This window comes from Chelon labrosus (genome assembly GCF_963514085.1).
Source record: "Chelon labrosus genome assembly, chromosome: 14".
NCBI classification, from domain to species: Eukaryota; Metazoa; Chordata; class Actinopteri; order Mugiliformes; family Mugilidae; genus Chelon; species Chelon labrosus.
Genome location: NC_140347.1, coordinates 4,654,657 through 4,798,835, shown reverse-complemented (window position 1 = coordinate 4,798,835; position 144,179 = coordinate 4,654,657). Strand labels below are relative to the sequence as shown.

General features: G+C 42.2%; 5 protein-coding genes and 1 pseudogene across 8 annotated transcripts; all 6 read right to left on the bottom strand.

Moving 5' to 3' along the window:
* Window positions 1-2,275: 2,275 nt before the first annotated feature.
* On the bottom strand, window positions 2,276-49,977 carry LOC311499817 (NLR family CARD domain-containing protein 3-like). 3 transcript variants are annotated; one of them, XM_084560947.1, is made up of 12 exons: window positions 49,788-49,977; window positions 10,939-10,983; window positions 10,670-10,772; window positions 10,454-10,567; window positions 10,178-10,264; window positions 9,982-10,057; window positions 7,936-8,158; window positions 5,957-7,742; window positions 4,325-4,498; window positions 4,042-4,214; window positions 3,839-3,885; window positions 2,276-3,716 (listed from the first exon to the last, which is right to left on the bottom strand). In XM_084560947.1, exons 3-11 carry the CDS (start codon window positions 10,756-10,758, stop codon window positions 3,857-3,859), a joined length of 2,751 nt encoding a protein of 916 aa, XP_084417073.1. In that variant the 5' UTR covers window positions 10,759-10,772; window positions 10,939-10,983; window positions 49,788-49,977; the 3' UTR covers window positions 2,276-3,716; window positions 3,839-3,856. The 3 variants fall into 3 exon arrangements, with proteins under 3 accessions (XP_084417073.1, XP_084417072.1, XP_084417071.1); XM_084560946.1 differs by lacking the exon at window positions 49,788-49,977 and adding an exon at window positions 11,653-12,030; XM_084560945.1 differs by lacking the exons at window positions 10,939-10,983; window positions 49,788-49,977 and having other exon boundaries at window positions 10,670-10,898.
* On the bottom strand, window positions 18,756-48,066 carry LOC311499394 (protein NLRC3-like; the record flags this gene model as incomplete). Its single annotated transcript, XM_084560345.1, has 11 exons — window positions 47,900-48,066; window positions 47,684-47,797; window positions 32,825-32,938; window positions 32,200-32,295; window positions 31,952-32,027; window positions 28,798-29,023; window positions 26,807-28,610; window positions 22,357-22,530; window positions 20,014-20,187; window positions 19,440-19,486; window positions 18,756-19,312 (listed from the first exon to the last, which is right to left on the bottom strand). The coding sequence occupies exons 1-11, from the start codon at window positions 47,986-47,988 to the stop codon at window positions 18,756-18,758; spliced, it is 3,471 nt and encodes a 1,156-aa protein (XP_084416471.1). The 5' UTR covers window positions 47,989-48,066.
* LOC311499358 (protein NLRC3-like) lies at window positions 35,752-44,746 on the bottom strand. The gene is made up of 8 exons (XM_084560314.1): window positions 44,228-44,746; window positions 42,247-42,322; window positions 41,687-41,909; window positions 39,695-41,495; window positions 38,030-38,203; window positions 37,713-37,919; window positions 37,554-37,600; window positions 35,752-37,251 (listed from the first exon to the last, which is right to left on the bottom strand). The coding sequence occupies exons 1-8, from the start codon at window positions 44,272-44,274 to the stop codon at window positions 36,914-36,916; spliced, it is 2,913 nt and encodes a 970-aa protein (XP_084416440.1). The 5' UTR covers window positions 44,275-44,746; the 3' UTR covers window positions 35,752-36,913.
* Window positions 49,978-53,076: 3,099 nt separating the features above from the next.
* Window positions 53,077-69,396, bottom strand: LOC311499393 (protein NLRC3-like; annotated as a pseudogene). The gene is made up of 8 exons: window positions 69,392-69,396; window positions 68,450-68,528; window positions 65,664-65,886; window positions 63,775-65,572; window positions 55,584-55,757; window positions 55,294-55,473; window positions 53,752-53,798; window positions 53,077-53,627 (listed from the first exon to the last, which is right to left on the bottom strand). The product of its transcript is annotated as a protein NLRC3-like (transcript).
* Window positions 69,397-70,681: 1,285 nt separating this feature from the next.
* e2f6 (E2F transcription factor 6) lies at window positions 70,682-79,045 on the bottom strand (the record flags this gene model as incomplete). The annotated part of the gene is made up of 9 exons (XM_084560344.1): window positions 70,682-71,909; window positions 73,222-73,369; window positions 73,495-73,610; window positions 74,191-74,345; window positions 74,603-74,789; window positions 74,870-74,910; window positions 75,060-75,100; window positions 76,201-76,512; window positions 78,572-79,045. The coding sequence occupies 9 exons, from the start codon at window positions 79,043-79,045 to the stop codon at window positions 71,872-71,874; spliced, it is 1,512 nt and encodes a 503-aa protein (XP_084416470.1). The 3' UTR covers window positions 70,682-71,871.
* Window positions 79,046-83,984: 4,939 nt separating this feature from the next.
* On the bottom strand, window positions 83,985-138,990 carry myt1la (myelin transcription factor 1-like, a). The gene is made up of 22 exons (XM_084560443.1): window positions 137,837-138,990; window positions 137,540-137,573; window positions 131,944-132,006; window positions 117,241-117,791; window positions 114,559-115,177; window positions 113,870-114,294; window positions 111,652-111,786; window positions 108,096-108,186; window positions 104,752-104,862; window positions 103,515-103,735; window positions 100,858-101,141; window positions 99,108-99,332; window positions 93,756-93,907; window positions 92,711-92,779; window positions 92,246-92,308; window positions 92,079-92,162; window positions 90,068-90,289; window positions 89,840-89,931; window positions 89,640-89,743; window positions 88,122-88,265; window positions 85,857-85,919; window positions 83,985-84,126 (listed from the first exon to the last, which is right to left on the bottom strand). Exons 1-22 carry the CDS (start codon window positions 137,889-137,891, stop codon window positions 83,986-83,988), a joined length of 3,948 nt encoding a protein of 1,315 aa, XP_084416569.1. The 5' UTR covers window positions 137,892-138,990; the 3' UTR covers window position 83,985.
* Window positions 138,991-144,179: the final 5,189 nt, after the last annotated feature.

Here is a 144,179-nt window from a genome sequence, read left to right as displayed (position 1 = left end):
ATTCCAACTACATTCAACCACAGACTGCTACTTCGTTTGTGAACGGCAGTCTATGGCGAAAGATAAATTATTTTCTGGTCCCGATCGACTTGTGCCTTGGATTATACATAGTATGTTGTTTTTCAGAATAAAAAATGATTTTATATGTCAAGAATGTCACAGTTTGTCGCAAGATAGTTCAGTAAAACGCTATGGAAAATACGTAATTAAACGAACTACAAGTCCCGCATGCTGGCGCGTACAGAACCGACCAAAACTCCCTTCGGTAAGTAGAAGGGCGGGACTTCGGCTCTCTATAGCGAAGTTTACATTCTTTTGAGTGGCAGCAAATGCAGCCAATCAGCGTCAAGTGCTTGCATTTCATAATGAGGTTGCCAGTTAAGCCCGAAGGGGCGCCAAATAGGTGCAAAACCACGCATTTAAAATCCCCCACCCTAATATAGCTTTCTGAGAGAGGTTTTTAGGAAGCTTCTAAGGCATTACAGACCCAACCAAAATTTTGTTGTCTGCATGTCACATCACAGATCAAGGATAAATACCCCGTTCAATCATTCTATGTCACCTTTAATGATTGTCAACCAGACACTCCATCTTCCGATATGTTCCTCTTCTTTAACCTTGATTCTTGTTCTTCTTCGCGCCGATGGTAGCAATTTGATCGGCCAAAGCAGAGAATGTCCAAAGGTACCCACTTCCGGGCCTGGGTACCCACTTCCGGGCCTGGGTACGTTTGGCCAATCAAATTGAAGTGTGTATACACACTTCCGGAAAGTATGGGTGGGTGCAATACCACTTACAAGCTCCAGGTTTGCTAGTGAGCAAACATTTCACACACACTTACACACACATTTCAGATGTTTGTCACCTTGTGGGCCAAGTTGAAATAAAGCGAGAGGGACACCAGGGGGAGCTCCTGAGCTCATTTGAATTGAAATCGTTGTGGGACCCACCATTTTGGGCCCTACGCTGGTTTTGGGTCGCCCACTGTTGGTGTGCTCCCTGTCGTGGGACCCCCAAGTAATAAATGTAAGTGCTGATGCACACACACGCTCACACACACACACACACATTCTCTTGTCTCCTACCGCACCAGGGAGAGAAAAATGTGCTTCTCACTATTTGCTGCCATTAAAAAACACTGACATACACCAGTCTGTGATAATGGATCAACATAAATGTCTCTGGTCATAATCATAGTGAAAATAATTCAGAATTTCTACTTTTTTTACTTAAAAATCATTTGTAATTTTATGTAAATGAGGTAACAATACACAGATCAGGCATAACATTATGACCACCTTCCTAATATTGTATAGGTCTCCCTTGTGGTGACTCATCAGAGAATGGACATGGGCCTTCTGAGGGTGTCCTGTGGTGTCTGGAAACAGAATGTTGTTAGTGGGGGACCTTTGAGGGGAGGGGCCTCTGTGGATCATCCCACAGATAGTTGATCAGTTTGTGATCTGGATCATTTGGAGGCCAGGTCAACACCTTGTGCTGTTCTTCATGTTTTTTTTTTAGTTGTTCCTAAAGTGTTTTTGTGTGTGTGCCTGTGTCAGGCTGCATCCTGCTGGGGATGGCTGCTGCCATCAAGGAGTGTCATTGCTATGGGGTGGGGGTGCCTGGTCTGGTCTAGGTGGGTGCTACATGTCTAAGTAACATCCACACCAATGAATGCCAGGTCCAGAAGTTCCCCAGCAGAACACTGAATTGTCACAAGATTGTAAATATTATTCACTTCTCCTGTAAGTGGTCATAATGTTGTGGCTGACTGGTTTATTTGTACTATAAAGCGTTTCCAAGATTTCATGTATCTGTTAAACTTGCATGAGAAACAACATTAAACATTAATCTTCATTTATTTTTGTTTATCCTGTTGATATTTTGTGAGATGAAACGTTAAACTATGTCACTGCCTGAAAATGAAAGTAAACCTGTATACCTGCCCAGAATACCACTTAAAGTTAAACACCAGTTAAACACTAGCTCAATGAACTCCACAAAAATGTTTAAATATCTAGAACATGAGTGTAAGGCAAAACCCAAGACTGGAGACTGACAAATGTTCTGTCTTCTTTTTACTGCAGTCTTGTTAGTGTATGTGTGATCCTGCAAAAGCAACTAGGAAAATCAGCTCAATTCACTGAATACCTGCCTCTTTATACCCTTTATAACAAGGGTATTAAATCAGCCTTCCACAAGGTGGCGCAATTGTTGTGGAGAAGGAGCCAGGAACCTTTTATCATCCTATGATCAGAATAAGAAGACATATATGAACAGAACTATCTCCATAAACAAGACAATATGTTGATGATCCTGTTGATGCCTTTTGATGTTGATATCGTGGACATTATACAGAATACTGGAAGTTTTATGGCTGTTATTTGGGACCTCCAGCCCAGTTCTGGTTCTTTTAAATAAAACAATTTAATATGCAGAGCAGAGAAAGGCTTATCTGAAGTCTTCACCTTTATAATTTAATTGAATTCTGCAGTGTGATACAGTATATAGAACACACAGTTAACATCAAAATGATACAAGAGCTAAATCAGCAGGTACACAATGAAAGCATTTAGAATAGAACAGTTTTTGACTCGTGCAAGTTAACCAAAGATCTAAAGACTGACCTGGACTTGGTCAGGAATATTCCCTTCACCTGAAAGTAATTTGTAAATAAAAACACAGAAATATACATATACATAGAGACAGTAAATACATGTACATATAGAACATGTTATTATATATACACATATTATAGAAATATATGAGATAAAATTATTGATGCACACAAATCCTAATTGACTAGATTATAAATCAAATGTTGAAAACTCATGCACAAAACATCAAGTTGGAATAATTTAGTTTTCAGAAACATTTCTCTTTTTAAACCTATTTATACAAATCACATTGTCACAATCATTTCATCAGAAGAGATGAAAACTGTTTGATTCCAACAGTGTATATATGATATTTTATATAAAACACTTTTAGTGGAGTATGATCACTGATAATAATGAGTGTTTCAGATTGACATTAAAGAATCAGGGAAAACTCTCAAACTAACAAAATCATTCATAAATTGCTTTAAAGGTTTCTAAGTATTTAATTAATTTATTTATTCTAGTTACTGGGTTATTATAGATTAGGGGTTGAATGAGCTCTTAAAGGCTCAAACTGCTCCCTCTGTATTCAGTCAGCAGTGTGTTTCTTATTTGTCTACACAAATAGATAGGAGTTGAGTCCAAACCCAAAGCCAGGGTAGAGAGGTTCAGTGAAGGTGGAGTGGAAGGTGTAGAGAGGAAACAGTTCATCATTACAGACTTCATAGAAGGAGATGGTTCCAGCAGAATAGTTCACATACACTGCTACTCTGCTGGAACCAGAGGAAGAAGAGAATGGAAACTTTATTTCTGTTTTATTGTGCCAGACAGAGTAACCCTTGTTAGAGCACTGCAGACTCCAGGACTGACTGTTCCTCCCAAACCAACAGTCTTCATCATTTCCTCCGGTTGTTTTATAAGTCACTGCTATCAGGATGCCTCCTTCCGACTCAACCTCCCAGTAACAGCGATCAGTAACTTCATCTGTACACAGAACCTGACGGACGTCAAATGTCTCAGTAAGACAATGTGTCTGCCTCTGTCCTCGTACGTTTCTGTTGTCAGACAGCAGGAGTGTGTGTTCTGTGTCTGGATCCAGTGTGAGTTTACAAGCATCTGATTGAGAAGACACATGTATTTATTAATGGAACAGATCAGTGTTAGTGTCCTAGGTTTATTAAATGAAAACTGTGACTATGATTAATTTAATTATTCTGGTGAATCAAACACACACTTACACTTTCTCAGACCAGGTTTCATTCTCTGCTCTCCACCATGGTCCACCCTGAAAAGAAGAAGCAGTCAGACCACAATGTTATCTTGTAAGGTTATCTAGTTATAATATACATAGTATAATAGTATATGAACATTTCCTAAAGAAGTTGCCATCCAATATAAATTCTATCACAGTTGAAAATGAAGAAATGTTGTGAGTTCATACTTGGTGTGTCCAGTCTCCAGTCTGGATTCTCTTTTAGATCAGACAGCAGCTTCACTCCTGAGTCTCCTAGATGATTGTAGCTCAGGTCCAGTTCTCTCAGATGGGAGGGGTTAGAGGTCAGAGCCAAGACCAGAGAAGAACAGCCCTCCTTTGTGACCTGACAACCTGACAAACTATACAGACATTAATAGTAAGTCACAGCATATACATGTGAATAGCTTTAAACACTGAACAAAGCATGTTTAAATCAGCATTCAAACATCATAAACTACTGACTCCTGACCTGAGAGTTTCCAGTAGACAGTGTGGACTCTTCAGTCCATCAGAAAGAAGCTTCACTCCTGAATCCTTCAGGTCGTTATCACTCAGGTCCAACTCTCTCAGACAAGAGGACTGGGAGCTGAGAACTGAGGCCAGAGCTTCACAGCTTCTCTCTGACAGGTTACAATGACTCAACCTGAAAAAAAGAAAGTAAGAGGACATAATGAGGTTGTCTGTCAGTAGCTGATCCATGTTTATTACACACAGTATACTTAGTTTCTGAAACAACTTCCAAACTACCTTCAACCTCTTGTCTCATTTTAATACTGTAACTACAATGCATGATACATAATTACTTAGATAAGTACAGTCAAGGCTCCAAGGCAACAAGTCATAATTTTTTATGACTGATTTTTTTACCACGGCATGGAAATTGTGTTATACCACAGTTGTGTTGGTACTGAGTTTAGTGATAAGCCTTAATATACACTGATCAGTCACAACATTAAAACCACTGACAGGAGAAGTAAATAACATTGACCATTCATTCATTCATTTTCTGTAACCACTTGTGCTCTAGGCTGGAGCCTCTCTGAGATGACACTGGGCGAGAGGCGGGGTACACCCTGGACAGGTCGCTAGAAGAATCACCAGTTAACCTAGGGGAAGCCAGAGTACCCGGAGAGAACCCATGCATGCTGCAACAGAACATGCAAACTGCAAACAGAAAGGCCCCAGTCGGCCGATGGATTTGAACCCAGAGCTATTAGTGCTAGCCAACACAGCACTGTGCCGTCCCTAACATCCTATCGTTGGGATGATCCACAGAGGCCCCTCCCCTCAAAGCCCCCCCACTAACAACATCCTGTTACCAGACACCACAGGACACCCTCAAAAGGTCCATGTCCATTCTCTGATGAGTCACCAAAAGGGAGACCTACACAATATTAGGAAGGTGGTCATAATGTTATGCCTGATCGGTGTATGTACAGGTCCACAGATACATCTCCAGTCCTCTCAAATGATGTCAGTTAATCTAACAGAAGCATGATTGACATTATTTTCTCAACTTTTTCATGTCATTTAAAGACACAGCAGCTCAGTGCATGTAAACTTCTGACTGACTAGAATTGTGATATATTGAATCATAATTGAACTAATGTCTCTGTAAACAGTTGCTGGAATAATTACTTGCCATGCATAAAGTAGGTATCCTATCAGACTTTCTAAAACTGTAGTTTCTCAACATTAATGCGGTGGAGTGGTTAAAACATTCTTTTGACGATTTTACCCTATCCTGCTTTAGGCAACTGACACCTTTTCAGTTTAATATCTGTAAAACACCTTTACATTAGATTCCTTCATATCTCTCAGGCATGTTTAAATCCTATTATCTGATGTACTGTATATGATTAATGTAATTATTCTAATTAAGTGTTATCTGTTTTTGTTTTATGAAGAAATATGTTCCTCAAACACAAGTGTGGTTTATTCACCAATTCTGTACATGATAATCTTTATCTCTTGATAAAATGTAGTGCTCCAGAGATGTTGTATTGTTAAAACACTTTGTAGTCTTGTGATTCAACTGGTATACAGGTAAACATCATGTATGATACTAATATACTGTATTTTGCAGAGTTTTTCCACTTACAGAGCTCTTCTGGAGGCTTTGATGACTGGCAGCATCCTGAGCAGAGCATCTTCTGAAGCAGAAAATTTCTTCAGGTCAAACACATCCAGATCTTCTTCTGATGACAGTAACATAAAGACCAGAGCTGACCACTGAGCAGGAGAGAGATTCTTTTCTGAGAGTCTTGCTGAACTCAGGTACTGTTGGATCTCCTCTGTTAGAGAATGATCCTTCAGTTCATTCAAACAGTGGAACAAATTGAGGCTTCTCTCTGGAGGGAGATCCTCACTGACCATTTTCTTGATGTACTTCACTGTTTTTCTGTTGGTAGTTTGTCTGTTTCCTCTCTCTGTCACCAGGCCATGTAGAACACTGGTTTGAAGTGAAAGACCCAGGAGGAAGCGCAGGAACAGATCCAGGTGTCCATTTTCACTCTCTAAGGCCTTGACCACAGCACACTGGTGGAGATGCTTTAGGTTATGTTCATCTTCAAATACAGTATACCAGTGAGGTTCTCCAAGAAGATTTTTACCAAGATTATAGAATGTCAAATGAACATAGAGAGCAGCCAGAAACTCCTGAACGCTCAGATGGACGAAGCAGAACACCTTGTCCTGGTACAGTCCTCTCTCCTCTTTAAAGATCTGTGTGAACACTCCTGAGTACACTGAGGCTGCTCTGATATCGATGCCACACTCTGTCAGGTCTGATTCATAGAAGATCAGGTTTCCTTTCAGCAGCTGATCAAAAGCCAGTTTTCCCAGAGACTCAATCATCTCCTTGGTATCTGGACTCCAGAGTGGATCTGTCTCAGCTCCTCCATCATACTTGACCTTCTTCACTTTGGTCTGAACCACCAGGAAGTGGATGTACATCTCAGTCAGGGTCTTGGGCAGCTCTCCTCCCTCTCTGGTTTCCAATACATCCTCCAGAACTGTAGCAGTGATCCAGCAGAAGACTGGGATGTGACACATGATGTGGAGGCTTTGTGATGTCTTGATGTGGGAGATGATCCTGCTGGCCTGCTCCTCATCTCTGAATCTCTTCCTGAAGTACTCCTCCTTCTGGGGGTCAGTGAACCCTCTGACCTCTGTCACCATGTCAACACACTCAGGAGGGATCTGATTGGCTGCTGCAGGTCGTGTGGTTATCCAGAGGCGAGCAGAGGGAAGCAGTTTCCCCCTGATGAGGTTTGTCAGCAGCACATCCACTGAGGTGGACTCTGTAACATCAGTCAGGATCTCAGTGTTGTGGAAGTCCAGAGGAAGTCGACACTCATCCAGACCGTCAAAGATGAACACAACCTGGAACTCTTCAAACCTGCAGATTCCTGCTTCTTTGGTTTCAGTGAAGAAGTGATGAACAAGTTCCACCAAGCTGAACTTTCTCTCTTTCACCACATTCAGCTCTCTGAAAGTGAATGGAAAAGTGAAGTGGATGTCCTGGTTGGCTTTGTCTTCAGCCCAGTCCAGAGTGAACTTCTGTGTTAAGACTGTTTTCCCAATGCCAGCCACTCCCTTTGTCATCACTGTTCTGATTGGTTTATCTCTGTGAGCTGATGGTTTAAAGATGTTTTCACATTTGATTCTATTTTCCAGTTCATCTTTCTTTCTGGAAGCTGCTTCAATCTGTCTGACCTCATGTTCATCATTGACCTCTGTTGACTCTCCCTCTGTGATGAAGAGTTCTGTGTAGATCTCATTCAGAAAGGATGAGTTTCCTGCTTTAGCAATCCCCTCAAACACACACTGGAACTTCTCCTTTAGGTCTGATTTGAGTTTACGTTGACACCATCTAGGAGAAGTTCCTGAAAGAACAAATGACATTTGTTATTAATGAAGGATTAAATAAACTGTAAATATTATAGAAAATCTTATACAAATATTTAAGTGTGACTGCTGCAGTGTACCCCTCTGTTTTGTTCAGGTCTGATACATATGAATACAGAATATTTTTAGGCAACTAAAATGAAAATGTAAAAGTTGTCTAAAGTCTCTTACTACTCAGCAGACAGTCAGCCAGTCCCTCTTGCTTTATTTCCCTCATGTAGTGCAGGGTGATGTTCAGAAAAGCCTCTCTGATGATGCTCTTCTTCTCTTTCTCTTCACCATCATCCTCCTCAGTTTTCCTCTGGCTCTTTAATGTTTCCGGATCTTGACTCAAAAGACGCTGGAAATTCTTCAACTCATCCGTCACAAAGCTGACAATGTTCTCTTTAAGAATCTGGAACAATATGTAAACAGAATTTTCTATAAAAATGCAGTCCATATATTTGGAGGCTGACACAATTTTAACTGTTTTAACTTGGTTGCAAAAATTAAACAAATCTGTGCGAGAGATGGCAAAAACAGTAGAAGTGTCTGAATCCACAGTCTGGCACATTCTAAGCAAAAAGAATAAATTGCTGAGCTCTGCAATAGAAAAGATAGATGTACACAGAGGACAACAGAGGAACCTCCAGATGAAGTCTATGAAGTCTGTGAAGTCTACCATAGAGAGAAGGCTTCATAAGACCAAATGAACAGAAGGTTCACAACAAAGTGCAAACACTTTATAAGCCCCAGTAATGGAAGATCCAGATTAGACATTATGGCATGTCATATATGCCATATCATAGGACATCTAAAACAGACCAGCGCATTTCTGGAACAGCATTGTTTGGTGAAACTGAAATCAACCTGTAGTAGAATGACAGGAAGATAAAAGTATGGAGAAGGCTTGGAATGGACCATGAGCTGAAGCATACAACATCATCTGTAAAACATTGGAGGCAGTAGGATGGTGTACGAATATGGTACATGGTATCCAATGGCATTGAGTCACTATAGTTTAATGATAATGAGACAAAAGACAAAGTTAGAGAGACAAAGACCCAAATCATGCTTTGTTTTAGGTACTGGTAGATTGCATGCCGTTCAGAAAAATGTTTAATGTTGTCTATCATCTATCCTCTCTATGACATGTAACACTTGATTGACGTACAATACAATGAAGGATTGAAGGCCGACCAGCATAAGAGCTCCCCATACATTCATGGTCAAACACAAGAACTGCTGAAAAACTCTAGTGTTTGAAGTAATTAGCCTTCAAATTTATATCTGCAACCAACTACAGAAAGGGTATAAATGAGCGTGAGTGCTGGATCAAGAAAGAAATCAGTGCAGTGGCAGTCATCAGAGTAAAGTATTGTGCCATAAGGTTCAAACAGATGAAGTGTGGGAACCCCCTGTTTTAGATTATTTTTTTTTTCAACCCCTTGAATTGAAGCTGAGCTTGAACTTTAAGTGTTGAACTTTACTGTATTCATTATAAAACTATAACATGAACATGTTTTGGTAAATGCTTAAATTAACAAAAAACATAGATTGTTAAGGATAATACACAACAGTGGCCTCTTGGAACAGACTCTTGTTAATATTTGCTCCCCACATCAGCACATTTCATCTACTACACCTGGACTACATCAGTCTCTATGTGTATGTTGTGTTCCACATGACACTGATTGATGTCTGTCAAAAAGTACAAGATTCAATCTGTATTACTGACACGACGGTACAAAAGAGCTGGACTCAGATGCAGAGGTTCCAGTATACGAGGCACTTTATTTAAATCAAACTCAAAGTCTCCAGAAGCAAACAAAAGTAACAAACAAAAAATCACTCCGTAGAGGAAAAAACGTTGCAAAAACAAATCAAAAACGAAGATACTTAACGACTTCTTGGGTAGCAAAGGCAGGAAACACGAGGACACTTGGGGCATGAGACATGACACACTGGCACAGGACAAGGGAAAACACGGACCATATATACACACGAGGGTAATGGGGAACAGGTGGAAACAATCAGGGATCAGGAGGACAATCAGACCGGTGACACAAGAGGAAGGGCAAGTGACCTGAAACGAGAGGAGAGTTAGAATTTCAAAATAAAACCGGAAATGACAAGACAAACAAAACCAAATCACCACCGTGTGACAATTACTCCATAAACCAGTATGTTAGTATTTCATTAGAGGCTTGTTATTTAACAGCTGGGTTTTATACACACCGTAAATATAGAGTCCAGGTCTGTTTGTTGCTCCTGGGTAGACTGAACCCTGGGATCCTCTGAACTCTGCTGAACTCTGAGGAGAATATAAAAAGGTTAACATAATTACATAAAGACACCTACAGCAAATGTGTAGTGGTATGTTATGAAGAATGTTGATAAAAACAACACCACTACCACAACAACATCTACTTACTTTGTTTCTGAAGTGTTAAAGTCAATGAGTTCACCCTTGGACCTGTCACTCTTGAAGGACACACAGCTGGGTGTAGGATTCTCTGGCCTTTAACACATCACATACAGAGCTTTGACTGTTAATGATGAAACTAGAGTAATGTGAGTTTTGAACTGCCCTAACAGAATGAAGCCGTCAGCCTTAGTTTGGTGATGATAGAAAAACAAAAAACATTAAAATTTCATCACGTATGAAGTAATACTGATAATAACTCAATTATAAAAAGGGTCCACTTACTTTGTTTCAGATGTTTTTTGTCTTTTAAAGTCAATAGGCTCAGCCATGGAACAGTTACTCTTCATGGACACACAGCTGGGTGTAGGACAGTCTGTCCTCTCCTGTGTCTCTGTCCTTCAACACAACACATCCAGATGTTTGACTTTTCCTGATGAGACTAGAGTGACTCTTAACTCTGACATGAAGAACAGTTGTGGATTAGGATCCAGATCTCACCTGTGAGCTTTGGTTTGGTCGTCATATTCCTCACATGGATCTGGTTTAGAGGCAGAGAGTCCCTCCTCTCTGTCCTCACACTGATCCATAACAGAGCCGACACCTTAACACAAACACAACACATCATTCCATACTAATGGATGGATGCCAAACTCATCACCTGATTGTAGAGGATCTCAACCCAAACATCAGTGAGGTTTGTACCAATCAGACTAAGCAGTACATTGGACCTAATGAAGTTATTTCATGAGAATAAAATGAGGTCTTACTGGTTTATGTTCAAGAAGAACTGAAGTCTGTCTCACATCATCAAACTAAACAAAGACACAGACACAGAAAAGTTATTCAGTTTGTAGTCAGAGGTATTATTGATCACATCTGGGCTGATGTTGTGCGTACAGTTGGTCTCCGGGTAAATTAATCATCTTGACCATTTTTAAAGACATAAAGGTGATTACAACCCTAATATACTGGACATATTTGTGGTTCCACTGTGTTTTCTTTCCTTTGTGTTTCTCTTTCCTGATTTCAGGTATCTGAGGGTGAAGCTAAACTCTACCTAAGCAGGCCCACGTGATTATCACTGCAAGGACTAGATAATAATTATAAAAATACATTCGTACCTCATTATAAAGCGTTTCCAAGATTAGTAACCTGAATCTGTTAAACTTGCACGATAAACATTAAACATTAATATTCATTTATTTTTGTTGATCCTGTTGATGTCATATGAGCAGATCTTTAAACTGCGTCACTGCTCTGAAAATGAAAGTAAACCTGTCTGTCTGTGTAGAATAAAACAAATTAAACACTAGCTCAATAAACCGCAAATAAATAAATAAACAAACAAATAAATAAACAAACAAATAAATAAATTATTATATAAATTAATCAGACTGAATGTGTAGTCATTTCTTTACCTCTTTAGCAGCATTAGGTTGTATCTTTTATTTGAGCTGGTTATGTACGTTAGTTGTACTTACTGTTATCTGTGACCTACAGGCATGGATACACCCTGACAGGAGAGTTAGTAGAAAAACATCGATACACACTCTCAGACAGGTGTGAAAGAAACCAGTAAAGATAATGAATTAACATTAATTGTGGAGAAAGAGAATGAGGACGCCAACTAAAAAAAAATAAAAATAAAAAAAACAGTTGCAACCACTCTGCACCAGTGATGATGTTCTAACAATCAAAAGTTTAAACCTTAACTGCAAAACTCTACTCAGAAGCTGGATTTAGAGTCACTTCAGGTTTAATCCTGGTGGTTTACTTCTGAACGGACAGATGGAAAAATAAAACAAAACTTTATCTGCACGGAAACTGTAATATCTGCTGCTGAAGCACCAGAACAGACTGCTCCCCCTCCCCCCACCCTACCCCTATAAATGTGACGCACACAAAATGTATGGTCACATATTTATAATATTGGTTTATGTTTTTGTCCGAAAAGCAAAGTATTTCTGTAAAGAAATATTCCAAAAAAAATATAAATAAATAATACTACTAGACTTCTTTCTAATCCACTGTCAGTGTTTTACCAGCAGGAGGCAGTGTGGCGCTTTGCTTCTCCCATGGACTCTTGTTATTTTCTCAGTCTGCTGAGTGAAGCTGCTCTGAACAGAAGCACTTGTGGCCTGTCTCATTCTTTCTCCTGTTTTCCATGAATCTTATCTACCTATGGTTCTATAGTCAGGGACCTGGAACATTCCCTCATACCTGTGGTGACATGTTATGCTGATAGTTATCACATTAGAAGATCGTCCTTGATCAAATCTGGATGTCACAACGTTGGTTTTCTTCTGCCTGCTGAGTTTCTTTTAGTCTGGATCATGTTCATCTTCTTATGGTGTACTCTATGTTACTATGACATATACCACTCTACTGTCCATGTTTGTGGATCATCACCTGACACCAACACGTCCTGACTGGATCTGAAAAGCTGTGTTGATTGACAAAGTGTTTCTGTTATTTATTTACCTTCATGAGGTATTAAATCTCTAGTAGATGACTCTCATCACTGAGTGTCAGTAAAACCCAAGACTGGAGACTGACAAATGTTCTGTCTTCTTTTTACTGCAGTCTTGTTAGTGTTTGTGTGGTCCTGCAAAAGCAACTAGAGAGAAAAATAATCAACTCAGTTCACTGAATACCTGCCTCTTTATACCATTTATAACAAGAGTATTAAATCAGCCTTCCAGTAGGTGGCGCAATTGTTGTAGAGAAGGAGCCAGGAACCTTTTATCATCCTATGATCAGAATAAGAAAGACATATATGAACAGAACTATCTCCATAAATAAGACAATATGTTGATGATCCTGTTGATGCCTTTTGATGTTGATATGGAAGTTATATGGCTGTTATTAGGGACCTCCAGCCCAGTTCTTGTTCTTTCAAATAAAACAATACACTGCCTGAAAAAAAAAAAAAAAAAAAGCAAATAGGTAGGACCCTCCTATTGGATAATTACTGCATGGGTGATTATCTTTCATCTGATAACAACTTATTTAACCCCAACTGATGCAATGAGTAGCTTCTCATTTCTTCAACAACCATGTCTAAAGACACATCCTGTGGTCGTGGAAAAGATGTTAGTCTGTTTGAGAAGGGTCAAATCATTGGCATGCATCAAGCAGAGAAAACATCTAAGGAGATTGTAGAAACTACTAAAACTGGGTTAAGAACTGTCCAACGCATTATTAAAAACTGGAAGGATAGTGGAGAACCATCATCTTTGAGGAAAAAAAACCATCTTCCCTGATGTTCACGGGCATATTCCAAGATGACAATACCAGGATTCATGGGGCTCAGATTGTGAAAGAGTGGTTCAGGGAGCATGAGACATCATTTTCACACATGGATTGGCCACCACAGAGTCCAGACCTTAACCCCACTGAGAATCTTTGGGATGTGCTGGAGAAGGCTTTGTGCAGTGGTCAGACTCTCCCATCATCGATACAAGATCTTGGTGAAAAATTAATCCAACACCGGATGGAAATAAATCTGTTGACACTGGAAGATTATGGAAACAATGCCACAGAGAATGTGTGCTGTAATCTGTAATTGATATTTGTTTATTCAGGAAAATGAGCCAATATCACGTATCTGCGATTCCAAGTTCATTTCCAGGTCCAACCAGGGTCCATGTGTTCAGAAGTGTCAGTGTAATGAGACTCGGGTGTGGTTCAGTTCCTGGTTTAGTTTAAATAAATCAGGGATTTGTCTCAGTCTGATCTTCACAACACAGGTTTGTGGAAGTGTATGATGGCAACAGACAAAGGAGCTTTCTGAGGAGCTCAGAAAAATAGTTGTTGTTGCTCATCAGGCTGGAAAAGGTTCCAAAACCATCTCTAAAGAGTTTGGAACCCACAAATAATCCACAGTCAGACAGACTAAAGACGACCGTTCCCCACCAACAAAGATCACTCATTGACAAAATGTTTTGTGGTGAGATGAGACCAAAGTAGAATTGTTTGGTCTACTTTAGCACCTCACGTGTAATATTGGCTCATTTTCCCAAATAAACAAGTACAGAACTTTATTGACAAAGTGGTTCTGCTGACAGAAGGAGAGGTTGTTTGTCCAAAGCTTTATTGGCAGTCCTGAATGTCCTGAGTAGAAGAAGATGAACCAAGATGTCTCCACGTCTCCATCGTCTCTGTCCACATGGATTCCATCTTGGTTCATCTTGTTTTTCTACCTTCATGATTCCCCCTTCCTGGAAACTCCTCACCTGACAGTATCAGCAAGTGAGGACAATACAGTACAAGGAAACACAACAATAAAACTAAATACTACTACTAATAATAATAATAATAAAACGAAAACTAAAACTATTTGAGATGGAAGTAATATTAAGTAAAACATTACAAAATAATTTACATGTTGAGAAAGAAAATCTAAATACTCAGGCAATATGAACTATATACTAAATAAATTGTAAATGGTCTGTATATGAAACTACTCCTGATCACCAATGGCCAGTCTCTGGAAGTACTATTGGCCAATACAGATCACAGGGTCTTATTTTCTGTGTTTCAATAAGAGCTAAAAAAAAAAATCACTTTTTTCCATCAGTTCCTCAGGAATAATGAACTTATAGTTGATAGTTGATAAACACATAAAATCAGCATTAATAAAGACCTGCTCAATCATTTTTGTAAATTAGAAAAGTAGAAAAAAGTAGAAAGTACACAGAACACCAAGTCTGAAGATAAATTAAATAATAATAACAATAATAATAATAATACATTTTATTTATAGGCGCCTTTCACGACACAAATTGTTTAAAATAAAACACAATTCAATACACGAAATAGTTAAAATAAAACACAATTAAAGTACACACAAGCATAATATAGAACATATAGTTACATACAAATGACAGATAGAATGGGAGATAGAAGTGAGACTATGGAATGGAGTAGGCCTGTCTGAATAAATACGTTTTGAGCTGAGATTTGAAGGTGGTGACTGAGTCTGAATTTTTTAAGTGTTCTGGGAGGGCGTTCCACAGGCAGGGAGCTGAATGGGAGAAAGCTCTGAACCCCATAGTGGTCAAGCGAGTAGGTGGGATGGTGAGTTGTTGTGATGAGGATGGCCTAAGAGTGCGGGCAGGAATGTTTATTTGGAGCAGGTTAGTGAGGTAGTGAGGGGCGAGGTTGTTTAATGCCTTGAAGGTGAGAAGTAGGACTTTGTAGATGATACGGAATTTGACAGGAAGCCAGTGGAGTTGCTGCAGGACCGGTGTTATGTGACTTATGGAGGGGGTTCTAGTGATGATTCGTGTGGCGTAGTTTTGAACCAGTTGTAGCTTATGGATGGATTTGTCAGGTAAACCAAATAAAAGGGAGTTGCAATAGTCCAGACGGGACGTGACCAGGCTATGGACAAGAGTGGCAGTATTTTCAGGTGAGAGGGATGGACGGAGACGGGAGATACTGCGTAGGTGAAAATAGGCTGAACAGGTGATGTTGTTAATATGAGAATGGAAAGAAAGAGTGGTGTCAAGGATGACACCCAGACTCTTAACCTGGGGAGAGGGGGAGACAGGGGAATTGTCAATTTGAATAGAGAAGTTGTTTATATTAGATAGGGTGGTTTTGGTGCCAATGAGAAGAATTTCAGTTTGACTACTGTTGAGTTTAAGGAAGTTGGTGGAGAACCAGGTTCTGATTTCCTGAATACAGTCCGAGAGGTAAGTGGGTGGAAAGGTGGAGCTGGGTTTGGTGGACAAGTAGAGCTGGGTGTCATCCGCATAACAGTGGAAATTAATATTATACCTATGAAATATCTGGCCAAGGGGAATGAGGCAGATGACAAATAAAAGAGGACCAAGAACAGAGCCTTGGGGAACACCAGAGAAAAGGGGGGATGGGCGGGATGTAAATGTTTTTAACTGAATGAACTGAGTGCGGCCAGAGAGGTATGAGATGAACCAATTGAGAGGTGTGTCAGAGATACCGATGGAGGCTAGTCTATGGATGAGAATGGAGTGGGAGATTGTGTCAAATGCTGCGGTTAGATCAAGGAGAATGAGAATTGAAAGGAGTCCTGAATCAGCAGCCATAAGGAGGTCACTGGTGATTTTTAACAGAGTTGTTTCTGTGCTGTGTAAAGGGCGAAAACCAGATTGAAATTGTTCATATAGGTTATTGTCAGAGGTGAGAGAGGAATGAACAAAGGCAGTTATAAGAGGGGTGAGAGAGTGTATGGAGGCTTTAACAAGACCAGTTGGCAGGGGGTCGAGCTGGCAGGTGGATGGCTTAGCTTTCCTGATGAGGTCAGATATGTCGGAAAACGAGGGTTATTTGAAGTTAGAAAATGTAGAGGAGATAGTTTGGGCAGGTGGGAGGGGTGAGGTGTGTGTGCTGTGAGCTAGCTGTTGGTGGATAGTGTCAATCTTTGTGTTAAAAAATACCATAATGACGTTGCAGTAATCAGTTGAGTAGAAGTGAGGAGGAAGAGAGTCTGGGGGTTGTAGAGTTTTGTTAACCAGAGAAAAGATAGCCTTTGTGTTCCCATCATTTGAATTGATTTGATTTGCAAAATAAAGTGATTTGGCAGTAGATAGCATGGCCTTGTAGTGGAGAATGTGGTTATGGAACATGTCCTGGTGTATGGTGAGGCCAGATTTCCTGTAGAGGCGTTCTAGTTGACGTCCTTTGGCCTTAAGTTGACGGAGTTCGGGTGTAAACCAGGGTGCAGAGTGGGTAAAGGTGACAGTCCGTGTTTTCAGTGGAGCCAGGGAATCGAGGAGATTATGAAGTCCAGTGTTGTAATGGAAAAGCAGTTCATCGGGAGTGGATAAGTGGTTGAAGGGGGGGAGGGCAGTGATGCCAGTATTCAGAGCAGTTAAGTCAATGTCCTTAATATTACGAAATGATATGATGCGAGGTAGTTTAGATTTGAATAGTGCAAGGTTAACATTAAATGATATAAGCTTATGGTCAGAGATGGGGAGATCAATTGCAGAACAGTTAAAAGGAGTAGTACCAGAACAGTAGATCAGGTCCAGAATGTGTCCTTTTGAGTGGGTGGGAAAGTCAATAAACTGCTGTAATCCAAAACTGTCCAGGCAGGATGTGAAGCTTTTTGTGAAAGAATTTTTCAAATTGTCGAGATGTATGTTGAAGTCACCCAGTAGAATTATGTTAGGGCTGAGTGAGGATATGTGAGTGAAGAAGGTAGAGAATTCACTGATGAAATCGGTGTTGGGCTTAGGTGGACGATAAACATTGGCTATTATAGTAGGAGATGGTCCGTTCAGTTGAATGACCAGACATTCAAATGACTGGTGGGCTGGGATAGAGACAGACGAGACTTTCCATTTCTATGGTGAATTATTGCGATACCTCCCCCCCGTCCAATGGCACGGGGTTGACTGGTGTAAACATACCCGGGAGGAGATGCTTCATTCAGCTGGGAAAAGTAATTTGGTTGTTGCCATGTCTCTGTTAGGCATAAGACATCATACCTGTGGCCACTAATGAAATCCTGCAGAAGTTGTCCTTTACTGGAGAGAGAGCAGATATTAAAAAGTCCAAATTTGAGTATGTTTGACCAGGAGTGAGAGGAGGCTGTGCAGTAGTGGGATCATAGTCTAAGGGCGGGCTAGTGTGACATTTAATATTAACAAGATTGTTGGGGTTAACAGAAAATCGTCTAAATGAAGACAGAACTGGCCTGCTGGAGGATACAATGGTGTAGCTAGGGTATGTACTGCACGAAGATGGCCTAAAGGGGGAGCTAGTGAGATCAGTAGTAACTGCTGACTCACACAGAGAGGAGGGCGAGGAAGAGTAGCCATGAAAAGATGGAGGATGGGTAGTTTGAACATCCTTCCACGAGAGGGCGTCGGCACCCTGGGTGGGCAGGGGTGGAGGCGCTAAGAGGCCAGGTGATGGTAATGATGATCGTAGTCACGCACGGATGGACAGCTGATATAATACGGCATGCTGTATGTTAGCTGCAAGCAAGCGACTCCCGGACTTGTTTAGATGGAGGCCGTCAGGTGAGAAAAGAGAGGGGCGGGACCAAAAAGAGTCAAAGTTATGGATAAAGTTAATCTTGAATGAGCCGCACATTGACTGCAGCCAGGTGTGAAGATAAAGAAGGCGGCTGAAAGGCTCAGGGCCGCGGCCCGACGTGGGGATAGGGCCGGAGATGAAAATGGATTTACCGCTGTTGCTGAGGAGATCCAACAGACGAATAAAATTGACTTTGGTAATCTCCAAGTGCCAGCGACTGGTGTCACATGTGCCAACATGGACAATTATCTTTGTGATGGACGATGGAAGTGACGTTAAGAGACTGAGAAGTTTGTTCAGGATATCAACAGTTGTGGCCCCGGGAATACAGTGGGTAATGGCATTGAAGAAACGGATGTTTCCCACCAGCGAGTCGCAGAGAATCAGCGCCGTCGGAGGGAAATTATACTGACGCTTCTGATGTTGTCTACTGTAAATGGTCTAACAAGGACAGTAGTGCAAGCTTCACAACTTTGAAATACTCATAGCATCTTAATTTCCATGGCCCACCCGTGTTAATGACATGTCCAGAGTGAACAGTCACTGACTATATTCAGTCAGCAGTGTGTTTCTTATTTGTCTGCAGTTCATAAATAGACACAGAGGAGTCGTCTCCAAACCCAAAGCCAGGGTAGAGAGGTTCAGTGAATGTGGAGTGGAAGGTGTAGAGATGATACAGTATGTTGTTACAGACTTCATAGAAGGAGATGGTTCCAGCAGAGTAGTTCACATACACTGCTACTCTGTTAGATCCATAGGAAGGAGAGAATGGTAGCTCTATTATTTTCTTGTTGTAACAGACAGAGTAACCACTCTCAGAGCACCACAGACTCCAGGACTGATTATTGTTCCCAAACCAACAGTCTTCAGTGTTTCCTCTTCTTCTGGTTGTTTTATAAGTCACTGCTATCAGGACTTCTCCTTTCCACTCTACCTCCCAGGAACAGCGATCAGTAACTTCATCTGTACACAGAACCTGACAGTGTTCAAATCTCTCTGGAGTAAGATGAATTATCTGTCTCTCTCTTAGCACCTTTGCCCTTGTGTTGTTATCAGACAGCTGGAGGTATCTGTGTGCTGTGTTTGGGTCCAGTGTGAGTTTACAAGCATCTGATTGAGAAGACACATATATTTATTCATGGAACAGATCAGTGTTAGTGTCCTAGGTTTATTAAATGAATAAATGAGTGTTGCTATGATTAATTTTATTATTCTGGTGAATCAAACACACACTTACACTTTCTCAGACCAGGTTTCATTCTCTGCTCTCCACTATGGTCCACCCTGAAAAGAAGAAGGCTTATCTTGTTAACGTCCTCTAAATCTGAAAGAAGTATATCTATGAATATTTCCTAAAGACGTTGCCATCCAATATGAATTCTATCAGAGTTGAACATGAAGAAATGTTGTGGGTTCAAGGGCGGCACAGTGGAAAGGTAGTAAGCACTGATGCCTCACAGCGAGATGGTCCCGGGTTCGAACCCATGGGCTGACTGGGCCTTTCTGTTTGGAGTTTGCATGTTCTCCCTGTGTCTGCGTGGGTTCTCTCCTGGTACTCCCGCTTCCTCCCACCGTCCAAAGACATGCTCATTAGGTTAATTGGTGATTCTAAATTGGCCATGAAGTGAGTGTGAGTTGAATGGTTGTCTGTCTCTCTGTGTTAGCCCTGCGATAGCCTGGCGACCTGTCCAGGGTGTAAACCGCCTTTCGCCCATTGACAGCTGGGATAGGCTTCAGCAGACCCCGTGACCCATAACAGGAATAAGCAGGTACAGAAAATGAATGAATGAAGAAATGTTGTGCGTTCATACTTGAGTGTGTCCAGTCTCCAGTCTGGATTCTCTTTTATATCAGACAGCAGCTTCACTCCTGAGTCTCCTAGATGATTGTAACTCAGGTCCAGTTCTCTCAGATGGGAGGGGTTAGAGGTCAGAGCCGAGACCAGAGAAGAACAGCCCTCCTTTGTGACCTGACAACCTGACAAACTACACACATAATTACATCCAGTCTATAAGCATCAATTCTTTTAAATATAGACAAAAACTAGCCAATGTGGGTGACTAAAGGGAAAATGTTTTGTGGTTTTGGTGTAACCAGTGGATATCCAGATAATGGATATTAAGTTTTTGTTTACTTGCTAAATACAACATGTTAGCTTTCCTTGCTAGCATACCTGCATTCAATCACTCCAACTCAAATGTGATTTCTTGGACTATCATTCCCATCAGTCTCAACTGTACTTTCTGTTTAGCAAATGTTAATCATTAGCATTCTTATCTTATGTTAGCATGCTAGTGTTAGCATTTGCACTAATCACCATAAGTTAGGGATATTGTTATTTACATGAGTGCTTTTCCTATTTGGTCTGAATATTAATGAAATAAGTAAAAGTTCCCTTTGATATTACTAATAATGAATGAGAAGAAACACCATTTTTATTACCCCCAAAATTTAGACAATAACAAGGATAGCCCCAAATAACAAAAATTAACAATGTCAGTAGCAGGTGTTTCCACCATTTTCCGCAATGACAGCTTGACAGCAACGTCTCATGCTCCTCACTAGCCTCATGATGTTGTTCTGAGGCAATGCGTTCCACTCTTCCACAAGTGCGACACGCAGTTCTGCCAGGTCACGTGGGGCTGGGGTACGATCATCCAGTCTCTGCTTCAGCTGGTCCCAGACGTGCTCTATGGGGTTCAGGTCAGGGGACATTGCTGGCCATACCATATGAGGCACTCTGACTTCCTGAAGTCGAGCTTTGACAATTCTGGCACGATGTGGTGGAGCATTATCATCCATGAACAGAAAGTTGGGGGTATGCTGGCGTAATTGGGGGATGATGATGGGTTCTATGATGTCTCTGAGGTAAGAATGTGCAGTGACTGAGCCATCTACAATAACCAAATCTGTTTTGCGCTGACTGGTGATGCCTGCCCAGACTGTTGCACTTCCTCCACCAAAGCGAACCCTGGGGACCATGTTGACCTCGGCGTATCGCTCACCTCGCCTTCTCCTGCAACGCTGACGACCATCATTTCTGTGCAAGGTCACCCGACACTCATCAATGAACAGGACGGTAGACCACTGCTGTTTTGTCCAGGTCACATGATCTTGTGCCCACTGCAAACATTCAAGGCGGTGTCTTGGTGTCAGTGGAATCACCTGCAACGGTCGTCTGGCATTCAAGCCAAAGCGGTGGAGTCGGTTGTGAATGGTTTGTCTGGAAACCCTAGTACCCCTCACATCTCGTAAATGGGCCAGCAGCTGTGAGGCAGTTGCATAACGATGTCTGAGTGCATAGGTCCTTAGGTACTGGTCATCGTTGAGGTCTGTCACTCGTGGGGCTCCACTCCTGGGTTTGTCACAAACTCTGTCAGTAGTTCTGTGTCTTGATGCAAGTCTGCTGATGACACTTTGAGACACACCAAGTTCACAAGCAACATCTGACTACCTGCCACCGACCCGAAGACGCGCTATGGCCAGGTGGCGCTGCTCGTCCGTTAAGTGACGTTGTGTGTTCATGGCTGTTTGAATGATGAACTTGGAATGACTTACTGACAATACCAGCTTTTTATACCCACATAATGTTGAAATTGTTGCCACATTGAAAAGGGTTGTCTTTCAGTATTTTTTGGTATTGGCCCCAATATGTAAGGCACACTGTACACAGTGAGACCATTACATGGAAAACACAAAATGAGGTGTCTATCACCCCAATACAATTGCCTCCCTATCCCAAAAATGTGAAACAAACATCCACTGAGTCTCTCACAATATCCCTAACTTATTGTGAGTAGTGTATTTTAAAGCACTGCTTGGTACAGCCTCACAGAGCTGCAGGTTTTGCTGTAGATCTTTAACTATTTTTTAAAAATATTTTCATCATTGGAAAATAGAATCAAGTATAGAAAGAAATAGTCACTTTCACTACCATGAATAGATCATTTGTTTTGACATCATATCTAGTGATTTTTATATATCAGCATCCCCAGAAAACCAAACAAACAAAAAAATAAAATAAAAAATCTAAAACTAATAATTATCTACCAGAGCTACATAAAAAGTCATGGGCATAAAATGTGTAGAGATATGAGGTATAATTGAGGTAACATTCAGCAGCATTCAAACATCATAAACTACTGACTCCTGACCTGAGAGTTTCCAGTAGACAGTGTGGACTCTTCAGTCCATCAGAAAGAAGCTTCACTCCTGAATCCTTCAGGTCGTTACCACTCAGGTCCAACTCTCTCAGACATGAGGACTGGGAGCTGAGAACTGAGGCCAGAGCTTCACAGCTTCTCTCTGACAGGTTACAATCACTCAACCTGAAAAGAAGGAAGTAAGAGGACATAATGATGTTGTCTGTTGTCTCAGTATATTTCATCACTGATGACATTTTCTTACACATTGTTCTACAGAAAAGAAACTACAATGTATGATGCATTATTACTTAAATGAGTACAGTCGAGGCCACAAGTCTACGTCATAAAAAAATATTTTTTACTACTCCATAGAAATTGTGTTAAACCACAGTTTTGTTGGTAATGAGTTTAAAGATAGGCCTTAATATGACAATGACACTCCTTGATGGCAGCAGCCACCCCCAGCAGGATGCAGCCTGACACAGGCACACACACAAAAACACCTTAGGAACAACTAAAAAAACATGAAGAACAGCACAAGGTGTTAACCTGGCCTCCAAATTCACTAGATCCCAAACTGATCAAGTATCTGTGGGATGAAAATCAGCTTTATTGTCAATTCTGACCAGACATATGTGTAACACATACACAGGATTTCCCCAGGCCTACAGTGCAACAACTTAGACATAGAATGTACACATCTGAGATGAAAAAAAAAAGAGGAAAGAAAAAAAATATACAGTGCATCCGGAAAGTATTCACAGCGCTTCACTTTTTCCACATTGTGTTATGTTATAGCCTTTTTCCAAAATTAAATGTATTTTTGTTCGTCACAATTCTACACACAACACTCCATAATGACAAAATGATTTTTTTTTTTTTTTAGATTTTTGCAAATTTATTAAAAATAAATAACTAAGAAATCACATGTACAGAAGTATTCACAGCCTTTGCTCAATACTTTGTTGGTGCACCTTTAGCAGCAATTACAGCCTCAAGTCTTTTTTAATATGATGCCACAAGCTTGGCTCACCTGTCTTTGGGCTGTTTTGCTCATTCCTCTTTGCAGCACCTCTCCAGCTCCTACGGTTGGATGGAAAGTGTCAGTGTGCATCCATTTTCAGATCTCTCCAGAGATGTTCATTCAGATTCAAGTCTGGGCTCTGGCTGGGCCAGTCAAGGACATTCACAGAGTTGTCCTGAAACTCCTTTGCTATCTTGGCTGTATGCTTAGGGTTGTTGTCTTGCTGAAAGATGAACTGTCACCCTAGTCTGAAGTCAAGAGAGCTCTGGAGCAGGTTTTCATCCAGGATGTCTCTGCACCTTGCTGCATTCACCTTTCCCTCTATCCTGACTAGTCTCCCAGTTCCTGCTGCTGAAAAACATCCCCACAGCATGATGCTGCCACCACCATGCTACACTGTAGGGATGGTACTGGCCTGGTGATGAGCAGTGCCTGGTTTCCTCCAAACATGACGCCTGGTATTCAGGCCAAAGAGATCAATCTTTGTCTCATCAGACCAGAGTATTTTGTATTGAGTATTGGTGGATTGCTGCTGAGATGGTTGTCCTTCTGGATGGTACTCTTCTCCCCACAGAGGAATGCTGGAGACAGAGTGACCATCAGTTTCTTGGTCACCTCCCTGACTAGTGCCCTTCCGCCCTGATCGCTCAATTTAGACGGCCGGCCAGCTTTAGGAAGTCCTGGTGGTTCCAAACAGTGAGGCCACTGTGCTCACTGGGACCATTAAAGCAGCAGAAATCTTTCTGTACCCTTCTTCAGATTTGTGTGTTGAGCTGAGATGCAGGCCACACCCTCTCTACCTGGGTGCTTCAGCACTGGGTGTGACTCTCAGCCTGAAGGCAGCCAGTTAATCACCAGGTGGAAATGATCTGGTGATCGGGGGAATTGGAGTCACTCACAGGGGGTAAGCAGGCTGTGAAGATGTGTGAAGAAATTGGGCCTGGATAAGTGACACCACAAGACTAAAGCTTGTTCAAACAAGGAAGAAGGAGTCGGTGAGCTTTTGTTTGTGCCATGTGGACTTTAGCATTTAAATTAATCATATAATCAAATTCAGGTTAAAATGTGTGTACTGGTGTAAAGCATGTGCTTGAATTATAAGTTAAAATGTCATCCATTTAATATCATGTAGGTTTAAAAGTAATGTATTTTAAAGGACTTTAAAAGGTTAAAAGCTAAAAGTATGGGATTGTGTATTTGTAGGAGGTTAAAGCTGCTAGAGTTAAAGGTTAAAATCATTTAAACAGTGCTTTAAAAGTGTCTTCAATTTTCTTTTCTACTTTCAAGATTAATTTCTAGTAGTTTAAAATTAAGTATTTGATCTTGGGTTATGTTGGTTTCTTGGGGTACATTTTTCTTGACCTATTTGTATTTGTGTTTGGGTTTAAGGTTTTTCACCTGCATTTGGCCACGACAACTTTCAAAATAAAAGAAAGACAAGAAAGAATTGATTCCTGGTCATTGAGTGAATTCCAGTCCAAATCTTCAGTTACAGGCTGCCCTTTCAAGTGGGGGAAATTGCGGGGTTGAACCTCACTAGAGTGAGGACCACTTGACATTGTGATTCAAGACAATCATGTCTCGGAGGTCTACAGAAAATTCCTTTGACTTCATGCTTGTTTGTGCTCTGACATGCACTGTCAACTGTGGTACCTTATATAGACAGGTGTGTGCCATTCCAAATCATGTCCAATCAACTGAATTTACCACAGGTGGACTCCAATTGACCTTTGGCTAAGCCCCGCCCCCCTTAGTTACTGTTGCTTCGTCCGACATTCTCTTCTGGGCTGTGGTTTTCTGGTTATCTATAAGGCTCTGGTATCAATATCAAGGAGCAACACTGTTCATGCATAGCTGGGTACGTCTCTATTCACTTCTATAATCGTTATTACGAAGCAAACGGACTAACGTTACGCACGTATAACGTTGTATTTCTTCAGCGTGTGCTAGCGTATCAACAACTATGCAACTTAAGCTGTAACGGTGATGTTTTGGTTAGCTTCACAGGGTTTTGCGCGCACATCATTGGGCTTATCTATACCCTGGATGCTGGATATATACCGACAGTATAGCCTGCCGAGACCGAAAATATGAGACGCCTGCGTTAAAGTCAATGGAGCGCTGTGGAAAAAGTGTCGGACCCCTGTGGGAGCTCTCTTGGCTGTGATTGGTCAATCTACATTCTAGGGCGGGGCTTAGCCAAAGGTCAATTAAGCTGTAAAAACAATTCAAAGATGATCAGTGGAAACAGGATGCTCCTGAGCTCAATTTTAAGATCCATGGCAAAGGCTGTGAATACTTATGTACATGTGATTTCTTATTTATTTTTAATAAATTTGCAAAATTCTGAAAAATCACTTTTGTTCACATTGTCATTATGGGGTGTTGTGTAGAATTTTTGGGGAAAATTTAATTTCATCCATTTTGGGATAAGGCTTTAACATAAAATGTGGAAAAAGTAGAACACTGAGAATACTTTCCAGATACACTGTACATATATAAAATAAAAAATAAGGCACTTGATAGACCGACATAAAGTAGCTAGTGCAACCAGTAAGTTGGGCTGTTGAATTATAAGTGAACTAATCTCTCTGTAAACGGCTGCTGGAATAATTACTTCATGCATAAAGCAGGTGTCCTAACAGACTTGCTAAAAATATAATTTGTTAACAGAAAACGTGTGGAGCGCTTAAAAAATTCTGTTTTGGACTGCCTTTAGGCAATTTGCACCTTTTCAGTTTAATGTCTGTAAAATACCTTGATGTTAGATTCCTTAATATCCCTTGGCAATGTTTAAGTCCTATTATCTGATGTACTGTAATTATTCAAACTAGGGCAGCACGGTGGAACAGTGGGTAGCGTTGGGGCCTCACAGCAAGAAGGTCACTGGTTTGAATCCCCGGGACAAAGGCCTTTCTGTGTGGAGTTTGCATGTTCTCCCCGTGTCTGCGTGGGTTTTCTGCATGGGTTTTCTCCGGGCACTCCAGTTTCCTCCCATCATCAAAACATGCTAAGTGTTAGGCACCGGTCAGGTTGGCCCACAGTGGTGGCGAGCGCGAGTGCAGCGGCTCACCAGCAACCCTCCATGTCTGACCATGCAATCTCGTTATATGATACTTGTATAATATAATGTCAAATACAGGCTCTTTATCTTTTAATTAATTGAGTGTCATCCGTTTTTGACTGTTAGTTGATCATCTGACTATGAATGTGTTGACTTTGAAGAAATATGTTCCTCAAACACATTTTATTGCTTTGCATTTCCAGGTTTATCAACCAAGACTACAAAACCTTTATCTCTTTATAAAATGTCGTGCTCCTAGAGGTTGTATTGTTAAAGCACTTGGTAACTGTATGATTCAAAGTGCTATCTGTATGAAGATAAACATCATGTATGGTACTAATATACTGTATGTTGCAGACTTTTTCACTTACAGAGCTCTTCTGGAGGCTTTGATGACTGGCAGCATCCTGAGCAGAGCATCTTCTGAAGCAGAAAACTTCTTCAGGTCAAACACATCCAGATCTTTTTCTGATGACAGTAATGTAAAGACCAGAGCTGACCACTGAGCAGGAGAGAGATTCTTTCTGAAGAGTCTTCCTGAACTCAAGAACCATTGGATCTCCTCTGTTAGAGAATGATCCTTCAGTTCATTCAGACAGTGGAACAAATTAAGGCTTCTCTCTGTAGGAAGATCTTCACTGATCTTTTTCTTGATGTACTTCACTGTTTTTCTGTTGGTCATTTGTCTGTTTCCTCTCTCTTTCACCAGGCCGTGTAGAAGACTCTGACTGGTATGAACTGAAAGACCCAGGAGGAAGCGCAGGAACAGATCCAGGTGTCCATTTGGACTCTGCAAGGCCTTGTCCACAGCACACTGGTGGAGATGATCTAGGTCAAATTTGTCTTCAAACAATCTATTCCAGAGGGAGGATTTTTGTGATTTTCCCATCATATTGACACCATGATTAATGAATGTCAAATGAACATAGAGAGCAGCCAGAAACTCCTGAACACTCAGATGGACGAAGCAGAACACCTTGTCCTGGAACAGTCCTCTCTCCTCTTTAAAGATCTGTGTGAACACTCCTGAGTACACTGAGGCTGCTCTGATATCGATGCCACACTCTGTCTGGTCTGATTCATAGAAGATCAGGTTTCCTTTCTGCAGCTGATCAAAAGCCAGTTTTCCCAGAGACTCAATCATCTTCCTGCTCGCTGGACTCCAGAGTGGATCTGTCTCAGATCCTCCATCATACTTGACCTTCTTCACTTTGGTCTGAACAACCAGGAAGTGGATGTACATCTCAGTCAGGGTCTTGGGCAGCCCTCCTCTCTCTCTGGTTTCCAACACATCCTCCAGAACTGTAGCAGAGATCCAGCAGAAGACTGGGATGTGACACATGATGTGGAGGCTTCGTGATGTCTCGATGTGGGAGATGATCCTGCTGGCCTGCTCCTCATCTCTGAATCTCTTCCTGAAGTACTCCTCCTTCTGGGGGTCAGTGAACCCTCTGACCTCTGTCACCATGTCAACACACTCAGGAGGGATCTGATTGGCTGCTGCAGGTCGTGTGGTTATCCAGAGGCGAGCAGAGGGAAGCAGTTTCCCCCTGATGAGGTTTGTCAGCAGCACATCCACTGAGGTGGACTCTGTAACATCAGTCAGGATCTCAGTGTTGTGGAAGTCCAGAGGAAGTCGACACTCATCCAGACCGTCAAAGATGAACACAACCTGGAACTCTTCAAACCTGCAGATTCCTGCTTCTTTGGTTTCAGTGAAGAAGTGATGAACAAGTTCCACAAAACTGAACTTTCTCTCTTTCACCACATTCAGCTCTCTGAAAGTAAATGGAAATACGAGGAGGATGTCCTGGTTGGCTTTGCCTTCAGCCCAGTCCAGAGTGAACTTCTGTGTTAAGACTGTTTTCCCAATGCCAGCCACTCCCTTTGTCATCACTGTTCTGATTGGTTCATCTCTATGAGCTGATGCTTTAAAGATGTTTTCACATTTAATTCTATTTTCCAGTTCATCTGCCTTTCTAGACGCTGCTTCAACCTGTCTGACCTCATGTTCATCATTGACCTCTGTTGACTCTCCCTCTGTGATGAAGAGTTCAGTGTAGATCTGATTCAGAAAGGATGAGTTTCCTGCTTTAGCAATCCCCTCAAACACACACTGGAACTTCTCCTTTAGATCTGATTTGAGTTTACATTGACACAGTCCAGAAGAAGTTCCTGAAAGAACAAATGACATTTGTTATTAATAAAGGATTAAATAAACTCTAAATGTTATAGCAAATCTTATACAGATATTTAAGAGTAACTGCTGCAATTTACCCCTCTGTTTTGTTCAGGTCAAATACATATGAGTACAGAATATTTTTAGGCAACTAAAATGAAAAAGTTGTCTAAAGTTTCTTACTACTCAGCAGACAGTCAGCCAGCCCCTCTTGCTTTATTTTCCTCATATAGTGCAGGGTGATGTTCAGAAAAGCTTCTCTGATTATGCTCTTCTTCTCTTTCTCTTCACCATCCTCCTCCTCTTCAGCATTCCTCTGGCTCTTCAAGGTCTCTTGGTCTAGACTCAGGAGATGCTGTATTTTCTTCAACTCATCTGTCACAAAGCTGACAATGTTCTCTTTAAGAATCTGGAAAAATATGTAAACATAATTTTCTATTAAAATGCAGTCCATATATTTGGAGGCTGACACAATTTTAGCTATTTTAACTTGTCTAATTCCACAGTTTGGCACATTCTAAGCAAAAAGAACAAACTGGTGATCTCTGCAATAGAAAAGATAGATGTGCACAGAGGACAACAGTGGAGTATGATCACAGGAGAAGAAAAACCTCCAGATGGATATCATTATCTAAGTCTACCATAGAATGAAGGCTTCATAAGACCAAATGAACAGAAGGTTCACAACAAAGTGCAAACACTGCATAAGCCCCAGTCATGGAAGATCCAGATTAGACATTATCATAGGACATCTAAAACAAACCAGATTACTTCTGGAACAGCATTGTTTGGTGAAACTGAAATCAACCTGTACTAGAATGACAGGAAGATAAAAGTATGGAGAAGGCTTGGAATGGACCATGAGCTGAAGCATACAACATCATCTGTAAAACACTGGAGGCAGTAGGATAGTGTAGGCATATGGTACATGGTATCCAATGGTATTGAGTCACTATAGTTTATTGGTAATGAGACAAAAGAGACAAAGAGAGACAAAGACCCAAATCATACTTTGTTTTAGATCCATATCAGTGTTGTTTTCGTCAACGATGACGATGACAGAATTATTTCCTTGACGCCAATTTTTTTCATGACGATAACGAGACAGTGACGAGCTAAACATGGCTCTTTGATGACTAAAACATGACTAGACGTGTGTAAGCTGTCATTGACGAGACGAGACTGGACGAAAATGCTAGTGGGTGGTCTGTCAGATGTTCAAAATCCATGACATTTCTGCCTATTGTCTGTCAAAATCTAAAAAATATCAGCAATGGTGCTGCATCCTATCTTTGTTTGGTCACGCCCACCACATGGCAGCACGCCAGCATCTGTGACATTCTGCACAACACACCTGCCGTCACAGTCACACTAAATGATGGACCTTGGTGGCAGCGGCAAGGGCCGTGGTGGTCAGAAACGACGAGATGATATATGGCAGGGGTGCTCATTACGTTGATCATGATCGACCAGTAGATCGCGAAGGTAGTGCGGGTAGATCGAGTGTCACTGAAAACTGTTTTTAGATGTTAGTTTAAAACATTTATCCGTTGCAACTCCAAAACAAACAGCAAGACAAACGTTAATCTTTATTTATTTTTACTTTATATTTGCAACATGTATGACAGAGCAGGTGATTAAAGTGTATCTAGCCACTAGGGGCGCTGCCGCGCTCCATCAGGCAGAGTGCCGCTGATTGTGAGAGAGAGAGTAAGAGACTGATGACGGTGAGACGTTTGTATAGCGAGTGGATGACGTTGAGCTGCTACTTTGTATCGGTTGATCCGCTAGTTGTGTTTCAGTGTGCGTCCAGAGAAACGTAAGTTATATTGTTTATTTTACTGGATGCCTACATTGTTGTTATATTTTTCAGTTTACATCTGGTGCTACAGTGTGTAATTCTAGCAGTGTTAGCTATCACCGCTGATGGTTTAAACGGCCAATTTATGTTATATTTATGCCACTGACCTCTTTCTTTGTAGTCAGTTAAATATTTGATACTGAGTATATTCATTCTGTATATGATGTTTAATATAATTTCATGCTAATGATAATTAGCTTATTATTTCGGATTGTGTGCTATAGACAAGCATATTGGGAGTTGTTTATTGATGGCTGTTGTTTTCATTTATTCCAGAACCACACACACACACACCAGCACTCCACATCTGTAAGTGTTAGCTGTTTACACTGGATTAAAGTGCCATAAAAGGATCACCGGTTTCCTGCTTCATCCTTGTTTATTCAAGTCTTGGGGGACACTTATAAAGGGCGTTCTAACAGACGCACACTTCGCGATTACAAACCAGAGAAACCAGCCTAAAAGTGTTAAGCCTCCATCACAATGCCCTCAGTTTAGCAGCACACATCCACAGCCACGCACAACTTTAACAACAATTAACTCAAGACTACCGTCTTTCTTAAAGAGACAGCACTATTTTTGTAAAGGTGCAGTGCACCAGTTTTTCTTGATAAAAATAAAGACAAGAATGTCTTTGTTCTTGGCTTTTTTGGAGTAATGAACATCGATTCTACTGTTACCACTTTATCTGTGTGTAATGCATAATCCTTATAGTAGATCAGAAAGTATTTGCTGTTGGGTGGAAAACTTGTCTAAAACCATATCTGTATTATTGTAATTATTGGTGAAAATACTTTTTTTTCTTTTAACTAAAATTGACGAAAACTAGACTAAAACCATCACATATAGAAATGACAAAAATGTGACGAAAACTAATAAGCATTTTCGTCCAAAAGACTAAGACTAAATCTAAAATGGCTGCCAAAAACAATAGTTATCCATATATGTTTTAGATCAGGGGTCCCCAATACTTCAATACAATGACAGATTGAGGGCCGGCTAGACCAAGATCATCTCATGCATTCCTGAGTGAGCTGCTGCAAAACTCTAGCATTCAAAGTAGTTAGCCTTCAAATTTATATCTACAACTAAATGCAGAAGAGGTATAAAAATGAGTGGGAGTGCTGGAACAACCTTGAATTCACCTTTGAAGCTGAGCTTGAACTTTAAGTCTGTATAAAACTATAACATGAACATGTTTTGGTAAATGCTTAAATTAACAAAAAACCTAGATTATTAAGGACAACACACAACAGTGGCCTCTTGGAACAGACTCTTGTTAATATTTGCTCCCCACATCAGCACATTTCATCTACTACACCTGGACTACATCAGTCTCTATGTGTATGTTGTGTTCCACATGACACTGATTGATGTCTGTCAAAAAGTACAAGATTCAATCTGTATTACTCCATAAACCAGCATGTTAGTATTTCATTAGAGGCTTGTTATTTAACAGTTGGGTTTTATACACACCGTAAATATAGAGTCCAGGTCTGTTTGTTGCTCCTGGGTAGACTGAACCCTGGGATCCTCTGAACTCTGCTGAACTCTGAGGAGAATATAAAAAGGTTAACATTATTACATAAAGACACCTACAGTAAATGTGTAGTGGTATGTTATGAAGAATGTTGATAAAAACAACACCAATATATGCTCTGTCAGGAATGTGTATGAGACCAGTACTGATAATAACTCAAATATAAGAAGCCTTATCTACTTACTTTGTTTCAGAAGTGTTCTGTCCTTTAAAGTTAATATGTTCAGACATGGACCAGTCACTCTTGAAGGACACACAGCTGGGTGTAGGATTCTCTGGCCTTTAACACATCACATACAGAGCTTTGACTGTTAATGATGAAACTGGAGTAATGTGAGTTTAAACACTGACATGAACAACATCCATGAACAGTTAGAATCCCTAATCACACAGGGAGCCTCTAATCTTTCCTGAACTCTGGAGAGAAAATATAAATATTTAGATCATATCATGAACTTTGATTGATGGAATTTAGAAGCTTTTCATTTCCAGTCCAGTATGAGAAATGATGGTACTTAGCAGGTTTACTGTTTGCTTTGCTTCCACACCAGTGGTACAGGTTGACTAGTGTAACCTAGTTATTGCTCCTTTAGTTTGGGGATTATTTTAAGGATATAGTTTGATCATAATAATTTATCTTGTGTATTACGTTTACTGACAATAGGACTTATGAATTAGACTTGTGCAGAAACAGAATGAAGCCGTCAGCCTTAGTTTGGTGACGTTAATAGAAAAACAAAAACTATTTAAATTTTATCACATATGAGGTAATACTGATAATAAGTCAATTATAAAAAGGGTCCACTTACTTTGTTTCAGATGATTTTTGTCCTTTAAAGTCAATAGGTTCAGCCATGGACCTGTTACTCTTCATGGACACACAGCTGGGTATAGGACAGTCTGTCCTCTCCTGTGTCTCTGGCCTTAAACACAACTTTGACTGATGAGATTAGAGCGACTCTGAACTCTGACATGAAGAACAGTTGTGGATTAGGATCCAGATCTCACCTGTGAGCTTTGGTTTGGTCGTCATATTCCTCACATGGATCTGGTTTAGAGGCAGAGAGTCCCTCCTCTCTGTCCTCACACTGATCCATGACAGAGCCGACACCTTAACACAAACACATTATTCATTACTAATGGATAAACAAATTAACCCAAACATCAATTGAACATGAAGCAGACTAGGCACAGTGGACCAATTACTTACTGAAAATAAAATGACAGTATCAGCACTATTATCTCTAAGGAAGATCTAACTTTACGGAGAAAGTAAAATATGCAGAGAGAAGTTATTCAGTATGTAGAGTTATTTTACATCATGTGGTTCATCGTTCCTGTTTTTAGATGCATTGGGTAATGCGTCTAAAATTACAGAAGTTCCTATTTTGTTAAACTATTGTTAAACTGGATTGAATTAAGTATTAAAGTGTTTCTGTCATTTGTAAGACAATACAATTACAAAATGAAAACACAGCTCAACAATCAACATCTCTCTCAGTTATTTAAAACTAATACTGAAAACAAGAACCTTGAAGCTATGGTTTAGAGCAGGACTGCTGAATAACAGTGGTTTTAAACAGTGCTTCCTCTTTACAATTCAAAGTCAGAGCAGTTGCTCATTATCTTCTCTCCTTAAAACAGAGACTTCAGGATTCTCCACAAGTATTTTAGTAACATTCAGACCCCATATACATTAGTATTGATATTTACATTTTTCTTAGTGTTGATCCTAGATTATTACAGAAAAGCAAAAACAGTGAAAACTGATGATGTATATTTATATTACATATGTAAAAAATAACAAAAAAGACAAACCACAAATACATGTGTGCCATGACTTGAGGTATTTCCAGTAAAACATACTGCAGTTATGAAGTAAATTATTATTGTTTGTCCCATTTCATACTCTGGTTGGGCTTGTTGTTGTTGGGTTATTTTCCATTTACCATTTTAAACCTTGTCAGAATAAGTTATTATAGTTGTCAAAGATGAATCCAGCTAATTACTGGTTTATTTGTTTCTTTCTCTGAGCAGTTCAATTAACCCTTGAGGCACCTTTAAAACTACTATACACTTACCCTCTCATGAAGGTGTACTAAAAATATCATTTATAAACATTTTGTTTTTCACTTCCACCACATCAAATCTTTTCAACAACTTCAGAACTAACCACAGATATTTTTTTTTTAATTATTATTTTTGTGTTTTGTATGATTTCATGATTTTTTTTTTCATAAGATGTCATGTGTTTTGTCATATGCATGTGCATAAACCACAGATGAGTGATCATTTCACATGCATGTTCTCCAAATTTGGTTCCACAAGACACACTGCACGGCTACAAACTATTCTCGCAAACTTCAGACATGCACCTGCATAAACATGTTATACCACACATCCAACAGGAGAGAGGAGGCTCTCTCTTGATCAGAACATAAACAGACCCCATTTGGCCTTTGATGGCTCCAATTTCACACAAACACACAACGACAGACAAAACATATTCTAAAACACATTCACACCACTCTTTTATATCGATTCCAACACAACTAGACTATTTTTGTGGTGTTCAGCTTTTTTATTGCCATGTATTTTGCGAGGTAAGAGAACCAGGCCAACACTGAAACTTTATGTGATGAAGATTTAGGTATTTTTTTTGAAAAGCATTATAATATGTCAGGATTACAGTATGTCAAATATATGTGATTATAATGGGAGTCAATGGGCCCAATCAGCCCCAAGGGTAAAGAGTGCATGCTAAGTGCATAGCTCCTATTCTGAACACCTTGCAATAGAAGGTACAATTGTATTTTAAAATTAATAACAAAAGACACTTCTTGGCCAAGTTTCACACATTTAGTCTTTAAACTGACTGAGATATTGAAAATCAAAAAAGTAAAATAAGCAAAATGTACATGTTTGGGCCCGAAGGTGCCTCGAGGGTTAAACTGCATCACCGCGATTAAAAGAAAATAATGAAAGTAACAGCAAACTCAACAAAACTCCATAAAGTACCTAGAAAACGGACAAATAGACAAGTTTCAAATTGTTTTTGTAGTTTTCCAAGTTTTTTGTTAACTGTAAATTGTAGGCACAACTCATAGTCTACACACAGATATGGTTTTGAGAAATACTTTAAAAGGTATTTACAACCAGACATAGTTCAGTATCTTATGACTCAGTCCCATCATTACTTTTGATATTTTACTTACCCAGGCTCTTTAGATGCCGTCTACACCCTCCACTGCTTTTCTTGGTCAACTGCCTTGGTTCTGTGAAGCCAGTGGTCCTGATACCTCCGTTACAACTAGAGAGCAACTCCAAAGAAAGTGCATTGTTTTCGTCAGCCAATTTCACTTCCTCCTCTAATAAAACATGACAGGGTGCTTACTTCCTGCTGTGAACGACTCTATGTGAATATGCAATGCTGCTATATATATGCTAAAAAAAAGTGGTGTGCATAAAAATGACTCAAAACTTCATAGCAGAGTTTCACACAAATCCTAAAAGTAGACAAAAGGAAACCAGTCAAACAGATGAAACAAGAATATTATACTTTGGTATTTGTTTATTCAGGACGATGAGCCAATATTACATATCTGTGAATACAAGTACATTTCAGTTACTGAGTTCTGTTTAATTTTATTTGTATAATGTCAATTACAATTCATATTGTCCCAAACCCCGCCGCCCCCCAGCACTTAATCTGCTGTTCTGGTCTCACCCCCCGCAGTTGCACAACTGATGAACTCCACATTACCGACCATTTCCTCATTTCCTTCAGTGCTACAGTCTGTCTCTCCATCACCAAGACACCACGTATAATCTCATATTGAAATATCAAGGACATCAATAAGGAAGTCCTCTCCCCCTCTATCGACAACATCTCAGCTCCAGTCTGTCTCTCCACCCTGATGATCTGGTTACTCATTACAACAATAGCCTAAACAACATTCCCAACTGCCTTGCCCCAGTGAAAACTCTGTCTGTTACCTTCTCACAAACTGCTCCCTGATTTACGCCTGAACTCCGGTCCATGAAAGCCAAAGGTCGACAACTTGAGCGACTCTACAGAAAAACTGGTCTTACTATTCATTAAGAAATGCACAAAGCTCACATATTACATTTCAAGGACTCAATTTCTCAAACCAAATCTGACGACTACTCTGGTCTAATCGGCTCTAATGAAGGTAACTCCAAGACACTGTTCTCCTTGCTTAACAAAATTCTCCAACCCCCTGACTCTCTACCTACCCACATGTACTCAGCCGATATACCTGTAACTCCCTGTTGCTGTTTTTCAACGAGAAAATTCACAAACTCCACCGTCATTTAAATTCCAACTCTTCTCTCCTCCTCTGAACGTTTCCCCCATTGTCAGCTACCCTGTTCCTGTTACCCTCCTCTTCATCACTTACCTCCTCCCCCTTGGTAATATCTTCTGCAAATTTAATATTCATTTCGACGGCTTTGCGGATGACACCCAGCTCCACTTGTCCCGGTTCCTAGTAAAATCCTGGTTCACCTCAAACTTTCTAAAACTAAACAGTGATAAAACTGAACTCCTCCTCATGGGAACCAAATCTACACTTTACAAAGCTGACAGTTTTTCCCTCACAATCGACCTTAGTTCCTTAGTTTCCCTCTCCCACTCCCCCCAGGCAAAGAACATTTTTAAGCCAAACCTTAAGAGTAGAAATTAGAGAGGGTGAGTGACTCCTGAACCCAAACTAATAACTGCAGCCTCTGCATCCCATTCTACGTTTGATGTTGAGATATATATATTTTTTTCATTGGTCTGATTTTAACAAGGAAGTTTTCTCTGATAAGGATACACACTATGCGACTGCAGGTTGGAAAGAGGACTGAACGCAGTGAGCAGTGTGAATATCTGTCTACAGCTCACAAAGAGTCATATAGGCGAGGTCTCCAAAGGCAAAGCCAGAGTAGAGAGGTTCAGTGAAGGTGGACTGGAAGGTGTGGAGAGGATACTGTCTGTCATTATAGACTTCATAGAAGGAGATGGTTCCAGCAGAGTAGTTCACATACACTGCTACTCTGTTAGATACAGAGGAAGAATAGTATGGAAGTTCTATTAGATCCTTGTTGTGACAGACAGAGTAACCACTCTCTGAGCACCACAGACTCCAGGACTGACTGTTCCAACCAAAACAGCAGTCTTCATCGTTTCCTCTCCCTCTGATTGTTTTATAAGTCACTGCTACAAGGACATCTCCAGTAACAACGATCAGTCACTTCATCTGTACACAGAATCTGAGAGTGGTAAAAGCTCTCTGGAAGGATGTAACACAACTGCCTCTCTCTCTCTGTCGTCACATTTGAGTTATTGTCAGACACCTGTCGGTGTTCTCTGTCTGAGTCCAGTGTGAGTTTACAGGCATCTGAAAACAGTAGATTTATTTGTTATTATGTTTATTTCCATGTCAACATATTAATGGTTAGTATTTTTACCTATGTGTTAATGTAAATCACTGCAAGGATTTTATTATTCTAGTGAATCAAACACACACTTACACTTTCTCAGACCAGGTTTCATTCTCTGCTCTCCACCATGGTCCACCCTGAAAAAAAGAAGCAGCCAGACCACAATGTTATCTTATCTATAATTGTGAAAGACATATATCTCTGAACATTGCCTCTGAAGCATTTACCATCCAATATGAATTCTATCACAGTTGAACATGAAGAAATGTTGTGTGTTCATACTTGAGTGTGTCCAGTCTCCAGTCTGGATTCTCTTTTATATCAGACAGCAGCTTCACTCCTGAGTCTCCTAGATGATTGTAGCTCAGGTCCAGTTCTCTCAGATGGGAGGGGTTAGAGGTCAGAGCCAAGACCAGAGAAGAACAGCCCTCCTTTGTGACCTGACAACCTGACAAACTATACAGACATTAACAGTAAGTCATAGCATATACATGTGAATAGCTTTAAACACTGAACAAAGCATGTTTAAATCAGCATTCAAACATCATAAACTACTGACTCCTGACCTGAGAGTTTCCAGTAGACAGTGTGGACTCTTCAGTCCATCACAAAGAAGCTTCACTCCTGAATCCTTCAGGTCGTTACCACTCAGGTCCAACTCTCTCAGACAAGAGGACTGGGAGCTGAGAACTGAGGCCAGAGCTTCACAGCTTCTCTCTGACAGGTTACAATAACTCAACCTGAAAAGAAGAAAGTAAGAGGACATAAAGAGGTTGTCTGTCAGTAGCTGATCCATGTTTTTCACACTCAGTACATTTCATCACTGTAGAGTCCTGTCGTCCAATCTATTCTCCCCCTCTCTGGAATTTAAATTTACAGAGTTGTTTTGCAGAAGAACTCTTCTAACAGATCAACCTTTTACACCTTAGCCATAAAGGTGCCATGTCCAAACACTGAACAGACCCACGCTATCGGATATCCCTGATGCTGAGGACGCCATCTGAGCCAAAAAGACAGATTTACACTTCTTGTCTCTTGTTTCTGGACTAATTAGTCCTGAATCAAAAGAACATCAACGCGATGTCAGGAATTACAAAGAATGAATTAATTGACTTCTACTTCATAAGGACAAAACCAAGAAGCCTTAATGTTATGTTCAATTATGTATTGATCACCTTGTCACACCGACGCTCCGCCATCACCGACGCCGAGAAGACTCTACAAAATTAGGCTGAATCGTTCCTACCGCTTAAGACAAAGAGTTGGTGTCACTACTTTGAAACTCCCTACTAACATCTTTTAGAGAAGATTGATTAGATTAGATATCAAATCCATTCCCTTAGGTTTAGGACTTAAAAGATCTCCATCTCTCACCATCGCTCCAGAAATTATTTCATACCTTATCATAATCGTTTTATTTGATTACACTCCGATATTCGATTAGTCCCTCATTTATTCATAGTTGTCACTTTATTAAATAAATGTTTGTTCACACTTAAGAAGTTGTCTGTGATGTTGTTTTACGGCAGAGAATGAATGGTACAAATTGTATTAAAGGATTCACTCCTTCAGATATGCAAATGAGTTAACTGAGGCTGATAAATTGATTTAAACCGTGTTCTTCCTACTATAAGAGGAGGTGGTGCCCTAACGAGACATTTTAACAATGTAGAATATGCTACATTACTGATGACATTTTTTTACACATTGTTCTACAGAAAGGAAACCAGAAAAATCCAAGTTTCTCATTTTAACTACGATGCATGATGCAGTCAAGACTGCAAGTACGCATAGTCATAAAAACAGATGTTTTACCACTCCATGGATATTGTGTTAAATCACAGTTTTGTTGGTACAGAGAAAGATATGCCTTAATATGCACAGATCATCCACATTATGACAGGAGAAGTGAATAACATTGACCATCTTATGACAATTCAGTGTTCTGCTGGGAAACTTCTGGACCTGGCATTCATTCATTGGTGTGGATGTTACTTAGACATGTAGCACCCACATAGACCAGACCAGGCACCCCCACCCCATAGCAATGACACTCGGGGCTTTCCAGTGCTGCTTTTAGTTTAATAACTGTATAATACTTGCTTAATATTTCTTGATAACTTGTACTGAAGTTGTATTGTTAAAGCACTTTGTTACTGTGTGATTCAAAGTGCTATCTGTATAAAGGTAAACATCATGTATGGTACCAATATAATGTATGTTTTACTTACAGAGCTCTTCTGGAGGCTTTGATGACTGGCAGCATCCTGAGCAGAGCATCTTCTGAAGCAGAAAACTTATTCAAGTCGAACACATCCAGATATTCTTCTGATGACAGTAACATAAAGACCAGAGCTGACAGCTGAGCAGGAGAGAGATTCTTTCTGGTGAGTCTTCCTGAACTCAGGAACCGTTGGATCTCCTCTATTAGAGAATGATCCTTCAGTTCATTCAGACAGTTCAACAAATTAAGGCTTCTCTCTGGAGGAAGATCCTCACTGATCTTCTTCTTGATGTACTTCCCTGATTTTATGTTCATCTGTTGTCTCTTTCCTCTCTCTTTCACCAGGCCGTGTAGAAGACTCTGACTGGTTTGCACTGAAAGACCCAGGAGGAAGCGCAGGAACAGATCCAGGTGTCCATTTGAACTCTGTAAGGCTTTGTCCACAGCACACTGGTGAAGATGATGTAGGTCAGGTTTGTCAAACAATCTATACCAGAGGGAGGATTTTTGTGATTCTCCCAGCAGATTGACACCATGATTAATGAATGTCAAATGAACATAGAGAGCAGCCAGAAACTCCTGAACACTCAGATGGACAAAGCAGAACACCCTGTCCTGGTACAGTCCTCTCTCCTCTTTAAAGATCTGTGTGAACACTCCTGAGTACACTGAGGCTGCTCTGATATTGATGCCACACTCTGTCAGGTCTGATTCATAGAAGATCAGGTTTCCTTTCTGCAGCTGATCAAAAGCCAGTTTTCCCAGAGACTCAATCATCTTCCTGTTCTCTGGACTCCAATGTGTATCTGTCTCAGATCCTCCATCATACTTGAACTTTTTCTCTTTGGTCTGAACCACTAGGAAGTGGATGTACATCTCAGTCAGGGTCTTGGGCAGCTCTCCTCTTTCTCTGGTTTCCAACTCATCCTCCAGAACTGTAGCAGTGATCCAGCAGAAGACTGGGATGTGACACATGATGTGGAGGCTTCGTGATGTCTTGATGTGGGAGATGATCCTGCTGGCCTGCTCCTCATCTCTGAATCTCTTCCTGAAGTACTCCTCCTTCTGGGGGTCAGTGAACCCTCTGACCTCTGTCACCATGTCAACATACTCAGGAGGGATCTGATTGGCTGCTGCAGGTCGTGTGGTTATCCAGAGGCGAGCAGAGGGAAGCAGTTTCCCCCTGATGAGGTTTGTCAGCAGCACATCCACTGAGGTGGACTCTCTAACATCAGTCAGGATCTCAGTGTTGTGGAAGTCCAGAGGAAGTCGACACTCATCCAGACCGTCAAAGATGAACACAACCTGGAACTCTTCAAAGTTGCAGATTCCTGCTTCTTTGGTTTTAGTAAAGAAGTGATGAACAAGTTCCACCAAGCTGAACTTTCTCTCTTTCACCACATTTAACTCTCTGAAAGTGAATGGAAATGTGAAGTAGATGTCCTGGTTGGCTTTGTCTTCAGCCCAGTCCAGAGTGAACTTCTGTGTTAAGACTGTTTTCCCAATGCCAGCCACTCCCTTTGTCATCACTGTTCTGATTGGTTCATCTCTGTGAGCTGATGGTTTAAAGATGTTTTCACATTTGATTCTATTTTCCAGTTCATCTGTCTTTCTGGAAGCTGCTTCAATCTGTCTGACCTCATGTTCATCATTGACCTCTGTTGACTCTCCCTCTGTGATGAAGAGTTCTGTGTAGATCTGATTCAGAAAGGATGAGTTTCCTGCTTTAGCAATCCCCTCAAACACACAATGGAACTTCTTCTTCAGATGTGATTTGAGTTTACGTTGACACAATCCAGAAGAAGTTCCTGAATGAACAAATTACATTTGTTATTAATGAAGGATTAAATAAACGTTATAACATTAAAATGTTATAGCAAATATTTAAGTGTGACTGCTGCAGTTTACCCCTCTGTTGTGTTCAGCTCTGATACATATGAGTACAGAATATTTTTAGGCAACTAAAATGAAAATGTAAAAGTTGTCTAAAGTATCTTACTACTCAGCAGACAGTCAGCCAGCTCCTCTTGCTTTATTTTCCTCATGTAGTGCAGGGTGATGTTCAGAAAAGCCTCTCTGATGATGCTCTTCTTCTGTTTCTTCTCACCATCCACCTCCTCATCCTCCTTCTGTCTTTTTACGGTCTCATGGTCTAGACTCAGAAGATGCTGGAAATTCTTCAACTCACCCGTCACAAAGCTGACAATGTTCTCTTTGAGTATCTGCAACAACATATAAAAATAATTGTTGGACAGTGACACAATTGTGCAGTTGGACAGTGACACAACATCTGAGGTCTTGAACTGTGGGGACTGTGCATTAAATGGTTGCAATTGTAAATGTTCTAGATTACATTTTTGGTCAGTTCCTTTAATGGAAGCTAAGCCTGCACTTCAAGACCATATTCATTATAAAACTATAACCTGAACATGTTTTGGTAACTACTTAAAATAACAAAAATTGTATCAACAGTCATGACATAGAAGTGCCCTGTTTAAACAGCCTCTTAACATTGGAACCAGATGGGTATGTTCCATATGGGTTTGTATATATACATACTGTAAATATAGAGTCCAGGTGTGCTTGCTGCTCCTGATGAGACTGAACCCTGGGATCCTCTGAAATCTCCTGAACTCTGTGGACGGGATCAAGGATAACATCATTTTATAATGACACATACTTCAAATGTGATGTGCTATGTTTTGGTGAATGTTGATGCAAGCACAACATAATATGCAGTGCTGCCTTAAAGTATTTGTATCCCTCAGAATCTTCTACATTTCTACATAAAAATGACTCAAAACATAAGCAGACTTTCACAAGTCCTGAAAATAAACAAAGAGAACCCAATCAAACACATGAAACAGAAATATTATACTTATACTATGTGCATTTATTTATTCAAGAAAATTAGCCAATATTACATATCTGTAAGTTTCAAAAGTAAGTTAACCCTTTAGGATTGATTATAAATTAATTTAAAGCCCAAATTAGAGTCCAACTTTTCAAAAGTGTTTCCATCAGTGTGATGAGACTCAGGTGTGGTTCAGTTCTCGGTTTGGTTTAAATAAATCAGGGATTTGTCTCAGTCTGATCTTCACAACACATGCTTGTGGAAGTGTATGATGGCAACGGACAAAGGAGCTTTCTGAGGAGCTCAGAAAAAGAGTTGTTGTTGCTTAGTAGGCTGGAAAAAGTTTGAAAACCACCTCTAAAGAGTTTAAGATCCACAAATAATCCGAAAGTGAGATAGATTGAAGACGACTGTTCCCCTCCGCAGGAGTGGTCCACCAACAAAGATCACTCCATAATAGTCTGAGAGGTCCCAAAGGAACCCAGGGGAACTTCTAAGCAGCTAAAGGTCTCTCTCTCATTGGGTAATGTTAATGTTGATGTATCCACTGAACAACCATGGTGTGATGGACAAAGACACTGCTCTCCAAAAAGAACATTTCTAAATACCATGTGGACAAGACAGAAGACTTCAGGGACAATGTTTAGTGGATAGATAAGACCAAAGTAGAATAGTTTGGTTTAAATGAGAGGCGTCATGTTTGTAAGTGAAACAGGGCGCTGCAGACGACTGATGAGCCGTTACTGGAAATGTTTAGTTGCTTTTATTGCTGTACAAGGAGGTCACAACTCATACTGAAAACAAGGGTTAATTTATTTTTTTCAACTCACATTTCAACAAATGATTAATTATCTTGAATAAATAAATATACATGTGTAATATCTCTGTTTCATGACGTTTTGTGTCATTTTTATTAAAAAAAAAAAAATGTAAAAAGAAATTCTGAGGGTAGCAAAACATCTTAAGTAGCACTGTAAATTGCACATCACCAAGATGTGATATCCTTTCTGGGTGTTGATTGTGCCATATAATTGTGTTACCTTACTGTCTCTTCTGCCTTACAGAAGAATGTTGGCCATTAAATTTGATCGGCCAAATCATGGACCTGTCACTCTATAAGGACACACAGCTGAGTGTAGTAGAGTCTGGCTTTTCCTCCTTCTTTGGTCTTCAACACAACACAACATCATTAGCCTAATAGCATAATTGCCTGAGTCATTCACGTTCAAATGCGACTTAGGGAGTTAGTTCAAATATGATGCAATTATGATATTAGGCTAACAATATACAGATGTTTGACTGTTAATGATGATACCAGAGTGACTTTAGTTCTGACCTCTGACATGAACAACACCCATGAACAGTTATAGTCCATTATCACACATGGAGCCTCTAATCTTTCCTGAATTCAGTTTAGATCGTATAATAAGCATTTAGTGATGGATGTTAGTGTCCAGTGTCCATTTAAAGTCAAGAATGAGAATTTATGGTGCTTTGCAACTTTCTAGTTTAGCAGCTGCTTTATGTACTTCCACACCAGATATACTGTTTTTTACAGTTAACTTTAACCTCTGTCAGCCAACCAGAAAGAAGAGAGAGGCAGGCCTTAAAGAGGAGCTAAAAACTGCTTGTACCTCACAGGCAATACTGACTGTAACTTAAATATAAGAAGGTTTATCCACTTACTTTGTTTTAGATGTATTTTGTCCGGCAAAGGCAATTGGCTCAGTCATGGACCTGTCACTCTTTAAGGAGAAACAGCTGGGTGTAGGACAGTCTGGATTCTCCTTCTTCTCCGGCCTTCAACACAACACATACAGAACTTTGACTTTTAATAATACTGGAGTGATTTTAGTTTTGAACTCTGACATAAAGACATAAAGTCATGAACAGTTACAGTTACAGTCCCTTATCACACAGGGACGACTACTCCCAACTGTAGCTGAATTGCTGAATATATAGACCTTCACGGTGAATTTAGTCTGATGGTTGGTTGGTGACCAGAGGCTGAAAGTCGTTTTGTCATTTTCAGTTGTTTTAGAGAAAACAAAAGACTTTGGAGTGGATGCTAATGGCTATGCTAATATCTAGCACGACAGCACTGCATTCCAGTGCATACACAATGGGTTTCTTATTCACTGATATCAAGTTCAAACATGTCATCATTATGTTTGAAAAAGTCCTATCAAATTTAGTAGTTAACTAAAAGATTAATCAACTGCTCAAAAAATAGTCAATACTTTAATTGATTTTTCAAAAAAAATGGTTGTTTGTTGCCCTAATTCCAATACCTATGAAACTAAATTTGTACAGAAACAGATAAAGCAGTAAGCCCTAAGATTCGGAGATGCTGATTTGTGTTTCATCATATATGAACTGTAGAGCCCAAGGTTATCCTAATAACCCCCCCCCCATGTGTATCCAATCTTTACACCTTAGCTGTTGTTTTGTAATGTTGAACAATGTCGAATCTTGCTGTATAGGCAATAACATTGCCCATGAACCATGGTGAATGATGAAGCGATTAACTTAGTTAAAACAGAAGAGTTTAAGAGAATCGTTTAGACGATGGCTATGGGTGTGCCTGTGTCTTTCAGAGCAAAAAATATGGAAACCAGATCCAAAACACGCCCTGGACAACTGACAGATATAACTAGCTGGAGCCTCTTCTTCGTGCTTTCTCGCCACGCTCTTTTTCACTTCTTTTCCTTCGCCTCTTCTTCACTTTTCTGTGGTCTTCTCATTTCCTTTTGTTAAGCTGGTGACCAGAGACCGAAAGTCGTTGTTGTGTCATTTTCAGTTGGTTTAGAGATGAGAGAAGATTCGAGAGTAGATGCTAATGGCTATGCTAATATCTAGCACGACAGCACTACATTCCAGTGCACAAGGTGTAAGCAGATTGTTTCCGCACATATAGACTTATAAAGCTAAACCATGTCAATATCAATCAGCATTACACTCTTATTGAGTTGATCAACCAGCTGAGGTCTTTCTTTGTGGAGTTTCCACGTTCTTTCTATGTCTGCTGTGTTTCCTCTCACATAGACATGACTGTTAGTTTAAACAGTCATGTCTTCGGTGACTCTCTACAGGGTAATAACCACGACTTTACCATAACTATCAGCACAAGTCACTGAAGTTAAAACATGTATACTGAAAAAACAAAACATCTTTACTAAAAATCTGAAATGTTTGAAATAGGTTTGTTATTCACTGATATCAAGTTCAAACATGTCATCATTATGTTTGAAAAACTTTTTTTTTTTGGAAAAGTCCTGTCATATTTTACTAGTTAACCAAAAGATTAATCGACTGCTCAACAAAATAGTCAATACTTTAATCTTTATTCACACAGTTGTCTGTGATGTTATTTTATGGCATAGAATTAATGGTATAAAATGTGTTAGAGAATTCATCCATTTGGTTATGAAATATATTTGAGATTGATGAACTGATTTAAACCCGTGTTCTTCCTACGTTAAAAGGAGGTGAGGAGATTTAAAAATATATGAATACCCTACATGAACCAATGCTGATAATAACTGAAATAAAAGAAGGTTTATCCACTTACTTTGTTTTAGATGTATTTTGTCCTGCAAAAGCAATTGGCTCAGTCATGGACCTGTCACTCTTTAAGGAGAAACAGCTGGGTGTAGCACAGTCTGGATTCTCCTTCTTCTCCGGCCTTCAACACAACACATACAGAACTTTGACTTTTAATAATACTGGAGTGATTTTAGTTTTGAACTCTGACATAAAGACCAGTCATGAACAGTTACAATCCCTTATCACACAGGGACGACTACTCCCAACAGTAGCTGAGTTGCTGAATATTTAGACCCTCACAGTGAATTTAGTCTGATGGTTGGTTGGTGACCAGAGGCTAAAAGTCGTTTTGTCATTTTCAGTTGTTTTAGAGAAAACAAAAGACTTGGGAGTAGATGCTAATGGCTATGCTAATATCTAGCACGACAGCACTGCATTCCAGTGAATATACAAGGTGTAATCAGATTGTTTCTGTACATATAGACTTATAAAGCTAAACCATGTAAATATCAATCAGCGTTACACCCTTAGTGAGTCGATCAACTAGCTGAGGTCTTTCTTTGTGGAGTTTCCACGTTCTCTCTGTGTCTGCTGTGTTTCCTCTCACATAGACATGACTGTTAGTTTAAAGTGATAAGGTGATAAGATAAGATAGGGTAATAACCATGACTTTACCATAACTATCAGCACAAGTCACTGAAGTTACAACATGTATGCTGAAAAACCACAACATCTTTACTAAAAATCTGAAATGTTTGAAATAGGTTTGTTATTCACTGATATCAAGTTCAAACATGTCATCATTATGTTTGAAAAACATTTTTTTGGAAAAATCCTGTCATATTTACTAGTTAACCAAAAGACTAACTGACTGCTTAAAAAAATACTCAATACTTTAATCGATTTTAAAAAATGGCTGTTTGTTGCCCCAATTCCAGTACCCATGAAGCTAAATTTTGCACAGAAACAGATAAAGCAGTAAGCCTTGAGATTTAGAGATGCTGATTTGTATTTCATCATATATGAACTGTAGGGGCCCCTGTTGTCCTGTTAATCTCTTGCCCTGTTCTGGAGTGTAAATTTAAGAGGTTGACCTGCTGAAGAACTCTTCTTCAGTGAATGCACACATGCAAAGTCTCTTTCCTGTCGGACTATTTTTACCGACGCACATTTTCCTAGTAGACTTTATTCTGAAATTTTATTCATTGTTTTATTCTGCACGAAGTAAGAAAGCCAACCTCAGTTGACACTTTTCATTAAATAACTTGGTCAGTGAAGTTAGTAGGGGACTTCTGAGAAACAACCCTCTCTCTTCCACGGACCAAGAACCAAGACCATCACCATAGCAACTATTAACATAGCAACACCATAGCTATTTCAGGTCTCATTATTTCACGGCAAAGCATTAATGGTATAAAATGTGTTAAAGAATCCATCTCTTTGGTTATGAAATATATTTAATTGAGACTGATAAATCGAGTGTTCTTCCTACGTTAAAAGGAGGTGGTGCCCTAATGACAGATTTAAAAGTATATGAATACCCTACATGAACCAATACTGATAATAACTGAAATAAAATAAGGTTTATCCACTTACTTTGTTTCAGATGTATTTTGTCCTGCAAAGGCAATTGGCTCAGTCATGGACTTGTCACTCTTCATGGACACACAGCTGGGTGTAGGACAGTCTGTCCTCTCCTGTGTCTCTGACCTTCAACACAACACATACAGATGTTTGACTTTTCCTGATGAGACTAGAGTGACTCTGAACTCTGACATGAAGAACAGTTGTGGATTAGGATCCAGATCTCACCTGTGAGCTTTGGTTTGGTCGTCATATTCCTCACATGGATCTGGTTTAGAGACAAAGAGTCCCTCCTCTCTGTCCTCACACTGATCCATAACAGAGCCGACACCTTAACACAAACACAACACATCATTCCATACTAATGGATGGATGCCAAACTCATCACCTGATTGTAGAGGATCTCAAGCCAAACATCAGTGAGGTTTGTTCCAATCAGACTAAGCAGCACATTGGACCTAATGAAGTTATTTCATGAGAATAAAATGAGGTCTTAGTGGTTTATGTTCAAGAAGAACTGAAGTCTGTCTCACATCATCAAACTAAACAAAGACACAGACAAAGAGACTTACTGCCTGGAAAGAAGACCTGAAAACTGAAATTTCAGAGGAACAGTGGGAAATCAATCAATGTACGTCTTAAATTGATACATTATAAATGGTTGATGAGGATGTATGTTACACCAGTGGAACTAAACCAAAAACATACCAGATATTTGCACAAAATGTATGGAAAGTAAAGGAACCCTATTTCATTGTTTACGGCAATGTAGAAAAATTAGAATGTTTTGGGAAGAGGTGAGGGCAATAATTGAAAAATGAATTTCAAAACAAATCACATTGAACCCTAAACTATTTTTGTTGGGTTTGTATCCAGAAAAACATAACTTTAACAAAAGTAAAAGAATACTCATAGATCTCAGTTTGCTCAATGCCAAAAAAATGCATTGCACTAGTATGGAAAAAGACTCATAGACCAGAAGTGACACACTGGTTCAGGCAAATGTTAAGAAACCTTCCCTTACCTTTAAAAAAAAACAAAAAAAACATATATACTGAAATCAAAAAAAGCATGTCTTTGAGAAGGTATGGCGACCTTTTATTGACTATGTTAAGAATTTAAACATGCCTGAAGGAGAATGTCAATGATCGGTGCGGACCATGCAGTTTCCAAGCTTGATTTCCTTTTTGTCAAGATCATTCTTTGTCTCAGAAATTTGATACTTTAATGCAAATAATGTGTTTCTTTTTAACAGATTACCCAGTCTAAACAGAGGAGCATTGTTAAAGGTTTTACTTTTTGCTTGTTGTGTTTGTAAAACTGAAAAACTTTCAATAAAAAATATTATGGGGAAAAAAAAAACTAAGACACAGACAGAAAAGTTATTCAGTTTGTAGTCAGAGGTATTATTAACCACATCGGTCTGTTTTGATTCAAATCATTTAAAAAAAAAAAAAAAAAAAAACTTTCTCTACTTTATAAATGCATGGTGTGGTGTTGTGCATTCAGTTGGTGCCTGTGTAAAAAACTCATCTTGAACCAGTCTGATAGAAGTGAATTCAACCCTAACATACAGTACATATTTGTTACGGTACAGTGTTTTCTTCCCTCCAGGTAATTACAGGTAACTGAGGGCGGAGATAAGCTCTTATTACAGACACACAGTTTCAATGGCATGAACTGGTAAACTGCGTCACTGCTCTGAAAATGAAACTAAACCTGTTTACCTGCCCAGAATACCACAAATTAAACAATAGCTCAAATGAAATGATTACAGATGAACAACTTTCAAAAACACATCCTTAAACCTTTACCAATTCATTTAGCTTCAGCAGCATCAGGTTTTATTTGAACTGGTTTTACCTTGTTTTGTCTGTGGCCTACAGACCTGGATACGCTCTGACAGCTTCATAAAACCCTTGACATACACTCTCACTCAGATGTGATAGAATCCAGCTTAGAATTATTGATAAAGACATAACTTTTATATATTTAACATTAAGTGAGAACAGAACTAAATGACAGACTCCAAATAAACCGTTTGGCGAAATATTTTAAACAACTTCACATCAGTGATGATGTTCTGAGTCCTAACAAGTGAAAGTTTAAATCTTACCTGCACTAGGAAGGTGGATGTAGAGTTTAGACCGAAGTCATTTCAGGTTTAATCCTGGGTTTGAGAGTCACGATGATTCTTTAGTTCTGAACAGTGTGTGCTGGAAACATCGTGAAAGTCTTTATCTGTCTGAAACAGGTAAAACCTGATAGGGAAGTAGAAGCACGCACCCAGACACAGATAAATGATGAGGCAGTGGCAAGCTTTCAGTTAATCCTTCTTTGAAACTAATGCTGTGTGACTAAGAAACAAAGGTTATTTTTTTTGCTGTAGGGAAATAACTCTACCTGCAAGTTTACTTTCAGCTTTTATGTCTCAGAATCATAAAGTATGAGTGTAGTGAGTATTGTCTAAAGTTCTCCAAAAAAAAACAATAAAACAACAACTTTAAACTGGAACACAGTCAAGAGGAGGACACTAAGTTCCACCTCCAGGTAGACATACAAACGCTGTTCAGACGTTGAAGAAGCGTAATCATTTCTGCTAAACCTTTAAACACTCTGCTCTATTTGTCTATTTGCTTTTAGTGGCTTTTAGGCTGGATCATACTGAACCTGAATACAGCAACACGTCCTGACTGGATCTGAAAAGCTGTGTTACTGTTAATTAGTCTGGCCCTCTGGCTATAGTGTCAAAATATTAGGAACACGTGTCAGTTCAATAGTTCTACAACCCACCTTTATTATTTAATTGAATTCTCCCAGTGTTATACAGTATATAGAACACACAATTAACATCAAAACGATATAAGTGCTAAATCAACAGGTACACAGTAAAAGCATTTAGAATAGAACAGTTTTTGACTTGTGCAAGTTAACCAAAGATCTAAAGACTGACCTGGACTTGGTCAGGAATATTCCCTTCACCTGAATGTAATTTCTAAATAAAAACACAGAAATATACATATCTATATCTAAGAGATAGAGCAAGAGATAGACAGTAAATACATGTACATATAGAACATGTTATTAAATAGACACATATTATAGAAACATATGAGATTAAATTATTGATGCACACTAATTCTAACTGACTAGATTACAAATCAAATGTTCAAAACTCATGCGCAAAACGTCAAGTTGGAATAATTTAGTTTTCAGAAACATTTCTCTTTTTAAACCTATTTATACAAATCACATTGTCACAATCATTTCATCAGAAGAGGTGAAAACTATTTGATTCCAACAGCATAAAACACATATCACATATCATAAATGTATTTGAGTGTTCCATATTCAATTTGTTTTTGTTTGTTTTTTTTTAGCTGCTGAGCAGGCCATACAAGCCAGCAGCATTTACTTCATAGTATTAGTATTAGTTCATTTAGACTGTAGGTTTAATCGTCCATTGACCGGGTGCTTCACATATCATAAATTTATTTGAGGTTTGAGAAATATTTAAATATTTCTTTGTTTTTTTTAGCCGCTGCTCCCTCTAGACACCTCTACGGAACAATGAACTGCCCTCCTGCAATTCTTCAGTACCAAAATCACCACCATTCAACAACAGCTGGCCTCATCATGCACCTCCCCTGCCCAACCTCTCTCACCAACTTCACCCTGGCATCACAACACACCATCTTTGACCTCATCCTTAAAGCAAAACCCACCGCCTGTTGACTCGTTCCTCTTCCCACCACCCTCATCAAAGCCTACCTGTCATCCATTTCTCCCACAATCACTGTCATAGTAAAGTCCTCCCTCTCCTCTGCAATTTTACCTCATCTCTCAAACTAGCTCCCATCACACCCATTCTTAAAAAAACTGGTTCTGACCCTGCTGACCTTAGTCATTACAGGCCCATCTCCAACCTTCCCTTTCGTCTCCAAGATTCTTGAAAAGGTGGCCGCCGCACAAGTACAGTACCATCTTGACACAAACAACCTCCATGAACCCTTCCAATGTGGTTTCAGGCCTCAACACAGCACCGAAACAGCCCTGGTCAAATGTCTGTGAAGGTTCTCAGTCATCCAGCCCAGGTCAAAATTATCAATGATCTCCTCTGTGCAGCTGACTCTGGACTCACCTTCCTCATCCTGATCGACCTCAGTGCAGCATTCGACACCATCTCTCACCCTCTACTCGTAGACCACCTGGCTGGCATTGGGATCACTGGTGTTGCACTTTCATGGTTTACATCCTACCTCACAGACAGACAACAGTTCATTCAACTTGATAACCACAAATCTGGGTGTTCATGTGTGTCACAGGGTGTCCCCCAAGGGTCTGTTTTGGGTCCTCTCCTTTTCACCATCTACTTCCTCCCTCTGGGCAAGATCCAGCATCACCATTGGATCCATTTCCACTTCTATGCCGATGACACACAGGTCTACATCTCCTCCAAACCCATCACCACCTGCCTGGACGACATCAGGAGCTGGATGAGCAGAAACTTTCTTAAGCTTAACGGCAGCAAACCAAGGCCCTCACCAAACCATACCTCACCTCAGGCCACCCATCATCATTGACAGATCCCCCCCCCTCATGGTAAATGGTAAATGGCCTTGCTTTTATATAGCACTTTTCTACCTATTGGTACTCCAAGCGGTTTACAGTCAGACGCATCTACGCATTCGCTCACACGAGCACACACTCTGCGAGCAACTGGGGATTCAGCGTCTTGCTCAAGGACACTTAAGCATGTGGCACATTCCAGGGATCGAACCGCTAACCCTCTGGTTCGTGGACAACCCACTCTACCTACTGAGGTACCACCACCGCACCAAATCGCCCACATCACTCCTGTTTTTTATTTTGCACCACTGGGTCCCTGTACAATACCACATCCAATACAACAACCTCCTCCTGACCAACAAAGCCCATCACAATCTGGCCACCGTTTAGACCGTTCCTCTGCTAGCGTTTCGGGATGTCTTTTGAGATGCATTGCAGTAGTACTTTAGTTGTATTTCAGGACTGACATATCACGGTAGTATGGGCTTCATCTTTAGTGAAGTATTTCCACACACTTTGATGAACCGCTGCTAGTTTGCTGCAACGACCCACTGGACTCCTCCCCTGTCTTCTAGGAGGCGTCCATGTTGTTACTGTCACGTGATCAGTGACTAGTTGACATGATGCTTCAAGCGTCATGGCACAGCAGTAAAGCCGTCTAGTCGGTACAACCCCTATTATAGACTGATATATTTATTATGATAAGCTGTCCTTCATAACCAGCTGGGAGCAGATTTACAACTATAAGGTCACTGTTTCAAATACACTCTGCGTCCATGGCTGAGATCCCTTGAGCAAAGCTCTTAAACACTCAGACTTCTCCCTCAACAGCTGTATTAATCAGCAGTGTGTTTCTTATTTGTCTGCAGCTCACAAAGAGACACAGAGGAGTCATGTCCATACCCAAAGCCAGGGTAGAGAGGTTCAGTGAATGTGGAGTGGAAGGTGTAGAGAGGAAAAAGATTGCCATGAGAGATTTTGTAGAAAGAGATAGTTCCAGCAGAGTAGTTCACATACACTGCTACTCTGTTAGATACAGAGGAAGAAGAGAATGGAAGCTCAAGTTCTGTTTTATTGTGCCAGACAGAGTAACCCTTGTTAGAGCACTGCAGACTCCAGGACCGACTGTTCCTCCCAAACCAACAGTCTTCATCATTTCTTCTGCCTCTGATTGTTTTATAAGTCACTGCTATCAGGACGTCTCCTTCCCACTCTACCTCCCAGTAACAGTGATCAGTAACTTCATCTGTACACAGAACCTGACAGACGTCAAATCTCTCTGGAGTAAGTTGATGCATCTTCCTCTCTCTTAGTAGCTTTGTGTTGCTGTCAGACAGCTGGAGGTACCTGTGTGCCGTGTCTGGGTCCAGTGTGAGTTTACAAGCATCTGATTGAGAAGACACATATATTTATTAATGGAACAGATCAGTGTTAGTGTCCTAGGTTTATTAAATGAAAACTGTGACTATGATTAATTTTGAATTATTCTTGTGAATCAAACAGACACTTACACTTTCTCAGACCAGGTTTCATTCTCTGCTCTCCACCACGGTCCATCCTAAAAAGAAGAAGCAGCCACACCGCAATGTTATCTTGTAAGGTTATATATACAGTTGAAACCAGATGTTTACATACACTGTGTTAAAAGACACAAACATTTTTTTTCTTCACTGTGTGAAGTTAAATCAGACTAAACCTCTCCTGTTTTAGGTCAGTTAGGATTACCAAAATTATTTCTATTTGCTATATGCCACAATAATGAGAGAGAGACTTTCTTAGAGAACTTTCTTCAAAGTCAAAAGTTTACATACATTTCCTTAGTATTTGGTAGCATTGCCTTTAAACTGTATGAATTGGGTCAAACGTTTTGGGTATCCTTCCACAAGCTTCTCGCAATAGTCTGCTGGAATTCTGGTCCATTCCTCCTGACAGAACTTGTGTAACTGAGTCAGGGTTGTAGGCCACATCGCTCGCACACGCCTTTTCAGATCTGCCCACAAATTTTCTATGGGATTGAGATCGGGGCTTTGTGATGGCCACTCCAAAACATTGGTTTTGTTGTCCTTAAGCCACTTTGTAACTACTTTGGCAGTATGCTTAGGGTCATTGTCCATTTGGAAGACCTATTAGATGTTGCTTCAATATTTCCACATAATGTTCTTTCCTCATGATGCCGTCTATTTTATGAAGTGCACCAGTTCCTCCTGTGGCAAAACATGATGCTACCACCCCCATACTTCACAGTTGGGATGGTGTTCTCAGGCTTACAAGCGTCCCCCTTTTCCCTCCAAATGTAACGATGGTCATTATGGCCAAACAGTTCCACTTTAATTTCATGAGACCACAGGACATGTCTCCAAAAATTAAGGTCTTTGTCCCTGTGTGTATTTGCAAACTGTAATCTGGCTTTTTTATATTACTTCTGGAGTAATGGCTTCTTCCTTGCTGAGTGACCTTTCAGTCCATGTCAGTATAGGACTCGTTTCACTGTGGAGAATGACACTCTAGCTTCAGTCACCATCTTGACAAGGTCTTTAGCTTTTGTTTTGGGGTTGATTCGCATGTTTCAGACCAAAACACGTTCATTTCTGGGACATAGAACCCGTCTCCTTCCTGATGGCTGGACATTCCCATGGTGTCTATATTACGTGTAATTGTTGGAACAGATGAACATGGCACCTTCAAGCATCTGAAATTTGTACCCAAGGATGAACCAGTCTTGTGGCGCTCCACAATTCTCTTCCTGATCTTTGCTGATTTCTTTTGATTTTCCCATGATGTCAAACAAGGAAGCAGTGTGTTTGAGGTGTAGCCTTACAATACATCCACAGGTGTGCCTCCAATTAACTCAAATGTTGTCTGTTAACCTATCAGAAGCTTCCAAAGCCATGACATCATCATCAGGGCTTACCTTCACTGTTTAAAGACACAGTAATCTTTGTGTATGTAAACTTCTGACTTTGAAGAAAGTAATAAAAAATTCTCTAACAAATTATCTCTCTCGTTATTGTGGCATTTAGCAAATAGAAATAATTTTGGTAATCCTAACTGACCTAAAACAGGAGAAGTTCAGTCTGATGTCTGGATTCTCTTTTATATCAGACAGCAGCTTCACTCCTGAGTCTCCTAGATGATTGTAGCTCAGGTCCAGTTCTCTCAGATGGGAGGGGTTAGAGGTCAGAGCCAAGACCAGAGAAGAACAGCCCTCCTCTGTGACCTGACAACCTGACAAACTATACAGACATTAACAGTAAGTCATAGCATATACATGTGAATAGCTTTAAACACTGAACAAAGCATGTTTAAATCAGCATTCAAACATCATAAACTACTGACTCCTGACCTGAGAGTTTCCAGTAGACAGTGTGGACTCTTCAGTCCATCAGAAAGAAGCTTCACTCCTGAATCCTTCAGGTCGTTACCACTCAGGTCCAACTCTCTCAGACAAGAGGACTGGGAGCTGAGAACTGAGGCCAGAGCTTCACAGCTTCTCTCTGACAGGTTACAATGACTCAACCTGAAAAGAAGTAAGTTAGAGAACATAGTGAGGTTGTCTGTCATTTCAAGCTACTAAAGCTATATTTTTAGTCATCTTCTGTCAGATTATGGGGATATTCTGTATACTCAAAAAAGGAATAAAATGCCCGCACTCTACTCAAAACTCCCATATATTTATTTGTATTGCAACGTTTCGATCCGGCTGGGTCTTCTTCAGGCAGAAGAGTTTTGAGTAGAGTGCGGGCATTTTATTCCTTTTTTGAGTTCTAGTTACATTTGCCCTGCACCTCACCGGTGGGGATGTGCACACTACTACAACTACTTGATGCGATATTCTGTATACTGACATTTTTTTTCCCCCTTGCTAACACACCTGCATTCAATCAGTCCAACTCAAACGTGATTTCTTGGACTGTCATCTCCATCATTCTCAACCGTACTTCATATTTGGCAAGTTAGCATGCTAGTGTTAGCATTTACTTTAAAGCATTGCTTCACCAAGCTGCAAGCTTTGCTATAGACTTTTAATTTCTTTTCTTTGAAATGTTTTTCTAAATAGTTACTGGCCAAGAGGATGACCTTGTATATGACAGAGAATGGATACATAAACACAGCTAGCCAGAAAGGTGGAATTCCAGGCTTCTCAGGATGCCTGGAACACACCAGAGTTCTCAGTCAGATGATCCGTGAAGCTAAAGCCAGCAAAGGCAACCTGACTGTTGTCTGGCTGGATTTGGCCAATGCCTACGGATCAATCCCTCACGCCCTCATCCATGTGGCATTAGACCATTATCACATCCCTCAGCACATCAAGGGAATGATCACCAGCTACTTTGGCGGAATCCAGCTACGATTCAAGACAGCCCATTCTGCAACACAGTGGCAAAGCCTGGAAAAAGGAATCGTAACTGGCTGCACAATCTCCCCCATCCTCTTTGTCATGAACCTCATGTCATGAACCTCTTAGTAACAGTTGCAGAAAAGTAAGCCCGAGGCCCAAAAATGGAGTCAGGCATCCGGCAACCCCCAATAAGAGGTTACATGGACGACCTTACTGTGACGACCACAGCCCACGTGGAGGCGAGGTGGGTGTTAACTGTTCTGGACCACATGGCAATGTGGGCCTTAATGAAGTTCAAGCCAAAAAAATCCAGGAGTATGGTGATCAGCAACGGGAAGGTGACTAACAGGTTCAAGCTGCATGTGCAAGAAGAAGTGATTCCATTGATACAGGAGAATCCAATCAAGTGCCTCGGAAAGTGGTTTGATGAATCACTGACAGAAACAACATCGCCAGTATGGAAAAGCAGATGGAGGAATGGCTGAGGAGGATCGAAAAATCAGGGATCCTGGGAAAGTTTAAAGCATGGCTTTATCAACATGGACTGTTGCCAAGACTCATGTGGCTGCTGACTGTGTATGAACTCCCAATGACATGCGTTGAAGGAGTGGAGAGGAAGATCAATAAGTACCTCCGGAAGTGGTTGGGAATCCCTCCAAGCTTCACTTCAGTAGGCCTCTACATAAGAACAGGGCAGCTCCAACTTCCTCTGTCATCCGTGGTTGAGGAATACAAAGTGGCAAAGTGCAGAGTTGTAATGACATACAGAGACTCCCGGGATGAACAAGTCAGACATGCAGGCGTCACTACAAGATCAGGACGCAAGTGGGCAGCTGACTCATCCGTTGCATGAGGGTTGTAAAACAGCACTCACCCAAGGAAGGTACAGGTGGCGCCACGACAAGGTGCTCATGACACTGGCTAACACCTTAGAGCAGGAGAGAAAAAAGAAACGCCTACCATTCTGGAAAACAATATCAATCCAGTTTGTAAGGGAGGGGGAGAAGCCACCAACCACAGCAACAACAAGAACCAGTCTGCTACAAAAGGCCCAATCATGGGAAAAGAAGGTCGACCTGGGAGGAAGGCTGAAGTTTCCCCAGATTGTTCAGACAACCCTGAGGCCGGATGTGGTACTGTGGTCGGAAAACGCGAAGAAGATCATCCTCATCGAACTTACAGTCCCATGGGAAGAGGGGTGTGATCAGGCCTTTGAAAGAAAGAGCGCCAAATACCAAGGCCTTCTGCATGACTGCAGGGGGAAAGGATGGCAGGCATGGCTGTTCCCAGTCGAGGTTGGCTGTAGAGGATTCCCTGCCCAGTCAGTGTGGAGAATGCTCACAGCCATTGGAATGACAGGGAAGGAGAGGAAGACAGCAGCTCGCAGGATGGGGGAGGCAGCAGAAAGGGCCTCTTGCTGGTTATGGAACAGGAGTTAAGCTGGAAGCCAGGAGGAGGAGATGGGCAGTGACTTGGCCACCACTGCCGGCCCACCATCGAGAGGGTGTTGTGGATAAGGGTCGAAACACCCAATGAACTATGGGTACCACCTGACGACATCAAATCCTCCTGGCCAAGGCTACATTCACTCAAGGTGGATGAAGGCGAAGCATCATAGGATGTATTTGTAATCTGACATTGGAAAATACAATCAAATGTAGACAGGAAATGTCACTTTCACTACCATGAATAGATCATTTGTTTTGACATCATATTTGGTGATTTTTATATCGGCATCTCCAGAAAACCAAACAAACATAAAACTAAAATAATAATTATCTAGAAGAGCTTCATTGCAAATCATGAGCATAAAATGTGTACAGATGAGACATACACTGCCTAGCTGAAAAAAAGTCGCCACCAAAATAAAAGGTCACTCACTCTAATGTTTCGTTGGACCTCCTTTAGGTTTGATTACAGCACACTTTCTCTGTGGCATTGTTTCGATAAGCTTCTTCAATGTCACCAGATTTATTTTCATCCAGTGTTGCATTCATTTTCCACCAGGATCTTGTATTGATGATGGGAGAGTCTGACCACTGCACAAAGCCTTCTCCAGCACATCCCAAAGATTCTCAATGGGGTTAAGGTCTGGACTCTGTGGTGGCCAATCCATGTGTGAAAATGATGTCTCATGCTCCCTGAACCACTCTTTCACAATCTGAGCCCCATGAATCCTGGCATCGTCATCTTGGAATGTGCCCGTGAACACCAGGGAAGAAAAAAATCCATTGACGGAATAACCAGGTCATTCAGTATATTCAGGTAGTCAGCTGACCTCATTCTTTGGACACATAATGACCCCAGATCATAGCACTGCCCCCACAGGCTTGTACAGTAGACACTAGGCATGATGGGTGCATCACTTCATCTGCCTCTCTTCTTACCCTGATAGCCCCATCACTCTGGAACAGGGTAAATCTGGACTCATCAGACCACATGACCTTCTTCCATTGCTCCAGAGTCCAATCTTTATGCTCCCTAGCAAATTGAAGCCTTTTTTTCCAGTTAGCCTCACTGATTAGTGGTTTTCTTAAGACTACACAGCTGTTTAGTCCCAATCCCTTGAGTTCCCTTCACATTGTACGTGTGGAAATTACACATAGCCCTGAGTTCTACTGTTGATTTTCTTCTATTGGATTTCACCAAACATTTAAGTGATTGCCGATCATGATCAATCAGGATTTTTTCACATTTTTTCCTCAAATATGATGGTTGTCCACTATCCTTCCAGTTTTTAATAATAGGTTGGACAGTTCTTAGCCCAATTTTAGTAGTTTCTACAATCTCCTTAGATGTTTTCTCTTCTTGATGCATGCCAGTGATTTGACCCTTTTCAAACAGTCTAGCATCTTTTCCACGACCACAGGATGTGTCTTTAGACATGGTTGTTTAAGAAATGAGAAGCTACTCATTGCATCAGTTGGGGTTAAATAACTTGCTGTCAGGTGAAAGATACAGTAGATGCAGTAATTATGCTAAGCCTGCAGTGAAAACTGTGAAGAGATGGACCGACGAGTCAAAGATGCAGTTACAGGCCTGCTTTGACTGCACTGATTGGAACGTCTTTGAAGCAGCAGCCTCAGACCTGGATGAACTGACTGACACTGTGACATCTTACATCAGCTTTTGTGAGGACATGTGCGTGCAGACCAAAACCTTCTGCACGTTCAACAACAACAAACCATGGTTCACTGCAGAACTGAGACGACTACGCCAGGACAAGGAGGAGGCCTACAGGAGTGGGGATCAGGACCTGTACAAGCAGGCCAGGAACAAGCTGACAAAGGAGATCAAGGCAGCAAAGAGGAACTACACTGAAAAGCTGAAGGACCGTTTTTCTGCCAACGACACCTCTACAGTTTGGAAAGGCCTGCAGACCATTACCAACCACAGGAGACTATCCCCCCACCCTGTGGGGAGCCCCCGCCTGGCTGAGGACCTCAGTGACTTTTACTCCAGGTTTGAAAGGACTTTCACACCTTTCACTTCCCCCACCATCTCCATCACAAAAGGCCTAGCAGCACCCCAAACCACCCCCGTACCCGACCCCCTGCCTGCGCTGAGGATCTGCGAACAGGATGTGCGTCAACTCTTTCAGAGACAGAGGATTAGGAAGGCCCCGGGACCCGATGGAGTGTCTCCGTCGTGCCTGAAAGTCTGTGCTGACCAGCTGGCTCCCATCTTCACCCAGATCTTCAACAACTCCCTGGAGCTGTGCGAGGTTCCCTCCTGCCTCAAACGCTCCACCATCATCCCGGTTCCCAAGAAGTCCCCTGTCACAGGATTAAACGACTACAGACCAGTCGCCCTGACATCTGTGGTCATGAAATCCTTCGAACGACTGGTGCTGGCCCATCTGAAGCACATCACGGATCCCCTACTAGACCCCCTGCAGTTTGCCTATAGAGCAAACAGGTCAGTGGACGATGCAGTCAACATGGCTCTCCACTACATCCTGGACCACCTAGACTCTGCGGGGACCTACGCACGGGTCCTATTTGTGGACTTCAGCTCTGCGTTCAACACCATCGTCCCGGAGCTCCTCCACCAAAAACTGTCCCAGCTCACCGTGCCCCTCTCCACCTGTCAGTGGATTACCAGTTTCCTGACTGACAGGAGGCAGCAGGTGAAACTGGGTAACTTCACATCCAGCACCCGGTCCCTCAGCACTGGCGCCCCCCAGGGATGTGTTCTCTCCCCACTGCTCTTCTCCCTTTACACCACTGACTGCACCTCAAGGGACCCTTCTGTGAAACTCCTGAAGTTTGCAGACGACACCACCGTCATTGGACTCATCCGGGACGGCGACGAGTCTGTATACAGGAAGGAAGTGGAACAGCTGGTCCTCTGGTGCAGTCAGAACCACCTGGAGCTAAACCCGCTCAAAACTGTGGCGATGACAGTGGACTTCAGGAAGAGACCCCTATCAACATCTCCTCTCACCATACTCAACAGGACAGTCCCAACAGTAGACTCATTCAGGTTCCTCGGGTCCACAATTTCACGGGACCTGAAGTGGACCTCCCACATAGACTCCATAAGGAAGAAGGCCCAGCAGAGGCTGTACTTTCTGCGTCAGCTCAGGAAGTTCAACCTGCCTCAGGAGCTGCTGATCATCTTCTACACAGCAATAGTCCAGTCTGTCCTGACCACGTCCATCACTGTCTGGTTTAGATCCGCCACCAGGCATGACAAGGTCAGACTGCAGAGAACAGTCAGGTCTGCAGAGAGGATCATTGGTACCGATCTTCCCTCCATCCAGGACCTGTACCGGTCCCGGGTCCGGAAGCGGGCCAGAAAAATCACCACAGACCCCTCACACCCTGGTCACAACCTGTTTAGACTCCTCCCCTCAGGCCAGCGTTACAGAGCGCTGTACGCCAAAACCAGCCGTCACAAGGACAGTTTCTTCCCCCGGGCTGTCGCTCTGTTGAACTCTGAGCAGTCACAGAGTGTCAGACCATACACATGAACATTAAACAATAACTCTGCTCTGTTGTATATACTCACTGTACAATAATCCTGGTTTGGTGTATATATTATCCTATATTTTATGTGTACAGATTCAGATTTATTTGTATTTTTATCTTATTCTATTTAATTTAATTTAATTTAATTTAATTTCACTTATTTAAGCTGCTTCTGTACTAGAGAGAAAAGTTGCCGGAGTCAAATTCCTTGTATGTGTACATACTTGGCCATTAAAGCTGGTTCTGATTCTGATTCTGATTATCCAATAGGAGGTTCGTACCTGTTTGCTTAGTTAAATCCAGGTGGCGACTTTTTTTTTGGCCAGGTTGTGTATAATCACAGACATTTACCAGCATTCAAACATCATAAACTACTGACTCCTGACCTGAGAGTTTCCAGTAGACAGTGTGGACTCTTCAGTCCATCAGAAAGAAGCTTCACTCCTGAATCCTTCAGGTCGTTACCACTCAGGTCCAACTCTCTCAGACAAGAGGACTGGGAGCTGAGAACTGAGGCCAGAGCTTCACAGCTTCTCTCTGACAGTTACAATCACTCAACCTGAAAAGAAGGAAGTAAGAGGACATAATGAGATTGTCTGTCAGTAGCTGATCCATGTTTATCACACTCAGTTCACTTCATCACTGATGACATTTTTTTACACATTGCTCCACAGAAAAGGAACCAGAAAAATACTTAGTTTCTGATACAACTTCCACACTACCTTCAATGTCTTGTCTTATGTTAATACTGTAACTACAATGCATGATGCATAATTACTTAAAAAATTATTTTTTACCACTCGATAGATATCTTGTTAAACCACAATTTTGTTGGTAATGAGTTTAAAGATAAGCATTAATATACACCAGTTAGGCACAACATGAAAACCACTGACAGGAGAAGGAAATAACATTGACCATTCATTCATTCATTTTTTGTAACCGCTTCTCCACGAGGCTGGAGCCTCTCCCAGATGTCACTGGGTGAGGGGCGGGTACACCTTGGACAGGTCGCCAGAAGAACCACCAATTAACCTAACAAGCATGTCTCGGAGGAAGCCAGAGTACTCGGAGAGAACCCATGCAACAGAACATGCAAACTCCAAACAGAAAGGCCCCAGTCGGCCAATGGATTTGAACCCAGAGCTATCAGTGGTAACCACCACACCAAGGTGCCGCCACTAACATTGATCATCTTGAGACAATTCAATGTTCTGGTGGGAAACATTTGGACCTGGCATTCATTGGTGTGGTGACATGTAGCACCCACCTAGACCAGACCAGACACCCCCATCCCATAGCAATGACACTCCTTGATGGCAGCAGCCATCCCCAGCAGGATGCAGCCTGACACAGACACACACACAAAAACACTTTAGGAACAACTAAAAAAAAACATGAAGAACAGCACAAGGTGTTGACCTGGCCTCTAAATTCACTAGATCCCAAACTGATCAAGTATCTGTGGGATGATCCACAGAGGCCCCTCCCCTCAAAGGCCCCCCCACTAACAACATCCTGTTGCCAGACACCACAGGACACCTTCAGAAGGCCCATGTCCATTCTCTGATGAGTCACAACTGTTTTGGAGGTACAAGGTAGACCTACACAATATTAGGAAGGTGGTCATGATGTTATGTCTGATCGGTGTATGTACAGGTCCACAGGTACATCTCCAGTTCTCTCAGATGATGTTACACTAACAAAAGCCATGTCATTATTTTCTGGACTTTTTCAAGCCATTTAAAGACACAGTCATCTGAGTATGATGATTTTACCCTTAGTGTATGTATATTAACCTTGGCAATAGCACTTTTAGGTAATTTGCACTTTTTCAGTTTAATGTCTGTAAAATACCTTTACGGTAGATTCCATAATATCTCTTGGAAGTGTCTGAGTACTATTATCTGATGTACTGTACCTGATTAATGTAATGATTCTAATTGAGTGTTGTCTGTTTGGTAGTTTGACCATTCATTGGAAGTTGACCCTCTGACTATGAATGTTTTTATTGTGAATAAATATGTTCCTCAAACACATTTTAATGTTTTGGATTCCCAGGCCTATACATGATAATCTTTATCTCTTCATAACTTGTAGTCCTCCAGAAAGGTTGTAATTTTAAGGTACTTTGTAGTCTTGTGATTCAAAGTGCTGTCTGTATAAAAGTAAACATCATGTATGGTACTAATATACCGTATGTTGCAGACTTTTTCACTTACAGAGCTCTTCTGGAGGCTTTGATGACTGGCAGCATCCTGAGCAGAGCATCTTCTGAAGCAGAAAATTTCTTCAGGTCAAACACATCCAGATCTTCTTCTGATGACAGTAACGTAAAGACCAGAGCTGACCATTGAGCAGGAGAGAGATTCTTTTCTGAGAGTCTTCCTGAACTCAGGTACTGTTGGATCTCCTCTGTCAGAGAATGATCCTTCAGTTCATTCAGACAGTGGAACAGATTAAGGCTTCTCTCTGGAGGAAGATCCTCATTGATCTTCTTCTTGATGTACTTCACTGTTTTTCTGTTGGTCTTTTGTCTGTTTCCTCTCTCTTTCACCAGGCCGTGTAAAAGACTGGTTTGAAGTGAAAGACCCAGGAGGAAGCGCAGGAACAGATCCAGGTGTCCATTTGGACTCTGTAAGGTCTTGACCACAGCACACTGGTGGAGATGATCTAGGTCAGATTTGTCTTCAAATACTCTGCCTCGCAGAGAGGATTTTTGTAATTTTCCCATCAGATTGACACCATGATTAATGAATGTCAAATGAACATAGAGAGCAGCCAGAAACTCCTGAACACTCAGATGGACGAAGCAGAACACCTTGTCCTGGAACAGTCCTCTCTCCTCTTTAAAGATCTGTGTGAACACTCCTGAGTACACTGAGGCTGCTCTGATATTGATGCCACACTCTGTCAGGTCTGATTCATAGAAGATCAGGTTTCCTTTCAGCAGTTGATCAAAAGCCAGTTTTCCCAGAGACTCAATCATCTTCCTGCTCTCTGGACTCCAGAGTGGATCTGTCTCAGCTCCTCCATCATACTTGACCTTCTTCACTTTGGTCTGAACCACCAGGAAGTGGATGTACATCTCAGTCAGGGTCTTGGGCAGCTCTCCTCTCTCTCTGGTTTCCAACACATCCTCCAGAACTGTAGCAGTGATCCAGCAGAAGACTGGGATGTGACACATGATGTGGAGGCTTCGTGATGTCTTGATGTGGGAGATGATCCTGCTGGCCTGCTCCTCATCTCTGAACCTCTTCCTGAAGTACTCCTCCTTCTGGGGGTCAGTGAACCCTCTGACCTCTGTCAGCATGTCAACACACTCAGAAGGGATCTGATTGGCTGCTGCAGGTCATGTGGTTATCCAGAGGCGAGCAGAGGGAAGCAGTTTCCCCCTGATGAGGTTTGTCAGCAGCACATCCACTGAGGTGGACTCTGTAACATCAGTCAGGATCTCAGTGTTGTGGAAGTCCAGAGGAAGTCGACACTCATCCAGACCGTCAAAGATGAACACAACCTGGAACTCTTCAAAGCTGCAGATTTCTGCTTCTTTGGTTTCAGTGAAGAAGTGATGAACAAGTTCCACCAAGCTGAACTTTCTCTCTTTCACCACATTCAACTCTCTGAAAGTGAATGGAAATATGAAGAGGATGTCCTGGTTGGCTTTGTCTTCAGCCCAGTCCAGAGTGAACTTCTGTGTTAAGACTGTTTTCCCAATGCCAGCCACTCCCTTTGTCATCACTGTTCTGATTGGTTCATCTCTGTGAGTTGATGGTTTAAAGATGTTTCCATATTTGATTCTATTGTCCAGTTCATCTATCTTTCTAGAAGCTGCTTCAATCTGTCTGACCTCATGTTCATCATTGACCTCTGCTGACTCTCCTTCTGTGATAAGTAGCTCTGTGTAGATCTGATTCAGAAAGCATGCATTTGCTGCTTTAGCAGTCCCCTCAAACACACATTGGAACTTCTTCTCTAGTTTTGATTTAAGTTTATGTTGGCACAGTCCAGAAGACATTCCTGAAGGAATAAATGACATCTGATGCATGTGAGAACAGAATATTTTCAGAAGAGTACAATGAAAATACAAAAGTTGTCTAAAGTCTCTTACTACTCAGCAGACAGTCAGCCAGATCCACTTGCTTTATTTTCCTCATGTAGTGCAGGGTGATGTTCAGAAAAGCCTCTCTTATGATGCTCTTCTCCTCTTTCGCTTCACTATCCACCTCCTCATCCTTCCACAGGCTCTTTAAGGTTTCTTGGTCTAGACTCAGAAGATGCTGGAATTTCTTCAACTCATCAGTCACAAAACTGACAATGTTCTCTTTAAGACCCTGCAACAAGATGTAAACATAATTTTCTGTGTTGTGAGGGAAATTCTTGATTGTCCTTTATTATTTTAATATTATATATGAAACCTAACATATTTGGATGCAACATTAGATTGTATGTAGGGTGGAAGCTTGTGGTATGGTCAGAAGCTCCGCCTTATGATACTCATGTGGTTGCAAGGTATGAATGGATATGTTGTTGTATGCTCAACTCAGACTTCTAATGAAGCCAAGAGAGCCATATCACGTACACAAAGCAGAGATGGTTCTCACGCCAGGCACTCTCCTTACCCTGGCTGCGCCTTGAGATCCTGTCCATGAATAACATAAACAAGATCAGGGCCAAGGGGTAGTCTTGTTGGAATCCAGTGACCACCAGAAACATGCCTGACTTAGTGCCAAGGATACTGACACAGCTCTCACTATGGTTTCATAAGGACCAGGTGGCTTCTCTTCAGAGTCATTACAAAAGAGTTTTTTGTGACACAAACAATGCAGGCCATATAGTACAGAGGCAAAGGACTAAGGACAAAAAAAAGCTGCAACCGTGATCAAGGTCTGCACTGCCACATCAGCAAAGCCACGGAGAAAAAGAGGTAACATCTCCTTCAGGAAGCGGCCCGTACAAGGTTAGAGGACGTCTGCATCAGCAGGATGGTGGGACAATGTGGGAGAACGTGGTGCAATGTAAGATCACCTGGCCAGACTTTGAGAGGTCTGACTTCTAGCATATCAGATTCCTGGCCCAGGCAGTTTATAACACCTTGCCAAGCCATTTTAACCTCTACCCATGGGGCAAGGCTGAGTCACCTTCCTGTCTCTAGTATGGCTCAAGGCAGTTGTGGAAGCCGTCAATAAAGCCATCAGATGCAGCATATTCCACCCTGGGAAGAATTCCATCCTTTTCCACAGAGCTGGTGAGAATCCCCCACAATGACAGACAAGATCGTGCCTGCATTCTACAGCCCCGGACTGGCAGCTGAGAGTGGATCTTTGCAAACAGCTTTGGTTCACCAGAGCACATCACCCGCGTCTCAATCTGTCCTGGCATTGTCACTCATTCAGACTCCACCAAACATGTGATCATGTGGGAACTCATGGTGCCTTGGGAAAACAATATGGAAGAGGCCTATGGGAGTCAGGAGTCACCAAATACCAGGAACCTGTGGAAGATTGCAGAAGCTGAGGCTGGCATCACCATTAAGGTGGGCTGCCGAGGCTTCTTGTGTTGCTCTCTAGAAGGCTCCAACGAAGTTGGGAGTGACCGGTGTAGCTTGAAGTCAAACAAGCTACGAGTGAACCTTGTGAAACATACTCAGGAGATCCCCATCAGGACGGACTCAAGATTTTTGACTTATGCCATTGGCAAAGTGTGTAAGAATCCGCACAGGCTAAGAATCCATCAAGCCCGAATGAAATGTATGGACAAGGAGACATGCACAGTGGTCAAGTGAGATGCAGGAGGAGCACAGCCAGGACTCACACCATAAGGCCCAGCCCCTTTAAGCACCTGATCCTGCCTCGCAGAGAGGATTTTTGTGATTTTCCCAGCAAATTGACACCAGAATAAATGAATGTCAAATGAACATCAAGAGCAGCCAGAAACTCCTGATCCATCATACTTGACCTGGGACCACGCGGAAGTGGATGTACATCTCAGTCAGGGTCATGGGCAGCTGCCCCTTGTTCTGGTTCTCAACACATTCTTGTGAAACAAGGACCACACAACCAGGATTCACATCATAAGGCCCAGCTTCTTCAAGCACCTGTAGCTCTGGATCCAGGCAGACACAATCAACTGTGAATTAAATTTTTTTTTTTATTCTTTTAAACCATTGTTGGAATTAAAGTGTGTCGAACCGTATGTATGTTCTTATACTAATAGTAGCTATAACTATTGAAATTGTTATCTTAGAAACCATAACTTTTCCTTTATTAGTAAAATATCTCCTATAAGGACGAACCTTATGTTATTAATTTACTGATGCTTGTAAGTTATTTTGATTTTGTGATTCAGATACATCATCTTGTAATGTTGAAATGTTGAATGTTGCTACATAGGCAAAAACACTGCTAACGAACCATGGCGGATGATGGAATTAAAAACTTAGTTGGATGACTGGAGACTGAATGGCAAGGAGAGGGAACAGAAACACCTTTCTTCAGAAAAACCTTCTCTGAACAGAGGAGGTGGACTGAGATTTAATCTGCCATCTATTTACAATACAGTTTTAACTTCTGTCCACAAAAAGTTTCAACCTCATTCACACCTTGACACTGGAGCCTCTGATGGACTAGGGTCGTTAACTTCCCACCAGTCCCGTAGAATTGAAAAAGCTACTTGGATGAGTGGTGAAACGTCTTCTCAAAAAACAACTCTAGTCCAGTTGTCTTTTTTTGAACTTTTTTTTTTGGATGTACCATGACCTTGATGACTGAGAACCTTCACAGATATACGTCTAGCACAAGCAATATGTGTTGCTCCATAAAACAAGGAGGCCAGGTAAATATTAAGTTTGTGGCTTTTATTTTTAAGCAGCTGGGTTTGTTAACAGTAAATACACACCATAAATATAGAGTCCAGGTCTGTTTGTTGCTCCTGGGTAGTCTGGACTCTGGTCTGATCCTCTGCACTCTCCTGAACTCTGGAGACAATTAGGTTAATATAATTTCATAGTGGCACAACAAATAAGCTGATTTAAAACAACACAATATGAATCACCAAGATGTGATATTTTTTCTCTTGAATATCGGACAAAAAGACACCTTCTCTACAGTATTGTTTGGTCGTCAGACACAAGCATTGACACTGCTTCATTTGTTCTCCCTTTCATCAAATGTTTAGAGCAAACACCTTGCATATCTGCCATTCCAGATGCTGTGTATTGCTCATGTTCTGTGTATCTACCAGCACTGCGAGCCTCTTTTCTTGTTTTGGAAAGTCCCATTCTTGTACTTGTAAATATCTTGTTGGCTGGCTTATCAGGGCAACAATACAACACATACAGGGCTTTGACATTTAATGATGATACTGGAGTGATTTCAATTCTGACCTCTGATAAAAAATAATAATAATAATAATAATAATAATAAAAAACAGTCATTTGACCACCAAGTTCTGATTACTTAATCCTTACTTAACTTGTTGACCACCAAACTGGGATCAGTTCATCCTTGAGTTCGAGTGTACATTTGTACCAAACTGAAAATATTCCACTGAGTTATTGTGTTCCCATAATTATTGTACTGAAATGTTTCATTACATTTTACTGGCCATGCATGACAATTAACCTGGAAACCAAATGTGACTGGGCAAATTTTCATTCATCTCAGTTCAATTGAATCTCATCCATAACAATCCAAATAGAGGCATTACATAAACCAGAGCCTGATTTCCTGAGAGCGTTTCATACATTCTATGTTTTTATACATTAATATACTATACATGTTATACTGGTATTTGAATACACGCTGATTTGTGTTTTTTCTGTCACTGTACTGATGCTACTTCATGCTGAATGTCCCTGTCTGAACCAATGCTGATAATAAAAACATGGTATGACATACATAAACTGTCATGTCCTTAAATGTAATTATGTTGACTTACTTAGTGTCAGAAGAATATCGTCCTTTAAAATTAATAGGGTCAGACATGGACCTGCCACTTTTCATGGACACACCACTGGGTGGAGGAGGTTCTGTCCTCTCATGCGTCTCTGGTCTTCAACACAACACACACAGAGCTTTGACTGTTAATGATGAAACTGGATTTTGATTTAGATTTGTATTCATTTTTATTTAGAACAATGAACAGTTACAGCCCCTTCTAGTCACTTCACCCTTTCATCTAACTGGATGTTTGTGGCATATTTGAAGAAATTCCCTCAAGATAATGAACCAGATGTACAGAAGACAGAAAACTAAAAAAGAAAAAGTTTACTCCTTTTGACTTACTTAGTTTCAGAAGAACGTCGTCCTTTAAATTCAGTTGGTTCATACATGGACCTGTCACTCTTCATGGACACACAGCTGGGTGTAGGACAGTCTGTCCTCTCCTGTGTCTCTGACCTTCAACACAACACATCCAGATGTTTGACTTTTCCTGATGAGACTAGAGTGACTCTGAACTCTGACATGAAGAACAGTTGTGGATTAGGATCCAGATCTCACCTGTGAGCTTTGGTTTGGTCGTCATATTCCTCACATGGATCTGGTTTAGAGGCAGAGAGTCCCTCCTCTCTGTCCTCACACTGATCCATAACAGAGCCGACACCTTAACACAAACACAACACATCATTCCATACTAATGGATGGAACTTCATTTTAATATTAGTTTTGCAATCATTTAAAAAAAAATAGAAATACTGTCAAGCATACAGCTGAATAAATTACTCTACAGGGAAGAGGAAGAAGTAAATGTCTGTCACATAATTGTCTTAATAAATAATTGGTTCCTTCTTACCAACTACTACAGATGAGTTACTGTAAATTTTAAATTAATCATGCATTACGTAGTTGGTTCTATGTTTAAACAAAATAAATTAATAAAGGTCATGACAGCAAGGTCCAGATTATGATTAGGAGGACACCGTGTTATAACAAGTTACCAGAGTTTTGTAAGTTTACCTATTACAGCTGCATAAGAACAGATTTAAACACCAGAGTCCATTTATGACACATTTATTTGTGTGAGTATAAACTGCGTCACTTAATTTACAGAAATGAAAGTAAACCGACCGGCCCAACATGGAACAGTTTAAAAAATAGCTCAAAAAACTTTACAGAAAAGAGTCAAATGCTGCAGCTAATGAAAACACTCCTTTACGTTTCCTTACAGAAGCATTATTATATTTTAACTGGCATCGCAGCAGCCTGGTTATAAACTTCAGATTCCTTAGCAGAGAAAACATGGGCATCTGTTTGTCACACAGATTTGATAGGAATCGGCTTAGATATTAGGAAAGAACATTTGGTAAAAATGTCTAAAACAACCGTGATGATGTTTGGAGGACCAAACAAGCAAAGGTTTAGATCTTACCTGCAGACCGGTAGGAGGTCTTCAGGTCTTCAGGTCTTCAGGGTCACAACCTGCTTCGTTTCTTCCAGCCTGGATTATGATCAACGTCTCTATAACTAACACTGAAGTTTCATTTCAGTTTCTCATCATATCCTGTTCTACAGCCAGCAGACTGGTCCATGTTTGTGGCTGCAACACGACCACTGTTTTGTGTAAACAAAGGAAATTTTGCAGAGGACGAATTCTCTGTAAGTGAACCTAAATGCGTGTTTAAAGTTAGACGGTTTAGCGAAAACCACAGCACAAAAACATCTTGGTACAGATGTAAGAAAATCTGTCCATTCACTTTTCACCTGACAAACAACCCGTCTCTGCAGGCAGGTTCAGACACAGACGGGTCAAAGGTCAGGAACGCTCCTAGACGGGCTACAAGCTAGCAGACATCCAGAGTCTTGCTCAATGGCACCTCAGCAGTGTGTATGGTTCCAGATATTTATTGATTACAGCATCTTGGGAGGACATAGGGTCATAGTCCAAACACAAAGAAGAGTCAAACACAAAATACAAAGACGTAGAATACTAAAACAGCAAAGGGAAGTCTGTACATGATCAGACGGTGAGACACAAGGAAACTTTCAGCAGTTCACTCGCTCCCAGACTTCCTCTGGATCAAAAACAAAACTCCAAACGTCCCGGTCAAACTGTCCACAGCTTCCTCCCGGGACAGCAAATGAAAACGGGTCCATAAATAAAGTCCTTTATGTAGAATCCTGTGTCAGAACGGATTCTAGTGTTTGATTCAGCCTCTTCAAACATGGGTCTCATTCCATGTCTCAGCTGACAGTCAGTTCATCTCCACTGGCTGAACCCTGTCCTACCAGACTCTGTCCTCTGTCCTCTATTCAGGTGAGAGCTCTTTGTCCGTGCCTCAGCCCGAGGACAGCTGTTGGCTCCAGGAGTTCAGCTGGAGGCTACGAGCTCTGCACGGCGCTCTGAGGAGCCGACGACTCTGTAACGACAGCAGCAGCATGAGGTTAAACAAGGGTTTTAGGCTAATTAGCGAATGTTAGCACGTCAACACAATGAGCTCAGAAGGAGAACATGAAGACTATTAAACCTGCTAGACATCCAGGTGTGTGGTACCATGACTCACTGTAACAACTGATGACCTTACTACAGCTTCACTGACCTGCTAGCATGACTGGAGGATCTGTTTGTCCATTAATTAGAGCTAGGATACGTTAGCTTAGCTTTGAATAAAGGCTGGAAGAAGGGAGAAACTATTAGCTTAGCTCTGTTCTGATGACAACATCAAATATTCCAGTTAAATGAAGAGAGGAAACCTGTCACATGGTCTTTTTTTTAGATAAATAAGCAAATGTTAGTGTTTCAGTCACAACATGATGTATTTGGTTAGCTCAGTTAATTCATGGGAACCAGTTCAGTTTACGTTTACTGCAGAAATGAAGCCAAGAGAAACTCAGATGAGGTTTACTGAGTTCATGAGGAAACGGCGCCATCTTGTGGCAAACACAAACTCTCAGGTGGACATGTTGAGACGTGTGCTGAGGTTTTCAGAGCTGCTGGATGATAAGTTACTATACGGGTTAAGATATTGTAATCTAGTCTTATAGTATGTAAGTTTTCAACACCCCCATCCTTCCATTTCGCCTTCGCTGTTCTCATATGAAGTTACTCGTCCGTTAGCTCGCCAACCGTTCCTCCTCTGTGGCTTCTGGACACCGACAGATGTCCAGCGGGGACGTTCTCACAATTTTTCTGTAAGCTGCTACAACTTGAACAGCAAGAATCTGGAGTACACAACTTCCCGTGTCACAGGTTCAAGCTCACAAGTTCCATTTGAAGGCAGCGAGGATGTGTTAAATTTAGGAAGGTTGTGAAGAAACCGGCTTCAGAGACGTTCAAGAATCTGACAGGAGAGATGGACGGTGTTTGACCGACTGTCAATATACTACAATGACGACGCTCTTCTGCTTGGATCGATGATATCACAAAGAAACTTGGTGTATATGAGTGTTTCCTCCACTTATTTAGTTGAAACCTTTCTTGTAGCCAGGTTGACTCAACATTTCTTGGCTGAGTAAAATAACTTCTGTCCTGCTCATCGTCAGCTTGAGGTTTCCAGTGAAAGGAGGTGAACTGTCAGTGAATGTAGCTGGACACCGAGGTGAACGGGTTGGTGGTTGGTGGTAGTGAGTGAAGGATTCAAATATTGTATAAATTATTAAGGGTCTGTATTTAAACTGGAGCTACCAGAGCTTTAGTCTTCAACGTTCCACATGGTTCTGTTGTGTCGTTACCTGTGTGCAGCGTGGTCGTCTTTATCCGGCTTTCCTCCAGCGTCACGAAGCCGCCGCCGCTCTTCTCTCCTTTGTCTCCCGTCCCGATATCACAGGTCAACACCACGATGGGACCTTTCCCTCCCTTCAGATGGATCTGGATGCTATCCTGCAACAACACACACAAAGAAAAACATTTTTTTAAAAAAAAGAACACCTCAGCTTTCATCTCATCGTCTCACGAAACGTCCATGACAGTTTATGAACACATTAGATCAGATCCTCTGAGTTTACCTCTTTAGGTGCCGGGACCTCCAGCTTGGTTTCCTCTGGAGCTTTGACGGCGATCAGCGTCTGCTCCTGGAAGGCTCCGAGGCGGCTGATGTCCTCGTGAGTGACGTAGGCCAACGTGCAGGAAAAGTTAAAGAAAACTACAACTTCCTGATCAATATTTAACATCAGACACGGAGCAGAAACTGGTATTTTAATCCATGTCATAAAACAGTGAATAATGAAATGTAATGGGGAAAAATGGGGATAAATTAATGGATTATAATCACTCTCCTCTGTTTTTATTCTGTTTCTTGTCGTCAAATTTAATCTGAAATAACTTCTTTGGCCACTTGGGGGCAGCAGAGGCTCTTCATCGTCATTTAATCTTGTGCTGCCACATTAGAAGTGAATCCGTCCTATAAAAGTATTAATATCTGTCTTTTTAGTTGTTTCACAAGCTAGTAGCTGATTAGGAATCCAAGGTTTGGTGCAGAGGCAGACGGCAACAATGCAATTAAAAGTGAAAGTACTTCCTGGTTTCTGGGGCTGTGCAACCCTTCCTATGACTTTTATCGAGAAGAACCTGACTCCTAAAAGACGTTGGAAACTAAAACCCAAGTTTGCGTACATGGAAATCTATTCAACAACCAGGAAGAGAAGCTGCAAGCCTCACTACTGGCGATGGCCTCTGACCCTGGTCCGGCGTGAAAGGATATGCAGAGTTGTTCAGGTCGTCGGTCATGTCAAAGAGCTGCTTGGCGCAGCTTTTGATGAGCGTGTCCAGCGTGTCCTCCACCAGCTTCAGGTTCTCCAGCTCCCTCTTGGACTTCTGCTCTTTCCTCGGCAGGAAGCTGGAGATGGGCGTCTTCCCTCTGGACGGACAGAGAGCGGGTTTAGTGCGACGCTTAGAGGCAACAGAACGGGACGTTTATACCGAAGAGCTTAAAGAGCTTTTAATGGTTTAATATGTGTGTCAGTCGATAATTACCAATAAAAGACAGTAAACATTTAAACTATTGTCTTGATTTAGTGTTTAAGTCTCAAACATTTAGTCTCATTGAGGCTGTAAAGTAAAACCTGTGTGTGATTTGTAGATTTAAACCCATTTAATCCTCTCTGGTTCACTCACATCCACCTGACCCTGTTGGCCGACTCCTTCTCCACCAGCCTGATGCCGTCCAACACGTTGGTGATGTCGTAGACTCGCCGCCTGCGCGTCTTCAGGTTCGTGGTCACCTGCCGGAGGTCCAGCGTCCCGTCGGGAGCCGCCAGCAGCAGCTCCAGGAAGCGCTGCGTCAGCATTCCCAGGGACACGTCTGAAGGCAACACAGCACCTGAATGCAACACCTGACGTTTTCTTTCTAAAGATACTGAGATGAAATAAAACAGCACAAACCTTGTCTGTTTTTCGGAGGCATCGGCGAAGACAGGAAGTCACTGAAGAGAAAGAAAGAGTGTCGCATGTTAAGAGCTGCTCACAGGCAGGAATGATTACTGAGAAACAGATTTATTTTGACCCAATTTAGTGTAAATTCAAAATGCGTCTGTCGTCTGTCATAAGAAAACATGAGGAAGAGTTTCTTCACCTGGTCTCCTTCACTGCTGGAGCTTTCTTAGCAGCTACGTCCTAGAGTGAAAAACAATAGAAGAACAGGAAGTCAAAGATCAGAACGGAAGAGCTTTAAATTAAAAATCTGATTTACAAATTTAATCAGGTCCAGGCAGAAAATAAAAACAGAACGACTTGATTCATAGAACCTGTTCCTCTGAACCCAGCCATGCCGTGCATCGCACTAAAGCACGGGTGTCAAACATGCGGCCTGTGGCCCAAAACTGGTCCACCAGATGGTCTGATCTGGTCCGCGGAATTAATTTGCAAAAGGAAAAGGAGAAGAAGAAGGAACAGAGACAAGAGGACGATTAGAAAGAGAAGGAGGAAAATGAAAAGGAGAAAGAAAGGAGGAGGAGGAAGAACAGGAAAGAGCAGATGAAGGTGGAGAAGAAGATGAAGGAGGAGGAGGAGGATCAGGAAGAAGGAAGACGAAGATGGGCGAGAAGGAAAAGAAGGAGAAAGATGAGAAAGAAGAACGAGAAGGAGAAGAGAGGAAGTGAGAAAGGAGGATGATTAGATAGAGAAGGAGAAGAACGATTAGAAGGAGGAAGATGAAAATGAGAAAGAAAGGAGGAGGAGGAGGAAGAAGAACAAGGAAGAGCAGAAGAAGGTGGAGAAGAAGAAGAAGATGAAGGAGGAGGAGGAGGAGGATCAGGAAGAAGGAAGACGAAGAAGGGGGAGAAGGAAAAGGAGGAGGAGAACGATGAGAAAGAAGAACGAGAAGAAGAAGAGAGGAAGTGAGAAAGGAGGATGATTAGAAAGAGGAGGAGGAGAAGAACGATTAGAAGGAGGAAGATGAAAATGAGAAAGAAAGGAGGAGGAGGAGGAAGAAGAACAGGGAAGAGCAGAAGAAGAAGGAGAAGAAGATGAAGGAGGAGGAGGAGGAGGAGGACGACGACAAAATGGAAGAGAAGGAGGATTGAAAATCAGAGAGAAGAAGAAGAAGAATGAAAGAGAGGAGGAGAAAGATGCACTAAAACAAAGAAGGAATCTGGAGTTGTGTTGTTGTGTTGTTGTGTTACTGGTCCGTCCTCCTTGAGATCAAATGTGGTCCCTGAATTAAAATGAGTCTGACACCCCTGCACTAGAAAATGTCCTCATTACGTCCGTCTCACCCGCTTTGGTGGACTCCACGAAGGAGGTCCTGGTGCAGGAGGCTCCTGTTTAGCAGGACCGTCGTCTCCACCTTCGTCTCCGACGTCTTCGTCGTCCCGGCCGGCGGCCCACTGGTCCTCTTCCTCGGACGACTCGGCCCCCCAGGGGCTGATCATGCCCAGGGAGCCGTCCAGGCAGGGGGGCATGATGGGAATGGCGTCGCTGTGGACCCCGTGCTTGGAGATGTCCTCCGGCAGGAAGTGGTCCTCACAGATCAGACACTGGTCCACGGACTCCTGCTTCTCCGTCTCCCTCAGGGCAGCGAGCCATACCTGAGCAGAGGCACCGGGGGGGGGGGGTTACTGCAGGTGTTTATCCACCAGTCTACTAGTAGACTACTCAGTAGACCCAGTAGTAAGTGACATCCAGCTATAAATTAAGGTTTACTGGAGTTAAACGAACAAAGTCCAAGCTTCAAATCTGACCTAATGTCACACCGACTGTGAAACTGTCTCACTGAAACTGGACTGAACATAAACACACGACCACACAATCATACACAGATCAGCCAGAACATTATGACCACTGACAGGAGGTTTTGTATTCATATTTTTTGTTACTATAAAGTCTCATTTCCTAACACTGTACAGTGATTTCTATGACTGAGTTTACATGGACTTTAGTATCCTGGTTTTGTGTTTGTCCATGTAAACACCATTTCCCGAATTCAGAAACCCGGTTCTGCCCATTTGCTACCTGGAGTACTCCGATAGAAGCCGGGATACTGGAGCATGTATACACCTTATCCCGATCTCTGACGGTTGCCCACTGTCTGCGCAGGCGCGAGTGACGCCAAGTGACGCACTAGATATACAAACAACATGGCGGTAACGAGAACTTCTCACCTTTGCAGCGACGAAGAGACAGAATTTTCCCTTAAAGTAATGAAAGAACTAAACATAACGACGTGTTTAGATGCAGAAAACACAGAAATGCCGACATATTCAAGTCTGTTGCGGAAAAGCTACGTGACGCTGGTTTTCCACAAGTTAGGCCGCGTTGGAAAACATTGGAAAACAAAAGACGTAAAAGACGTAACACGCGCATGCGCAGAAACGGGTTACTGGTATTAATCATGTATACGGGGATATGAATAACCGCCGGGTTTCTCTGTGTTCCATGTAAACACCATATACCAGATAAGCCTCAAAACCAGGATACTAAAGACCAAATGTAAACTCAGTCTATATTTTATACTTCTTTTTCCTCCTTAACCACCTCAACTGTTGACTCTGAGAGCCCTGCACAAGACTTCCAATGTGCCTGGACTGTTGGTTTACGCACAAATGGCCAAATAAAGAACCTTGAACCTTGAACTTGAACCTTGAGGAGAAGTAAATAACATTTAAACCATCTTGTGATAATTCGACGTTCTCCTGATAAACTTTTGGACCTGGCATTCATTGGCGTGTCCAACAAAGGTTCAAAAAAGGCAACTGGACTTGTAGAGTTTTTTTTTAGAAGACATTTCACCACTCATCCGAGTAGCTTCTTCAGTTCTAGGGGACTGATGGGAAGTCCCCCCCCCCCAACAACAGCTAAATACCCAGTCGTTAATGGAAATTAGCTGCACCAGCAAGTTTTTTCAGGAGGAGTTCCTATTTAAACCTCAGACTTCCCATCAGTCCCCTAGAACTGAAGAAGCTACTCGGATGATGAGTGGTGAAACGTCTTTTTAAATAAAACTCTACAAGTCCAGTTGCCTTTTTTAACCTTTGTTGGATCTACCATGACCTGGATGACTGAGAACCTTCACAGACATTCATTGGTGTGGATGTTACTTAGACATGTAGCACCCACCTAGACCAGACCAGGCACCCCCACCCCATAGCAATGACACTCCTTGATGGCAGCAGGAACAAAAACACTTTAGGAACAACTCAAAAAAACATGAAGAACAGCACAAGGTGTTCACCTGGCCTCCAAATCCACTAGATCCCAAACTGATCCAGTATCTGTGGGATGACCCACTAGTAACATTGCGTTTCCAGACACCACAGGACACCCTCAGAAGGTCCGTGTCCATTCTCTGATGAGTCACCACAAGGGAGACCTACATGATATCAGGGATCGCCTCATGAGTGTATTTATAGATTTAACTCATACTCTGTTCTCTGTTTGCGTCTTTTTGTAAGTATCCGTCTGCACGTTTGCACACATGCACTTCATGCTCAGTCCTTTTGATTGTGCATAGTCCTACGTCTTCATGTTGCTGCCTGACAATAAAAACTTCTTTGACCTTTTGATTAAGAGTCTGCATAAAGTTTTTAATGTATATAGTTATGGGAAGTAACCATCTAAAGAGTGCACATTATAAACCTAACACCCTACCTGTTCCTTCCCTGCCTGGCCGCTGGCGCGTCTCTGCGCCCTGTCCCTGCCGCGGACGGACTCCTTTTTGCCGCCCTTGAGTCTCTTAGCGGGACACGAGGGGAAACCGAACACGGACGGAGCGGCCTCGGGCTTCAGCCTGTTGGTGCGCCGGACCACCAGCCTCTCCGCCTCGAAGCACCCCTTCTCCACGTAGTCGTCCGCCACAAAGTGCTCGCTGCACACCCTGGCCCCCCTGCCCACCTTGGGCCCCCTGCCGCCCACCTTGGGCCCCCTGCCGCCCACCGGAGGGCCCTCTCTCCGCAGGGCCTCCAGCCAGCGCGCCAGCACCGCGCGCCGCTTCAGGGGCAGTTTGTGGAAGTGGACGTGTTTGCCCCTCGCTTTGAGCCTGTAAAACGCGTTAGTGCAGCCGGCGGCGATGCAATAGTGACCTCCCTTTCGTATCCCGGTGCCCCGTTGCTCGTCTTCCTCCATCTTTCACTGACTGAAACTTATCTTTTGCTCCGTGTTTCACTCTCAACCAACCCCGTGACATCAGAAGGCAAGATGGCGGCCCCCTTGTGCTCCCAGTTTAACAGCAGACATACACCTTTATATATAGTATTTAACAGTATGTTATTATTGCTGTAGCTTAAGTGAAATAGTCTATATCTGCTAATGCCACATAGGTATCTATAGCTAGTGTGTATTTAGCTAGTGAGCTAACGCGTCTCTTAGAAGCAGGGCCCTTTAAACTGACGCTATGCTAGCATCAGGTTAGCATCTTGTTAGCCGACAATAATGGAGGCAAAACAAGGGAAACGCTTGTTATCCCAGTAGAGGCCTTGTGTCTTGTGTCTGTATGCTAGCTCCAGACAGAGTACCGGGTCCGTACCTTGACTCGGGCGGGGTCTTTGGGGAATCTGAAGAACCTCTTCGGTGGTCTGTTGAAGATCCCCCGGTTAACGGTCACCGCACGGTTCGGACACCCGGAGACGACACACTTCACCATTCTTCACCAACCGTCTTCTTCTTCTTCTTCTTCTTCTACGACCCAGACCTAACCGAACCGGGGCTAACCGTTCATCGCAACAAACCGTTATAACCGTTAGGGTCCAAAAAAGAAAAACAATCGCCGCAGCGTGAAGTGTTCGGGTTTGTTTATGTTGTTTTTGTTTTTTTTTCAGACCGGAAGCGGATTGGTTTTGACCCGGAAGTAGAATGATGCTGGCGCCAAATTTGACCCCCTGCAAACCGGATGTGGCTAAAACAGTATTCCGGTCTCACTAAAGGAGCTAAAACTATTATTTTCCAATGGTTTCAGCTTATTTTCATCAGATTATAAAACAGTTTAATAAAAGACAGTGACTGTTGTACTAACATACAATATTAAAACTCTGCTCTAATAAACAAGATGAGAATGAAATTTGGACGAAGCATGAAGTTCCATCAATAATATGTATTTTTTAAAAAGAGTCAAATTTAGATAAAAGATTATAGGTTTGTTTTTCCGTTTAATCGCACCACGCTCCACACTCCAGTCCAGTTTGTTGCAATGAAGCACCTTCAAGCTGGTCTGCCAACCACCATTTATAAACAAAAAAAGAAGAAGAAGCAAGTAGAGCTCCCCCTGGTGGCTGGCTGCAGTATAGGTCATAAGCTCCACCTCCTCCATAAGCCCCACCTCCTCCATGTTAGTGGGCGGGACTTATGGTGAAATGAAACACTAAAATACATGTCAAATATATATTTTTTCAAGGATGGTTTCTGTCTCAAGTGCCATTTTTTTGAATAAGTTTTGTTTTAGTTATTTGACGCTATAGAAACAGGATGTGACATAATGGTGACTATGAGTTGCCATGCCAACCACTCCTTAAAGCGGAAAATAGCATCAGTTTGGCCAATGAGAAGAAGTGGAGACGTGTTGTCCATATTTATATATAGTCTGTGCCTGGAAAGATGAAAAAAAATTAAATTCGTTCACCAGCTTTCAATACAAGAACGGCTCGTAATCAGTGTTGCAACACAAGATTTATTCAGAGCAAGAGATGCCAACACCAGCATGATAAAAATTGTACAAACTTCACAAGTCAAATTAAAGTATCACGTAGCTACTCGTGACCTTGAACATACAGCAAAAATATCAACAAAAACTCATGCCATGTGGTAAGAAAAAACTGCTGAAAGTCTGCGAGTAACAGAGAAGAAGGGGTAAAAGGAGAGAAAAATGAATGTTGTATAAAAACCCCTTATCAGTGCACTGCTGAACAGAAACATCTTCATAAACGGATGATTTCACAAATATTCATATGGATTTTTCTTTTGCATTCTAGCATGTCATGTTAGTGTTGAGATTCTCTATGTAAATAGTTACATTTCAGCTTTTACATCTGATATTACAATATCTAGTCTATTGACTGTCATTAAGTGGCAGAATTGTGCTTTAACTCCCATTTCCTTTGTTCTCAGTAAGAATAACTGACTAAATAAAAATACAAGCTGTCAGTCTATCTAATGCAGTAGTTCACTGGCAGGAAGCTGCAGACGCAAAGCTCTGGGCAGAGATGTGAAGTCAAGGGAATGAGACTTTGCAGTAAGAGTCCTAAGAAGAAACATCTTTAAAGGAAAACTCCCCCTGTTTGCAGTTTGGTGATTTTTTTCTTCCTATGGAAAATCAAACTTCAGTTCCACCAAAACAACAAATATCAAACAGCAGAAAAACATCCGGTTTTAGGTGTTTAGGTTGTTTTATGTGTTATATGTCATGTTGACCACATTTACCAACAATCTGCCTGAAAGTTTCACATATTCAGGAGGTTTGAGGTCGTTACTTGAATTTAAGGAGTCAGTTCTCACAGTATATATATTTTTCCTTTCTAGCCAATCTGTTTCCAGGTTCTAAAATATCCAAGTCCAACCACTTGCACATGATTACAGTCAAGAGGAATACAGTTTAGCTTTGTGTTCACAGTAAATTGAATTGTCAGAGTGCCATTGCTCTTAAGCAACTCTTGGGACAATGGGGAACTTTAAATTTAAGATTTAAAACAATAAAAAAATTAGAGTATCTTATCTGAGTTGAGAGAAAAGGACCAATTCCTTGTTGGAAGCGGTCAACGGCAAGTTCTGCTTTAAAGGACTAATGTGTATGATGTAGTGGCCTCTAGTGGTGAGACTGCAAAATGCAACCAACCAAATACCCCGCTCTAACCCCTCCCTATGATGGCCTCTTTTAAAATCTGGCTCTCATTATTTGAAAAGTTGATACTAATATTACTACTGCATTCACACCTGGGTGTAATGGTGCAGTTTCACATTTGCTTAATAAAGAAATAACCCTGAAATGTGGCGTTTCAGACAAACATCCGTCAAAGTGGTTTGGTGTTTGTTTAAAATGAAAGTAGATCAGAGGGGGAGTTTTCCTTTTTTTGCCCCAGGTTTCTTTCAAACAAGCGTCGCCATCACAAACTCTCGTCGAAGTCACAGTTTCCACAAACTCGCTGTACAGTTTTTGCTTCGTTTACCACATGATAATACTTTTAACAAACTCCAGTAAAGTGCATGCATGATCGAAAACATACGCCGTCGGTGCTGTGATCCCAGACCGAATGTCGTCGTCGTAAGGCCGATTCAGATCAAATACTCACTGCACAAACATCACCACTGCTGGCTCTGGTTTTTCAATTCATCTTTTCAATAACCATGATAATTGTTTAAAAGAGAAAAGCGGTGCTTAGTCTTCATGTCGTCTGGCGTCATGTCCCGTTTTGTGGCTCAGACAGTAAAAGATGATTGGAAAGACGTTTTTCTACAGAACGAGTGCAATATACAATGACGGATGGGGACGTTTGACCCTGTAAGTCCAGCGGAGCCGTCAGCCTTTAGAAAGAAAACGCGTATCTACACACCCCTTTTCCTGCTAAGTGCCTCTTAATCTACAATAAAAACATCAAAACATGGAAACAAAAGGTGTCCCTGTGCAAAGTCAAACATGACAGAACCAAAGTCCTCTCACCCGTGTCAGATTCCTAAAACATGATTGTAGTAAAAGGTTTATACAAAAACGCAATACATTTATAGTTCGTAAAAAGATCTCTCAGCTCTTTGCTAGTTTAATTCATAAGAAATTGCATATACCCAAACATTTTTTTTTTCATATAGATTGCATCCCATATCTAAACAAACGATTTAATATTACCATACCAATATTGCTGACACGTTGTCCTATTAGCTAGTCAAGGTTGATGGTTTAAAATAAATTCACGATGGCAGATTGTCTCCTACGTTTTCCGCAGCCTTTTTCCACTTTGAACAGAGAAGAAGTCGAACAGGACGGTCTGAAAACGAAAACAGCTCTGAAGGGGATGATGGGATTTTGCACCACAAAGTTTCCGTGTCATGATGTTTGAGATCTTCTTGCTTACAGCGTCGGCTCGTCTGATAACTTTTAGATTTACAGTAACATTAGTGTCCACCTCTGGACATTTTAAAAAATAAAAATTCAATGAACGACTTCCCGCTCTCAGGCTCGTGAGGAATAAAAAGCCTCTCAGGAGTGATTGCTCGTCGTGTTCCCCTCTGCTCCCTGTTGAACCCGTGACGCCCAGTTTTTTCATGTATGTAAATCGCATTAAAATAAGAAATGATTCAAGCTAAGGGTGCTCCGATCAATCGCAAAACCGCCTATTTATCCGCCGATGTTTCACCTAAATAGTCCGATCTGCGACGTCAATAACAGCCAATCAGAGGACGCAAGAATCGTAAGATAATTTCCCATCACGCACCAAAAAATATGGACTCAAGTGCAAGTGTAGCTAACAATTGACTTTGTAAACGGGGTTTCTTCTAATACTGGAATCTATTTTTGAGGCGTCATGGTCTAACATCTATATTTTACTTTTTCCTATTTTTTAATTCATAAAATATATTTATTTTCTATCAACTATCCAGGTTCAGTATTCCTAAGAATCTGTTGGAGAAAAAAAACTCTTATTACAATTATAAATGAGTCAAAATAAAGATTTTTTTTAAAAGCCTGTGACTGATATCGGCCGATTGCGCTTTCCTGCAAAAATGCTGATCGGAGCACCCCCAAATTCAAGCTTACAGTAAATAAATACATACATATACACTAGAATGTGCATACATTAGCAGCTATAAACAGTACATCACATTATATTAGGTCATATGAAAATGTACAAAACGTGAATGTTCGTTTAAAACGTTGTTTTTCAAAGCAAGGCAACGACAATCAACATAATAAAAAAGAGATACCCATGGAGTTGAGAGCATAACCGCAGAAGAAATAAAATAACTATGGTAGATTACAGCAGCAAAAAACAACCCATTCCCTTCTTATTTGATTTTTTTTTTTCATCACCCCTCCCCCCATGTTGTTTTTGCTTTGCATTTGTTATTTTCGGCCTCCGTCAGGGCTACACTTGGATCCCCTGAACGGCCTGTTTGATGTTCTCCAGCAGCGCCTTGTTCTCCGGGCTCTGGTACTGGTCCTGGTGGGTGTACATGTCTGTCAACGTACTCACGTATGTGTCAAAGTTCTGTTCATTCATTGGCTCCTGGGAGGGGAAAGAAACCCATGAAGAAACAAACAATCAGGCACGTTTGGGGGAGGCGCTCGCAGTCACTCATATTTTCATTGTGGGAAATGTTTGGAGGACGGGAGGAAGGGAACAGCATCAGGAAAGCATGGCTCACAATTTCACTGAAACACTCCCTTTTTAATGCATTTCTAGTATCATATGTAACAATCAGCTCGTCGTCTACAAACTCCAAATCATGCAGAAATCAGGAGAGGGATGGTTAGCTGATGGGCAGATGGAAAGTTAATGTTTAGCACATGGAAAATCAGGATGTTAAAAACTAATGGGAGGTCAATGGGCGGATGACAGAGACAAAACTAGATTCTGTGACTTAAATATTTCTCAGAGACGAAGCAGCTTTGGCTTTATAAATAGTTTAATTGGTTGTCCGATAGTTGTGGTGTGCATCAAGGCTAAATGTTAGGCCCACTTCCTTTTAGCTTATCTGTGTTATTATAATTGGATAACTTACATTTTTTTCAAGATGGTTACTTAGACAGCTTTACCGTTAGGTGTCAGTATATCGCTTAATTTCACCAGTTTCCACTGAAAATAAATTGTAACCCTACTCTTTTGCCACCAGTGTAAATCATAGACTGTATAGGGAAATGAACGACGCGTCTCTACTTCCTTCCATTTGTCAAAATGACGCTAATATCCCGGGGATACCAATGTCCAATCCACTAATGAGAAGGAGGTGGAGCTTATGACCTACAGTGCAGCCTCCAGCCACTAGGAGGAGCACCACATGTTTGGGCTTCACATCAAAAGGAGCTATCATGGCATCCATTCCTTATACAGTCTATGGTGTAAACACAGCATAAAGGTGCAGGGGATATGTCTGTAAAGGTTCTCAGTCAATCAGGTCATTTATCCGGAATAAATAAGCTGAAACAAGGGCAACTGGACTTGTAGAGTTTCTTGAAGATGTTTCATTCAAGTAGCTTTTTTAGTTCTAAACTGGTGGGGTGTTAGGGTTTGAATAGGAACATACGTAGGCGTCTGCAATTAGAAACTCACATGACTAGGGTTAGCTAACCACCAGATACTCACTTGTAGTTGAAGGAAAGTGTTTTGATGTTGTTTTCTTTCCCCAATGAATGATATTATATTGACAAGGGTTCACATCTTGAGACTGGAGACTCTGGCCAACCCACAGATGTTACTATTAACCCCCCCACCAGTCCTTTGGAACCAAGGATGCAACCTGGATGAGTGGCAAAACTTCTACAAGTCCAGTAGCGCTTGTTTCAGAATGATTTGTGGATGCACGAGTGAGGCAAGACCTGCATCTTAAAGATACAAGAAATTATCTCAAATAATATCTGAATCTAGAGCAGCCCCTAATCCATGATTATGAAACTTTGTGTTGACTAAACAAATTCCTCAAGTTTAACTTCAATTTGGAGTGAAAAGCCAGAGGTCTGATTCGATCTCAAATGGGACTAAAATTATTTTAAAGACAGTTTTAGCTACTAAGATACTAACGATGGGTAAAGCACTAAAAAGGCATCAGAACACAACTGTGTAGAAGCATCCAGCGGTAGGTCAACTACTATTAATATCACCGCTCACATGTCTGAGTCGTGTACTGCGGTATAAATGGTAACTGTGATGCACCACACTGAGCTGGAGGAGTCGTAGGAGGGAGGGATGACAGTGCAGAAGAGAAGGATAATTGGATAAAGGATAAATGGATCTCTTACTCTGGGAGGCATCTGCAAACAGCAGTTATGCTTTACTGGGGCCTCTTTCTGTGGCAGCGGTCTCTACGGGAGAGGGTGTACAGAGAAGTCTATTAGCCCGCTGGACACACAGCGGCGCTCACAAAGCTTCATGAGCTACACAGCGTCCGTCTTGGCAAGTCACTTCCCCTCCAGCTCTGTTCACACTGCAACGCAAAGTTTCTTGGTCTCGGATTGTTTAGTTTTTTCTTACTTTCATCTGCATCAAGCAAAAGTCTGGAAATGCGCCGTTTGGATTTCGTTATGGGACGTGTTTCCACTAAGAAAGATCTCTGCATCAGCTAGATAGTCCTCCAACCAATCAGGGACATTTTGCTGTAAACTACTTCAACTCCACGTCTCTCAGGTGACATGTAGGACGACTCTTACTCTTCTGTCCATCAGCACCTCGCCCCAAACAATCTGATTGGCCTGACAGATCTTTGCTGGAGCAGAATCAATTCCCAACGGAGAGACTCCAGAACAACTTTCCTCCAGAAACAAATTTATAGGCAGTGGAAGTTCAATAAGAAATGGACTGTACTGTAGCATTAACTGATTTGTTTCTTATTTTGCATAATCTTATAGGCACTAGGGGTCTGCATGAACTGATGAAAGTCAACACCAAGTAGTCTCTGATGAGGTCACTAATAAAAACACAGTAGAAAGTAATGAAATCAGACAGCTCATGTGCTACATACTGTGAGCTACAGATATGTATAGCCTGTATAAAAACAGGCAGCACCTCAGCACCATCAGTAGATGGGATAGTGTAGCAGGTATTTCTCTGAAGCCAATAGTTGATGTTCAGCCTCCTTCTCTTTGTTACCACAGGACACATGGTGAAGTTGTTAACTGACTACTGTTCAGAGGATTCTGACTGTTCCTCTGCTAGCGTTAGCATTAGCCTTTTCAGATGCATTGCAGTAGTACTTTAGTTGTATTTCAGTACTGACATGTTACGGTAGTATGGGCCTCATCTCTAGTAAAGTATTTCCACACGCGTTCCTCACCTGTTTTCTAGGAGGCGGTCATGTTGTTATTGTCACGTGATCAACATGATGCAACCCCTAGTACATACAGATTTATTCAGCTAAGAAACAGCATATGATCAAAGATTTGGATCTGAGAAGGAAGCAGTGTGAACAGAGCTTTAGATTCGGTTTAGTTTTAAGTATTTAAACTGCAGTGATTTCTTAATCTCCAATCCATGAAAACGTGGGAAATATATGAGAAACTGCCTGGAACCATACATTTAAAAAAAAACTGAGCAGGAGGGCTGACGTTCCTTGTTAAGACGGACATTTTTCTTACAGTGTCATGTGATGCAGGGAGTCCAGTTATCAAGGAACTCGGGTTTAAACTGCTTAAAGAGAGATTATCCAATTAGCCCCAGTCTTCCTCCAACACCGAGACAACATGACGTCAAAACAGCCGTGAGCACTTCACTCAAACTCAACCATAAAAAAAAAACAACAAAAAAATAAAACAACAGGGCTTTGTCTTTATGTGGAAATCTGTGAGGCGTTGTAAAGCACAGAAGAAGAAGCAGTAGAAATAGTAGAAGTAGAAGAAGTAGAAGAAGAAGCACAGCATGAACTGCTGAGAAAAAAAAGAGGAAGGTGACGAACAGAAAGAAGCAGATGAAGAAAAACCTGAGTGTCGCTACAGAAAAAGTCCAGAGAAGATTTAAACACAGCAGATGTTAGCAACCGGCCCATGAAAACGTTTAGGATACTCAATATGAAACACAAAGAAACTCACTTATATAAGTTAGAAAATAATCTTTTTAACAAGAGATCTTGATGTCAGTTTGCTTGGACTGAATATTAAAGTAATAAACAATGAAAAGATAGATCCAAATTCAAGATAAATTTGATCCACAAATTTGTGGAAATTTGCTAATTTCTCAAACTAATTTTGAAAAATTAACGATACATCCATTAGAATGATCAAACTGAAAGAATGCACGCCAATTCATAGATTTCAAAGTACTTAATCTAAAACAATAATCATATTAATACAAAATAAAATAAATTCTTTAACAGAATTCAGATGGACTGAATTCAGGACAAAAAAACATCCTGTTCCTGTTATAACAGATCACAATTTATTAATCTGAGCTTTAATCTACCTAAATAAAAGCAACATTCCTCTTTGTATCTGTCTTTAAAGAACTCACAGTGACAATAAACCAGAGCCGATGCGTCTCGGGTGTCTCTGTGAAGCCGACTCCTTTTCTCTTACCATGTGTGGAAGCTGGATGTTGGCTAAGCTGTTGATGAGCGACTGGCTGAGGTTGGCCAGCTCGTGCAGCAGGGAGTCGTTCTGCTGCTCGATCACCTTGTTCTCCTCCTCGATGGACTTCAGGTTGGTCTCCATGGTGGTTATCTGCCACGGAGAAAACTTAATGATACAGACATCCTTTATTGTTTAAGTTTGGCTCAAGTCACATCCACTATCATGGAGGTGGAGCTTATGACCTATACTGCAGCCTCCAGCCACCAGAGGGAGCTCCACGTGCTTTGGCGTCAACTTTAAAGGAGCTGTCATGGCGTCCACATTTTTTACAGTCTATGCATTTGACACCTTTAAAGTTATTTCCTGTCGATATCTTTTACATGGCAGATGTCTCTCAGATGACGTGCACTACTACTGTTCTGTCCATGACCTCATTAAGCCCCGCCCCCAAACGATTTGACTGACCCAACTGATTTTTGCTGGAGCAGAATCAGTTCCTAACGGAGAGACTCCAGAACAACTTTCCTCCACAAACAAATTTATAGGCGGAGGAGGGTCAATAAGGAATTAACTGTACTGCTGCATAAACTGATTTGTTCCTGTTTTACTTCTAGTTCTTACTTTGCATAATCTTATACAGACTAGGGGTCTGCATGAATTGATGAAAGTCAAGTTAACACCGACTAGTCTCTGATGACGTCACTAATAAAACCACAGTAGTGCTACATACTGTGAGCTGCAGATATGTATAGCCTGTATAAAAACAGGCAGCACCACAGCACCATCAGTAGCATTTAATAGTACTCCACAGCGTGTTGTTAGATGGGATAGTGTAGCAGGTATTTCTCTGAAGCCAATAGTTGATGTTCAGCCTCCTTCTCTCTGTTACCACAGGACGTTTGGTGAAGTTGTTAATTGACTGTTCTCCAGAGGATTTGGACTGTTCCTCTGCTAGCGTTAGCGTTAGCCTTTTCAGATGCATTGCAGTAGTACTTTAGTTGTATTTCAGGACTGACATGTCACGGCAGTATGGGCTTCATCTTTAGTGAAGTATTTCCACACAAGTTTCCAGCATAAAAATTTTGAAGGCGGTGAAGTAGGCTTTTATTGTGAAAGCTGTGAACAGGAAGTGTAACTTTTATTGACAGGGTCCTAATGTAGATTGGAAGAGGGTTGAAGAGCCTGAACTAAAAACAGAATTTCCGTCAGAGAGAAGAATCGTAGGGCGGTGAGTTTAATGACTAATATTACTGATGCTGATAAAAGATGCAAAACGGTTCCATTAATTCAGAAAACAAAGAGACTTCTTCACAAACAACAAATATAAAGTTTATAATGTGAAAGTTGGACATAAGGAGTATAAGGAGCATTAAGCATGTATTTTAAACTTTAAAGAATTAATGATTCGTTGTGTTTTTTGAGGCCCAGGTACTGGAATGAATTTGTGCTTTTCCTCTTACAGGACTCTTGATTTATACTTGAGTTTTCATTCTGTACTCCCACAGTAAACAGAAGCCGTCTTACTTGTGTCCTCAGTTTTATCATGTCCGACTCCACTTGATTGTTGGACTCGTTCAGATCTTTGATTTCTTCATCCAGCTGTTTGATTTCTTCATCATTCTCGATGCCTGAAAACAAAAACAAAAAGCTTTCAAACGTACCAAAGACAAATTGAACGCATTTTTGTTTCAGATTTAATCAGATTTAATTTTCTGAGCTCTGACCTTTGCTCGCTCTTTGCTTGATTGTCAGCATTTCCACGCCGCTCATCCTGGCCTTCTTCATGGCTGAGGTGGCTCGGGGACAACCGGAGAGACTGGAACGAAGAATGTTGACCGTGATTATCTATCAGCTGCAAGTTTGAATCTATACCAGCAACAATTGCCTTATTTGGTGCAATGATTAGCAGCTGTTATAGCTTTGCAACGGTGAGCAGAAATCAAACGTCAGACCTCCGGTGGGTCAGGAAGCTCCCGCTGACGTGTCCCGAGCCGTCGCAGCCCGGGGTCGGACAGGTCATCCCGTCCGTCTTGCCCGACTTCCAGACGAACTGGGAGCCGTTGACGTAGCTGTCCTTCTGCCTCTTGGCAGCCAGGGGGCAGCCCGACGCGCTGCGATGAGAGGCGTACTTCCCCGTCACGTGACCCTGTCCATCACAGCCCGGGACTGGACACCTGAGAGGAGGAACAAACAACAGAGGTCTCACTTGGTGCAAATATCATCTGTTTGTAGAGATGTAGGTGACGTAAATGAACATGGGCACAGTTTAATAATTACAGATAGGAGTAAAGATATGTGTGTGCTAGGTAAACTGTTCTAGCGTTGCATTTACACCAGATAAATGGAAAATACTTTGTTTTTATTGTTGTATTTTTAACGAACAAACTCAGTTTAGGTAAAACTGTCAACTTTGCAATCATCAAGGGTTTTCATCACAAACATGACATTGCTGTAGACTGTTGCCACTGTTGCATTTACACTCCTGATGCTAAATGTAGGCCTCTCCGTTGGGGACTGGTTCTGCTCCTGCAAAGATCTGCCAAGCCAATCAGATTGTTTTGGGCGGGGCTTCATGTGGTGACGGACAGAAACGTAACAATGGTCATACATGTCATCTGAGCACCATTGAGCTGAATTTGTTTGGCTCTGATTGGCTGGACGACTTTCCAGCCGTGTGCTGGCTACACCATGCTGAGTCACAGCCCCTCTCCTCACCTACATCCCCCTCCTCCCCCCTTCCGAGGCCTCCACGCCCTCTCTGCAGATAACCTCCTCAACTTTCCAGACTCTCCGCTCTGCCTCCTGCATCCCAAACTGCCCTTGGCCGTGACATTTGTGCTGATTAGAAGGATGTGAGCGTCGGAGGGCTGCTCCCTCACCCCAGCTCAGGTTAAGCTTAATTACGATTCCACCGTTAATGACGGTGGCGGCGGCGGATGGGAACGGAGTGGCGGCAGCTGGCCGCAGACCGACACCGGCCGGCTGAACTTTGGATTATTCGCAAGGTCGTATTGGCTTAACATTACGGCTCCGCTTGAACACAAATGTCAAACGCTCGCTAGCGCTAACCTTTACTGGACCCGGCCTGCTGGGAGCAGGAGGTGGAAGTGCAAGACTGACCATAGATCCCCACTAATATATTCTCGGCTAAAGTTAGAAAGGTCAGCGTGCACAGGCAGCATTTTAAGAGAGCAGATGGATGTTTCTGTCGTCAATATGATGGAGCGTCTCGGCTGTAAATGATTTCAAATCTATACGTACGAAACACCTTAAATAAACGCCAAGCACGTTTTATGAAATAAAGAGCCACTGATTTAAATAGCTTGGGTCTGGTATGGTTCTTTTAGTCAAACAAAGGTTAAGAAATTGAATAATTAGGAACAGATTGATTGTTTCAAAAGTCCCTGTGTTTGTGCACTGCAAGTTCCAAAATTAACTATGAGTCTATTGAATCGTAGTTTTGAGTGTTCAAGTGTTAAACTAGAGATTTAAGATGAGCTCCCCTTCCACAAATAAAAGGAAACTAGTTCTGTTCTGAGCAACGGGCTAAAATTCCTCCAAGCTGCTGTAGACGACTGGTCAGCAACATTTAGGTTACAGCAGATACTGGAAACAAGAGTTCACTTAGGTTAGCGCCTCACAGATATGAACATATGATTCAGTTTCTTCAGTAAACAAATACACAAGTATAATGTGTTTGTTTCATTTGTTTGATTGGGTTCTCTACTTTAAAGAAATGTTTATGTCAAAATGTAGAAAATTCAGAAGGGCATGAAATCTTTAAAGATGCACCATAGATTTTTCGGCATTTTGGTCCAAAGAAATCTTAAACTGTAATCAGAACCATTTGTTTTTGACTGTTTCATTGTCTCAAAAATACTAATATCTGCCTTAAACGAGTCCATAAATACTCTGACATTAACAGCGTTTGTGTTTTATTTTGATCCTGGGCTCGTCTCTTACTTGATTGGCTCCTGGTCGTCCTTGTCCTCTTTGCTGTGGAGGATTTTGATGCCGCTTTTCTTGGCCCGTGGACATCCGGACAGACTGCAGTGAGAGGAAATGTTTTTAAAATCGTCTGCAGAGAAGTTTTGGTAGGTAGTTCATGCGATAAGTGCTGTTAACTGTACCTCCTGTGGGAGGCGTAGTTTCCGGTGATGTGTCCAGATCCGTCACAGCCGGGGGTCGGACACCTGAGGAACAAAGAGCAGGACACAGACCACTGAATGGATACTGTTTGGTAGTTTATTGATCACTATGGACGATTACACGTTGATTTAGACTGACAAAGACCACGCCTTAGTTGATGAAAGGAAGTTTATTCGTAGATAGGGTGTAAGGGAAAATGGATGCTGGGATGGGAGGGGTGCAATGGATGGATGATGGTCTTCAGATGCACAGGAACCCAAGGAGAGAGACTGAGGATTGGGACAAGTCCCCCTGGGTCCTGTAATGAAAGATGGAAGAGGAAGAAAAGAAAAGAGAGGGATGGGGAGAGCTGGGGTTGAGAACTGAGACGAACAGAGAGAGAGAGGGTTAGGACATGGGGCGTGGTCTAGTTCCCAAAGTTACAACAACTTCATCTGTAGACTCACTTGAGTTCCTGTGAGTTGGTCGTCATCATCCCGCGGATGTTCTTGTCGGCCAGCTGACAGCTCGACAACCTGCAGAAGAAGAGAGTCGCTGTTACTGCAACTCAAGTAGTAATTCTACACAAATGATACTGATGGAAGGATTTACTTGAGGAAAAAAGCCCTTGAAGTTGGTGAAACAAGTTAAAAAGAAGAAGCAAATGTTTAACTTTGTGTAGTAAAAATGAACAAAATGATCGAAGACAGATTAGGCTGCTTGTAGAGGGCTGCTTCAGAATATTTAATACTTCTGCCTAAAAATTAATCAAAACATCAGCGGATTTTCACTCAATTCCTGAAAGTAGACGATTACAATTAATCTGCCATTAATCATTTGTTCATATCTGCGAGTTGTAAAAGTCAGCGAAGCCTTGTTTTCAGTATCTGCTGTGACCTCCTTGTAGTCTAAACATTTCCGGTAACTGCTGAACAGTCAGAACAGAACCACTTCCTTCACTGCTTGCTTCAGGTCCTTCCACAACATTTCTATTGGATTAAGGTCAGGACTTTGACTTGGCCGTTCCTAAACATTCATCCTGTTCTTCTTTAACCGCTCTTTGGTAGAACGTCTTGTAATATTATTGTACGTTATGTGTAACATTGGCTAATGTTCCTGTTTGATTGTTTTTTTTTTTGTTATTTCATGCAGAAATGCATCAAGTTTTGTCCGTCCTCGTATAAATCTTGCTGCGTTGAATTCACAGCAATTCAAGTAATGAATCCACTTTGTTTCTGGAACATTTCTGTTTCATTGCACAACTTCGGTTCTTTCAGTCAACTCCCAGATACCTGCTATACCTGTTCATCATTGTGAATGGAGGATATAAACAGAAACAACTATCACTTTGATGCAATGGGAGAAAAATAACCCTTAAGTTTATTTTCCTACCTTCTTCTAGCTTCTAGATTATTTCTGTGCAGCGCGTCTATTTTAAAAGGCTGCTGTGAATCTATTTTCTCGTGAGGTAACGTGTTCCCCTGTAAAAGTAAAGGTGCGGGCGAGCCTTACGTGATGAGCTCCTTCTTGCTCTCCTTGCAGGGCGGGTACTTGTGGTGTTTGGGGCTGGGCATGGTCACCTCGGCCGGGTAGCGCTGCTCGTCCAGCAGCTCCTGGAAGGGGTCCAGCTCGTCGCTCTGGTGCAGGGACGAGAAATAAGACGACTACAACACGTCACTACGAGCTGGTTGTCAGGGAGCAGGTCTACGACATGTCTGCCGCGAGGATTGTGACTAAATTAAAGTTAAAAAAACACTTTAAAAAATCATTCACTGCATGCAACTTGTTTGTTTTCTTGTTTTTCTCTCGTGGCAACAATAGCAACTGATACTTTGATTATACGGCTGTACATTTAGCAGAAAGTTTGCATGTGTATTATTGTGAAGTGCTTTTTTTCTCTCTGCATAAACAGCTTCTGTAATTAAAAGTTTTGCAGGCCTTTTTCTGCAGCTATAAGTTAATGAAAATTCTGTGCATATTGGTTTGCAGCTCATTTCCACATAAATATTTGCCCGTCCTCTGTTTACTACCCTGTGTGCAAACGTTTTCTCATTTTCAATATTTGCCGTTCCTCCCTCACTAAGGTGTCAAGCTTTCAGTGAAATGTTCAAACTCCTCCTGCAGCAGCCAGACTTTGTGAACAAAGAGCACTGCAGTCTGCTCTGCAGTCCACGCATCACACCTCCCCAGTCGGGAGCAGAAATCGTTCAGGACCGTCTGGGAGGAAAATCCCCATCAGTCGCCGAGCTCCGGGCTCCGGCCTCCTCTGCAGCGTCGTGCTTCATTAACAAACGCAATTACTCCCCTGATTAAAACCTTTCACTTCACCGCTCCGCATCCAACGAGGCAAATGTAGCAATTTGCCGCATGGATTGCTCTGTGTGATATCAGATCTGCGAGGATTTAAGGCGTGCAGATGATCTACCGTGTTTTACTTATGTATTAGTGCTGTAATTCGGTGTTTTAATGCACGGCGTTGAGCTCCTGAAGCGTTCACTGGGAGTCTGAGCCATGCAGTGCGGCTTCTGTCCACATGGGAGCGCAACGAGTCTGCAGAGAGAGCCCACCTGCATCCAGCTCTATGAAGCAGGGTTATTTATCAAACTGTAAAGTGAAAGTTTGGACTTAAAAGAAAGATAAATTTGGGAGGAAAACTCATTCGTCAGACTCATTTTGTGCAGAAGGCTCCAAGATTAGAGGTTGAAGGGAATCAGAATAAGGCACGGACCACTCCTGTGGAGGGGAACAGTCGTCTTCAATCTGTCTGACTGTGGATTATTTGTGGGTTCCAAACTCTTAAGAGATGGTTCTGGAACCTTTTCCAGCCTGATGAGCAACAACAACTCTTTTTCTGAGCTCCTCAGAAAGCTCCTTTGTCCGTTGCCATCATACACTTCCACAAACCTGTGTTGTGAAGATCAGACTGAGACAAATCCCTGATTTATTTAAACTAAACCGAGTCTCATTGCATTGATTGGGGAGCTTCTACATGCTGTTTGAATTCGGTGTCCTTTGGGCGTTTCTGTTTGTTTTGATTATCTGAGTTGTAATGATGTTGTTTTATTAGTTATCTCATGTATCTCATCATCCAGAGTCAGAATCTCTTTCCTCCTCCAGTTTAAATATCGTATAATTCATTTCATGCTAATTGCTAGCGGAGGTCTTAAAGGTGTCATGCAAATTAAATCGTAGCCTGAAGAACCAGAGAGGCCTCTTTAAAAGGTGGCTGCTGCACATCTGCCAACAAACACGGTGTCTGGGCATGCTAACCACACGGCACATGCAGCACACCCACTTAACGTCAAGAAGCTCGGCATTTAGCAAATTCTTCACCTTATCAGAATCGGTCTTGGTGCAGGTAAGAGAAAGATGTTGAGCTTTGGTTTTCTTTCATTTAAAGGGTTATTCACTCTAAAAGTGAGGTAAAAAATTATGCTGTGTTGCATTTTCATTTACTCTGACCAAGTAAGTACACCAATCAGCCACAACATTATGACCACTGACAGGAGAAGTGAATAACATTTAAACCATCTTGTGACAGTTCAATGTTCTGCTGGGAAACTTCTGGACCTGGCATTCATTGGTGTGGATGTTACTTAGACATGTAGCACCCACCTAGACCAGACTAGGCACCCCCACCCCATAGCAATGACACTCCTTGATGTTCAGCAGCCATCCCCAGCAGGATGCAGCCTGACACAGACACACACACAAAAACACTTTAGGAACAACTAAAGAAAAAACATGAAGAACATCACAAGGTGTTGACCTGGCCTCCAAATTCACTAGATCCCAAACTGATCAAGTATCTGTGGGATGATCCACAGAGGCCCCTCCCCTCAAAGGCCCCCCACTAACACCACAGGACACCCTCAGAAGGCCCATGTCCATTCTCTAATGAGTCACCACAAGGGAGACCTGCACAATATTAGGAAGGTGGTCATAATGATATGCCTGATCAGTGTGTATACTGATACTCACACCTCTGCAATAAACCTGTAAGTGTTACCTTTCTCATGACACTCAGATGATTCTTATAAAACACGTAGTTGATGAGATAATCTCGAGCAGGAGTCTGAGAACGAGGCCTTTAAGAAAAGATTTGCATATTTGATCATAAATTAATAATTTCCAAGATGTAAAACTTTATTTTCTGCTCTCGTTATTAATCAGGTGACCATTCCAGAGCTCCTGTTAAAGAGTACTTTGACAGTCTCTCCAGTAAATCTCTTGATCAACGTGTCGTATTCTTGACACAACACAGTGACGCTATTTCCTCTTCTTTCCTCTTTACTTATTATTCACCAGTTTGTTCAACTTTTTTTGTTTCTTCTTCTTGGCGGCTTCAGGGGCAGAAACAAAAACAGAAACCGAGCGGCGAGGTGGAATTTTGCCAAGCGCCGCCGCTCTGCGCCGCCTCAACGCTCTCGGGCTGGCGAAGTTGTGCGTGCGCGCATCCCGAACCCTTCCAAACTCACGAAAAAGTCCTCTTACGTATGTAAAGTGATGCAAAAATTATACCGGGCAACCAGCGGTACGCCCTCGCAGAGTACATTCAGTCTGCAGCTTTCCTGCTCTGCACCAGAGAGCAGGCATCGCAGCTTTACACAGCAGATAAAACCTAATCATGTCTTAATCTATGCGCGCACCCGTAATATAAACTCTGCCTTCCTGAAATCTCTCAATTTCATGCCTCCAATTATCCTCACTTTGCATGATCAGTGGACAGGCTGCCCAAATATGTCTGAAATCAAGTGGTTAAAGCCCTTAATCATAACTGTGAGGGCTGCAGCGTGAGCAACATTTAGAGCTGGTCTGAGGATAGTTCAGCTTTTATCAAACCGCCTTTCTCTTTCATCACGCCTGAAAACGTGACATTTAGAGCTATTAAATGTTTTACTGGCACTGATTCTGATTAAAGCTGAGGTGCTCTGATTAACTTCTCCCACCCAGAAATGTTTTGTGGCCCAGCTGATCTTTGCAGGAGCAGAATCTCTCCGTTGGGAACTGATTCTGCTCCAGCAAAGATCTGCTAGGCCAATCAGATCGTTTAGGGGCGGGGCTTAATGTTGTGATGGACAGAAGAATAACCGTAGTCGTACACGTCATCTGAGAGACGTGGAGGTGCATTGGTACAATTAAGATGAAGGCCAACATCTCAGAGGAAGAAGAAAAGTTCAATTTTACGCAAGCTGAGGCAATTTCGCCTTTAAATTAAAATCGTTTCTACGTTTCTGTGCTGTTTGAAAAAGTAGCGTCTAATAAAATAATTCAGTAGCTAAACCTGCAAATAAAATACTAGCCTACACATGTTTTAGTGGTTGGAAAGTTGTTCTGGAGTCTCTCAGTTGGGAACTGATTCTGCTCCTGCAAAGATCTGCTGGACCAATCAGATCGTTTTGTGGGCGGGGCTTAATGTGCTGATGGACAGAAGAGTAACAGTAGTCATGTCATCTGAGAAGGTGTGGAGTTGCATTGTTACAATTAAGTTCAACTTTTACGCAAACTCAGATAATTTCTCCTTTAAATTAAAATCGTTCCCCATTATTATTGTCAATCTAAGTTTCTGTCCTGTTTGAAAAAGAGGCGTCTAATAAAATAATTCCGTAACTAAACCTGCAAATAAAATACTAGCCTCAATGCCAGCTCAACTTCCTCTGCCTCCGCCAATCAAATTGTTTGGGGGCGGGGCTTAATGTGGTGATGGACAGAGGAATAACGGCAGTCATACACGTCATCTAAGCGCTGTGGAGTTGAATATGTTGACACCAGTTTGGCTCTGATTGGTTGGAGGACTGTCCAGTTGGTGTATTTTTATTCTCCGTAGTCACTTCTACAGTCTGATCTGCCGTAACCTCCTTTAAACATGAGTCCTGTGAACTGGAAGCTGTGGAATATCCCACAGCACTAAACAATCTGTGGTGAGTCAGTAAATTCCTAATAATTATCTAATAATTACCTCGGGAGGAACAACGACTGTAACATGCCGCTAATTATAGGCAAAACAGACATTGTTCTGTTGGTGCACTTTCCATTAATTAATGCCGCTTATTTCTAGTGTCTGAATTTTTAGCTCAGCTGAACATGACGAAACGAGAAATCTACAAAAACAAAAGACATTACGAAAAGGGGTTTAACAAGGAAAAAACTATATATAACTATATTATGTAATTTTAATTCCAATTAAAAAGAAGCAAATCACCAGTCTGTGAACTTTTTATTACCAAATGATTAGTACCAATATATTTCCAGGAAATGTAGGAAACAGAAACCCATAAATTAAAGTGCTGCCACTCAAAGCTGTAAACCTTAGTGTTATGGCAGTGTCAGTTCGAGGGTCTTTGTTTGCAAGAAGTCAACGCTCTTTATGATGACGCTCCTCGTGGCCTTGCTACGCTGCCTACTTGTGAGGTTAATTTACTGACATTATTTTTTGTAACTCAGACGTCTGGTCTCTTGCCAGGTCGTGACAATTAACAAGACTGTAAAACTTCTTTTCATGATCATCTGTAACTCCTCCAAATGCAAAGTATTCAAACTTCATGAAGTTGCTGTTTGTCCAAGCTTGGAGGTTTTTTCTCTTTTTTCTCTCCACTTGAAACTGTGCAAATACGAATTTAATACTGTAGAGCTTCAGAGAACCTTTACAGACATTATTGCCTCTCCCACGCACCTTTATGGTGTGTTCACGCCATAGACTGTATAAAGAATGGACGCCATGACAGCATTGGAAGCTATGACAGAGTTAAATGACATGTTAGATGCAAAGGGCGAGGGTCAGCCCTTCACTGCAAAAAACACAAAATTCATACTGGCAGCGCTTGACATGACAGGAGTTAAATCCGACGCAGGCCTTCCCGTTACCTCTTTGTGGTCCGGCTCGTCTCCCAGTCGTTTGATCTTGGTGTAGTCGACGGGCAGGTCCCAGCAGTCAGTGTCGCTCAGCTGGTAGCAGCGGCTGCTGAGCAGAGCCTGCCGCTGGGGCGACATCGGCTGCAGGGGGGTCAACACCGTCCCGCTGCCCTCGGGGCCGCCGGGCTGACCGGCCACGTCCACCACGCCGCCGTCGTCCAGATCACCAACAGGACTCTGGTGATCAGAGACATCCAAAGACTATAAGTAAGACCAAAAGTATAGATTCTACTGATGAATCATCACTAGACTTTTTGTAAGACTGTGGTAAATTGATTTCAGTATCTGCCTGAAAACTTAAGCCACAGTCAGACTTCTCAAGTTGAATCTCAAACTACCAGGCTAATACACTTCACACAGACCAACTTCCTGTTGTGATTATACTTGACTCGTTTGACCCATCTCACTTATCCTTAGGCACCACATCACCATCGTGTTTCCAGATCCCAGCAATTAATTTTATTTGTTTGTTGATATAATTACTCACCAGAGACTGAACAAAACAAGGAAAACTGGATGAGGAGGATGCATCTGATGGTTGAAATTTGATTGACCAATACTTTATTTGATGTTTATTATATGTTTCATAACAGTCTTAGGAAGATGTTGGCATTGGTCACCATAAATATGAGCAGACCGCTGTAACACACGGAGTTCCTCAAGGTTTGATTCTTGGACCACTGCTGTTTATTGGTCAAATCATGCATGACATTAATGTTGCTTATCACCTCTACGCAGATGACACTCTGATTTATTTTCACACTGACTATGCTCATGTTGTTTCTCTTTGTTGATATATAGAGCAAGCAAATACCTGGACTCATTTAAATTCCTTTAAATAAAGTTAAATGATCAGCAAAAAAAAAAGAAATAATTATAATTTATGATTAGCTTCATTCAGCAGCTACAAAGACAAAAAGCAAAGCTATGTTGGATTTAGATTTTTCCCTTTGACACTTTCCTTTTGATGAATTTGCCATTGGTGACCTTAAATAAAAGTAGTAAATCCATTACACATGGAGTCCCGCAAGGTTTGATTCTTGGACCACTGTTAATCAACATTTAAATCATACAGGACAGAAAGATTGCTTATCACCCCTACGCAGATGACACTCTGATTTATTTTTTACAAATTCTAGACTATGTGCAAAGACATTTCTTTAAATTAGGTTAAAAATCTGAACAAAACAAATAAAATAATTTAAGTTTATCTTAATTCCAGGGCTACAAAGGGCTACGTTGGATTCAGATCTGAGCTGCAGCAGCAGCACCATCTTGGCAGCCACTGAATCAAACAGCATGAATTAGAGGCATCATGTCCAAACTGGACTCAGGCTGTCCTCTACAGGGTGCACTATTGTAATGGTTTCCTGTCTAATGATGTCAAACGTGTCCCGACTTCAAACTGCATTAAAATGTATGCTCTCGTATGCCTTTCATTGATCTGTTTCCTACAGCAATTACAAGCTATTACTGCACTGCAGCTGCATTTTAAATGTTATCTTTGTCCATCTATATCTTACTTTTGTTTCATTTTGTGTGTTTTCTTCAGTTGTTGTTATTCTGATGCTTTTTCCTTTGCTCTTCTGTGTTTGAGTTGTGCTATATAAATAAATCAGCCCTTCCTTGGACTGATATTTATTCTTTCCAGCCTGCCATTGAGCGTGAATGTGTTTGTAAGACGTGCACCGCCTCAGATTACCTGTGTCAGCAGGTCCTGGGGTTTCCCTCCCAGAGCGTGCGGGAGCTCCCGGCACCTCGTCGACAGGTTGAGGATGGCCGTGGCCGCCATGTGGGCCGCCTCCATGTCGTGAGTGTAGTCGAAGCTGCTCTTGCTGCAGGTGCTGCTGGCGCTGCTTCCTCCTCCGCCTCCTCCTCCTCCGCCGCCTCCTCCTCCTCCTCCTCCACAGCTCAGGCTGCTGCTGCTGGGAGCGTAGCTGCTGGTCGTACTGCTGGCCGGGCTGGACGTCTTACAGTAGCGCTTAGCTGCACGGAGGCACATGCTTGATTTGTTAGATTGATGCTGGCATTCGGCCAAACTGTGCAGCAGATGGATTCCTACAGGGATCTAAAATTACAAAGACATTCTCTTGGATGTAAAAAGATGCATGAAATGGACTGAGTGATGAGAAGAAAGAGGGGGAGAGAGAGAAAACTAAAGGCTGGAGAATTTTATGGGATTTAATGTATAAAAAATATAAACAACCTGCTACTCCTCCATGGACATTTGTAGTCCACTGATAACCTGATTCAAACTGCTTCAATCAGAAGAGACTGACCTGATCTGAAGGAGTTTTCAGTCAAATTGAGAATCTGATTTATTCTGCTCAATAGAAAAATGTTACCTATAGGAATTTATTAGGACATTTTTTTGGAATAAATCCATGAGCATGTCTGCATGTCCATAGGAGGGACAGAAACATGGAGGTAGAAAAACAACCAGTTGTTGAAACAAGATGGACCAAGCTATAACCCATGTGGACAGCAACGCTGGAGACGTGGACACATGGTTCGTCTTCTTCTACTCTAGACATTCAGGGTTGTCGTTAAAGATGAAGAAAAACAAGATTCAACACTCCACTGTTTTGTACACGTCAAAGCAAGTCCTATAGCTTGAACAGTCCATCTGATATGATCATTTGGAAACTCTGATCCAAATGATTTCAATCAGAAGGAGGAAATATTGTCCATATAAATGTAGTCAATAAACTGGCCGAGGTGAGGATCCTCTGCAAAAACCATGTGATAAAATTGGAATGAGTCTGACATCGAGATAACTGTCCCTCATCCCAGCTTTAATTTAAACCAAAAATGCTGATTGGAAAATAGATGCATCTGTTCAGTTTACATTTTATTTTATTTATATAATGTCACAAACAATACAAAATATCTCAAGATGCCTTAAAGTAGCACTAGGGCAGGAAGAAACCTTGAGCACAACCCAGCTCATATGGGGCGACCCATCTGCTTGAGGCTTTGATCTGATCAGTTCCTAATGATGTGACGAACTTAGTTTAGTAAATACTCACTAGTGCACCAAATGTGCATTAATCCAAAATTGAAAATCTGCAACAAATGAAGTGTATCCACCTTGTTACAGGAGGTAAAGCGGGTTGTCCACAAACTTGAGAGTTAGTGTTTTGATTACTGGTACATGGACCATCCTAACCCCACAAATCATTGTGACTGTAAAACTCTTTGAGTAGGTAGTAAAGTACTGTATTTTTATATTGTTATTTTATTCTATTTGTATTTTTCTCTGTCTCCTTGCAACTGTGTCCTTGAAGGATCAATAAAGTATTCTGATTCTGAAACAGACCATTAGTTTCTTGGGTAACTCTTCACTAGCCAAACTGTCCTTTTTATCAAAATGAGACTAAATTTTGAAACTAGATAGATTTGTGAACAACTGGGTTTGGAACAACCGATGTCTTAAAGTATCTGGAGAAAGATTAACGCAGTGGCTGGATGTCTTTTTATGGGATTTGCTGTGAGTTAAAGACGGACATGGGCCTCACTGTTTTAAAGACAGAGTCGTGAAATTAGAAGAGAATAAGAAGCAGCTGTATGGGCAAAAGCAAGAAGAATGACACGGCAGTGGTATGGTGGAGTGATGCTGATGGAGGGAGGGAAGCTAGATAGGAGGGAGGGAGTCGTGACGGAGGGGGAGCTCAGACACCTCGTCTAAAAAACCTCCCTCCCGCCTGCATCGTCTCACTAATGGCTCCCAGCCAAAGAAACAGGGCTCGCCTCCATTATCTCTCTCCTGTTTCACAATCCCTCCATCTACACCTCCTCCCTCCCTCCATCCCTCCATCCTCTGCTCAGAGGAGGCAGGCTCTTAGCTTGGCATTTCCATAACTCTGCTCTGCTTTTCACTCCAGCCATGTGGAGAGGCGGAAAACACCAGAGCTACAACAAAGAGAATACATGAAGTACTGAGCATGTTATGCATGCCTGTCTGTGTGCGAGCTACAATGCTTTTATCGTCAAGTACAAAATGTTCTCCCCCAGAAAGGAAAAAGCGAACAGAAATCCCTCACAGTGGGATCCTCTTGTGTTTTTTGTTCCTTCATCGAAACAAAAGATTGACAATAATTCTGCTTCTGTCTTTGCTCTTTATGCCGATTTTTAATTTACCTGTGAGAAGAATTTGGAATGGGAACATGAATTTTCAATAAATGTTGTTAACGTTTGCCAGAGGATAATCTGGAACAACAGTGGAATAAAACCCAGCTAAATAATTACATTTCGGACGCTTGGTAATCTTACTGCATCTTATTCACCAACAACAAAGGAAACAAAAGTGTAAAACCAAACAAAACATTATTAGATTTCAGTTTATGACTCTAATCTTACCATCGTATCCCTTCGGTGAGGTGTCTCGGCCGTGGTGGGACTTGGTCGTCGGGCCTCTCTTTCCGTAGCCGCCGTGCTGGCCGTCGTAGCCGCCGTAATCGTAGCTGGTCTTGGAGTATTTCTCCAGCTCCTTCGCCAAGTTGGACCGCGGCGTGCTGGTGGGGACGTTGTTTTTGTAGCCGTATTGGGGAATCTCCAGCTGCTTGACGAAACACATTGGCCTGAAAGTGCAACCAAAGGAGTGGAATTGTTATGTGTACCATTCAGCATCCCTGATTTTACTATAAAGCATAAACAGGATTTATATTGTTTGCTTCATCAAAGAACAAACACAATAATGTAGACTCAGAATATACTGGAAATGTGACCATTGCGCCATTTAGCATCCAAATTCTCCAGGAATACCTGCATCACAAACCTGTGTCGTTCAGAGGACAATCAGTAATAGCAGATAGAGACTGTTTGCACCATTTGGCATCCTATATGCAACACGTGTAAAAGTAATCAAACCCTAGTGTCAGAATGTATGAGACATCCACAGTGACAGTTTCAGTGTTATCTATGCTGTTTATTTACTGGCTATTTGGCATCCCTATTTTTCAAATTTCACCTCGTCATTTGACATTTGTGGTGTACCCTAAATCCATTTCCAAATACTCTATATTATACTTTCTGGAAAAACAAAAGAAAAAAAAAACTGAAATGAGCTACAAATTGTGCCATTTGGCATCCATTACATGGAATCTAAAGAAAAAGATTTTATTTCTTCAGCTGATTTTTGAAAAGCTGCCAGTAATTGCATTTCCCCTGTCCATTAAAGTTGGTGTGATCTGCAAGAGTTACTGCACCATTTTGCATCCTTGATTTAATTCACATGGGCATTCCTAATCAATAATTGACAATAACAGTTTAAGTCGCACTAACATCAGCCAAAAAATGACAAAAATGGGTACTTTTTTTGTGTGCTGGCTATTAACAACATATTTGGCATCCCTACTTTAAGAAGTCTTCAACTTTCACTTCATGAAAACCTGAACTGTAGCACAAATGACGGAGGCTTTTTCTGAATTATTTTTCAGACAACTTCCTTTCACTATCCATCCAATGTGCAAGTGTGATGTCATCATTGGACAATTAGGCATCCCTGCCTCCCAACCTAACCCATGGCAATTTGAGAATATGCATTACAAAACTCACTGTACAGAAACACATTGTGTAATGTCAGAGTGGGCGGTACCTGAGGACGCGGTCTGACGTCTGATTGGTCTTGCTGCCAGTTTCGGTCGTGTGACTCTTCTCGTGGACCTTCGCCATCTTCTCTGCAGCAGCGATGGGACAACCGGACAGACTGATGGAGGAGGGGGAGGAGGGGGAGAGAGAGAGAGAGAGAAAGAGAGAGAGAGAACACGGCCTGGTTAAAAACTCTACCGACACAAACACAGAACATCTGATTCTCAATAAACAGAAGTTCTTCCTTCAGTAGCAGCACTTCAGAATCAATAATGGATTTAAACATGGGCAACTTTATGACGACTGGTTGACAGGCTTAAGGTTTGACTGGTTTACTGACTGTTTGTTGGCTCATGATGTGACTAGTTTACAGGCTAATAGGTTGACTGGTTTAAATTCCTGGCTTATAGTTGACCAGTTTATAGACTTTCTGATTGCTGTTTTACAGACTGGGGTTGACTGGTTTACTGACTGTTTCAGAGACTGAATGATGTTTTAGAGACAGAGTAATTTGACTGGTTTAATGGCTGGTTTATTTGTTTAAGTGGCTGATAATTGACCAGTTCAACGATTTGCTGATTAATGGGTTTGACTGGTTTACTGACTGTTTTCTGGCCAATGGTTTGACTGATGGTGAGAGTTTGACTGGTGTTAATGGCTGTGTGACTGGTTTACTGGCTGATATCTGTTTACGTTATAGACAATTGATTGTTGTTTCCCCAGACTGGGGTTTATTGGTTTACTGACTGTGTACTGACTAATGGTTTAACTGGTTTACTGGCTGATATCTGTCTACGTTATAGACGTCTGATTGCTGATTTACCTGTTAACTAACTGGTCAATGTTATTGCTGACTGTCTAGTTTACTCGTCAACCACCTACTAGTGGCTCAGTAATAAAACTAATTAAACAACTAATTTAAGCAGCTACTGAACGCCTGTTCACTGACACCTGGAGGTGAGAACCTGTGAATGCTGATCTCAATCTCCCGTGATTTGTGAGCGTGTCGTGGTTATCTTCCGCAGAAATACATTTTCATTTGACAAAACTGTCGCTTCACACCGACTCACAAAGACGAGTGCTAACAGGCGACACCTTCACAGTTTTTTTTTTTTTTTTATCGTTCTTTTCGTCAGTCGCTTGTTGACCTCACAGGAAGCCATCGACTGCAGTGACTGACTGAATGAGGGATTAGAAATATTCACTTATGAATAAAGGATCCTGCTTTTGAAACAGATTTAAAATGAGATTGATAGGAGTGTACCAAAAAGGTTCTGACCGTAAAACAGAAGCTGATTGGTTAAAGCAGAGTTTGTTTACAAAACTACAAACTTCCTAATTGCTTCATACACACACACACACACCGAATAAATTAAATATCATTTTACAGGATGCTGGGAGTGTGTGTGTGTGTGTGTGATGGATCGGCACGGCGGCGCTTTCTGCTGCTGAGGCTGCCGTGAAGGCGTTTCCATGGTGACTGCCAGACATGAAAGCCGTGCAAGCTGGTAGCTAGCAGCAGCTAAGCTAGCTAGCTCCTGCTTTTGTTTCCTCTCCCGGTGGAGCTGTGCTACATAACACACCCTGCAGCCACACAGTCTGAGAGATGGTGTCTGCTAGCGCACGTGTGCTGCTGTCTTTGAGCTAATTTGTCTGACTGTGTGTGTGTCTGTGTGTGTGCGTGTGTGTGTGTGTGTGCAGATGAATGTGCAAGTGAAGATGTGTGCACATGAACCAGTGGGTACGTCGGTGGAAAACCTAATCACTTTACACAATCCTAAAATGTGCCCGTCTGTCTCTGTGGGTGATGCCTGCCTGCCTGCCTGCGTCTCAGCTCTGCCTGTTAAACAGCCGAGCTGCTGATGTGACGCAGACACACCTTCAGCTCAAACACGGCAAAAATTAAAAATCTGTCCCTTTCACACGAGCAGCTGAACCTGAAAATGTTCCAGCGATTTAACACGTCTGTGGTGGGGAGGAAAAAGAAGAGAGACAGTTTTTCTCCTGTTGTCAGATATAGCTTCTTCATCAGGGGTGTCAAACATATGGCCAGTGACACAAAAATGGCCCACCAGAAAGTCCAATTGTGCAAAGTGCAACAAAAAATTACACAGATTACAAGATATTAACTAGAATTTCTCAATAAAAGCAACTGTTATTCCTTATTTGTCCACTAAGGGTTGGACTGTTTTAATAAAAGCTTCTCCAAACAAACACAATCATGTAGACAATGTGTTCAGAATATTCTGTTAATGTGACCATTTAGCATTCCTACTAACAATTAGAGGAATACCTGCATAACAAAACTCTGTTGTTCAGAGGACAATCAGTAATAGCAGATAGAGACTGTTTGCACCATTTGGCATCCCATATGCAAAATGTGTAAAAGTAATCGAACCCTAGTGTCAGAATGTAAGAGAGACATCCACAGTCAGTTGTGGAGTTTTTTTATGTTGCTAATTTACTGGCTATTTGGCATCCCTATTTTTCATATTTCACCTCGTCATTTGACATTTGCGGTGTAACCGAAATCTGTTTCCAAATATACTATATTATGCTTTCTGGAAAAAGAAAAGAGAATAAACACAAATGAGCTAGAAATTGTGCCATTTGGCATCCATCACATGAAATCTATAGAAAACATTTTTATTTCTACAGGAGAATTGTTTAAGTTTCCCGTGTCCATTAATTTAGTTCCAGCAATTTAAAATTACATGAATTTTTCCTCCTAATTTCCCTCCTGTTGCCAGATATAGCTTTTTCATCACCCAAAAATGGCCCACCAGAAAGCCCAATCGTGCAATGTGCAACAAACATTTTGCATATACATGCAACCCAGTAACCGGGGGGTTTAATCTGGCCCATGGCATCAATTTGCCAAAATTAGAAGACATTAAGTGTAATTTTTTCACTGCTATTCCTAATTTGTCCACTATTTCAGTAGGAGACAGAACACAACATTCAGAATAAGAATAATTGGGGCTTATTTCAGGTTGTTGATTAAACATTGTAGATCTTTTCATACTGTACGTCTTTGCGTGAATGCTTCATGTAAAACACAGTAACTTCTTATTCTGTTTTCAGATTTTACAGCCAGAAGAAGTAGAAGAAGGTTTAAACTGCACCACTTCAGCCTGGAGACCTTTAGTCTAATGTTACGTCACTGCATTTCAACACTAAACTGTAAACAAACAAAAAAAGTGGACGCCATTCCAGCTCATTGCCACCACAACTGAAACAGACTCTCCTAGAAGCTAAACGTCATCAGTCTGATCAGAAACCTCGGCCACATTCACGGGCCAGAGGTGCGGATCAGCTGACGGCAGCGGGGCTCGAGGGCCCCTCACTCACCTGCGATGCGAGTTCCTGTTGCTATTGACATGACCCCGTCCAGAGCAGCCGGGAGTAGGGCACTTTAAAACATTTTCATACATGGCAAGGACTTTGACAGACAGGAGAAGGATGAGAAAGACAGCGAGGGGTTAGGAGCAGACAGGAGAGTTAACGGGCCTTCGGCTCGACGGTCAAGGCATGCACAGATCACACAAGAGCGGGCCACGACGTTCACAGAGCGAGCGTGAATCACGAGCGAAAGCGCTCCTTCTTGCACGGAGAATGTTGTGGCCAATAAAAAAAAAAAAGCTCATTTCAGCTCGAGGTAAATGTGTTGCCTCTTTGATTTCCACCAACTCTCCATCCGTCCGCCTGCTGGGGAAGCACATAGCTCATTTGCCTTTTGATCACTGCGGTCATCTCATGAAATTGCATGAGATGAGAGTGTGCTGGATGCAGACGTTTGGCATTCACTGTTAACATCTAGATGGAAGAGGAACAACTGGGTGGGTGATGGCGTTTATATTTTTGCACCAGAAGGACTAATTATTGAGTTATTGATTAATTAATAAGTATAATGTTCATGTTGAACAAGCTTTTCCTTTTGATTTGCCTCTTGTAGTATACTGTACGGATACTGTAGAAAACAGCCCTTTTTAATGAAAGTGGCAACAATTTTCAGATATTTAAAATTATTCTGACAAATTATGGTATGTTTTGCGATGCTAAGCAACCTACAGAGGCAAAAAACTAAAATCATTACATGGAAAATTGTGGAAAAAGCACTGTTACGCAGGATACGTGTACTTTTTGGTATTTCAAGTTTGGTTTTTAGACTCTAAAATAAAATAAAAACGATAAAAAGCAATAAATAAGAGTTAAGATCATTAAGAATCAAGTAAATTACTTGACATTTGTTGTGTCGGAAAGTCTAAAATTACATATGAGAGTCAGTGCTACGTTTAGACCAAGAGAAAAGATTTGAAATCACTGATGGAAACTACTTCTTCTTCTTCTCCACAAACATCTGCTTTTATATGAATCAAATAACCACTGGTTTCTCCTTTACTTCTCTTTCTGGTTTCTGTTTTCATAGATTAACAGAGGAAAGGTAAGTTTACTTAAACAAACCCTTATTTTTTATTTTAGAGTCTAAAAACCAAACTTAAAACACCAAAAAGTACACAGATCCTGCGTAATAGTGCTTTTTCCACAATTTTCCATGTAATGATTTCCGTTTTTTTGCCTCTACAGGTTGCTTAGCATTGCAAAATATAATATAATTTTAAATATCAGAAAATCATTGCCGATTTCATTAAAAAGTCTGTGTTTTGCAAAACTACAAACCAAGCTCTAAACTTATGGAGATGTTCAGCAGTTGCCCTAAATGCAACAGTTCTGCAAAACTCTGAGGCTGGAGGAAAACATAACTCAGATATCTATTCATAGTGCACCTGTTTTGCAGGTGCAACACCAGCCACTGGCCTGCCGGGCATGAACGAAAATCAATCTAATCTAAAGTATAATTTTATTTAGTTATTTATTTACCTGTGAGGACAGTGAGCGTGATTAAAGCAGGTTCAGATGTTCGTAGGTGTTCCCATGCAGGTCGATCAAACGTGTTCCTCATGCTGTTCACGTTAGCAACACAGATACCAAAACCAGACATCAGGCAGGTGTGATGAGAAGAAAGAAAAGAAACTAAAGGAGGACACAAAAACTGAAAAGAACTTCATGCTACCACGGTCAATATGAGAGCGACTTTGAAAGCGTTTTGAGGAACAGAAAGAGATTAGCGCTCAGAGCGTCACGTCATTACTGTTCACTCATTGTTGTTGGGTTGTTCTTCAAGGTGAAATCATTCTGAGCATGTTTTTAAAGTTCAGTAGCCTTTGAAACACAAAACACTGACGATGTTTTGCAGCGATCAAAAGTCTACCTTGATCTTTGCTCCTCAGCTGATAATAAAAAGTAAATGCAGTCAAATCAAGCGATAAGTCGTCAGCTCATCTCGTCATTCAAAGTCAAAGCGAGCGCGTCTGAACACTTCCAGCGCGACAAAAACACAAATGTAGACTCATGCGGGACGGATGCATGATGATGGTGGACAGCCAACATTCCCAAAGAGAGAGTTTCACTTTCAGTTTGACAATCAACAACCAACATAACAAGTCATTTGAAGCCATTATATTAAAGGCTGATGCTACGTGTACAGTTTCGATAATGAGTCGTGGAGAAATGTTTCAGTTAGACTCATAGTCTCAAAGCTACGAACATTTCTGAGGCAGAAATAATCTGATTGGCTGAGTAAAACATCGGTGGGTGGAGCTTAAGAACTACTACTCAAATCCTGTTATCCTGACTTATTAGATACATTCTTCCGTCCGTCTCTTTTAAAGCTGACGGTTGGCCTCTATTGGACGTCCCACGACCCCCCTAGGACTCTCTGAGGAAGTACGCAAACTTTAGACTTGGTAGCCGGGACTTGACAAGTTAGATTCCGAAGCACAGACTCTGGTGGATGAAACGATGGCCGGATCAAGAACACATCCATGGATTTGGACTGTACTTGGCCATGTGGACTCTGGACAGCCAGGTGTCCCAGAATGCATTTCAAATAAGCTGCTGTTCCAGCTCCAGAATGACCGCCATGCATCCTAACGTGTAAAGTCCGAGCTACCAGGTACGCATGTCTGAAGTTCGCATGCTTGATACTGATAAACGCCTATGGCCTCTGGTCTATCTTCCTGTACGTTTACTCTGCAGTAGTTGGTGAAAGTTGTAGCTATGCTAAGCTAAGCGTTAGCTTGAACAAGGCACATGAACTTAGAAGTGACATGTGCCTTGTGAAACGTGTATTTTACAGAATTAGAGTCAACACTGGACCGTTAACAGGTTCTGGGTTCCCTGGTTGCTCCAACTTCCTCCCACATCCCGAAGCTCTAGATCATGCAGGGTGTACCTCGTGTCGTACCACGTTCCCAACCACCACTACAACCCCTCTAAGGATAACGGTAACAGATAACGCAAGGGTTGGACATGTAACTCCTGGCTATGGTGATTTTGGTGACACTTCTGTGGCTGTTAGGACAAGTAGTTTTAGTCTAAGGTGTAATATTAGCCTGCTATGCTAACTGCTAACTAACTACGATGCAGAGTTCCTTCTTTACCATTTGCCAAGAGAGGCCCAAGAGAAATTACCGCAATGACGCCATATTGGCTGGAACGTGCGATGTCTCAGCTTTCGGGAACCGTTGGAATATTTCTGATCGTGCAAACCGTGACGGACTCCAATGTGCGCTTGTGCAAACGTGGCTGTCGGCGACACATTTGGTTTTAAAGGGCTAAGGTCTTAAGCTCCCCCAGCTGAGGTTTAACTCCGCCTCCAGAGTGGCTCCACATCTAAGAAATGCTTGTATAGCTGAGACCACAACCTACAACATCAAACTGAAAGCACTGATCTCGCAGAAATGACTTGTCAGACTGTTATTGAGGTGTTTTTCTTTCTTTTGTTTTTGTTTCAAAGCAGGGACGTGTTGTCGGTGCAGCATAACAGCCCAGCAGAGGGACCTACTCTCAGGCGGGACACGATCTTTGTGGGGACATCCAGACAGGCTGCGGTGATGAGGGTACAGACCCGTCACGTGACCGGTCCCGTCGCAGCCTGGCGTCGGACACTTGCTCTCCTTCTTCTCCCCCCTGGACGAGTCTGGAAAGGACAGAGAGACAGTGAAACGGAGGTGGAGCTGAGTCGAAAGTTAAACTGGACTTTGAGAGGCATATTCGGTTCAGTCCGTCGTCTGCAGCTCTACATCGACATCAGAATAACCAGAGCACCTGAATGCTGTTTGCTCTTCACAACAAACGTTCCTCAGACCTTTCAGAGTTTAAACTGTGCTCACAGAGTTGTTGACTGATCTCATTTCCTCTCCAGATTTTACCAGTTTCAAGTCCTCACATCACATCTGACCTGAACCAGCTTTTACTCAGAGAGTCTGACCCTCCCCCCTCCCCCGGTCATCAGGGAGGACGTTTATCTTATCTCCCTGACGCCTACTGTAACCCTCAGTGCTACAGCAGCCAGAGGCTATCAGCACTCCAGCAGGAAAAAAGTTCAATATCTGTCTTCTTCCTCCCCGATTCGAACATCTCCGAGAATATTACCGCTCTGAATGAGCTTTCTGACCCCATGGCTCCCAAAACCTGTTAAAACCCCCCTCGTGTTATTTCCGATTTTGCCGCACGTGGCCACAGACGAGGTAAAAGGCGTTCATTTCCTCCGCATTCAGGACTAACACACTTTTATTGCAGATGCATGGTTTTCCCACTGACAGCAGCTTATGTTGTTAAAATAGGCCGGTGTGGGAACATCAGACGGCCGGCTTGTCAGGCATGAGTAATGGCAATCTGCACGGCCCGTTAGGAGAGCAAATCTCATCTGTGGGACGCTATCTGCGGCCTTATTTCTCCAAATCCACTCAGATGCGAGCCCAACACCGCTGGGAGGGAGTCGGCGCTCTGCAGTTATCGCCCTCACCACAGACTCAGATGGACTTCAGACTGCTGAGGACCTTGGTTAACACAAGGGAAGTTGTCATTAGACCACAGGAAAGCTTTCATTACGATGCGTCTGAGTCATCTTGTCATTGTTTTTCACTTCGGTGATTCAGCCTGACGTTGTGTGAGACGATTTCTTACCGTGTTATTTTGTTCTGTTTGTGTGAGTGTGAGTGACGTATCCGTCCATTTAACAACCTGCACACCTCGTCCTCGCTTGTTTCATGTTCCAGTTTTTTTGCGAATGCATTGAGGAGGCTAGCTATGCATGACGAGATCTGATTGATCAGCTGTTTAGCCAACTGAAGCAGCAATCAACGGGCACAGCATCACACCTACGGTATCTGGCTTGCTCAACAAATCTGATTAGATTCGGTGGCAGTTCAGAGCCAGGCTGCTCACCAGATCCTGCAGCCATATATGGGCCACCTACCTACTAGAAGCTGTACAGACCAGAGGACAATTCGGTTTGTCGATTTCAGACGACTTAAACATCATGTCGACTAGTCACCGATCACGTGACAATAACAACATGGACGCCTCCATGAAGACAGGTGAGGAGTCCAGTGGGTCGTTGCAGCAAACTAGCAGCGGTTCATCAAGTGTGTGGAAATACTTCACTAAAGATGAAGCACATACTACCGTGACATGTCAGTCCTGAAACACAACTAAAGTACTACTGCAATGCATCTGAAAAGGCTAACGCTAACGCTAGCAGAGGAACGCTCCAAATCCTCTGGACAGTAGTCAGTTAACAACTTCACCAAACGTCCTGTGGTAACAGAAAGAACGAGGCTGAACATGAACTATTTGATAAAGTCATTAGACCTTTAGCTGCTACACTATCCCATCTACTGATGGTGCTGAGGTGCTGCATGTTTTTATACAGGCTGTACATATCTGCAGAGACTAGTCTGTGTTGACTTGACTTTCATCACACAACAGTTAATGCTAAAGATTCTTTGCAGTGTGTTCGTGATGACCCTGGTGAAGACTACAAGCTGAAACAAGTCAGTCTAAAAAAGTTGTTCCATTTACTACAAGTGCTGCTGGAGTCTTGACCTTTCTTGAAACGCTCTCCACAATATGTGGTACCACAACGATGACCTTAAGTTGGCGCTAGACGGCTAAAAATACTTCCCAGTGAAGAAAAGTGAAAGTCAACCGTCAACTTTGCTGAGTGCAGATCAATAATGGCACACGGAGGGTTTACTGTGTGGGTTTCTGCTGCCTACCTTTAGGGTAGTACGCCCTCTTCAACCCATCGTGCTGCATCCTGGACTTGCGCTCCTCGGCAGAGCTGCTCAGCCTCGGGCTGTGCTCGCCGTGTCCACGATGATGGTGGTGGTGATGGTGATCCCGACGGGGCACCGAATGCTCCGAGGCCATCCTGTCCCTCATGACCTTGGCCCTCTCCGATTCCAGGGCGATGGCCTTCTCCAGCAGCGACAGGTTTCCCTTGGCCATGTCGAAGGTCTCGTCCGAGCGGTCGGAGGCCACCGACGTGGTGTCCTCGTCGCCCTCCTGGCTGCAGCTGGTGGGGTAGCCTCTGGACGCCGGGCTCAGCTGCTCCTCCAGCTTCATGAGGTTTACCATGTCGGAGTAGCTGCGCTCCAGAGACCTGGCCTCCTCCGATAGACCCTGCTGGCAGCTGTCATACCTGAAAGGTAAGCTGGAAAGTAGTCAAGCAGTCTTTTGGACGTCCTGTTTCACTCAACCAAAGAAATAAAAGGTTTCAGCATTTGATATATTTAATTTATAGTCCATCTAAAGAAATGTGCTACAAAACAACATTCAAATCCTGGAGCTTTGTCCCACATCAATGTCATAAACATAATCACACAATGACGCTACTGGATACCCAATTTCTATTTATCTAATCTTTTGCTAATTTGGATTTAAAAAGACTGTTAAGATTTCCTACCTGTTCAGGTGGTGCAACATCTGCTGATCTGGGTTTTGGAGTTGGTGGTGGAGGGCGTGGAGGGCGGGGCGGTCCGACGGCTGCGTCTCACTCAGCTTCCGAGCCAGATCGAAGCACTGGTTCCTCAGACACTCCAGACTGCTGAGACACACCTCCTCCTCGCTCTCCTCCGCCCGGGCGCCCATGCAGGCCCGCCCGTTGGCGTGGCTGCCGTCGTCCACCATGGCGCCTTCAGGATACCCGTCCTCGGGCAGCATTGCCCCGTGACCCTGCGCCAGGAGCTTCAGGGAGTCCACCGTCTCCCGGACCACGTCGCTGTCCAGGTCCACGCTCAGTTCGCCCTTCCTGTCGCCCTGCTCGCTGCCGTCGTCCTCCTCGTCGTCGTCGTCCTCCCCGGCGCTGTTGGAGGAGTTGCTGTTCATCTCAGACTCGGTCATGGCTTGGTAGGCGGCGTCCTCCGCAATCTTGCCGAGGTTGAGCAGCGACTTGGCGACCAGCTCGTCGTAGTTCTCGTAGTCCTCTCCGGTGCCGTTGCCAGCGCCGATGGTGCAGCTATTGTTGTTATCGTCCTTCTGAACTGGAAGGAGCTTTGATTGTCCACCGGGTTTGTAGTGGTTCTCTGCCGGCGGGAAAGACAAAAACAAACATCTGTGATTTTACTCTGTTTGGGCACGTCACGTCACAGCAAGAATTCACCAATCGACGTCAAGTTTCCTGCAGTATTTTGCACCGTAAACAACGCAAACAAAAGGTTACTGCTAAAAATAAAAGAGCAAATGGGTTCATGTTGGAGACAATACAACCTTCTGCTCATTTATAGAATCAAAATCCAGCAGATGAAGTGGAGCTTACGCTTTTATAGCCTCTAATCATCTCTCTCAGCAGAACCCAGTTTTTTCTCATATATCCCTGAATATATTAGCTGCGTCCCTCCCAATTATGAGCCACTGTTTGCTCACTAAAAACATACAACCCAGAGCTGTGCGGCGCCGCGCTCTCCTCGCTAAGCCTTGCTGTTGATTTTTGGGATAGAGATGCCGAATGAGAGCAGAGAAATCGAAAAGGGAGGCGTGCGAGGTGCTCCGATTCAGGAGCCATAAATATCCTCAGGAGGAGAAACCGAGGCAGAGCACATGTGACACGTCCGCCGAGACAGGGGAGGCGAACGGGGGAGGGGGAGGGTGGGAGTTAATAACTCAGCAGAGCTCCTCTCCCGATTATTCGTGAGGCGCTGTCAGAAGCGATTGAGGACACGGGGGGTGCTGGGGAGAGTCGAGGGAAAGGGAGGCGGGAGGGGAGAGCGCGAAGCATCTGGTCTATCAGAGACTCTCGCCTCGGCTGCAGATGAAAACTGCAACGAGGACTCAGAACAAGGCCTGAACGCTGGGTTTATCCAGCTGGTATAAATCAGCTTTTTGTCGTGTTTACATTTACCAGGTCTCACATTTACAGATCGAGCTGCGGTGCTGGAAAAATTATTAGTAGGGATGTCCCTATCGGTATCAGGGCCGATCCAGGCCCTGCTAAAATGATCGGATCGGTTTTGTAACGGGCTGCAGCCAAGCCTGATCTTTTATAGTTCTTTATTTTAGGTCTACTATAAACCAAAACCACGTCCCTGTAGTGTTAAAACATCTTCTTCCTCTTCGTTGGCTAGCTGCAAAATCCTAGCAAATAGTTGAGTGTGGATGTCTGGTGAAGTGGTAGGACTTGATGCTAGGGATGCACCGAAAATTTGCATTTTTCGGTTTTTGGCTGAAAATTTTTCGGTGCATCCCTACTTGAGTCACCACCAAAAAAACTAAAATATTGCTGACTGAACGTTTAAAAGAAAAGTTTCCTGGAGACAGCGTCAAGGAGAAAAATCTTCCAGAGAGGGTTAGGGAGTTTATGGCAGCGTTGGATGACCAGAACATTTCTGGAGTAGAGAACACAAGGTACCAGCTACCCTCTCCACACTACATTAACTTTGACAGAAAGATTTATTGGACTGAATCCAGTCGACTCTAGGAGAAGACAAGGAAGACAAGGAAAGACTTTAGGAAGACACAGGAGACCAACTCTAGGAGAAGACAAGGAAGACAAGGAGAGACTTTAGGAAGCTACAGGAAACCAACTCTAGGAGAAGACAAGGAAGACAAGTAAAGACTTTAGGAAGACACAGGAGACCAACTCTAGGAGAAGACAAGGAAGACAAGGAAAGACTTTAGCACGCTATGGGAGACCAACTCTAGGACGTTTAAGATCAGAGCGGGACTTGAAGAATCTGTATTTGATCCAGGTAAAGATAAAACGTGATCGGGACATCTCTAGTTAGGGATTAGTTAGTTCCTCACCAGAAAAACGTCAGACCAGGTTTCTCTGAAAGTGTCTCTGGAAGGGTAATAACAAATGTTTTCAAGGGACAAACCAGGAAGGAGGTGAAATCTATCAACACATGGAGACAGCACAACTGTCTCCATGTGTTCACGTCTTTACATTGACGTCCTTCTTTACAGTATGACCTACAATCAGGGGCGGTACGCACAAAGAAACGAGACTATGGAAAAGCTCCTTCACTGGTTGCATTTGATCTTCTTCTAGTTTAAGCTGCCTATATCTAACCAAACTGTAACCATGGAGACAGAAGACAGGGACGGCTCTACAGTCAGATCAGTTCTTCTACAGATACCATGAACTCACCTTGCTGGCGACACCGCTCCTCCTCTTCCTCCTCCTCCTCCTCCTCCTCGTCTTCCTGTTCATCCTCCTCAGCCTCGTCCTCCGGCTCTTCCTCGTCGTCGCCATCGTCCACCTCTTCCCCTTCCTCGTCCATACCCTCGTCCTCCTCCTCTTCCTCCTCCTCCTCCTCTTCCTCCTCCTGCACCCGCTCCCCTCCCATTGCTCCGTCTGCCCTCTCCACCTCTATCTCCTCCTCTTCTTCCTCCTCCTCCTCCTCCTCTTCCTCTCCCTGCTCCTCGTTGTCCTCCGAGAACTCGTCCTCCACCTCTTCCTCGTCTCCTTCCCTTTCCCCTTCCTCCTCCTCCTCGTCCTCTTCCACTACCTCCCCTTGCTCCTTGGCCTCCTGCCCCACCTCCATGGCTTCGGTCTCGTAGTTGGTGTAGACGCCGGCATCCTCCTCCTCCCCTTCCTCGCCTGGACGGGAGGCGAGGAAGGGCCTCCTCTTGGCAGCCGGCTCCAGGGGTTGTTTTTCCAGAGCCTTCCTCTTCTTTGCCAGCGGGCAGCCGTAGACGCTAGGACGGGACAGAGGACACACATCATCATCAATATCTGTGTTCCCATATTTAATATCACATTTGAGCAACCCTGGCTTCACCTCCACACATCTAAAGCTGAAGGGCCAGGGTAACAGAAACAGATAAGACCTTTTTGACCTTTTAGAAGTGGTTGATAAGCAAAATATCATCAAACCGCTTGTGGCTAATTGAAGCTTTGAAATGTCACAACAAAAAGTGTTAAAGAAAAGCAACTGGACTTGTAGAGACTCTTGAAAAGGTTTCATCCAAGTCTTCATTTCTAAATGACTGGTGGAGGAGTTGAGGTTTAAACAGGAACATCTGTGGGTGGAGTCCACCTGAAACTCACATGACTAGAGCCTGTTAACCGCCAGACTGTTTGAGGATGAGGACAGGGTTGAAGGAAATGTCTCCAAGAAACTTTCTTTAGCATTTTTTGGACATACACCATCTGTAACCGCTTGTCCTCTAGGCTGGAACGAGAGGCGGGGTACACCCTGGACAGGTCTCCAGAAGAATCACCAATTAAGCTAACAAGCATGTCTGGGAGGAAGCCAGAGTACCTGGAGAGAACCCATGCATGCAACAGAACATGCAAACTGCAAACAGAAAAGACCCGGTCGGCCAAAGGATTCGAACCCAGAGCTATCAGTGCTAACCACCACACCACAGTGCCGTCCCTAACATTGACCATCTTGAGACAATTCAGTGTTCTGCTGGGAAACTTCTGGACCTGGCATTCATTGGTGTGGATGTTACTTAGACATGTAGCACCCACCTAGACCAGACCAGACCAGACACCCCCACCCCATAGCAATGACACTCTGATGGCAGAAGCCATCCCCAGCAGGATACAGCCTGACACAGACACACACAAAAACTGATCAAGTGTCTGTGGGATGAATTATTTTGACAATAAAAAGGTCAGAACATGTCCTGTGAGTAAGTGCATTTGGTCATCTTTCCATTATACCTGGAACATTCAATAAGTGTCTGTTATTTACAATTCACTGCATGTTATAAGAGTGTAATAACCTTCTGGGAGCGGCACAAGTAACATTACCATAATGACACCATACTGGCTGTAAAGTGCAACATCTCAGCTTTTAGAAACCGCTGGAAGTTTTCCAATAGTGGTTACGGTGGCATAATTACGGTAATCCAAAGTGTGCAAAGGTGCCTGACACATTCAGATCTAAAGGGTGAAGCTCATTGCAGTGACTGTGTGGGCGCTGGATGAGCTTCGGTGCACCACTATGCAAATAGACTCAAACAAGATTAAACCATTAATGAGTTGAGCACTATTTTAAAGCTAATAAATTGTCAAGGTTGCAGCTCGACTAGTTCACAATCACCATCTGTCCAGCAAATCAATCTACCGTTGCTCTGCAGCGTCATAAAGTCCTTGTAGCTCTGGGAAACATCGAGCATCGTTCTGCAGACAAGCTCAGAGTCATCAGGGTCAAGAGGAGTGTGTTTTGTGTGTGAAGGTCAGAGGTCAAAGCGCTGCCTCCGCCATGGTTCACGTGTCGAGACGCTGAATTAAAACAGGAATTATAAGGATCACACTGCAGAGAGACCTAACAACGCTACTGTCTGACTCTGAGTCCTTTAACTTAACCCAGTGGACAGAAGATGAAGCCTCCAAGTCAAAAGGATATTTATTTAACCTTGACCTGCTCGAAACTAATTTAATCTGCTCTCGTAAAATCCACGCAGGCCGACAGCTGTTTGACTCTGTCATTGTGTAAACAGTTAAACTAGTCACAGTCGCTGTGTGGAGGATGGATGAGCACCTGGGCGTCATTATGCAAATATAATCAGAGGCAAAAAGAGGAGAAAATGAAAATGAACAAATTAAACTGAATGTTTTATTGAAGTGATTTTAAAGCTAACACGTTGTCAGGATTGCAACAGGAATAGCTCACAAACCCGATCTGTCCTGTTGTCATAACGACAAATAAAAGTTGTTCTGCAGCTTTAAAATTCAGGAAACACGTCTTCCTGCAGAGAAGCGTTGTGTGTGTGAGGTTTCTATGTGTGAAGGTCAGAGGTCAAAGTGCTGCTTCTGCTGCTTCTGCTCTGGTTCACGTGTCGAGACACTGCAGAGGATTTTCACTCGTTGAGAAAGAGGCGGAGGAGGAGGAGGAGAGTCAGCCTCTTGAAAAAAAACAAAAAAAACAAGGCTTATTCAGCCGGGGCCTCAATTACGCAAATCCCATAATAGTCATTAACTGTTGGGAAAATTCAGCTTTAATTGCTCCAAAACAGCGAGCACAATTATACTACGGCTTTAATGTGGATTTTAGGAAATCAATTAGTCCATTTCCATATGAAAGAGCCTGTTTTGTGTTTGGAGGACGAGACAGAGGAGGTGACGCCTCTGCCGCCGCCGTGTGTTTGTCAGAGACAAACCTGCAGAATAAAACCTGATTACCGCCGAACAAAACCTTGGCTCAGCGACGACGCAGCTACACAACTACCTTCATGAGTTTGATCATATACGACACCTTCAAATATTTCTAGAAATCCTCTGAGGTGAATGTACCGACAGCTAGTAAAGAGCAAGCAGCTCATTAAGAGATGGTCTCACCATCCAGTGATCCATCTAATATTTCAAAAAGAATCCTTTTGAGACTGGAATTTAGGTTTAGGACTCGTTCTCAGAGCTTGAGGGATGGAAACGTGGAGAAAACGTCCACACAAACCAATAAATGCTGCAGAATGTATCTCTCTTTAAGCACTGTAATTCCTCTATCTAAAAGAGATAGATAGATAGATAGATAGATAGACAGATAGATAGATAGATAGATAGATAGATATTAGCATCGTTACACAGAAAACAGAGGAATTACAGTCAGAAAATAAAAGTAGGGTGAGGTACTTATATTTGTCCAAAGGATTAGCAAAAAATAAGTTCTTTCTGAGGTTCTGCAATATCTGACATATGACACATTTATTAAAGACCAGCCCAAAATTGCCATCATTGTAAGATATTTAATGCAACACATCAGTATGTTTAAAAAAAATACATGCAACAGTAGAGGACCTAGGATTGATCCCTGTGGAACTCCACAGGACAGACTAGGCTGTTTTACTTCAACCAAACAGTAGTACAGTGTTTAATATTTGTCTTTTTCCAGTCATTGTCTCAGCCCTAACAGCTGAGAGAAGAGATTTCTTATTTTTGAATCGTTTAGCTGAATGTAGTTCTGCGATATCTGACATCTGATAGATTTTAAAGGCAAGCTAAAATACAAAAACTTTAAGAACTTTTTGTGCAGCAAGTTAATTGTGATTGCTCAGTTTGCCAAAAATAAATAAATACATAAATAAAAAATGCATATCCATGATCATGTTTCAAAAAACGGCGACAAAGACAGAAAACAATAGAGGATCTAGGATTGATCCCTGTGGAACTCCACAGGACAGACTAGGCTGTTTTACTTCAACCAAACAGTAGTAGAGTGTTTAATATTTGTCTTTTTCCAGTCATTGTTTGAACCCTATCCGCTGAGAGAATAGATTTCCTATTTTTTGAATTGTTTAGCTGAATGAAGTTCTGCCATTTTTGACATCTGATAGAGTTTAAAGTAAACTAAAACACAAAAACTTCAACTTTTTGTGCAACAAATTGCTATGTTTGCCAAATAAATAAGTAAAGATGGACAAAGATGGAAAACAGTAGAGGGCCTAGGATTGATCCCTGTGGAACGCCACGTGACAGACAATAAGTTTTGGAGTGTAACTACAACCAAACAGTGAAAACAGCATTATCTTCCAACTGCGGTGAACATTCAACAACACTTTAACGTGACTACACCTGTAATCCATTTAATTCATTGTATTAAAATTATGTTGGAGCCATTTCTTAACACACGTGATAATTCGAGTTACGCCTCTAGAAAAAAAAGACATTGAAATTTTACAGAGAAAGGGATAAAAGAAAAATCTGAAGCCAGTTTAAATTCACGATATAACACCGCAGAGAGTATTCAACGCACGAACGCTTCTCCTCAGATGATCCCTGCGTCTTGTACCAGCTCGTTTTTTCTTCGACGTGTGCGCTCGGGTTTGTGTGAGTGACCTCGTCCACCTTGCTGTCTCCAGCCAATTAAAATTCCAGTGGTAATTAAAGTAGATCAGAAACGAGGGATTGCTGCAGACCAGGGCGAGAGACTATGCATGGTAATTATGTGCAGAGAGAGAGAGAGGGAAAGAGAGGGTGGGTGGGTTCACACATCACACTTCCTCTTCTTACCAGACTGATGCTGCAGTTTGATGTGATGGATTATAACAGGTTACAGATAGACAGTGTGTTGCATTATGGGTAATCTATACTTGTCTTAATGAAGAGAACTGTAAGTCTGTTTTTTTTTTTTGCGGCTGCTGTGACCCAGACACCTGGACACCTCTAATAATTATTCTAACGACACCTGGGGTTCATTGTTGTTGCTATGGCGACAGCTAAGGAAGGTGTTATTGTCTCCGTGCGGACACCCGAAGTGCAGTATCGCCTCTAAAAGGACAGCTGGCGTCCATTATTGTCTCTAGATGGACACTTTAGATCCGCTGCTGTCTCCGTAATGATGTTTTGTGTCCCCTAACGTTTAGCATTATGGGAACACCTTGAGTTCGTTGTTGTCTTTGGACACGTACGTTATTGACTCTACTGGAAACACCTGGTGGCCATTTGTATTCCTAAGTGTAGACATCTGCAGTCCACTGTCTTCTCTGTGTGGACACCTGTAGTTCACTGTTTTCTCTGTTTGGACACGTGTAGTCCAAGATTTTAGTCTTTGTGGACGCCTGTAGTACACTCTTTTCTCTATGCGGACACCTGCAGTCCATTTTTTTTTCTCTTTGTAGACACCTGTAGTCCATTGTCTTCTCTTTTTGGACACGTGTAGTCCACTATCTTGTCTGTTTGGACACCTACAGCCCATTCTTTTGTCTATGTGGACACCTGTAATCCACTGTCTTCTCTGTTTGGACACGTGTAGTCCACTCTTTTCTCTACCTGGACACCTGTAGTCCACTGATTTCTCTTTGTAGACACCTGTAGTCTGCTGTCTTCTCTTTTTGGACACCTGTAGTCCACAATCTTGTATATTTTGATGTCTGTAGTCCATTCCTTTCTCCATGTGGACACCTGTCATCCACTGTTCTCTCTGTTTGGACACCTGCAGTCCGTTGTTTTCTCTTTGTAGACACTTGTAGTCCACTGTCCTCTCTGTTTGGTCACGTGCAGTCTACTCTTTCCTCTGTGTGGACACATGCAGTCCACTGTTTTAGTCTATGTGGATGCCAGTAGTCCACTGCTGTCTCCGTGTGGATCCCTGTAGTTCATTGCTGCTCTTTCTGATGGTCTTTCTGCGGAACGCTCGTCTAACTGTCCATTAATGTCTTTATAATCTCACCTGGAAATACCGTACTGTCTCTGTCAGGACCCCTGGAGTCCATTTATATCTCCATGACAACGCCTGGCATCCATCCCTATCTCTGTAAAACCTGTAAGGCCATTAAATTTCCCCCGTTATCACACCTGGATGTCCACTGTTATCTATTCCTGGACAACTAGAAACCCAAACTAATGTTTATCATGACAGCTGGAGTCCGTCGTCACTTTAACCAGTTCAACGTCGCCCGTCGCTAACGGGGCCTGAAGCGTCCGTGCTGTTGCTACAGTTACCTGCAGTTTAAATATAAGCTACGTTGAGCCTCTTCACACCAGAAATACATTTGAGATCAGCAGCCGTCAGCCAATCAGGAATGTTCTGACTTAAAAAAAAAAAAAATAATAATAAAACAAGGCGAGGCTTAAAATAAATAATGAGCCGCGTTGATTTAGATCACCCTCCGTCACATTAAAGAACATCAGCCGCCGCAGTGTGATGTTTACATCCAGGTATGTGCAGTCAGGATGGATAATTGGTGACGCCACGTGCCGACACTCGTCACCGTGGCAACGCCTTGGCACCAAAGGTGGCGGCAGGAATATATAAGAGACTGGGTGGTGGCAGTGATTCAAGTGAAGGGGGGTGGGGGGGGGGTTCACATCCTATACTAGCGGTTGCCATGGGAGACTGGCTGCATCCCTCCTGGTCCTCATACTGCAGCATCCGCACGGTGCTGTCGCCATGGTGACATCCTCCAGAGAGAAAGGAGAGAGAGAGAGAGAGAGAGGGAGGGAGGGAGGGAGGGAGAGGTAAAGTAAAAGAGAGAGAGACAAAGAAAGGTAGAGAGGGGGAGGACGAAGCAGAAGGGGAGAGAGAGACTCTGAACCTGACTGTCTCCATCCTGCTTCAAGGAGTTATTGATGAAAGACGTGAAGACAGACGGACGGACGGACGGATGATGATGATGATGATGATGGGGGAGAAATAAACGTTGCGACCGGCTCCTTTGAACCAGACGGTTTGATTTTTTTAGGACACAGTTAGAAAAACCTGGAAACTTTCCACAATTATCTCGTTGAAAACAAAATCCCATGAAAACATCCTGGACTCAGAGTCTCCTGCAGACACCGATGTTACACAGCCATCGATTTCTCCTCTCTCTCCTCTCCTCTTCTGCTATAGTACAGTAAAGCACATTCAGCTCAGGAGAAGGAAATAAATCAGGACCTCATTGTCACTGTATTGAGTTTTGAATATTTCTCCCTCAGTGTTTCGTTTCCTTCTTCACTTCGTCTGTGTTTCCCCTTTGATCGTTTGATTGGTTTCTCCCTCATTAGCTTCACCTGTGTCTCATCAACAGCTCAACCCATCTATCTCTGTGTATATATATATATATATATAGTCCTGTCTTTGTCGTTGTCTCTTGTCACGTCGCCTGAGGAGTCAACCTCCCGTTTGTGTTTCTTGTCTAGATTTGGATGGATTTCACCTCATCCTTGTATTTGGGTCCTGCCTCGTCTTAGCCGCGCAACGCAACTCTGATCTGGTAATTATGACAACCTCATGAGTCGAAGAAAAAGATCCGGTAGTTCAGCTCAGACTGACGGCGACAATGACTCTTTGGATTAACGTAGTTACGGCCTTATAAGATGCTACCAGATATTTAAAGTTCCAGGTTTTCTAAAGCACTGACATTTTCTGATGTTTTTGAAGTCAAAATAACCAACAACAAAATAAAAAAGGCTTGGGTGTTAAAGGTTTAAGATCTTGAGTTGAATTGTGACTCATCTTTTGTCGTTCTCTCGTGTGGATCTGGATGCACGGATGAACCGAACGTGAAACAAACTGGACAGCGACAGCCGATTCTCTGCTTCAGAGAGGTATAAATGAAAGATGGATGGACGGACGGATGATGATGAGCGAGAAATAAATGCTGTGACCGGCTCTTTGAACCAGACGGTTTGATTTTAGTAATTAATATGTGATTCCACTCTTATAAGATGCAGTAAATTGTAAATAACTACCAGATATTAAACGTTCCAGGTATTCTGGAAAAAAATGCTCTGATGGGACATTTTCTGACATTTTTAAAATCAAAATAAGCTAAAAAAAGGGTGTTTTATTATATGATTATATTTATAATTCTAAGATCTTTACTTGAATTGTGACTCTTCTGTAGTCCTCCTGTGCGGCTCTGGATCAGCGGATTAACCAAACGTGAAACATTAGATTCTCCGGGTCACTTAATTATTCTGGACAGGGATGCTATTTTAGGCCGTTTGCCTTTCTCCCCGTCCTGATCTTTGTCTTTCTCCACCGGTGACCATCTCTGGCTGCCAAACACCTGGGGAAATGTTCCTCTGTCTCTCTCTCTCTCCTCAGAAATAAAATAAACCAGAATCATAACAGTAAAGCACGCTGCTCGTTTTATTGTTGGCTCCGAGAACCAACACAAACATCTCCAGGTACTCCCCCCCCCCCCCCAAACACATCCCCCGCCCCCCATCATCATCTGACGGTTTAAAGACCCAGTGGATTCAATTTATTTTTCATGGCAACGTGCCCCGAGCTACTGGAAAAGCAGCTTGAGAGCGTTTTTCATACTTCAGATCGCTTTCTCAGCGAGGACCAGAGCGAGACACGTGTCTGAACTCAGGTCTCTCCTGAACCTTGTTTCTTTTATAGGTTTTATATTTATTTTATTCAGTTACTTATAGGAAGGTAGACGAGTCTGGTCTGGACTGGTGTTTTTGCTGAACAATAAATGTCTTGAATTATGATTAAAAAAAAAAGAAAATCAATTTTCTCATTTAAATCGACCTTCATTTGAAGGATCTCATATCGATTCATAACATCCATATTTTTAAATCTACCGTTGCAGTCTCTTGAGATCCAGAACACGACAGAAGCTCCAACTCTGAGAGCAGCATCAGGACTGAAAGATGATTTAAAAAGTTAAATGACGACAGAGAAGAGCTGGACTAAAGCAGAGACACATGAGAGATGAGAAACTAGAGGGGGACGATGGAGGAGACACCACAAACCTCTGGAACCAATGAGGACGTTAGTTTTAGTTTCAAATCTCTAAAGGATGTGAACCAACCCTTTTGATCGGACTCAAATCGATTCAGGAAATGAGTAGCGACACCCAGCACGTTGTTGAAATCTTTACGTTTGAGCGTAGCTCAACTGTTCCAACTATAATCCTGATCAGGCACTGAAACATTTCTAAGACGTTTTAGAAAATGTATGGAATCCAAAAGCAAAGGCTACGCTACAAACCTCCAGAACCAAAGACATCGCCAAAATAATTTCGACTGAATCGAATCTGGAGCGCGTGAATCCGAATCAAAGTCGACTGGGGGGAAATCTGTTGTGATCCTCGTCCCAGAGGCGATTGCTCTAAGACTACAGGGGAAGCTCAGCCTCCCCTAAAATATCACTGGCAATTTCGTTTAATACTACGAATTTACATTACTACTCAAACTAAAATGTGCTAGAACATGATCGACTTCATGGCTACTTCTTATAATAACACAATCGTTAATAACTTTTAGCCGTTCGTCTATCGTGTTTATTTTTCTCATATTGCTGTAATGGCACGGTCCGTTTAAAAACCCATTGAGGCTCGGCTTCAATGGACTTTCAATGGGGCTTCGGAATGGGCCGATCTCAGGGCAAAAAAGCTCGACATTTATTGGACAAACGCTCCAAAATCGTCACTTCCAGGGAAGCCGGGCGTCTCAGGGAGTGAATGGGCAGTGGGATGTACCAGGACGCCGAGCTTCTATATGATGATTGGATGAACTGTTAACGTGGCTGGAACTCGTCGTGATTGACAGCGCTACTTCTGCATCGAAGGATTTTAGGTCAGTCCCATGCGGATATTTGGCGAGTGAAGTTACAGTAATACCATAGGGTTAATACTAAGCTACTGCTCATCTGTTGCGATATATCGCACTATTTCCATCTGTCAAAATAAAATCGTGAATAGGCTATATAGCGTTATTGAGTTTGCTACTTGTTTTCATTTCAGTTTTAAAAAGTTTGTTTATTTGCAATTGTAGGGGGTAAACTAGCCAGCCAGCTAGCTAGCTGCACCCACTGTAGTTTAAAAGTTGATAGCTTAAAAGTTGAATGAAGTTTCTACGTTAAACGATTCAAGCTGAATTAATTAAATGAATTTTGGTTAGAAGAATGATAATAATAATACGAAGAACACTTCTGATAACAGTAGAGTGCATTTTCATGCACTGTAATTAACTAATAATAACTATAAACATAGGCCTATACAATATAAGGAGAATTAATTAGTAACCCTGTTAAATTTAATGATGTAATAATTGGCCAATTTTACAAAACTGGGCTTCCCCTATTTGAAAGACCAGCAGCCGCCACTGCCTCGTCCCTATACGTGATGGAGTCTTGGAGGAAACCTGAGTAGCATCGTTAGCAACAAGGAAACATCAGACAGGAAACAAACACACACAAGTCGTGTTCTCTTTCTAGATCCAGACGTTTGAGTACACTCCTGTGATCAGCTGACGATGAACAGATTTCATTTCCCCAGAGAGGAACCGTCAGACTCTCTCTCTCTCTCTCTCTCTCTCTCTCTCTCTATCTCTAACCGTCACTTCTCTCACTTCAGTAATTTGTCAGCGTGACTGTTTATCAGACGTTATTAAAGGAAACACATTCCCATTGTTTCCAGTGTCAAGGACGAACTTTAAACTTCTTTTTTATTTGTTTTTTTAGAAACTAAAAGTTCTCAGAAGAATGTGAACAAAACATAGACTGTATATAAATATGTACACCACATCTCCACTTCCTCTCATTGGTCAAACTGACTCTATTTTCCCAGGGATACGGGCGGCGCCATCTTGTGATTTTGGAGCCAGAGTCTGATCAGTATGGTCTGAGGGCGGAGCCACGTGGAGCCGTGATATTGATGCCCCGCCCACTTTTCCTCCAGACTCACTAACGTTTTCATTTAATTAATACTACGCTCTGCTCTACCTCCACCAGTTACAAGGAAATGTTGGATTATACACTGGACTTCATTTATTTACAACTTTACCATCAGTTGGCATGGCAACTGCATTTATGTCACATACTGCTTCTATAGCATAACAAAGATTAACCAAAAAATTGACACTTTAACATTCATCAACATTATATTAACTACCTAAAATCACAGAAGCCATCCTTGAAAAAATGTATTTAATGTGTATTTTAGTGTTTTAGTTTGGCCCAAGCCCCGCCCACTAACATGGAGGGGGTGGAGCTTATGACCTATACTGCAGCCAGCCACCAGGGGGAGCTCAACTTGATTTGGCTTCACGTTAGAGGAGCTGTGTTTAAACTGTACTTGGTTTGTTGTTTATAACAAGTTCCTGTTTCTCATTCTGAATGACGAGTACAGACTATCGCCACCTGCTGGCGTGGAGAGTTATTCCCTCTCATACGAACTGTAAAGTCTTTGTCTTTACTTGTTCCTCATCTAAATCCACCAACAACAGAGATATGAAACAGAGATGCACGGAAAAAAGAGGAGCGTGAGGATATTTTTTTAATTAAATCCAGATTCCAACAAACAAAAACAAATTTGATTCTCTCGCATCAGATCTCGTATTTTGGCGTCTGACTCTCTGCACGCTGGAGTTTTTTCTGAGCGCTGCAGCGTCAGTCTGCCATGCCAGCGATTCACCATCCTACCCTCCTCATTATCTCCCCGTTACCTCAGGCGCCAAACAAGAAAGAAAGAAAGAAAGAAAGAAAGAAAGAAAGAAAGCTATCCTAAGCCGTGTGTTCTCCCACTCACACCGACTGCACTTTAGACAATACCGCAGAGATTCTCCTAAATAACCACAGAATACCTCAACAAGTGCTTAGATTTAATAACTGAGGAGTTTTTTTTGTGTTTTGTTTTTATCCAAATAAAGAAAAATACTTCCGCATTTCCTCTCCTCTACAATCTCATATTCGGACGTCAGATGTGATTTCCTCTGATTTCCTCTGTGGTCCATGTTTGACTGCAGCACTTCATCTGATTTATATAATTTAAAGGGATTTGTGCAGCAGACATTTTCTGTTTCTACGTCCTCTCTTTTTATTTCTCAGAGAAAACAAGAGGAAGCAGCGAATCTGCAGGAAAAAACATGATTTTAAAGTCATATTGAGCAGCCGACTGCGGCGATGCTCTCTGCAGTTTTAATTCAGGGAAAAATAAAAATATAAAGTTGCTTAGTTTTTTGCAGGAGCCTCCCACTTTTACTGGTAATTCACCGTTTCTAAAAGGTGATTGAGATTTGAGGCAGAGGTCACCTGACCCGGCGTCCGAGCCCGGTTGGTCGGTCGGTCGTTGTGACCCGAGGACTTCACAGCTCAACACTCGACCAGATTGGTTTTCTACCCGAAGCCTCGTGACGGAGGAGCAAATTCACCGAGACGAAGGCCTGACGATCGAGGAGAACATTTCATGTTTCATTTTTATTTCCTGAGCTGCTGAGTGAGACGTTTGGGGCCTCCTCCTCCTCCTCATCTTCCTCCTCCTCCTCCTCCTCCTCTGATTTTATTTTAAATTTCCTATAAATTTTTCATACTGTAAATGTTAAGTTATATATTCTGTGTGAAGCTCCCTGATGATGTAACTGCTGTGATAGAGGATTAATATCTTTCATTTTAAGTTGATAACGAGATTAAAACCTACAGATGTCAAAAAGAATCAAAGAGCCCGTCACAGAGGGACTTTCTGAGCTCCTTTACTCTTGGCGTCTGCATCTGACAATATTTAACGTTTCCTCACACCCTGAAATCTACTTCCTAGTTTCTTCGTTTCACGTATGTTTGACATTCAGCAGCTCCTAAAGAGGCTCCGAGTGTTTTCTTAAATAATTTTACGACGTTTATTAATAATCTTCTCGGCTTCTCTCTCGACCCTGTGATCTTTTATTACCAGTATATAGTCAGCGATCTGAAGGCAGAGCTCTCTAATCTGGTCCAGAGGCGTTTGAAGAACCTGCCTGAGGAAACGATCCGTCTGGGTCAGCATCGCCTCCTGAAGCTCTTCTTCAGAACGTCGTTCCCTGGTGTTATTATCATCAGCTGGATGGTCCTCCAACCAATCAGAGACATTTAGTTGTGAAATGATTCAACTCTGTCCATCACCAAATGAAGCCCCGCCCCCAAGCAATCTGATTGACCCAGCAGATCTTTGCTGGAGCAGAATCAGTTCCCAACAGAGAGACTCCAGAACGACTTTACACTGCCAAATAAAATTCGCTGCCGTGGTAAATTTGTCCCGCTTTCATTAAACTTTCCTACCGTTTCTACACGGTTTAAGTTGTTTAGACGTAACATTTAAGATATTTCAATATAAGATGAATTTTACTACTGAAAGTGATTTAAATGATTTGATTCTCAACCTTTTAACTCCCTCATCAGGGTTATAATTATTGCAGGAAGAGAATCAGGAAGCTGAACTACTCAACTTACTACTGTTACTCTTCTGTCCGTCACCACATTAAGCCCCGCTCCCAAAGCAATCTGATTCGCCCAGCAGATCTTTGCTGGATCAGAATCAGTTCCCAACGGAGAGACTCCAGAACAACTTTCCAACCACTAGAAAATTTGTAGGAGGGGGAAGTTAGGCTACCTTCCAGACTACTAGTATTTTATTTGCAGTAGTTACTATAGTTACTAAAATATTTTATTGGACGCTACTTTTTCGTTAGATGCTAGATTTAACTTTAAAGAACTTTCCTTTTCTTTCTCTGAGATGTCTTCACCTTCATCGTAACAACTGAACTCCACGTCTCTCAGGTGATGTGTACAACTACCATTACTCTTCTGTCCGTCACCACATTAAGCCCCGCCCCCAAAGCGATCTGATTGGCCCAGCAGAGCTTTGCAGAAGCAGAACAAGAACAGAACAACCTTCAGCCACAAAAGCTGGCTTCCTGGCTTTTTTCTTCCAACTTTTCTCTCCAACTTTAACACAACATGTGACTCCACCACTTTTGGAAAGAAGCGACATTTATTGTCCACATAGTTCATCTGGAGCTGGACAGGTCTATCACAGATCTATCACAGGTCTAACAACAAAGAGACAAACAACCATTCACACATTCATCTACACATATTATAGTACATCTAGAATCACTAATTAATCTAACGAGCCTTGTCTTTGGACGGTGGGAGGAAGCCGGAAAAGAACCCAGGTAGGCACAGGGAGAACATCAGGAGGCCTCAGTGCTAACCGGTCCACCACTGAGTCGTCCTTCTGTTCTTTTGTTTTATTAACTTTTCCTTACTCCAGGTTTTGGTGTTATTTTATTGCCGTGAGCTTCACAAACTGGATCTAAAACATTCTGGGCACAAGAAAGTGATTTAAAAGTCGTTAGAGTACTATTGATTGATTGATTAACAGATCTAGTCATGGAAGATTGTGGTTGGTAACACCCCCAGATGTTCCTGTATATTTAAACCCCAACTTCCACCAGTCTTTAAAAACTCAAGACTTGCATGAAGCATCTCCAAGAAACTCTACAAGTCCAGTCATCCTTGTTTCAGCTTGTTTTTTTAGGATGAACTCTGACCCTGATGACTGAGAACCTTCACAGAACTAAACCCGACCAGGGCCGGAGCCGTGACCTTCAGCATCAGAAGTGTCACCTCGCTACGTAACTTTCAGCATCCGACTGCAGGAATATTTTATCATACGTCTACAAAGTGTGTCAAGCAGCTCGTACCTGCGGTGTCTGGCGTACTTCCCGCTGACATGACCGCTGCCGTCACAGCCGGGGGTGGGACAGCTGAGGAGAGGAAACACAGACACAGTCAGAACACACGGCAGCGTGGACAACGCATACACAACGCAAAGATGACGATTTCATTTCATAAAGACGAGTCTATCCTTTTTCTTTGGATCATTCCTGTTAGCTGTGATCAGACAGAACTCCTCGTTCATTTTAGTGCAGGTGAGGTGACAAAGCAGGTAAAAACAACAACAACAAGGTCGTCTGCTAAAAAAAAAAAAAAAGCTGCTAAGTACAATGAGCTCCTTCACCAGTGATCAAGCACACGTACCTATAACATTCAGAGCTGTTAAAACCTCTCTCATAGCATTAGAAAACAGTGTGCAGTGTGGCCGGGGAACAGTCTTCAGAATCTGCCATAACATTATGACTCTGAACCAGCTGAGGCCTGGACTCCTCTGGAGCGCTAAAGGTGTGGAGCTGTGGTATCTGGCACCAAGACGTGGGCATCTCTAATGCTCTTCATCCCTGGTGGGACCTGTCTTGCGCTGCATGCTGTGTCCGGCCCCACGTAAGGTTCATCTCCTTTAGCTGTCACAGTTTGACGCCAGGTTGTTTTGGGTCGACCTTGACTTCTCTTCCCAGCTGGGGTCCATCTCAAGGTGAGCTTTGGTGTTCGATCCTGGTTCATTCTGAGCACACGTCCCAACCATCGTTTGATTTCTGACACAACGCTGGTGCACTTGGTCATCCTATGCAGGTCTTTGTTTGAGATCTTCTCAGGCCAGAAGATGCTTTTTGGAGGAAACTATTGTGGAAGGCATTGATCTTTTGTATGTCGTTTGCAGTCACTCACCAGCATTCTGAACTGCTTTGACTTCCAGATAGGACGGAGGTTTACAAAAACACCATGTGCCTTCCCTCAGATCCTAAAAGTCCTGCTTTAAGATGAGAGGTGGAGCCTCCAGGGATCAGACTTGTGTTTGTCCAGGACAAGATGCTGGACTGGATTGAGATCTGGAGAACAGCCTTCATTCCCACGTGCATCAATGAGCCTCGGCAGCCAGTTCACCTCTTTTCCATCCTTAGACCACTTTTCATAGGTCCAGACTAAAAAGGCTGGGTTTAAAATTCCTCAGATCCTCCTTTTTTTTAACTCCCATTATGAATCTCGCTCCGGTCTAGCTTGATAAATCTCAGGAGATCCAAAACACGACAGAGGCTCTGAGTCTGAGAGCAGTGTCAGGGCTGAAAGATGATCGGGTTTAAAAAGTATGACGACAGAGAAGAGCTGGACAGAAGCAAAGACGCATGAAAGATGAGAAACTAGAGGGAGACGATGGAGGAGACGCCAACAAACGTCTGAAGACAGTGACAATGTTAGTTTGGTGAAAAATCTCTTTCATAACCAAGTAAAACAGTTTTGAAACTGAAATATTTCTAAATGAACTTGTATCAAATCAAAACCCTGTGAACTGGAATCAAATGGATTCAGGTGATCAGTAGTGATACCCAGCTCTGGTCCTGATCACTGCAGATCAACGCCCTGTTATCCCCTGTCAGTGGTCATAATGTTATGGCTGTAGATCCTATAGGACTGCTAAAGGATTATGTTTTCATTCTTCCTTTTAATTCCAGCCAGCGCTCTGATAAACCTCCTCTCGGCCTTTTTTCATTTATCTCCCGTCTGGATGAGTCGGCAGCAGATTTCTCCGGAGCTCTGAGTCACGCCGCCGCGACGGAGGCACGAAGACCGCCGGGCCAACACACGCCGCCTCGCCCTGCAGGGACTCTCCACGCCCGCGACCTCTGACCCCAACAGCGCACCGCTCCTCCCACCCCTCCGCCCACCTGACACCACCTGATCCTGCGCTCGCTCTGTCGGTGCAACTTGTGAGCTAAAAATGGGAACTTGACAACGACAGAGGTGAGGATCACGAGCACGGGGAGGAGGAGGAGGAGAAGAAGGGGGAGGAGGAGGGAATGGGAGGACAGTGAAAAATAGTGAACACATGAAGAAGAAAAAGGGGAGGAGAAGAAGATGAAAATTAGAAGAGAATGAAAGAGATGTGGGGAAAGAGAAGGACCAAAATAGAGAAGAACAAAGAAAAACGAGTGGAGGTAGAGGAGGAGGAGGAAGAGGAGGAGGAGGAGGAGGAGGAGGAGGAAAATTACAGGGAGAGGGAGAACAAATGGAGAAAGAAGAGGAGGAGGCAGGTTGTTCAAGGTGATGCAGCTCATCAATCAGTGTGGGAGCAGAGACTGATAGCGTCGTAGCATCGTAGCGTCGTAACATTATTGATCCTTCTGTGTGTGTTTGTGTGTGTGTGTGCGTGTGTGTGTGCGTGTGTGTGTGTGTGTGCGTGTGTGTGTGTTCGGTGTGTTCGGTGTGTTCAACCGTAACCTCGACCAGAGTGTCTTAAAATGATCCTTTTCTTTTAAAATGACCAAAGTGTGTTTTCTTCTCGCTTCCACTCGTTTCCACAGCAACTGTAAGTTTCTCGACTCTTGAGTGTTTTCTTCCTGATCTCAAACATCCGCCTCAGTTGCCGACTGACGTCAACGGACTGAAGCATCGTAAACAGGAAACGGAGACAACTTCAATGAAACTTTTTCCGGTGTATTTACAGAATATGTTAGTGGAGAAAAATCAGATTAGCTGACTGTCTGGCGTCCTTGTGACCCTGAATGCACCCGTCATCCGCCCCAACAACCACCAGTCGATTCTGATTAAGTTCAGGAGTTTGGCAAACTAAATCTGTTATCTTTAGTGCAACCAAAACCTCGACTGGAGTGTCTTAAAATGGACCTTCTCACTTCCACTTGTTTCCACAGCAACTCTTCTGTCTTAGTTGCCAACTCATGTCAACGTACTGAAGCAACAACTTCAATACAATAAATTTTTACAGAATATTTTAGTGGAGAAAAAAAGACGATTTTTCAGGCTGATTATGAGACAAACCAGCTTGAAGTTAAAGTACAACAAATGTCTGTTTGACGATGTGACTCTGAAAGGCCTACCGTGAGTGTTTTACACGCCCACCATCCGCCCCAACAACCACCAGTCGATTCTGATGAAGTTCAGAAATTTGGCAAATTAAGCAAAATGAAACAAAACTGCACCTAAACAGTGTAGCTGTATTGGAGCATCATTTACAACAACTTACAAAAATCCAGGAGTCATAACTGTACCTTTAGTATATTGGCAGCTGTTTTTGTTCTTCTGTGTTTTAAAATGTTGGTAAAATTCCCTTCGGTCCAGCCTTAACCTCGACTGTAGTGTCTTAAAATTATCCTTTTCTTTAAAAATTACCAAAATGTGTTTTCTTCTCACTTCCACTTGTTTCCACAGCAACTCTTGAGTGATCTCTGCAAACATCTGTCTTAGTTACAGACTGATGTGAACGGACTGAAACATCATAGACAAGAAACAATGAGAAAAAAATATACTGGTAATAAGATGAACCAGCTTGTAGCTAAAGTATAACGACTAGGGTTGTAATGGTATTTGTATTCGTCCCGCGGTGTCACAGTTTGGTGCACGCAGTCACACGTCAAATACATCTGAGTGAGTAGCCTATTAAATAAAATAAAAAGTCGAGTCCTCACTTCAATCCAGGTGGTGGTAATGATAAGGGTCTGTGATATATAATCTGTTGAGTTTTGAGTTAATAGGATTTATGTCTTTAGCAGGAAGGAGGTTGAATAGAGAAGAATCAAGGTGGCAGGAGACGGACACACATTGTTGGGTTTGGTGTTTTTTTGTTGACAATAACAAAAACACAAAGTACTTTCAGCATCAAAAGGTCCAGACAGACTACCGGCCTATAATATCGCCTCACGTCTTCCGCATTTGGACCAAAAGGTTGCATCACAACTACAGTAAAGGCAGCTGGTACGTACGTTCTGAACCTGAGAGGAGATTAGTAATAATCAGACATGTGGACAGGAGTCAAACTAGTGGAAACGGTATGGGACACACCAGAAGAACGAGGCCTACAGGTTCTCGCCGTTGACCTTCTACTTGGTTTGTCTGCGCTTTAACATTGTGCACTTTCAACACACTCACAGAATAAATTGAACCTTAGCTCCTTCGTACCTCTATGCTTCAATTTTTCCTAAACACTAGAGTTTCACTCAGCCAGAAACACATCCGGCAGATATTTTCATAATTTCTGAGCAGAACTGGAAAATTTTGCCCCAAATGTGGCATCGTCAGCAAAAACCTCGTCTACAAGGAGCCATAAATGTCCACCACGACTAAACTGTAGCTCTGACTCCCACTGAGCTGACAGATGTGATGTCTTTATTTAGCAATTTAAATTAAGTCATGGAAGAATTTTAATTTCACAGCCAAGTTATTAATATTTTTTCCGTCTTTTATTCCACCTAAAAATTTGCCACGTCCCACCACAACGACAAATTTACTTGCACATGTTTGTCCCTGCAGATTAGTCCGATTACCCGGCGGCTTTGATGAAAATATTCATGAGATGGCTCGTGGTCGTACTTAAAGCGTTTCACAGTATTTAGCGTATCAATCATTTCTGCGACTGCCGCTAACTTCAAAGCCCGTCTCGTCTGGGTCTGGCCGCTCACCAGCACCCGTCAGATTTAAATTCTGGGTGAGTTTTTCTTCTTCCTTTGCTCGGGGCTCGCTCAGCGCAGCCAGGACATGTTGTTTACAGTAAAGCGCTGACCCGGATCAGACCGGGTTCACCCCGTAATCTGCTGCACACACCAATATTTGTCAGTTTTACTAAATGAGATTAAACGAAGCAGAAACTCCCCCTTCACACACACAGGTATTAGTGATATTCAGCATTTACTGTCTGCTGATGCTGCGGAGTTTCTCTAGTCAGTCACCAGGAATTATGAGTTGAACACAGCCGTGTAATATGTTGATATAAAAATGATGCGACATTGACCCCCTCTGTCGTCGTGTAATTCTTCAGAATTACAGCATCCGTCTGTTTGGCCTTCAAGCTTCCACATCACTCCACAACATGAACCAGACAGGAAGAGCCTCTATTAGCTGTGAGGCTAGGAAGCTAAGAGGAGCTACTGTGAGCTGGACGGATAGGAAGCTAGCAAAAGCTGCTATTAGCTGGGAGGCTAATAAGCCAGGAAGAAGCTGCTATTAGCTGGGAGGCTAGGAAGATAGAAAAAACTACTGTGAGCTGGAAGGATAGGAAGCTAGGAACAGCTGCTATTAGCTGGGAGAATACACTTCTTGCATGTCCTTTGAACTTTCGTAACTTTTGTCCATTTCTCTTCTCGTTCGCTAAGCCTATCAGCCAATCAGGATGATCTCTCTGACCTAGTCGCTCTGTCCCCAATCCAACAAGTCCAGTCAGCTGAAAAGCCACCAACCGGAGTCCAACTGGCGGCAAGGGGACAACAACAAACCACCAAGACTGAGGCAACAGACCCACTGATGGTCCAACAACTTCAAACGACCAATCATCAACCAAACATGTAACTATTATTATTATGAAAAGTTTCTCAGTATTTGATGGTGTCTCTATGCATCACCAGCTGTACAGCGACGAATGTGTTGTGTAGTGTGTTTAAGCAGAGGTTAACTTGCCTGAATAGTTCCTGTGTTACTGCTTCCACGGCGGCTTCAGACAAAAACGAGACACAAACAGTAGTGTTACAATGATCAATACATCAACTGTAGCTACGTGGGCTTCACATTTCAGAGCAGCTATTCATTTTCATAGTCAGGTATTATCCTGCTTGTATTTCATATAGCGTTTAGTATAAGTGTTTGTGGCGTATCAAAAATATCTATCTTTGACATTCAACTACAGATTTGCCACATTATTGTGAGCTATTGTGCGCTCAGTGGTCTTGAACCAAGCTAATTCAGTCAGATACGTACCTCGGACTCCTTTGGATCGTGTTCGATGGCGTTTTTCAACTGCATTCACCTCCATCTGAAGAAGGAAAACATAATTCAGCTCAATGAAACTGTAGCGACAAGCAGATCTGCCTGCTAACAGGACTTCTCAGTCATGAAAACCAGCAGCTGCCCAGTTCGTTTTTATGTCGATGACAACATAATGTCAGTGTTTGCTCCAGTGGCCACTCGCAGACAAAATAAGTCGGTCAGTGGATCCCGGTGTGAACGTAAACCACTTTGAATAATACCAAACAACATAAAACCCATACTGACCATTCAATGGCCTCCTGTAATGAACCCAAATGCAAAGTGTTGCTTTGTAGTTGGTGATATTTTATGCCCCATATCTCTGCTAGTCTACTACGGTTGTTTCTCTTATCGTCTTGCAAAAAAAAAAACGATTTCAAACGTACCTGGCCGTAGCTCGGTGTGGCACCACCTCGATCTGCTGCTGGTCCTGAAGCTGAAGACTCTTTATACCCAACAGACTTTCAGAAGCCGTCCTCCAGAGTCATGATCTGTGAAAACAAGAGCACAGCTGGACGTCAGATTCACGTCGTCAGCGGTTTGCTCGGCTGAAGTTTCCCCGAGCGAGATGCTTGAATGCGTGAACAGCTGGTGTACTCCATTGTCTGCTGTTGAAACGTCTAATTATGATCTCCTGATGACATTTCAAGACTTGAGAGACTCCTGCCAAAATACCAGCTACACGTTTTACTGATATTTTCAAAATGTTAAATGTAATTCGTGCAGTCAATTAGTTATTTCTCCAGAGGGGCCTAGCAGACTCACTGCAGAACACAACTCAGGAACCCACAGCGTGACCTGAAACGATGCATAATAAGGCCAACAAGTTTCACCACTGGAAGGATAACATGCCTCACAGACATTTTTTGCAGCAGACATGAAATTAAGACCAGGAACCTTTGCACTGAGCTTTTATCTTTCATACATCGATTAGCAGAATTTTATTTGTTGGTGCTTTCTGAGCAGAAATTAGCTCATCAAACCTGTCAGACTCTTTTCTGTCTCCCTTTGAATCTCATTTTAAAGTACGAGGAATCACTTAGAAGCCCAGGAAAGTGTTTCTGTTCACGTCGTGCATAGACAATGCAATTAGATGAGCATATCTGCACGTTTCTGTTGAGTTAAACAAGTGTTAAAGTCCGTGTAATAGAAACTATGACTCCCTACGACGTGCAGCAGAAGCAGCATTGAGCCACTAAAGGTTGATTTTAATCACATTTAAATAGATTGTTTTTATGTTCCTCATCGAGTCGCAGTCATTACCCTAACATTCATTTGTTTTTATTCGCGTAATTTGTTAATTTAAATGTCTTTCCAATCATTTTCATCAGCGCACAGAAGAAGCATCGACTCATCTGATATTTATTTTTACCAGCTAGTTTTTAAAGGATGACAGCATGAGGGAAGGTGCAGGCAAGAACCATATCTGCTGTGTGAAGACGTTTCCTGTGTAAAATCAGTGAGTAAATAGTTGGATATCTGTGAATGTTTTCAGTCATCCAGGTCTTGGTATATCCATCCTTTTTGGATGAGTTGAATGTAGATGTCTGGTGAGGTGGTAGTAGTTGATCATCTAAACAGAATCCATGGAGTCCACTCAGTCAAAGGCTGAACCCAAACAACAAACACTGAACGTTTAAAAGAAGAGAGAAGTTTCCTGGAGACAGCGTCAAGGAGAAACATCTTCCAGAGAGGGTTAGGGAGTTTATGGCAGCGTTGGATGACCAGAACATTTCTGGAGTAGAGAACACAAGGTACCAGCTACCCTCTCCACACTACATTAACTTTGACAGAAAGATTTATTGGACTGAATCCAGTCGACTCTAGGAGAAGACAAGGAAGACAAGGACAGACTTTAGGAAGACACAGGAGACCAACTCTAGGAGAAGACAAGGAAGACAAGGACAGACTTTAGGAAGCTACAGGAGACCAACTCTAGGAGAAGACAAGGAAGACAAGGACAGACTTTAGGAAGACACAGGAGACAAACTCTAGGAGAAGACAAGGAAGACAAGGACAGACTTTAGGAAGACACAGGAGACCAACTCTAGGACATTTAGGATCAGATCTGGACTTGGATCGGCCTATACTAAATATTAAGAGATTGGTAACGGATCAAAGAGACAAGAAAATTTGATCGGGACATCCCTAGACAACATAATGTTAATGAGCAACACTTACTCTTACTGACTCTTTGTTGCTTTGACATTATGGGTACAGTTCCAACACAACTCTGTGTACCTCAACACACCTTTCTTGTTTCACTGTGGGAATTGCTGAGGTGATGTAAAAGGGTCTAAGTGTCACACTTCAAATTCAGACCTCCAATAACATGTTGGGTGGTCAAAACAAGGTACAATGCAACCCTGAGACCACTGGGGAGCTATTACAACACCATCCAAAAAACACTTCCTCATTTCCTTTTTCACGTTTTCTCCTTTTTGATTGAAGTTCTCACAACAAAAATTCCATGAGGTCATTTCAGCACAAACAGCTGCAGAAAATAGCGTAAGACGAGACCGAAACAACAGCTTGATCAGGAAGACGTGAAGGCAGCAGCTCTCGTCTCTCCTCAGCTGCAGTGCAGCTCGAGGGGTTTGCAGCGTTAATATAAATGTAAATTCTGGGCAGCCTCGCCTGAACTCTCAACCGAACTCCCATTATGTTTCCACAGCGTACCGGGGCCGGGTGCATCTGAGGCCGCCACTCCACTGAGCGTGCTCCAACGCACCCTACATCAAACACAGTCTTCCCTCCCTCTCTGCTGTAAGAGCTTAGTCGGAAAAAATAAATAAATAAAAAAAAATCCTCTACCTCCCTGGAAACTATACGAACGAGTGGGCTGCATGCTTAATGTGCATGATTGTGTGTGTGTGTGTATGCATGGTTGAGTGTGTGCAGATGATGTACTAACCGCGACAATATGTGCAAATGTGTGTTTCCATGGACCGTGTCCTTGTTCTGCCTCTCTGTGTTTCTCTTTCAGTTCTTAGACCTTCAGCGTGAGAACACTGAGGACTTTCAGGACATCTCGACAGACGAAGGGTGGGGACATTTTGAATTGCGAGGATGATTTTGTTTGCAGAAATATTCTTTGGAAAATCTTCATCAAATTTTTGGGTAATTCCAACATTTTGGGTGAAAATTTTCAGAAGATTTTAGAAACAGTTTTGCAAAGTGTTTTCATGTCTGAGTTTCTTTGAAATAAGGGCAGTGTAGAACAAATAAAAACTGAGAATTTTTTTTTTTAAAACTGCAAAACATTTTGAAAAACTGGGACATTTAAGGAGCCCCAAATACCGGTAAAATTTGGATTTGATTTAAAATATGGTATTTTTGGGAAATCAGAATATCTAGACAGAGGGGAGGACATTTTTGTCAAGTAAAAACTTTTTTTAGAGGCTTGTGAGGATGAATAGGAAAAATATTTGGAAAAATTAGAATTTTTTTTGGAAACAACTAATTTCAAAAGTACCACGACACTCTGGAAAGTCTGGCCATTTCTGAGTTGCCCAAAAACTACTTTAAAAAATTGGACATTTTAAAAATGATGGTATATTTATAAGGAGAGAACATTTACCTCTTCAAAGATATTAAAAAACAGTTTCATGATTAATGGCTAGAATTATGTTATAGGACATGTAAGTATGATAATAATAGTGTAACATTAATAGTAATAATGTAATAATTAGGGGAGTCAGTAGATTAATATAATTACTCGCAATTAATCGCAGGATCTCCATAATTATCACTTTATTTAAAACCTCTTTTAAACGTATTTGGAAGCGATATTTTTTTAGTTTGCATTCTTCTTATCAACTGAAAGCTCCCACATCAACATTCAATGCAGATTAATTTGTTCTTGTTGGGAGAACCATCTGGCTGGACTTTGAATTTGTAATTCAAATCATGAGATCAGGATTTATGGAAGTTGTCGTAGCTAATGTGGGGACGATGACATTTGTGGAACGTAAACCGACAATTTCTCTCAAAATCTCTGTGAGGTCAAAATGGCTATAAAATGTCTGCGTACCTGAAACCATTTAGTTTTGTTCTGCTTGTTTCTGATGCTTTTTTCTTCTGGGACTTTTGAGATTTTTGGCAACTTTGACAGTACAGGGCGTTTTACTGCTCTCTGCAGGGCAAAACCATTCACTGCACTTTGGATTCTGCTTGCTTTCCACCGCATTACTGCTGCTTTAATCACTCCCTGATATCTCAAACTACAGTTTGGACTGAGGGTCACAGCAATAAAATGTGTTTGCATCATTAACACGTTAGCTCTGACAGCCCTGGTAATAATATTATGCGTCAGCTTTTTTCAGGAGTTGCTTGATTCGTTTGGTTTGCTATAAAAAAAAGACTAACCCTCAATTACTGAAGCAAGAAATGAAAAGACAAACGAGCCTCAGCTGTCAGTCAGGTCTATGGGAATGATGTGTGTAGCTGTGTGTAGCTATGTGTAGCTGTGTGTAGCTGTGTGTAGCTGTGTGTCAGTGTCCTATATGGCTGGACTGACGCTGTGTGAAGAGGAGCTTCCTGCTGTTTAGTATTCAGCCCAACACTCTGCCTGTCTGGTACAATATGATGCTGAGCTCTCCTACACTGAGACACACACAAATGCACAAATTCATCAGAGGCTCACACAGCTTGGTGTAGAGCTATAGAAATCTAATACAAGACCTGCTGGATCCTGGTGAACTGCAGCGCCCCCTGTAGCTCAGTGCTGTACGTCTAAACCCGTTGTGAATTATTTTCTTGATCGGAGCACCTTGGAGAGGCGTTATCAGGGCATGCGGTCCGTTTTAACTTCAGGTTAGTTCCACCTTCAATCAATTAGCTGCTAACGGACCCTGAAGTATAAGCGCTGTTGCTATGGTTACCTCGCCGTTCCACACACTGTACATTTAGCACCAATTAAGAGCATTCGAACGGTGGGCCCAGACCGCCGTGTCTGAATGTGGCTGTTCAATAATACAGGCGGCTACCAGACGTAGAACTGCTGGAGCAGCTTGTTGCATCAACTCTGGATTAGATGGAAGTGTCGTACGTCATAAAGCCAACACTAATGGCACCTTTGGCTTCACCTCCAACTCTGATCAGGCCTTTCAACATCTGGAGTCCACTCAGTCAAAGGCTGAACCCAAACAACAACAACAAACACTGAACGTTTAAAAGAAGAAGAGAAAAGTTTCCTGGAGACAGCGTCAAGGAGAAACATCTTCCAGAGAGGGTTAGGGAGTTTATGGCAGCGTTGGATGACCAGAACATTTCTGGAGAAGAGAACACAAGGTACCAGCTACCCTCTCCACACTACATTAACTTTGACAGAAAGATTTATTGGACTGAATCCAGTCGACTCTAGGAGAAGACAAGGAAGACAAGGAAAGACTTTAGGAAGACACAGGAGACCAACTCTAGGAGAAGACAAGGAAGACAAGGACAGACTTTAGGAAGCTACAGGAGACCAACTCTAGGAGAAGACAAGGAACACAAGGAAAGACTTTAGGAAGATACAGGAGACCAACTCTAGGAGAAGACAAGGAAAGACTTTATGAAGCTACAGTTATGGTCATGAGGTTTAGGTAGAGACTGATTGAGAGGAGCCAAATGGTGTTGGTTGCCTCCTGGGCGACTTCCAGAGATGTTGCACATCTCATCTGACCAGGAAACACCATTGCCCAGGACGAGCTGGAAAGAATTCATTCATTCATTCATTTTTCTGTAACCACTTGTCCTCTGGAGGGTCGGGGGCGGGCTAGAGCCTATCCCAGCTGTCATTGGTCTAGAGGTGGGGTACACCCTGGACAGGTCTCCAGTCTATCTCAGGGCTAACACTGAGACACAGACAACCATTCACACTCACACCTACGGCCAATTTAGAATCTGGAAAACAACACCAGAATAAAAAAAAAAGGACGTCTGGGCTAACTCACTTAGCCCGGTGCGACCTTTGGCCGTCTCGCGATGAGCGGCGGTAAAATGAATAAACCCGAGGACCCTTCTTTCACACCTAAAAATGATTTGTTGCTGCTGCCGCTGCTGCTGCTGCACACATCCAAACACTCACAGGCAAATGTTTGTGAGCCCACACATCCTCGGCAGCCAGGTGAGTGGTTGGAGCCAGACAGCAGCTCTGTGTTTTATTACAGCACAGAACTTTTATCAGACCCAACAAACAGAAAAACACCTGGTGTGCGATGGGATGCTGCAGCGCGCAAACCAAACAACCCAACAGAGGCAGAGAGGGAGAGGAAGAGGTGCAATGCAGCTTTAGGTTTTTGTCTCTTCTTCT

Coding starts and splice junctions, on each gene's coding strand:
- LOC311499358 (XM_084560314.1), bottom strand. CDS start 44,274: ATGACTGAGCCAATTGCCTTTGCCGGACAAAATACATCTAAAACAAA. Junction 42,323..44,227: donor CAAAATACATCTAAAACAAA/GTAAGTGGATAA, acceptor TCCCGTCCACAG/AGTTCAGGAGATTTCAGAGG. Junction 41,496..41,686: donor GGCTGACTGTCTGCTGAGTA/GTAAGATACTTT, acceptor TTGTTCATTCAG/GAACTTCTTCTGGATTGTGT.
- myt1la (XM_084560443.1), bottom strand. CDS start 137,891: ATGGAGGTGAATGCAGTTGAAAAACGCCATCGAACACGATCCAAAGGA. Junction 115,178..117,240: donor GGAGCGGTGTCGCCAGCAAG/GTGAGTTCATGG, acceptor TCCCGCCGGCAG/AGAACCACTACAAACCCGGT. Junction 92,780..93,755: donor AGCAAGAAGGAGCTCATCAC/GTAAGGCTCGCC, acceptor CTTCTTCTGCAG/GTTGTCGAGCTGTCAGCTGG.
- LOC311499817 (XM_084560947.1), bottom strand. CDS start 10,758: ATGGATCAGTGTGAGGACAGAGAGGAGGGACTCTCTGCCTCTAAACCA. Junction 10,058..10,177: donor TTTAACACTTCAGAAACAAA/GTAAGTAGATGT, acceptor TATTCTCCTCAG/AGTTCAGCAGAGTTCAGAGG. Junction 3,886..4,041: donor CTGGAGACTGGACACACCAA/GTATGAACTCAC, acceptor TCTTCTTTTCAG/GGTGGACCATGGTGGAGAGC.